Raw genomic sequence first — 122,538 nt, 5'->3', positions numbered from 1 at the left:
ACATAACTAAAAGACATTACGTGACGAGAACATGTTTGTGATACTATTCATATATGCTAGGGATTATTAATAATGGAATGTTATCCTATCTTTCGTAGCGGTCACCAGTTACCTAGCGATTAAACTTCACGCTGGTCCCTCTGGATACTATTGTAACCAATTCTTGGTGTATTCGCCAATTGGGTTCATTATTCTGATTTCATATTAATTCTATAACCGCGACCATACCGCGTCGGTAAATCCACCATTTTATATTTTCTAATGGTACAGTCAAACATACATATATAACAATTTATGATAGGTAGCAAATAAGTTACAGATATCTTTAACGGCCTCAGTGGTTTAGCGGTATATCACACAGCCTTACTTCCGATGGTCGCGGGTTTGATTCCTGGCACAGAAACATTTATATGTATTCATTAGTATCATTTTCATTCAATATGTAATATGTATGTATTTATGAAAAAAAAAAATATATATATATATCTATGTGTGTATGGCCGGATCATTGGGCTCCCTAAAATATGGTCCAGTGCACTGATGGCTGGTTCATACGTCATACTAGTGAACGAGTGCTGCTTGTAGGTACTGGACTGCTCTTATCACTACAACTGATTTAATTTATTGTGTATATAAATATTTAACCCATTTTAATTAGTGCTAGTTTGTACTTTGTATTCACGCATTTCGACTTGAAAAATGTAAACTTACAACAATTATTTAAAAGAGCAATACACAAGTTTCTTACTCGTTCTTCTTGTGATGAGGCAGCTATCCGAATGTGCGGTAAATTTAAAAAAGAATGTTATGACTATTCAAAAGTGCTTAAATTAGATTTATTACAATGAAGGATTTTCTATTCTATTCTATTTAACATTTTTTAGGTAACTTGTGACTAGATGGCACTGTGTGAAATGTCCTGAGATTATTATTATTATACATTGTTTATATGTGTGTTACAATACATAGACACCTTAATATCGCTGATGAAGAGCGACCTAGATTCTACATGGACTTTGGTGTTAACCAAACGCAATGCTCCAACGCTGATGCAGCGGAACGTGCACCAGCGCCGACAATCTGACTTCGCGGTTGCCTAATTGTGCAACCCAACCGGGCTTCCGTCCGCCACTTCTATTCTTGCCTCGATAGAGTCACCTCTCTTTTATTATAATTAGAAATAAGTAATTTTTGTATATTGTAATTTTTAAATAAATTTATATTTAAATAAATTTAGTTTTTTTTAAGTCCTAAGGCTGCGACTTACGTAATTGGCGCAGTCGGTAGGATATTCGAGTCAGTGCGCGTCACGATCGGTCTCCAGCATTCAAAATCGTTGCTCCCAATCCACTGGTTGAGCCACTGGTTGAGCTCTCAAGCCTTCGTCGAGTATCAGAACCACGAGGTACACAGCCACAGAAGAATCCGAAAATCGATTCGCAGGACGAGCAGTTGAATCACTCTTTAGCATTGAATCACTCTTTTGTTGCTTCCTTTAGCGTGTTAATATCCTATCCAAGATTTTCCATCTAGGAAACACACTACCAGCGAGTCTGCATCTCCCAGGCAGTCTCGTCGCCAAACTAGATTAGATTTATATAGAGAAATTAAGTTAAGCAATTTAGATAAAATGTCTTACGAACCAGACACTATTTTTAAGGCACTACATCCCGTTCCGGAGTTTGATGGTAACCCGAACGTACTAGTAAGATTTATAAAGTTATGTGATCAGATTGTGATTACATATTGAAATAACGAACCAGGTAGCGAATTAAGTAATTTATGTCTAATCAATGGCATTTTAAACAAAATAACTGGACCGGCAGCCAATAAAATTAATGTAAATGGCATCCCAGATAACTGGATAGGAATCAGAAATGCTTTAATTAATAATTTTTCAGACCAAAGGGATGAAACAGCCCTTTATAATGACCTTTTATTAGCAACTCAAGGTCACACCACACTACAAGAATTTTTGTTCAGCACAATAATGACGTATATCTCGTTACATGAGTCTCTGCCTACCACCATAGAGGCCAAGCGAGCATTGTACAGTAAGCTTACAATGCAAGCATTTGTACGAAGGCTTAAGGAACCCTTAGGCTCCCGTATACGTTGTATGCGTCTAGAAACAATAGAAAAGGCATTGGAATTCGTTCAGGATGAATTAAATGTAATGTATCTACAACAAAGAAACGCACCCGGCACCTCTAATACTGAACGGAAACCACCACAGGTATTTCAATTTACTAAATCACCACCCCTAGCTTCTATTGCCATGCCACACAAGCCGACTATGTCAGTACCACGACCATTTAATTTTCAACCAAATTGGCAATGATTGAATCCACAACCGCAGGGCTGGAAACCTTATATAAAAATATCGAATCCGCTCCTTAACTTGTTAATTGATACCGGAGCTAACCAATCCTTCATTAGTCCACGTGCAGTACAAGATTATTACTCACACTTACCACTTAATTTTGATCCCTTCGAAGTTACCAACGTCGTGTACGTTAACTAATAAACACGATTATTAGATTACAACTAGTAAAAACGATTATTGTATAACCATCCCTTGTTTTTCAGAGTTTAATAACTCAGAAAACATAATTATTCATTTATAATTTTCATAACTACTTTGACGGACTTATTGGACTAGATTTATTAACCAAATGGGAGGCTAAGATTGACCTAAAAGACAAACTACTTATTACACAGACTTCTACAAATCCCATACAACCCGCAAATTCATCCAAATTAGAATACCTATTAACTCACCTGACGGAGACAGATTCATCCCTCAGCAGTCAATAGGCAATTGTTTAATACACGAATGCGTAACGACCGTGCGTAATAATCGCGGCGTAATTGAAGTCGAAAATACATCACCTAATGACGTTATTTTCTGTGTCGATCGTCCAGTAAAGGCAGTGATTTTTAATATGGAGTACACTCATACTAATCATAGTACTCGAGTAAACGAAGTATTGTCTCGCTTGCGTACTGAACATTTAAATGAAGAAGAGAAAGCAAATTCAATTAATCTTTGTACACAATATTCAGATGTCTTTTATATTGACGGCGAACCGTTATCTTTCACTAACAAAATTAAACACCAAATTAGAACCTCAGATGAAATACCAATACACACTAAGAGCTATCGTTATCCATTCGTGCATCGACAGGAAGTCAGAGACCAGATCACAAAAATGCTGAAACAAAATATAATTAGACCATCTGACTCTGCATGGAGCTCGCTTATTTGGGTTGTTCCTAAAAAGGCAGACGTATCCGGGAAACAAAAATGGAGGTTAGTTGTATATACCCGATACCGAACATTACTGACGTTTTAGACAAGTTAGATAAATATTTTACGACTTTGGACCTGGCTAGTGGATTTTACCAAGTTGAAATGAACCCTGCAGATATATCCAAGACTGCCTTTAACGTAGAGCATGGTCACTTTGAATTTTTACGCATTCCGATGGGTTTAAAGAATTCACCATCTACCTTCCAGAGAGTGATGGATAATGTGTTAAGAGGATTACAAAACGTTATTTCCCTTGTCTATTTAGATGACATAATTGTATTTAGTACATCATTACAAGAACATATTATAAATTTAGAGAAGGTATTTCAAAGACTCTGTGAATCTAATTTTAAGATACAGATGGACAAGTCTGAATTCTTAAAACTAGAAACCGCTTATCTTGGACACATAATTAATAACGAAGGAATCAAACCAAACCCAGATAAAATAGCTGCAATTGAAAAGTATCCACTACCAAAAACTACTAAACAGATTAAACAATTCCTGGGATTGATTGGTTACTATCGTAAATTTATTCCCGATTTTGCTAGAATTACAAAACCTCTTACACAATGTTTAAAGAAAAGCTAACAAATCACTCTTGATAAAAACTACATGGACTGTTTCGAAAGATGCAAACGATTACTGACAAACGATCCCATATTAATGTATCCCGATTTCAGCAGAGACTTTATACTGACAACTGACGCATCCAATGTTGCAATTGGATCCATCCTCTCACAAGGATGTATAGGATCTGATAAACCAGTGTCCTACGCATCTCGCACATTAAATGAAAGCGAATTAAACTACAGTACAATAGAAAAAGAGCTTCTTGTGATCGTCTAGGCTACCAAATACTTTAGACCATATCTTATCTTTTTTAGATTCATAAACCACTTCAGTGGATTATGAATCTAAAAGAGCCAAATTCGCGTTTGTCTCGGTGGAGATTGAAATTAAGTGAATATAATTTTTCAGTTATATACAAAAAGGGTAAGAACAACACAAACGCCGATGAGTTGTCTCGTATCGAAATCTATAACGAAGAAATAAGCTCAATGATCACCAAACCCTCGGAAAGACCACCCTCATCGACAGCATCTATTACCGAAACAGCTCACACAAGCAATGAACACCCCATACTAGAAATACCAATCACTGACGAACCCCTTAACAGATTCCACAGACAGATATGTTTAACTATTGTAGGAGACATTAAAAAACGACCATCAGCGACTAAGCCATTTGACACTCACACACGTACATCAATCCAGATATCTAAATGTAACTTAGAAGAAGACGTAGTAAACGCAATAAAATAATATGTTAACCCGAAATTTAAAACTGCATTATTAATAAACCCACCGTTAACGATGTATTCTATCATACCTATCATCCAAGATAAATTTAAAAGCTCATCCATGAATCTCGTATTAGCTAAAACAGAAATAGAAAATGTTAAGGAATATTTAAGGCAACAAGAAATCATAAAAAACTACCACGAGGGTAAAACTAACCACCGTGGCATCACTGAATGTTACCTAGCACTTTCACAAAAGTATTACTGGCCCAAAATGAAAGATCAAATAACTAAGTATATTAATGAATGTACTATTTGTGGACAGGCGAAATATGATCGCAATTGTATCCAATCAAACAGAAATTCAATATCGTACCCCCTCCTGCAAAACCATTTGAAATTATTCATATGGATCTATTTACAGCTGAAAATGAAAAATACTTAACTCTTATAGATGTCTTTTCAAAATATGCCCAAGCCTATCACCCCAGAGATGGCACTGCAATTAGTATCATACAAGCACTACTACAATTTTCAACTCACCATGGACTACCACTAGTTATAGTGACAGACAATGGGACAGAGTTTACAAACCAACTCTTCTCTGAATTTACTAGACTTCACAAAATATCTCACCACAGGACCTTAGCCCATACTCCAAATCACAATGGTAACATTGAACTACTACATCTTACACTTCTTCTCATCTCCGTGCCCTTCGCTTAAAATATAAAAATGAACCTGTCATTAATCTTATTCCCTATGCCATATTAGCATATAACAGTAGTATCCACAGCTTCACAAGATGTCCAATCGACATAATAACAGTACGTTTTGATCCAAGAGACCCTCTCGATTTAGATCTCAATAGTCATCTGCTGCAACAATGCCTAATAAATCACAAAGAACAGATGAAAAATGTATATGAACTTCATAATGAAACATCTCTCTCTAACCGTACCACCCTTATTGAGAATAGAAATAAGGATCGCGAACCCAAAATTAACTATCAGCCTGATAAACAAGTTTTTATAAAAAATCCCTTCGCATCTAGCCAAAAACTAACCCCACGTTATAATCAAGATACCGTCCTAGCAAACCTATCGATTCATATTTATACCTCAAAAAACGAAATCCTATAGCAAAATCAAGATTAAAACGAATACCTGAATCAGCAAAATTGTTACAGACTGTGAAACCAAGTAGGCGAAGGAGGCTCTGCTAACGTATTAGAATTTAATGCAACAAAGTACATAAATGGCACGAATGAATTTTAATATTACAATAATTAATATAAAGAATCTACGCGCTTTGGTTGACAACCAAACTTTTCATTTAAGTGCGTTCACTTCACTAAATTTATTACCGAAACGAAGTCTTGCAACGTCTGCCTTATCTGTCAAATGTCAATTATCAAAACAAACATTTTGTATTATTTATTTGTAAACGATTACTTAGAAAATTTTATATGCTCCTACTTGTAATTGATATCGAAACAATGCAGTCATCTCAACTTTGTCTTTTTGTTAATTTAATAATTGTATTATCTTGAATGACGGCCGGTGAGTCAGTTCATTATGGACTTTATTTCTTTGATTCTTTGTATACTTCAATTTAATTGTGTTCCCGCTTTAGCTTGAATAAAACGTGGTACTCTCTCCGTTTGTGAATATTTAAAACTATTAAACTAACATGAAACCTAAATCAATATTAACGCGATTCCATAATTGTTATATACTACGTGATAATAAAATAATCAAGGAAGATTTATGGATCCGTGACGGAAAAATCGAAAATCCTGAGCGAATATTTTACGTAGAGAGCCTTGAAGCAGACTTAACTGTAAATTGCGAGGACTTACTCATTACACCTGGGTTCATTGACATTCAAATAAATGGTATGTATGTTTCTAGATAAGTTTTAGACTATTCCTTAATTCCAGTTTTGCTATTTGATTATAAAATAGATAGATAATTATTTTATTTACAATATATAATTCTTCATCATCACTGAAAAAAAAACATACATTGCCTATAAGAGAAGGTTTAAATTACTATTACAATGCTGACCATCCTTCTATATATACAATTGATTTTGAATTTTTCTTCTCTTGCACCAATATGCATACCATTGATATCTTAGTCCTCAATATCAGAGAATAGGCATGGGATAAAAAGTTGAGTTCACAAACTGTATGATGACTACATCACCACATTGAGAATATGTGGAAGATTAATTTCAATTTGTTTTAATATTTTTTATCAATACCTTGTGCTAGTCCCTTATTACTTCATTCGCTTATGTCACTATATTACAAAAGAAGTTATATTTCTGTACAAAGGTGGCTGGGGAGTTGACTTCTCATATGACTCGGAAAATGTTCAAGAAGGATTAGACAAAGTTGCAAAAGAATTATTAGCACATGGAGTTACCTCCTTCTGTCCCACCATGGTTACATCTGAAACAGAAAAATATCACAAAATCTTGCCTCAAATAAAAAAAACACAAGGTGGGAGGCATGGTGCTACTATTCTTGGTGTTCACTTAGAGGGCCCATTTATAAGTCCGGCTAAAAAAGGTGCTCACTTAGATGAATATATTAGGATTCCTGAGAAGGTTAGTGTTAATTTAATTAGCTTATTACTACTTAGTAAGACATAAGGACGCAAGAAAAGAAAATGGAGGACTATTTTAAAGGACTAACAAAAGGAGATATTGTTACTGTATTTTTGTGTATATTTCTTAGATCATTACCAAAAGTTCATAAATATTCATTATTATTTTTTATTTCCAATATAAATTATAGGGTCTCCTTGTATGGGGTATTCTCAGGGGTACCACAAGGGCGAATAATATAAAGGGCAGTAAATAGTAGTGTACATAAATGTGTTGTACAAGATTTCTGTTATTTGCAATTATTTACATGTTTTGCGTTTATAACAATAATGTATTGTCACAGATTGTAGTTTTGGTCACTAGAGGCCTCGTCATTGGCAACATAGGCTCTGGTCGACCTCCATGCAATTTATCTTGGAAACTATTTTAGTTAATTCCTTGTTCATCTGATTCGATTTCATGCAAATCCTGTTATCCTAACTGGTGCACCACCAGTACAGTGCCGGTGGGGCAAGTTGGAATACAATCCCATGAATGGTTCATTAAAAAAAATCAATAAGGTGTTCTCTATTTTTATTGTAATAAATTATAGGCCAGCTTTGTTTTATTGTTTATGTCTGTGGCAATATTTATCACTAGGAGTTTATCATTAACCTACTTTTCAACAAGATACTCATGTGTTTAATGAACTCCTTATCAAGCCGTATCAGCTATTGTACAATGTATGCTATTGAACTTTTTATAAATAATTTGATAACTAATGAGTACTTATTGAAAAATCAGAATTCATACTTATGATCATCATTATATTGTTAATCATATATAGAATATACATTGTACCTAGTAACTCTAATTACATTAAATTTTATATGTACCTATTTATGCCACAGTATCTCTTTAATTTTTCCCAAAAGAACAGCATAAGACCAACATAAGAAAATATTTTAAAAACTATATTTTCTTTCTTTCCCTTTTTTTTTATTACATTTATTTTTTCCCTTTCAATACGATATTTTTTTAGTAATCCATATACACAATGAATTTTAAAATCAATAATTCTCATGCAACTATAAAATTAATAATTCATTATCTTAACGTAGGTTGATTTAGTTTACTTAGGTCTTCCATTTCATGATGTGAGCTGAGTATGAATGAAATATGAAAGAATATATTTTCAGGGACTAGAAACTATAAAACAAGTATACGGTCCTCTGGATGACGTTGTGATTATCACCCTAGCCCCTGAACTACCAGGAGCAACGCAAGCTATAAAGGATCTGACGAAGTTAGGTATAAAAGTAGCTGTTGGTCATTCAACTGCAGGGTTAGCACAAGGAGAGGAAGCAGTGAGGAATGGCGCCAACCTCATCACACATTTATTCAATGCCATGTTACCAGTAAGCATTCATTCTTATATGTATGTAATATCATCCCAAGACTATACGTAAAGCACCTGCTATTCTTAAATTAAGAAGAGAGTACTATGTATACTAATTATTCACATAGATTTTTTTATCCACAATCAACTATCATCCATTTTTAACAACAATCAAATTCAATAATATAAATATTTATATACCGCGAGAATCCATCCCCCGATTATCGTACGCCAAGGACGTCAATATTTATAATGGTTTATTATTTATTATTATGAAACTTACGAAAAATATCTATAAAGATAAAATTATCTATTTTTTGGACCACATCCAATTTAATTATTGTTATTTCATTGTAGTTCCATCATCGTGATCCTGGTTTAGTAGGACTATTGGCATCTACAACAGACAAACAAATATATTACGGAATTATATCCGACGGTATACACACACATCCCTCCGCTCTCCGGATAGCTTGCAGGGCTAATCCTGAAGGTAACACATATTTTTATATATTTTAACATTTTGTTTGGAATAATGTCTTCTAACACCACATCTCATAAAACTGGGAACTGAACATTATTTCAAAATCGAGTAAACCATTTACTATTATTTAATAGGTAATAATGAATGGGTTCCCCCGCCTACGCTAAAAATATCGCTTTAGGGTATCAGTCAGGATGATAGGATGAGCACAATGTCCAGGTCAGTTAGCCTCTTGGACCGAATTACGAATCAACCGCAATGGTTTCCAGGGATAATAGCTTAGAAGTCTAGTCCTCATTACAAACCATTTACTATATCATATGTGGATATCAATACTGAAGAATAAAATTACTAATATCTTACCCAGGACTGGTTTTGGTAAGCGATGCCGTAGCAGCTCAGGGACTAGCAGACGGTAATTACCGAATAGGACCGCAAGCAGTAACAGTTGAGGGTGGCCATGCCTACCTTACAGGAACTAAAGTCCTATGCGGCAGTACCACTGCGTTGGATACGTGTGTACTCACTTTCAAAGAATCTATAGGTTTGTTTGATTGTTTCGTATTTATTATAATTATGTACTTATATTGAATATGAAAATACATATGTGGTGGTATGGTAATAAAAACTCTATGTGGTGTTTATAACAATAAGTTTTGTGTAAAAAGAAATCAGTTTCTATTTTATAGATTTTTTTGTTTTGTTTTTAAAAACTTTTCTATAAACGTGATTAACAAACATCATTCTCATAATTTTTTTATAACATTGTGGAATTATCCCTTTATACCTACTTCACCAGCTCATAATTAGTATCGCCGAACCGGTTCCCATGAGAACTATGGTAAATCTTTAGGAAATGCCTGAATCGTAAGAGATAACTAAACAAAATATAAATTTACACAATCCCAGTTATGTGAATTAGAAAAGCGTGTCATTATCCAAAAGGTGATCTTATTAATCTTCTTATGTATTTTTATGGCCATTATTTAGATTTTAGTAATTTTCTTTAATCGCTAATATAATTAAATCTTGTTTTATCATATAGATCATAATTGTAAAGATTTAAGAAGTTTATCTAAAAGGAGACTTTATTACTAAGCTCTAAGTAATTATCAGTTACAAAATATTTAATCAATTTAACTCAATATTTTACAGAATGCTCATTGGAGTACGCTCTGGAAGCGGCTTCGTTACATCCAGCACGAGCACTTGGCGTCGACGATAGGAAAGGAAAACTGGACTTTGGTTATGATGCAGACTTTATCATTGTACAACCTAAAACATTAAAAGTCCTATCTACATGGATAGCAGGTGAATGCGTTTACACTAGTCAAAATGACATAACGCACAATGCGTAGATAGACATATCTAGAACATTAATCGTTCTAAAAAATATATACATATCTTGTATGTTTGTAGCTTAATTTGTGGCCACGCCTACTCACAGCTGTACAAGCTTAACCTGACCAGCAGGTGATGCCTTACCAGCTATTATCTTAAGTATTGTTATTTCAAATATATGTTCAAAACAACAATGATCACTTAAATTATGGGATATTTGAAGTATATTGTAAGTTACTTCAAATACCCGGTGTCTGTTGTATTAAAAATATATATGTAAAATTGTAAACAGTCCGCGCAGACGAGACCGATTTTATCGGCGAACAATAATACCAGCAGACACGTAGCATGCAATTATAGTACATTTGAAATTTGTCATTTAATAAAATGTGTAAAAATATACAAATATTTCTCAGAAAATCCTATATTGTATTTATTTTCATATATTCTGTAAATTAAATGGGTCCAGTTGTGTTGTGAAAGTAAATAATTTCAAACATACATATATACTAGTTCCTCAGCCTTTTTAATTTTTATATAACAACAATGAAATTAACAGAGCAACAAAAAAATCTACTACTGCATTCGTGAAGTTATGCCTTTTATATGCGGTCAAATATTCGATCACAATATTTATTTAAAATTATAGAATATCCACGTGTAACTTCTAAAATAAGTGGAAACATGCTAACAGTTCCCATGCAGTAAAAATATAATTGTTCTGTTTACCCATGTTGGGTAAATAGAACAATTATATTTTCCAATCCCGAATGTATATCTCTATTGAGAAGCAACCAAAATTGTGATTATGCTGGTGCCTACATATTATTTTTATATAGTTGGCCATTATTCTATAAATGTTATTTTTTATATTATAATAATAAAAATATTTTTAGAATCCGATTTTTTTTTCAATTAAGGAATCAGGATACCTTAACGAACCTAGATACACAGTACTAAAGGATATTGCTAATGACTAATCTACTGACTCGACACAGTTGACTTAGCCAGTAACACAGAACACCAATATCCTAGCAGGCCAGTAACGAATTAGCTGGGAATTTACACGGCCAACAGTTTAAAACGCTGTGTCGGTAGCCGCAGATTCGTTTCCTCGCACGATACAATTCATAGGTATGATTTTGTCTGCGTCTCGACGTTTTCAATGTATATTTATAAAAAATAAATTAAATATTGTAAAAAATATTTTCTTTTGAAGTTTTAGGTCGGGGATATTTTAAGGAACATAGTTTCTTATTAGACTACCTCGGTGGTCACAGCGGTTAGCACTTGCTTTACTTACGATGGTCGCATCTTCGATTGCTGGACGCTACAAACATTTGTATCCATGAAATTACCGGTTCGTATTGATCTCAATATTTTCCTTACAGAAAAATATTTAGGTATGCCTATCAGTTATGTTGAACCCATAGTTAGTTATATTACTGCAGGATTAATTCAATTCGCTGCACAGGTACTTCTTAAGTAATCATTGGAACAAATTTAAAATGATCTAGAGTAAAATAATATGTCCCAAATAGTAAACTAAAATCAAAACCCCATTTAGTGGCATGGAAAATCTTTATTGAAGTAAATATATTTATAAAGTCAGTACAATTTAAGTTCAATAGTTTCCAAAAATATTAAAGTGCAGGTTGCTGATCACCTGGCAATGTTAAATATGATTATTTCTTAATTAAAATACAAGCTAATATTGAGAAAACTGTAATATGTGAATAATAACATGTATATACCTAAATAAAATCATGACAAAAATATATTTTAGGCAGGCTCTGAATTACACTGCTCTATGCTGTTGTTATCCTGGCCACAGTTCACAATAATAAACTTATAATTATTAAGACACCGCTAAGATCACGTGAAAATTTGCACCCACCATAAAAACAAAAAGTAGAAGTGCAACGGGACAAAATATCCACAATTCTCATGTAATTTCAGCGGTGTTTGAATTTGGTCAAAGTAAGATGTGCAACTAGTTCAAATAAATTCTCTCTGTCCACAAATGACTCGGATAAATCTCTTCGGACACGATGTCTAGTATGGCCTATAAATTAAAGACTCAATTCCGCCAGTTTCCGAATGTGGTGGACAGACAACCAGTTGGGCATCTTATTTCACAATAAAATTAAACATCAAATTACAAACCACGCAATGTATATTCATGTATACAATAATATTACTAAGTGTATGTATATAATGTAAATACATTTTCATGAAAAACAAAATAATATCATGGAATATTCAAAGAGCCAAAATACTTGAGATTAACTCTACCTTGATACCACATTAACTTCTAAGATCTAGGCACAATGCAGCAGAGACTCCTGTATGGATTACATAACAATTTTCGTTGACTGTGGGGCAAAATGGTACAATCATACAGTAAACACCATCACACAAGACGTGCTGAAAACATTATCTACAACTGTCGTCTCGCTAAGTACATTGTTTGTATTAAGTATATGAGAAAATATTAACCTCAAGCTTACAGAGCAATCTACAGCAAGCAGTATAGGATAATGGTTTCAGAGGCAGTGATACTCCTATGTGCTGATGCTACTGGTGCCCCTGCAGCGTGCACTCGGCGGCATGCTGCCTTGAAGGCAAACAACTACATCTAATAAAACTTCAACGTTTACAATGTTTTCAAATATATACGGAGGGTATTGTCTGTTAGATATATAATTTTTTGTCGCTGAAGTCCACAGTCACACAAAACACGTCCATGTGGACTACTCCTAACTTTAAAATACTTTTAACAGAATAAAATTATTGAGCAATATATTCTTAATAGAATATAGTAGAGATTTGCTCGGCTGCACCAACTCTACAGAAAAATCATGTTAATCCTAGTATCAAATACCAATGCACACTCCACAAATGTCATTTTTAAGAATTAATAATAATTAAATTAAAGGAATAAAACAATCTTTGGATCAAAATTAAAATATGCATTTCAAACATGCATCTTTCACGCTAAATTACGATAATTTTCACATTTTCAACAAAAAAAAAAAAGATGACAAGAAACTTAATTCAGACCTATAATACACTTAAAACTAATTTAAAAACAAAAAATAGCCATTTTTAACATATATCTAAGCCAAATAGGAAAATTCTGGGAGTTGCAATCACAATTTCAATGAAAACCCAATTGATTCGGCATGATATGTTTTGTTATTTACTGAATAATTTGTGAAATAAGAAATATCTAAATGGCTGCTTATGTGAAAAAAATTATGCTTACAGTTATAGAAACAATTAAAAATAAGATCACTACAATACGTAAATACCAAGAATTGTATATTAAAATATTTGTACTTTTACTGACTAAAGGAAAAACATTGGCAACTGCTAATAATCCTACAATTGTAAAAAAAATAACTTGTATAATGTAGACTGAAAACGGTCATCTCAAATTCGTTCACTCTAAGATGTGGAATGCAATTAGAATTCTTTAACAATATTAAAAGGTATAATAATATATTAAATTTTTATATCAGCTCAACAATGTATATAATCTATAATAATTTAAAAGCCTAGATCCAAACTGTGATATTATTGCACAAGCACACATGTGGCTTAAAATTCCAATGGGAATAGAGCTCACAACCTTATTATTATTTATGTTGTTTTTTTTAAAAAACAGCGGATACGAAACATATAAGGTGGGTAAGAGTTAAGTTACACCATCAACCGTTTGAGCATGCTATTTTCAACATAAAGGAATAAATTGATCAGATGAAAATATAATGTTAAATCCTACCCACAGTCAAGTAACACGTACATAAGTAATAAACAATTGAATCGTTAATGCCACAAAACTCCACCGAAACCATCTAGCTGTGCTTGGTGCCACAACATAGGCAATACGCCCACCTCCAATAGGGAGGGTAACATTAGAGCTCACCTTGTGCGCTGCGAACCCTACAACTATCACTTTACTTGGCACCGAGTGCAGACGTCCTTGACATCCAAGCCTACAATAAGCTACCTCCTAACTCGCTACACATACCTAACCGGCCCACTCGTCTTCACTTTCATTACCAACATTCGTGATGTCAAGAAAATCGCGATATTCAGCGCCATATAAAGCGATACTACACAACTACTGAAGTAATTTATTGCTGGATACATAAGGGAATATAGATTCAAGAGAAATATATTTACCAAAAATTGCTTTAAAGTGTATATAGGTAACTTTTAAGATTCCCGAGAAAGGCTACTGTAATGTACTCTAATGATACAATTATTATCAAGTAATGTCAATGGACAATAAATACCATTTGACCTGCCATTATCTCATGACATAGTGCTTACTTGCTACGGCAAGAATATACAGCCAAGCAGACATGGCGAATACCCGCCGTGCCCGCGCCAACCACTAATAAACATTTCTAAACAACACCACCATATAGGCAAACTTGTGATACTGTTAGGTATGTTGTGTATATAGAATTGAAAAATACTAATTCCTACAAAAACGTCTACGTTGACGATTCTCTACATAAGATATATGGCAAGAACAAAGGAAACATTGTCAATGAGATAACATCAATTAATTCAAGATGTAAATAATATAAACTATAATACTTTTAAAATATAAGAATATCAATGTCATTGCATTTATTTGGGAAGTTACATATATTTATAATAATAGTAATAATTATATAATGACATTTCAACTTTTAAATTTATTAATATTGGAATTCACACATAAAATAGTATAATTTGTAAAATTATCCAAAACTTATCACACCACTTTTTTAATATTTTTATGCAACCCTAAAGCAATATTTATTATTAGCGTCAAACGCTCCCTTTGGGGCAATAATAAGTTCTATTTCGGTTAATTTTACTTCACTAACACACAATAATTTTGATCAATGACAACAAATTAAAAATGAACATTATATTATAAACCCTGAATATTAATAATAAAACAAAAAAATTGGCAACAATTAGTGACTAATTTTACAAAAATATCATACAATAAAATAATTACTATGTGCATGCACAAATATCGTAAGAAAATAATTTGGCAGTAAAAATTCGTAACTCTAAAGGCCTAAACACACTGGCCAAAAATACTATTCAAATATAGGCCCAGAACATATAATTAAACAAAACAATAAAATGAATATTAGAGTATTAATCACACCTACTCATCCGCGAGGGGTATGTAGACTCATTATTTTAAACCTATTTAAAATAAAGAAAATAAAATTCCCTAATGCTATCGGGACAAAAATCCTGAAACAAATAACTTAAAAACAATATGAAAAATAAACCCAAAAGTTACTCACTAATCAATAGAGGATTCAGACTCAAACGTCAATGTTTAACATATCACTGGCTCTCCATCGACGGCCCTACCGCGTTTCTACGCCCAATTTCCCACGCCCCCATACCGCGGTTACAAGTCATAGTGTCTTTGCTATTCTTAAATTGTTGTTCCATAATGTCTCTCTATTATTGCTCATATCACATTAAATGTTGCTAATGTTTCAAATATTGTAAATCTGTTCCAACAACAAATAAAATAAATACCTATTGCTAATTAAGTACAAGTATTAATTTAAAAACTATGTTTCGAACATGTTACGACAATAAATATATTTAATGATAATAATATGGCTCAGCAACTACGATTAAATGTGCCAAATATTTCTGCTGTGTTTAATACATCATCAAAATGCATAGGTAACCGTCCAGCATCAAAGACAAGACAATTACGAAATAAGTTTATATATAACAACTGCGGATATAACACGATTGTGACCCTAATAAGACGCCTTTCAAGCCGTGAATTATGTATACGCTATTAAAGATATAACAAGTGAACATTTTTATATTATTCAACCATTAAACTATGTAATATAGTTCCGTGATTCGATAAGTACTAACCTTTCTTCTACACCTTTAAAGCACAATGCATAAGTGTTGAACATTAGATAAAAAATTTTATTCTTGTCTTTTCAGTTGAACGATCAACATAACGAAACTATGCATATGAAAACTAAATTTATATTATAGTAACATTTAAATCACTACATTTTGAAGCTAAACGCATAAAATTTAGAGAGCTTTATAATAACATGACAAATTAACATAAGCTATAAAATATCACACTTAATTTTAGGTGGTCTGAGTTAAGTACTATTCCAAAATGGTATTTTTTGCAAAACAAAATAATGGTCATGTACAACGGATAGTGAGCTTTAGATATGTTATATACCTATATAAATTTCGTTGGCTGAATTTTGGCTCACCTTAACTTTCTTGCTAGTAAAACCATTGTTATTTATAAGAAAAAAGCGATAATGAGTATATATATCAAATATGTAGTTATTTTAATTTTCGTCGAAAAAGCCTAATTAGAGTTGGAAGACTATGAAATTACGAAATTACATTGTATATTATATTTAAATTTAAATTGTATTTGACCATTACTTGTGAATTACAAATTATTATAGATCTATTACCATATTATTATCGATGTGTCTACATTGAAAAATGTCCCATATTTAATTATAATATCCTATAATAATAATGATTCAACGGGACGAACTATCTATAATGAAGATCTATATATAGTGTCGCATTTTGTGAACCGCAGATCAACCATAATATTTATTATTCGTATATATGTACCTAATACTATGATTCCCAATTTTGAATTTAAATGTGGATAGTTATAAAAAATATGTATATAATTAATATTTTAGCGACAATATAGTGTCGACTTTTCTATAGAAATAAAATACTTTTTTATTAGCAAATTCATGTATACAGCCAAGTTGGGATGATTAGTCTTGGTGCGGTGGGTAAATTACTCATCCATACAGCAGATGCAACAAGTAAATTTTTCAACATAGAAGATCTATGAAATTCGTATAGTGTAATCTTGCGTTTCATTTGTGACAGGTGTTGTGACAAACAACATTACTGCACTAAATTGAAAATGTATCAATCCCAACAAATTAAATTACAATAAACAAATACAACAATATTCATATTAAGCTATATACATGAAGATGCCCCCAAACTTTATATATCTTACTTTGTTCAACTATCCCAGATACATTGTACAAATTTATTGCAACGTTATAAAGCAGCTTCCCCCTACTACTGAACCGAATTTTATTAAGTATGTATATCGTAATAGCCTACTCACGAAAAACCTTTCAAATATGTAATAGGCTCTCAAAACAAGAGTACATGAAAAACATTTTGTATAGACACAAGAATTCTGTAAATGGTAAATATATTTTAACGGACAATATATAATAATATTGTATACGAGATTAACCTAAACTAGATGGCACGTTATATTAGTGTCGCCTCCTTTGGTCTTTAACAACACTAAAATTTTATTACGATGAACTCAAATTGTGCGTTCGTATTTGTTCACTATCAAACAAATTGCTAATTTCTAAAACTTTGTCAATTATTTTAAAACAGTGTACGTATATTGGGCGACATTTAAGTTTCATGAGGCGACACTCCCACGCAGTCCCCTAATTGACATGTTTAAACTTCACTCGAACTAGGAACCACCATACCAGCTGCTAATTTAGAAACACAATATTTATAACAGTCCAGTCAATAGATGTGTTATATTTCTGGTTGTAAATTTGGTAGGATGGTAATTTCGAGTCCTAAAATAAGATAAACATTCCCATAAATATAATGTAATATAATAATATTGTCAATATATATTTAGGACTAACATTAAAATTTTTAATATAGCCATAGTACTAATGTAGTTCTTAATTTTACTATGGCTTTAAATTGTTAACTACTATAAAACCTCAATAGCGACAAATATCATATTTAGGACCAAAAACTAAGCACCCAGAACCAAATTAAATAATAATTAACTCCTGCCTGGACATTACAATATAAGACAAATAATATTATATACTAAACTTTGGATTTCCCGTTACTATAACTAAATGCAAAATGAAAGAGGAATAAAACCCAAAATACTCAATCATTCAGTACTTTGGAAATAATGACTTGTATAATCTATCCATAAGCAGTAGTACAATGCTTCTCTCTAAAATGCCACAAATAGAAAAAAATGTATATGAAGCTTAAAAAATGGGATAGCTGTGACTCACTGCACATGGACAGAACGTAAAATCAGACTAACATGAATTTAAACATAAAATAACGAAAAAAAGTAGTAAATACTGGTTTAGCAAAAATGATAAGCTTTGTAAAAACAGCAATTAAATATAAAAGGGAATAAATGTGAGATCTTGTAGTATGCAGACTTACAGCCATGAAAATACTCCTCAGACAATGTAAAGAGTGTTGAGGACTAGAACATGATGATTATTCTTAGCCAGAGTGACAATATACCCCTCGGATGTAATCTTCAAACCGCAGCAGCGAGAAACCTGCAATTAGACAATAAGAAGCTTTAATCTCAATATGCCATTATTACAATTGATATGAAGTATTGTTGGAATACTATAAAAATATACACTTTTTTTTAGAATTAAAAAACGAACTGTAACAGAATATCAACATTAAAAATATAACTACATCTACCTACTTTGTCTTTCTTAACCCATTTATTTCTAAAACAATATGTTGCCAATTCGCCTTTTGATATATGTACGTAATGCTAGAATTGACGGTTCCGATGGTTTTGAACTCATTTGATACTACTTTTTTTTTAAGATCAATAGGGTATATTTATAGGGATATATTTTTGCATTAGCAAATTAAAATACATATGTATTTGTTAATATCATGTTATAACACAAGTCCAAAATTAATATCTTAAGAAAGAGTGGTCTCAATCATCTCATCTCTTCCTAATACAGGTTTATATAAACTCACACACTTATGTATTGTGTCGTAAAATAAAAAAAAATATGTTTGGTATTTGTATCATTACAATTTAAAAAATTCTACTGAAATATACCAAAATTTGGAGAAGATGTCTCGCTATTACTTTTCTTCCATCTAAATTAAAATTTCTGGCATGATAATTGTGTTTGTTAAAGTATAAAACTAGATTTATATACAAAACAACCTTACCTTTACGTAGGGGCATTCAAACTCGGTGACCAGTACACCGTCACGCGAAAACACAGCGACGTGGAACTTGTTACCGTGCGAATCACCAATGAGTACATCGCCGGCATCCGAAACATCTATGCCATTCGGAAAATTGGTCACATTCTCGCATCCTATGCGGCGCAAAAATCTACCCTCATCATCGAACACAACAACGCAGTGACCTTTGAAATCGCACACATAGAATTCTTTACCTGAAATTTAAATAAAAGGTTAAAAGTTGAAAGGGCATTTATAGGACATATATTTATTATAATGTTACTGTAAATTTACCACTAATTGCAATATCCGAAGGCTCCCTCATACATTCGCTACAATCAAACCAGCTCATGAGATCACCTTCCTCAGACAGAATAAAAACAGTAGGTGTTACACTATCAACCGCGACGATTAATCCTTCAGCAGTGACTGCCAGCCCAGCTACTATATCAATGAAGCGCACCTACAAATAACAATAATATTTTCATTCAGTTACACGAAATTAACAAACAATTTAACATGAATAATAAGTACTTACAGCAATCTTCTTCAAAAAATGACCGTTTTTTGTAAAGATTTGCATGCGGGACCTTTCATTACCACGATCGCAGACAACAAACTTTCCAGTTGCACGAACGACTGCTACTTTGCGTGGATACCATAGTTGACCCTCTTCTTTACCAGCCACGCCAAAATTGAACTTGTGATTTCCAGACTTATCAAATACCTATAATGTTTTTAATAGTTTTATAAACCGTAACAGTTATAAACTGTACAGGGTAGAAGGGACAGGTTAGCCAAAACATAAACTAATATATTTAGAATGGTTTAAAACAGATGGTAAATTATTTTCCCACCGGAAAAGCACCACAGCCATATCCGATAATCGACAATCGTTAATATAGTATAAGTAATTTCAACCCATCATGATCATGAACTCATACCGGATGAGTTATAGTGATGTACCAATCTTGAATAGCCAGGATAAGGAGAAACAAAACACAATGTAAGCCTAGTATTATTTGATTTTTTTTTTGTTTTCAGGACAGAATAATAGTCTGATATTACTGTTTCAGTTTTTGCCAATCTGTCCCTTATACCCCCGTATTAAAAAACTTACTGTTATGCGATGATTATTTGTATCTGCAACAATAATGTCCTCATCATTTCCAAGGCAAAATCCATGTGGCGAATTAAATTGTCCTTTGCCGCCACCAAGCTGACCGAATTTAAATCTTATATGCATAGGTGTAGCCTTAGTTGCACGAACAAGCGGCGCTGGTGGAGCAACGAGGGCTGCCTCTTCAGCAGCAGTTAATAAAGGCCGTCCAGGTGACACGCCACGAGGACCCACACCCCCGATTCCACCGACACCCCCAAAGCCATTTACTTCTAAAAATAATAAATGTATATTTTTATTAAACAACAACTATCACATACGAATCTTTACACTTATACAACAATTAATATTAATCCCACTTACCAGTATTCAATCCCAGCTTAGCAAGTGCTTGCAAATTGTTATAAGCTTGAGGAGAATTCAAGTCTCCAGCCAACAATTCAGCTAGAGTAAATGAAGAAGCTGGAGATGCATGAGGGGTTGGAGGCACATCCTTTTCTGCAATGCTGGCCAGTTGTTGCAAATTATATTCCACCATTGAAGGCAAAGCTGGTACGCCACCTACCCCAGCAACAGGTCCCACACCAGGAGCACTATTAACATTTACTACTCCAGGCATGACACTGGAGTTTGCAACTGCACCTACGCCAGGGACAGATCCCACTCCTGGAACACCCATATTTGGTACTGAACCCACACCAGGAACACCCACAATGCCGACGCCAGTTACTCGACGTACATTGCCTAAAGGATAATCATCAAATACAGGTGCATTAGTTACAGATACAGCAGGCGAATGTGAATTAGATGTGATAGACACAATAGCAGAAGATTCACTGGCACGTTTACGCTCTTCGGCTTTGGTAGCTTCTGTTCTAAACACCCCAAATGTTTCTTCGGTGATAGTATCAAACTTATCAATCTTAGTTACAAACTCCAGTGAATAATCCACATCAAATTCAGGAGCGCCTTCGAGCAAGCGTGTAAACTGGGAAGCCACAGTCTTCTTCAACATAACTATTTCTGTACCATCTCCCCGACGAAGGAGTCTTGCCGCGAATTTACAAGCACAATCGATGCGTTGAACAGTCTTATCGACACGATCAAATAGATCCATTACTTTAAGCTCTCTTTCTTTGTGTAAACGTTCGAGTTCTTCAAGAGCCTTTTCACGGCGTCTTTCTAAAGCATCTTTATACGCCTGGAATGCTTCATTGATAATACCTTCAGCTTCATCACGTTGACGTTGTAAATCTCCTAAAGCATCATCAAGCCTCGCTGATGCACCACCAGCGGCAGTTGCACGAGCGTTACCTTCCATTATTAAGTTTCGTAATTCTAGACGCAAGTTGGGTTCAGCATCAACTATTCGTTCACAACGGTGCTCGCCAACTTTATGGTCTACAGTTAGGCATTCAGAACACGCACCGACATCGCATTCACAACAATAAAATTTAAGACTTTCCCCAACATGGCGAGTGCAAAAGATGGGCTTATGGACAGCTGCCTTCTCCTTTGAAGATCTGAGTGCATCAAATGGAACGACGCGGTGATTTTCAAAGCACCTCATGAACTCATGAGCAGAGTTACAATTGGAACACAAAAAATGAGAACAATCGGTACACCTAGCAACAGCTGGTTCCTTACTCTTACAGCAAGTACAAACAACTGATTGATCCATAGCAGAAACATCTAAAATGTTGGTAATGAGATAGTCAGATGGAAGTGATGCTGCTCCACCGCCAGATATCTGGAACAGGTTTATGACAATTAATTTATACACTTAAAAGCCTTAGACTATTGTATTCAGTAATAAACATTTTTTTTATTACCTTAGTCTCTTGTTTGCATATTGGGCATTCCACTGCTAGATCATATTTCAATGAATCACCTGCTTCATTGACCATTAACTTGTCAATACAAGCTTCACAGAATACATGAAGGCATGACAAAACTCGAGGACTGCATAATTTATTGCTACAAAAATTATTAATACATTTTTATTACATTTTTTCCAATTTACAACACACTGCAATAAAAAATCTGGATTTGTGAAATACTCACTCGCAAATGTTACAATTTTGCTCCTGTTTTCCACTGTCAGTAGACTCCAATGAACCCTCATCCCCCAGGCTTAGTAAGCCATCACCATAAAGCTCTCCATTCATGTCTTCCATTTTAACTTATAATTATTTTGGTGTATAATGTAATATTGACTTTATTCAACAAGAATCTAAAACAATATTTTAATATTTATTATTATAAATTTTATTAAAAATTATTTGTAAACATATTTTTTTATTCTATGCCCTTATTTAGAAAAAGTCAGACCACTAAAAGGAGTGGCAATGTATAATTTGATATTGATAGTCTTTGTTAAGTGGTCATGATTTGGCGATGGAAATAAAAACATCAGGACCCACCTATCAGCATGTTTGTCATTTCCGTTGCATAAAAAAAGATCAATTATAGATAAATTAGACAAATAAAAAGAATGGCACAAAAACAAAATACTGAAATAAAAATTAAAGTAGACTGTTAGTTACTTCAAATATCATATACCTATGAAAAATTTAAACAAATATATTTTACTACCTGTTCATGAAATAATCCTAAATAGCAATATAAGTTAATGAGTCAGAATAGTAGCTACAAAACATGTCTTCAGTAATAAGCTGTGTTATTTCGCATTTTATCAATTACTTAGAAATTCAATTATTTTCTGCAAGAATTTTTTTCCTTTTGTTTTATACTTCTTGTAAAACCGGAGCACGCTCCCTCAACCTCAACATACATACTGCTCAATAAACAGTTCAATATTTCAATGTGAATGTGTTGCCCTAACTGAGGTGGCTGCCAACAACTTCAACATTAAATGAAATCTATCAGACAGTGGATCCATGCTGTAAGCACTACAAAACAGAAACCCTAACAACAAATTGTATCTAACATCATTAATCTAACAGCAAATAATGGAGTGCCAGTATGCCATGGACTCCATTATTTGCTGTTATCATTGCACAATGGGGTAATTTTGCAGTAGATAAAATGGTACATTTAACCATGTAATGAGCCTGGAATGAGCAGGCGAAAACCAGATCTGATATGGTGGTATATATATACCAGGGTACACTATATATCATAATATGGTATATAGTGTACCATGCTGCTTTTACCATTACGCTTCTCACAATTTCAAACTTGGATTCACCAGAGATCCTATGCAATACAAAACCAAAGATTGAAATAAACCAGTGATTGTAAACAATTAAAAGTAGCAATTCCAGTAGTAAACCAACAGTTAACAAATATGATAATGATATGGCCAATAATAGGCCACTGTCTCTTAAACAAACACACACACAATAGATTCTACAGATTACAGACAGTATTCTTTGTTAGGCTGCATTAGTGGCCACACAACATACACAAATTCTCGGAATGTTGAAGTAATAGTATGAGCCAGAGTGGCTACTTTAGTAGTCTCGGCCCTACATACAGAACAACGTAGATAAGAGGCTAAATGCAGAGAATAGAGTTCAATTTGCATTTACATATTTCTTGTAAACCAGATAATCTTATGATGGGTTGGATATGCAAAAGACAGTTTAACTATGTCACCATACACCACCTAAGGAAGACGTAAGACTAAAGTACTCTCTTTCTATTATAATACAACTAAAACTATTTCTTTTGTACACTAGGAGTTAAATTTAATAGCAACAAAATAACCACTCATGAAATACAAGAATGTATTCCACACCATCATTGTTGTTTGTTGGGACATAGTCAATACTACACTGCCACAATTATGTTATGCTATAATGGTATAACATAATTTGTTGATATTATAAAATTTAACTTTTATCTCATTAGCTACTTTTGGATTGACTAATTTGCCAGAAATTGTTGTTTCCAATTTCTTCCTACATACTAATATCTATAAGAATCATTTGAAGGTTCTAATTTTAACAAATGTAATAAGTAAAACAATCTATCCCAGATTTGTGAATAACAATCTTCTTACAAAGTCTTTTTTGAAGCTATGAAATATGTACCACTAAACTGTTTTCCTTTTAATACATGACATAAGCTAGGACTATAAATTTATTTCCATATCCTACTTTCCAGTCTCATGACAAATAATATGTAATAAAAGCAGACATTCCAAATTGAGAGTAATATATTTTTTTAAATATGTGACAAATGGATACATGTCACTAAAGTAGAATCATAAGAACACAAAGTACTATTCAAAATGGAAAAAATGCAAATATAAAATACTCAATGTATTTTGTAATTCAAATGTTAAGATATTGACTTATCAAAATAAAATTATTGTTAATAATTGTAATCAATCAAAGCAATAATTTTAAAAAATCTGAACTATACATTTAGTAAGTAGTATTGACACAGTATTCCAGGCTGCAATGATTGAAATTATTTTTATACTAGTCTACAACAAAAGAATGTCCCTAAATAATGTACTTGACAAGCCATAACCTCATTTACTCATTTCCAATGATGTGACACAATCAGGTCTGTACTTTAACAAAATTTCTTATTGGACCTAACAGTTTACTAACCAAACCAAGGAACACCAAAGGCTCAATGATGCCCATGTATACAGTGCAATGTGTTTGTCTCCTTTGTTTAAGTAACACATAGGCACACAGATGTGATATGTTCTAGAACATCAACCACATTTGTATTGAGTGCATCTTAATCAAAGACATGGTTCAGAAAATATTTCATCATTAATCTAGGTTTAAATATTCTTAAATAAAAGATTAATTGAAATAAAGCATAAAAGATCTAAAATCATTCATTTCACCATGTACTCAAATGACATAAAACTATCTAAACATAGAGCCAAATAAATTAGAAAGATATATAGGGTTCTTCACGTTTGATTTCATGTCAAGTAGTTTACGAGAAATATTCTATATACAAAATTAGGTACATAAACATTTAACACGCCACAAATTACTATCAAATGTAAAATTGAAGCAACCGGCGCAGTGCGGTAAAATAATGATAGACAATTTCCAAAAGGTAGTAAAATAAAAATGTATACCTAAATAGAAATAACGCAATGCAGCATCCAGACAATGGCGAAGGTCGATAGTTCGATGGCTAATTTACTCTGCGAAAACGCTCATTTTCATAAAGAAATTAGCAGAATATAAAAGGTAGGATTAAACAAATAATTTACAAACCTTTAACAAGTATATTTTGCTGTGAAAAGGCGAATAACGAAACGCGCAGAATGTTCTACCACGCCGTAACTATGACAATATTCATCACTATGTAAATAAATAAAAAATGAGCATCAAATCTCAAAAAATATTTTTTTAAATAAAAATGGTTTTTTCGATGAATTTAGTTAATGTTTTGTCACGTTCTCATTTTAAAAAGAGGAATACATCACGGTATATTGATTTTCTGCGTTCGTTGGTTGCGATAAGTGTTGCAAGATTCCATTCATCAAAAGTTACTTCTATGTCAATTAATTTTGAAAGCCGAAAAGGGCAGATCTGTACGGTTAAAATGTTTTACTCGTTACAAAATTAAATCCTTAGCAAATCTTATTATGAAAAGTATAAAGCGGCCTTAGGACACCCCATTACCGATATAAAACAAAAATCAATTATCATGAATTAATTGCAATCAGAGATATTAGTAGTCTCAATATGTTCCTCAAAGAAGTCATGTAGAAATATTATATTTATCATACTCCCGATCGATGATTCGAAATATTCTAATACTGTTGGCTACAGCTGACCTTCACAGGTTCCCCGAACTATGTGCATTGCAAATAACACTCCTAAACAGCGGAAGGACTTATGAAGCTACTCAAGGCAGCTCTTGTTTGATGGGTACGAAATACTTTAGTCAAAAGGGCTAGCGGTTCGTATCTCGGTTCAGGCAGTCATAATTTCAATCCCTGTTTGAGTTGGACGGAGGATAGATCGGAGGAGCCCCGTGGCGCCGCGCCGGTATGATGCGCCTGAATGCGCATAAGAGCCTGTTTGATGGAACTAGATACTGTGGTAGAGATTGTGGTCTTCGCCGGCGATAACGACGTCGTGTATTTGTGTTATAACATTGTGGGAATGTTGAACCGGTTTTTTAATAAAAACTTGTCGCAGAATGCATAATCGACCATATTGCCTACAAAATCGTTTCAGTTATAATTAAGAACAGTGGAAGAAACGTCAAGACGCTTCCTGTGTGTTTGATGATGAGCAGAATGACATCGCGGCGAAGATCCGGGTCGCAACCAAACTACAGGGCGCAACAAGACTGTATTTTGAAGTATTTGATGTTGGTGAATTTGGCAGAGAGGTGGCCATGGCCATATACGGGACTAGCGTATGTAATAGTCCATCCGTCCCGGATGCAAGCTTTTTCTACTCCCGGCTAAGGTACACCGCCAAAACACTTGTCAAGCATGAGAACGGTTTTTTGAAACCGTTTCATAATTTATTGGTGGACTTAGCAAATGTAAACAGGACTCTATCATCTGCGAAGAGTGACGTTTCGACTATTCGACTAAAATATATGAACAATAACTATTGCTATCATAACTATTATTTGTATGTATTCTTAACTAACGCACATGTGGGTATATTGCATAAAAGCTTGTATTTGTAAACTATTCAACTGAGATGTCATTAAGGCACTGATCTCGGATGCCCTCTGTGGTACCTATACACCACAAACTCTGCTTAACTTGGGACTACATGGTGCTGAGTAAATTGTCCTGGGTTACAACGATCTACACTAATATTGGTAAGTATGATTATCAAATAATTCATATTAAGGATAAAAGATATAGTTGGCCCTTCATATGCATGTCAATTCGATACATCATAATCTGTCGTAAACACAGTTGAAATACACACATTCCTTCACTATATGGTACATTCGCTTTTCAATACCGTGAAGACATTTTCGACTTATTATTGTGTAAAAAACAAAAAAGTTGTCTGATTAAATGTTATTATCCAATCGTACCTAAAGTGTACAAAATATGAATAAATAGCAACACAAGTATCGACATTGAATGTGACCAGCCCATACGAAAAAAAACTACGATAATAGTACAAAATGAAATGGTCAATTTAAAAAGAAACGGTTAATAGTAGAATTCTGATACAACACGCAACCATGATTACGATCATACATTAAGAGGTACAATTAATGATAAGTATTAATATCATTTGGACTAACGTGTTTAGTGTATTTAGTATTACAAATATATATGAACTAAGAAGCCTTTACTTTTTCTGTTGTGTATTTTTAACAATAATTGAAATTTAACTTTAAGTTATACTCAAAAAGTATAAAAGTTGAATGTTCAGTTCTAGATCAAATTTTTTGTGAAAACTGCTTTTCACAAATCTTGATTTTCTCCAGTTATTTTACAATCGTCAGAAATTATTAATATAGTAATTTTGTATCTAGTTGCGTTGTTCTACTGGGTTGCCGGAAGTGGTAAGACGTACAAGAAAACGACAATACATATTTGGATTCTTCCATATTTTGATCTGAAGAAACTAATGAGTTTTATCGTAATAAGATTTATTTCAATAAAAATTTCGTTTATTATATTATAAGTACATTGAAGAAAGTAATTGCGTAATTTAACACAAATCTGTGATTATTACTGAAATCATTATGCAAACTATATAGCTCCGTTTCAGCAAATATAAATTAATAATTTTTTATTTTTTGTTAACATTGTTTAGTTAATGCGTAGAGCGTATTATCGCAATAAGCCTGTCGATTAATAACTGTCGAATCCTTACTCCTGAAGCGGTACGTTGATTGGGCAATCCAAACAGGAGCGTTTAGACTAAAAAAAAGTTTTTTATTTTATTTTAAGGTTGGCAACTCTGGCTTTTGCCTGTGGTACTAATTGCTACATTAATATTCTTTAATATTTTAATTTAAATCTTTTTAATTAGTGATTTAAATATTAGACCTATGATACCAACAAAATCATGATTATTTCGATTGAAATTAAATAAACGTGCTATGACTTGTATTATTAAAAAGAGCCTAGGACACGAGGGTTCTCTATTTCACTTAGACAAATTAAAAATTGTGGTGTAAGTAAGGTAAACCTGCAATAGCCGGCTTAAACCTTTGGCTTAAAACTTAAGTCTTTGGCGAATGCACATTGTGCCAAGCCATAATAAAATATAATGTAATAATGTCTACGTCACTATTGTCTGTCACTATTGACCATATTGTTCAATGTTCTGTGTCTATACGTGACATCAGTGTCATGTGTAGTGTAAGTTTTTATTTTGTTGTTTTCGTCATTGGTACATTAACTTTCCTAAATTAATATAATTTATTATCATAATAAATTATAAGTGTCTATTGTTTCCATACTACTTTTAAAAGACTTAATTTTACTTTAAATTAGTACAGTTTTAAAAATGACTTTCATACCTAACTGGGAAGAGTTTGAAAAGTCTGCAGAAATGTTGTATTTGCGGAATCCTCTCAATACTCGTTACAGTACTAAGTATTCACATTCAAAAGGAGTGTTTCTGGTCAAAATTACAGACAATAAAAAGGTAATAAAAATGTAAAAAGTACTTAATTGATTTCAATTCATGTCTGGATTTGTAGAATCGTGTACCTCACACGATTTATCATCCGAATGGTAGGCCCATTCTGTTAGATCATGACAAAATAATTATGTGATTTTTTTCTTGGGATCAGTTAGACTTCCATGGTAATGAAAATAATACACAATCTCTATCTGTTATATTGTCTCGATTATACAGAAACCAAATGAATATTTGGTTTAGATATATTTTTTATAAACAGATTACCTCTATAAGGGTGCAATGTAGGGTCTTGGGGCAGACCCAACATTGACTCTAGGTATAACAACCCCTGGTACTGGATTTAAGCTCTTTTATGTGTTCAGTATTATTTCATTTTTTTTTATTAGAGCAATTGGACATAAGTCTATATATATAGGATATGTTTACATATATAATATGGGAATTGGCAGAGAGCTGATGCAGGGCAGGAGGGAAGAAGGGGATTGTTAGTAATAGGGACTAGGATCCCATTCATAGTAACATACCATGTTGGGTCACTCACATGTCACTGGTACCTTGCCAGCGTACATCATTAGTGCATGTAGGAGAAGTTTTCTATTGTCATCCATTAAAAAAAATATGATAGTGGAAAGATGGGGGAAATTAGGAAAAGTAATGTAATGTAAGTGTGATATATACCATATTTTATATGTAAAACAATAATGAGTTTCATGTTTTTTTATTATTTCCCTGTCCCTGTCAGCTGCCAACGTTTGTGACATCTGTCCCTAGTCTGATGTGACAATATTTTGTGATATTACCCTACTAAAGCAAGTATAAACTGAAAAATACTTAAATGAGTTTTTGACTTTTGAAATGAATGAAAATAAAACATTTTGTGCCATTTGCCCTTAAATACTTAGCAGTTCAATATGGAGGTTAAATGTTCTAATTAAATAACTTTAATTATTAATTTAGTAACTAATTTTGGCACATATAATAATTAAAATAAAAAAAAACAGAAAAGAAGTATATTAATATTGATGATTAAATAAAATATAATCTATTTCTTACAATTTCAGTGTCTTCAATACAAAACTGAGGTTCAGCAGGATGTACGGAAAATTGACAAATTTATCACAAACCTAATGAGGCATATGGCTTCTGATGAATAGATTAAGTAAATGTTTTATTTAAAAACACTTTTTTTAATTTGATATCTACCCTACATATATACCATTACCAGCCAACTATATACTAACTTTATACCCATTATTAGATAAACTCAAGAAATGTTTTACATTATGTGTTAAGAACTGATAATTTCAGTGAGTAAAACAGTGGACTGTTTATATCATCTGTAACTGGTGTATTTTTGGATAATTAAATTACAAATTTTAGCCCACTTATAGAATGTGAATATAAATATAAAGAAATATATGTACATCGCCATGTGTCTCAGCTGCCAGTGGCTAGCGGCGGCTGCATCATCTTATAATCATGCCCCCAGGTCTCATTGGGGACATCATGTTCACTGTTTATGGCTTGATAGACTTAAACCGAGCGGGACATATAAATATGTCAAATGTCAAACTTTCGTGTATGTGTAGGAAATATGTATACCTACATTTTTTAAATTTCTGCTGCGCCCTGGAACCTGGAGCGGGTGGAATATTTCATAACAAAAATATATACATTGAATTATATTGTGCTAGTGAGAGACAGTGCCCATTATATGCTGCATAATTCAAAAAGGAATTCCCCGGTTAACAGGTTAAAGGATGTATATCACTTAATTTTAACTAGGTTTTAGAATATTAGTGTTCTGTGACTCCAAACTCGGTTAGCTCAGTGTTTAAAGGTAAGACTCAATTTAATTTGTATAAGGAAAGGCAAACTTTTTAGTATACCATGGATTCACCATGCGGGTCCAGGATTTTCCTAAGCCATGCATCTTGGTAACTGAGATGTTTATAAAGTTCCGAAGGTTTCTAACTATAAATTTTTAGGTTGAATTTAATCAACCCAAAACTTGTGGGGGGAAGGGGATTGTTAGCACTGGGAACTAGTAGCTCCTATTGCTAGCAATGTACCATGTTAGGTCGCCCTCCACGTGCTTCTCCCTGGAAACCATCGTGATGATTTCTTGGTGAATTTGTCATGATGGGCTAACTGACCTGACCTCATGCTCATTTTATTATCCTCCACTGGTAACCCGCCAGCGTAAATCGTTAGCACAGGCGGGTGCACCATTCCATTGTCATCCATAAAAAAGTACCCATAGTACATATACATAGAGGTACTGTTTATAATTACCAAAAATGTATTTAATTAATAAAAAAAACTCCTAGACCAATACAAATAGTAATATTTATAAATACAAATGAATCGTAAATAATATTCATAAATACATCGAAGTGCGAAGAATCAAAACCACGACCGCAAGAAGTAAACACAAAATTTGCAGTTTCAATCGTTGAGCAACTAATCACTACGCTTATTTTTGTTTAGTACTTATTTCAACTTTTAAATGTGGCTACATATTAATTTAAAGATTTAAAGAATATATACATATAATTTTTAGAAACTAGCTTAGCTTGTTAGCTTTCAGCTAGTTAAAAATAATAGTTCCTTAAAATTGAGTTTTGATGAGTAGATAATATGCACGTCTTTTATCGTTTCGGGTTTTAGTTTAAAGATATCTACGTTATATTGTATTGTTTCACGTACCTTATTACCTTATTATTATACCTTAAGCTACCTTCTACCTTGACATTAATTTGACATAGAATTCATCATCGCAGTTTGGAACCGAAGTGGTTACGAATATTGAGGTTTCAGAGGAGTTCCTTCTTGTGTAAACTCAAATTGTATAGGTTTACGCGACCCTGTGAATTTAACTTAAAGTATTTATCAATTCAAGTCATTACCCATCCAATTGTGAAATTACATATGAATATTCATTTTCTGTAATGTAGGTATATTTTACTTTTAAAATACTACACAATTAATTACATTTTTGCACGATAACAATAGTTATTTCTAATAAAAAATAATTATAGTGATTTTTGCTGATTAATTGTAGGCGTTTGACGGACAAGTGTTACATTTCTACTTTATCATAATGATATCATGATTTCTTAAAAGAGTTTTTTTTAATAGCAATACTAATTGCTTGTCACTTTCGTGTTCCAGGACCTTAAAATACTTAATAAAAAAAATTGTTACTTTCGTTTTTCGTTCGACTACTCGAGTGAACTGTCAAAAATGTTGACGGAAATTTAGACATGTTATTTTACTGTCACACAGCGTGAAACATAAATAAAACATAATAGTTTTTCTAAAAATCATGACTTAATATTAGGCTGTAAACTATTAATATGAAGTAATACATTTAAAAATATAGCTGCCATTTACATATTTGTTTTATCTAATGACATTATGGATGGTTTAATTCACGCGGCATTGGAAGCTGAGGTATTTTATAATACAATATTACATATATTATTATAACGTTTATCGTCGCGACATAACGTGATCTGAAATTGTTGTTTATTTAATAAGAATATTTTATATTTCAGTCTATTCTGAACCGGGCGAAACATGTGAATAGTACTTCGTCACAATTTGACAGTGGTGTCCCAGACCATAAAATGACTTGGACCCACGATAAGATGCATCTGACTGAGTCTGTTGATAACTCTAGAATGAAATTTCAAAGGAACTCTGTTGGATCCGCCGCTTCTAAGCCAGAAAAGTTTGATTTGTTCAAGAAGCTTCATGAACTATATAATGATTTGAGTAGAGATGAAGCATCACAGGTGAACTATGTGAGTTTTGTATATACAATATTCAATGTAACTTATACAGCTACAATTAAAGACTAACTGTGTTACTAATGCCACATTAAGGTTTAATTTTATCACGGAATCAATTGTTTTCATTAAAGTAATCTGCCTGTGGTATAGTATTCCGTCTCTAGTCAGAGCTATAACTATGTTATTTTGGTATTGTTCTATTATATAATTACTTTAATTAACTTCATTTATTTTAATGGTCTTAAAAACTGAGGCATAATTGTAAGGTTATTTCCATATAAATTTTTGTTTATAATATGTCATAAAATAGGCCTCAATGCTCTATACATAATAATTTTAACAGTAGTGCTTGTAATAATTTTAAAAATTTATAAACTTAAAAACACCAATTATATAGAGAATTTGTCTGAACAGGGAAATTGTGGAGACGGGAATGAGTGCTTATTCTTCTGTCATTATGTTAAGTCAGTTAAAGTGGTGGAAGGTGGGAGAGGGAGGAAGGGGAGGAAGACTGAAATAAAATAGATATCTATTATCACCTTCCCATAGAAGGATTATAAAGTATAACATTCATTTCTATATATTTGTGTAGTAATTTTGATATTATTTTAATTACAGCAAGGTTTAAAGACATCATCATATCTACTAGAAAAGTTATTGGCAACATATAATCTAAATACATTAATAATTAACTTGTATCCAGGAAACAAAGGATATTCATTGTCTCTGAGAGTTAATGGCAATACACAATATCTACATCCATCAGATGCTAATGTAAGTATTATAATAATTAGTTTATAATAGATGGCACATAACTCTATACATGGTATAACTAAATGTAAATAAAAATAATATGTATACTATAAACTCAACTGATATAAGAAACCATATCAGTTGAATTTCCCATCAGTTTTTCTAAAGTGACTGCCAGATGATGATTATTGTAATAAATCATTAGCTTTGTGTATTACTTAATAAATGAGCTAAGTTATAAGTTATTTAGACAACAAAATTGAACAATCTTTCTAAATAATTTAGCATATAGTTGTTTTGACTATATTAGGATACATGAACAATTAAATTTTGTACATATAGATTCTATAGACTAACAGAATGGTAAACAGTTGAAATCAGCATTTATAATAAATAAAATGTAGAAAAATGTTCAAAAAGTGAGAGTATACTAATATGTTCTGGTAATAAAGACAAGGTTTCAATAAAATATAATAATAAAAATGTCTTTTGTATGCAGACATCATCAGCTCAAGATGAGACTTTAATAGAAACACCACGATGGCCATATGAGGAGGAGGAACTTTTGAGTTACATTGACAATGAAGAGCTACCTGTTGTGCTGCTTGACTTGTTGGAATCTGAACACTCATGTCTTTTTTACTCAGGGTGTATAATAGCTCAGATAAGGGATTACAGACAGGCATATCCTAGTTTTCTTTGTGATACACACCATGTGTTGCTAAGGCCTACAAATCAGGTATGTACTTCAGAAAATATGTTTCATCTTCTATATTATTATTCATATACATTATTTGACTAGGCTCCTTTCTCTGTTATAAAGTTCTTATATTTTTATAAAATAGGTAATAAGTATAAATAAAAGTCTTACAATTTCAATAGACATGAATATATTGTATAGATGAGTCTATTAAAATGATTGGTTTTGTATTTAGTGAACTATGAATATCCATCTGTCAGAAAATATTATAACAGTACAGCTCATTTATATTATCCAAATTACGTACGCGCGATTTAGATCCCGAATTTTCTAAGAATTTGTGTATGAATGACTGATGTGCTAAACTGCAGCTAACTGTTCACTTTAATATTCTGTGACAAATCATTTGAATAAAATTTTCCTCAGTATATGGTGTAAAATAACATATAGATATATACAGGACAACTGTCTTGTTCAGCCTAATCAATGGGTGATTCTCAAAGTATTATATCCAGTCATTCTAGTGTTCTTATGAGATCCTAACATAAGGAATATGTAACAAACATATTGTATTGCATCATCATACAGAGAGTATACCACAAGGTAAAAATAATGAATGTCGGTATGTACAGAGCATAATAACCGACGCGATGTGTATCGGCGGACGATGCGGGTGGGCGGGCGAGGAGCGTGGGGCGCTGGAGGCGTTGGAAGCTGCGCTGGTGCATGCGGCGGCTCCCCCGCTGTGCCTAGACCCGCGGCCGGCTGTCGGATTGCTGGCTGCCCGGCTGCACGCTGCACCTCGCTTACTCAACACACCACGCATCAGGCGTCAGGCGAAGAGGTTCTCACAGGTTAGGTGTATGGCATAGTACTGGAGTATGACTATAGATAAAAATGCTTGCATAGTATAACTATACTATGCAAGCATTTTTATCTATGGTTAGTTACAAGAGCAAGAAATGAGGAAGAATATTTTGGAGGTGAGATTAGAGAAGCTAAGAATAAGGATAGAGAGAGGTAGAAAATGTTACAGCAGGTCTTTCCCTACAAGTCATAATCGGATTGATGCATCATAGTACATAATTATAATGTGAAATACTATACTGTCTGAATAAAGGCTTTATGTAATGATATTTGATATTACATTACATATGTATGTAATGTAATATCAAATATTTTTTTTTATAAAAACCAATCTATTCATGCTTTTTATAGAATTCATTATTTCACATCGTCTACATAACCAAATACAAACAATTCATATCAGGATACTTAGACCACAATAATGATTTAAATACATTTTTATTTCTCAGGTTGCAGTAAATAGAAAACGTAAATTAGATCAATTCACACATTATCATGGATTAGAGTTGTTGGAACTAATACACAAACAGAGGGTGAAGAACAGTAGACAGTCTGTGCCTCCTACAAGGTTGTCATCCAAATACCCAAAGAAGCCTCCAGAGGTATTTAATTTTTGTTGATTTTTGAAACAAATATGGTTTTTTTTAGAATATAGTATAGTTAGATATATATATATATATATTTGTAATGTCCCTGTTTAGGTTTTCAAGCCTATAGAAGCTCCAAGAATGGATCCACTATCTTTGGCTATGCCATCAGAGCCAAGTGGACCACTTCGGGTAGCACGAGCTTATGAGCGTCCAAGGCCTACTTCAGACTGTCAGCCACAACTCTTTGAAGAGTACATTCTGGAGACAGAAAAAACATCTCCACACGCCGGAGCTGGCTTCTTCCATATAAAACTATCAATACTACAGAGACCGTCCGATCAAGAGTTCCTTGGTGAATTATATGTAGATAGAGATCATGTTGAAGGGGAAAGAAATGGAGCTGCATGTAGATTTTCTTTAGGTAAGACATTATATATTCTTTTTTGTGTTAATTGTCAGTCAGCAACTGTATGTAGCCTCTGCCTTGAAATTGGTGGGTTGTTAATTGTTAATTTAATAGCTGAATATAACATGACTTTAAAACTACATTTTGTAGATATAGTCTAGTGTAAATATAGTTCTTAAATGTACTCAATATACCTTTGAGGACTATATTTATACTAGAATTTTTACCCAAATTTATGATTTCAGTAAATTTAACAGAATTATATTGCGACTAGCAAACACCTTTGATGTCTGCCTGTCCAGAAAAGCAGATCCACCATGCTGCTTGTACTTTCAAATCATTGAGGAACCCATTGAAATTTACACACAAAATATCATTCAAATCAGTCCAGCCCTCAGGGTGATATGCACCATACAAAAGTATTATATATGTGCTTTTGTATTTTCTCATTATATAAATTCCATTTGTGTTACATCCCAGTTTATTTTTACAGGGTCAAGAGTACAAGCTAACAAATATATACAACAGTTTACGGAGATATTCACTGAAGAGGGTCGTAAATCAGTCAGAATAAAGCACATTGTACCTGGACAGCTTCCAAGAGTGTCATTTACAGGAAGCATGAGAGAATTGGTATGTTGTATTATATTATTAATGACATATTAAGTTAATTTGTTTACTAGTGTGTCTTTTACATACATTAATCAATATCGTTTTCTACCATAGATCACAATTATTTTACATAAGTAACGATATGTATTTGCATATGTAATTAAATACAAATTACATAGACTTTTGTTGAAACTAGCAGTTCCGACAAACATTGTTTTGCCATATATATTAATATCGCAATTAAAAAATAGAGGTTGATGGTAGAGAGGTGAAAATTTTGAGTGGCACCTTAATATTTTATACAAAAAATTTAAGAATTGTAAAAAGATGGTAATGTTGGTAATGTTGTTATCTCTGAGATAAAAAACAGTCTATAGTTTTCAGAAGCAGATTTAAGATTATGACAATTTTTTTACAACTGCATTAGCACTTCATTAAATCTCGGCGGCTGTTCGGTTTAGAACATCCCATTAAAATCAAACATTTGTATTCACGAATATAATTATTTGTATTGGTTTTCTATGTATATTATGTATGTATTTATAATTATATGTTATATATATATATAACTAATAATATGTTAAAATAATGTACGATAAACATTATAATAATATGATAAACATCAAAAAAATATTAGCAGGGTCAACAATTGTTGCTTCAACGGTCGGCGGCGGCTGCCGCGGCGGCTGCAGCGGCCAGCAGCGCAACTGTACACACTCACGCCACTACAGTGCCTATTGTGTGAGTACTTAGTTTCTTAGTCTTACTATTAGACCTTAGACCTATTAAACTGTGCATATGAGGTAATTTGTCCAAATGGACAAAACTTCGTCGTGTAAACGGGGTGATAAACATGTAATGCAATATATAAAAATGTCACAATTTTTAAGGCCTAACGTTCGTTGAGGAAGCTTCTTCGTCTGCGAGGCCTTAATCTATACATATAAATAAAATTGGAATGTCTGTTTGTAATATTGAAATAACCGTGTTTTACTATGTAGTATTATATTTATATGTATGTGCATATAAATATAAATACGGTACACACACTAAAATAACATTTTTTTACCCTTTTTGTCTGTCTGCCTGTTTGTTCCGGCTAATCTCAGAAACGCCGGGACCGATTTTGACGGGACTTTATTTGGCTACCTGCCAAATAAAGTCCCGTCAAAATCGGTCCAGGTGAAGTAATAAGGAGTAATAAGGAGTAACTTAGGCTACCTTTATTTTAGAAAAAATGTTTTATTTTAGAAAAATAAAGTTAAATTCCACGCGGACGGCGTCGCGGGTACAGCTAGTTTACATTTCAGACTACTGTAATAAGATTATTAAAATTAAAGTGGTATAAGTATTAAGATTTATGATATTATTTACAGGACATCTGCAATTGCGCCAACTCCGAATACTCATACAAGTACACGTCAGTTGCCGATACTGGTTAGTAAACTTTCATATCATATTTTAATAAGTAATTTAAAATAAACAATATCGAAATTGATTATAAATTGTCAAGGTACATTTGTGATAAATTTGCTGTCTATATTATACATTTATAATATTAAAATTAATTGTTATTCATCTGGTGGTGAACTATTCAAAGATCAACCCTACGTAGTAGGTAAAAAGAAACAAAGTAGTTTAAAAGAAATATGATTTTCTTCGCTTGTTTTATTTTTATCTAAAACAACACAATAGTTTTGAGAGCATATTAATACTTGATTAATATATTTTCTTGGATTATAACATGATGGTATTATCAATATGTAGGAGGCAATTTTTTTTTTCAATTATATGTGACATTGAACTGTAATAGCAGGCACAACTTCAGCAAGTTGGTAGCATAGGCAACGTGGCGGCCGTCGGCAACGTGGTGGGCAGTGTCGGGACAGTTGGCAGTGTGGGCAGCGTCGGTAGTGTGGGCAGTGTTGGCAGCGTGGGCAGTGTTAGCAGTGTGGGCAGCGTTGGCAGTGTGGCAGCGGAGACTGTACTCAAACAGCAGCCTTCGCCCAGTACTCCGCGGTTGTCTCCACAGGTGAATATTGTATTGTTCTTAATTTTATGATGCTAGTGACTTCTAGTTACGTCAATCTACGTGCAACGCCAGTGACTAATGTTGGCGTAACTATTTTGTCGCAAAATCGACTCTGTATTATCGAGGCTATCCTGTGACAAATGGTTAAAATATACCTTAGTAATATAACTTCGCATTTTTGACTCTCTTTAAGTTGTTTTGAATGGCGAAAAGTTGTACATATGTGTATGGTGATTTTACAAATATATGTGTATGAATGAGCAACAGATTTAACAGACCTTTTTATATAATAGTAGATATTTTTAGGTAATTGAAATGCCAAACATGGTGACAGACCGCCCTCCTGATGGTGAGCAGTACCCATTGCCACCACAGACATCTCGTTCGTTTCGTTGCTATTCCAGAGTATTAAGATATAATGCCTTTATTCTGTAATTGCGTGTGCAAAGAAATTTGAAATATCACTTAGAGGCACTAAACTTCATTACACTGTAATGAGTCCAGTACACTTAATGATGGAAGTAGTTATATGAACGTGTCAATAGTATTCTAAAGTTATAATATAAAATCCGGTACAATTAGAAAATTGCATACCACCTCTATGTTCTTTTTAATCATAAAATGATTTAATAACAGGTGCACGACATCCACTCAACGCAGGCGTCGTCAAACCAATTACTCGCGCAGCAACTTACTAATCCCCAACAACCACTGAATCCACAAAAGATGCAGTCGGCTATAATACATATACAGCACCCGCTCATGTCTACTGCTGGCACGTCGCAGGTATTTTGTTGTATAGTAATATTATATATGTTAGTAGCTGTGCACACATTTATTACGCATTGTTTGATTAAAAACCAAGCTTCGCCATGATTCAGTCCAATAAAAATGTTTTTGTTCGCATGGAAACCTAGCCATAGAAAGTATATAAACCTTATGTTACTGTACTTTATACAATAGATATGCATCTTTTTTTATTAATTTAAAGCAATTTCGTCAATTTGCTAGAAGCTCATAACTAGATTGATGTATGAGAATCATACGGAGCCTGAATTTATAAAAATATATGGATATAAGTATATTATTTTTAGGTACAAAATATTCAGTACACAAACACGTCATCAACACAACAGAAAGCGACAATTACAAAACCGCGAACAACGAATCCTGCCATCAGTGCGCTAGTGACTAGCCTGATGAATTCAGCACAACAGTTTCAGCAAGGTTAGTTGATACTATTAGTTTGGAGCAGAACAAGGTATCAGTTAAGAGCAAGGTTCACTTTAATATATAATTATTAATAAGGAAATGATAAGGAAATAATTAAGGATTCCTTTCAACGAATATTTACTAAAACAAATGCTATAAGCCCGGCAAATTGTGGTCTTTACATTTTTTTGAGGATGACTAAGGCATCCACACAAATTTGGACAGTGAAGCGGAAAAAAGAGGCTGCGAGTTCATGTTTTACAAACTATGCCGCAACATAAGATATTACTGATTTTATAAACGCGGCATTATTTAAGTGTGGATGGATATTGGTTACTCTTTCACGCAAAAACTAATAATGTACCTTATACATTAGAATAATAGGCTATCAATTTGGCGCGAGGATAATCGCGGGCACAGCTAGTAATATATCGAGCACTGGTAGTAGTTTTTGTTTTTAAATAGTACATTATTATTATCTCTAGCAGCGAGCCAGAACGCCGCTAAGAACGTAGCGAGCACTTCTAACAGCAACGCGACGATACTGAACCTGCTGAACAGCGCGCCGGCCGCGATGACGCACGTGACGTCATCCGCGGAGTCGCCGGACACGCACAAGTTGCTCGGCCGCGTGTCCATCGCGGGCGCCCGCCTCCTGCCCGCCACCACCGCCTCGCATCCCTCGCATCCCTCGCATCCCTCGCATCCCTCGCATCCCTCGCATCCCTCGCATGCACTTCCGGCGTATACACAACAGGTGGGATCATATTTGTATTTACTACGTTGCGATAAAAATAAAGAAAATATATCTATTCTTTTATGTCCCAGAAATATAAGCAAATTTTAAGAAAGTGAAATTTAATTTTCTTCTATTTGTTACAACCTATTGAACAACTAATATTAGATTTTGGATCATGTATGTATCATGTCAGCTATTAGCCATAGGACTGATGCTTCTTCACTTGATACATTAGTCTTTTATAAGATCTCTTAAGCGATGACCATGGAACTGTGGGGTTCAATCTCAACTAGTATAGTTTAACAAAACTACATATAACTAATTAGCTCCTAGTTTATTTGTAACTCGGAGGTTTATCACACACAATAAATAAAAATATAAAACCAAACTACTCAGACACCCAAATAAACTTGCTGTGTAACTGACACTGTCGGATTATATGACACGTCTTAAGAGATGTAAAATACCAGACTTCAAGAACTTGACATAAGCTGGAATATCTGATGCTGAATTGTCAATGCAGAATCACCTTTCACGTGATTTTACGACATTTGACAAATCTGTTTATAGTCTGGAAGACAGATTGCACGATATAAAAACAAAAATGGAGGTATAGTGTAACATGATATCGATATAGTTCTAATTGTCATAATGAAATAAATCACATTGAATGCAGGGTGTGGGTGTACAAGTAATGAGCGGGTACGCGCGCGAGAACGAGTCGACAAACGTGTCGAGCAGCGAGAGTGCGCTGCTTGAGCGGCTTATAGGTTCCGAGGGCGCGCCAGCCACGCAACAGCAACCACAGGCGCAACAGCAACCTCAAGCACAAGCGCAACCTGTCTGCCATTTACAGGTATTTGTTTTAGTTTTGACTAAATAAATACTTGAATACACTGTGTTGGTCCTTTGTAGGAGATACGTAAAAATAAAGCTATAACGAAAAACTAATAGTTAAATAGTAATCTCTTCTATTTCAACTTTAATATGTATAGTTGAAAATATTATTAAAATAATGTGGTATATATCGCATTCAAGTGCATACATTGTACTACTAAGATTAACGAATTTTGCAACACCAATATGTGTGTTACGGCACGAGACTGACAACAATTACTATATTTTCTATTTGTAGGGGTTTTGTTCCTACACTTGTTAATAATGATAAATGATATTGATAATTGATAATCTACGGGGATGATAAATAAAAGATACGTCCCGTAGTGAGCGCTTGATGTTATACACTGATTTATTGTATAGTAATATATGTATAGTGAAATGATATATGCTACGTAAGTGATAATTTATAAGTATATTATTATTATGGTACGGTGTTCCGTACACTATTAAATAACTATATTAAAAGTGTTGTGCCTGTAATTTTATTTATAATAATACATAAATATGTATGTCAGTTGGTTTAATATTTTAACTTCAGGGCTTAAGCCTAGCATCTCTCCAAGGGCTGCAAGGTATTCAAGGTTTGCAGAATGTGCAAGTGCAAATACCGGGGTTGTCGGCGCCAATATCGCTGTCGCTGAACATGTCTGGTGCTCCAAGCGGTCTGCTCGTCTCCGTCCCCTCCACCACGTCTGTGGTGCTTACTAATCAACCGTCGGTGCTTTCGTTACCTATTGGTGAGCTTTTTTAAAATTTATGTTGTTTTAACTACCTACAAATTATAAAATTTTATTTATTTAATTGTAATGCCAAACAAATTGATGGCCCACCCGATAGATAGTGCTAACGCTAATGTACACAACTTGACGGAAGTTTTTATAAAGCAATTTACTACTACTACGTAGATGGTCCTGTATAAAGCCATCTGTGGACTTTCTGCATAATTTTCATGAAATGATTTGAAAAGAATATTTTGACCGCTTATGAACGTTTTTGTATTAATATTTTATCCCCACCGTCCAGTTCAGTATACAAATTATATTGGAAGAACTGACAAGAGACTGAATTTTTATTTTTTCAAAAGCCAGTTTATTTACTCTTTGTACTTACATAGGTGTCTATGTCTAACATTAAATGAAAATCCCGTGCATGAATAACTATTGCGTATAGCATTCATGACGTTCGTCATCAACACACATTAGTATATATTAAAGTATAAGCGACTATGTGCCTATTCGGTTTCCACTTAATGTCTGTTATTGTTTGGCGCCGACGTAACTTAAATGGTGTTCTCCCAGCGCACCTGATGTCTGGCGGCGTGAAGGGCGCGGTGCGGGGCGGCGCGGTGCAGGTGGTGCGCGGGGCGCGCGGCGGGCGGCCCCCCCCGCGGCCCGCGGCGCGCGCCGCCGCCCCCGCGGGCCCCGCCCCCGCCCCCGCCGCCCCCGCCGCCCCCGCCGCCGCCGCCGCCGCCGGCTCCACCGCGCACTCCATCGCCACGCTGCAGCCCGCCGCCGCGCCCTCCGGTGAATACTCTTTTTGATCTAATGTTTACCGCCGCCGTGGTATGACAAAATATATTTAGTGATGCATGTACATTGTACGCATATTATTTACGTTATAATAGATTAAAGTATTATAATAGCTTTATTTTTGTGACTGTACTGAAAAATATTTAGAAATGTGTGTGTGTGTGTAAGATATAACAGTGCTAATTACACTGTTATACATATAGGGTCGCAGAGAAAAAGTTAATACTTATATTATTATACTACGTAGACTAAGCATATTTCTCAAAACATTTGTTAATTCTTTAAAAACCTTTAAAAGATTAAATTTTACCTGAAGTAAACTGTTAATAGTCGTCTACGTACTTGCGTAGTCACCTAAATTTGAGGCAGGACATTCCAGTCCTCTGGAATGGGCAGCGTCCATGTCCATTTATGTATCTAGGCCATACAACGGTTACCGCTTATTATCAAATGGGCCGTCAGCTTATTTGCCGTTACATAAAAAATATAGGTTTTTAGTTTTTGTTGCTTAGAACTGAATTAACATTGTTGAGCTGTTTCACATCCATCTAGTGTACGAAACGACCATTTTTTATAGCTAATCATGGATTTTTTTTAACCTGCCTATACGCAGGCGGTATAGCAATTCTGAGAATTAATTTCACTTTTATTTTACGCATTTGCGAATTCTTATACCCCATTATTATCACAATGTCTTGTTTTGAAATATATGTGACCAGATTATATATTTCCAGGTACTACACAATTCATCACTCAAGCCCAGGCGCAGGCTTTAAACGCGCATCAAGTTAGGCGAAAATCCAACGCTGAGAGTTCATAGTAAATATATAATTGTAGTATACTGCCGGCCTAGAGAATGTCTGTAAATACACATTAGGTAAATTTATTGTAGGTGTAATTAAATTAAGATGACTGCTTATGGTGAATTCCACATGTAAAATGTAGTATTTAACAATTTTTTAAGAGACCAAACTATGCCATTTGGTTACAGCATTATAGAGTTAGCTTGATACCAAGTGCATGTGAATTTTATCCAAGCTTCATATTTTAGAAAAGGTAAATTATTTAATATTTCGACCTCTAATTATCGGACATACAGAGACATTTGATAATTTAAAAATCGAATTTCGTTGCGTAAATGATGTTTGACTACGATGAACTTTATTTTGTTTCTAATCGTTTTATCGTACATTATATTTTCTTAATTATACATCTCAATCATGTATTTTTTATTGTTCAAAGGTCACAAATATAAATATGAATTTTAATTTTATCGTAACTCCTGACATTATAGTGACATGGATCATGACATAATTTTGAAGTGTTGATGTGGTTATTAAAGTGTTTTACTAATTAAAAATATTGTTGATGGATTTGTTGAAAATATGTAAATATCTATGTTGTAGACCGGTGTTAGATTTGTTAATTTGTTTAAAATTAAGATACTGAATGTAATATACTACTGTAAATCAAATGGTTGATGTATATTAACTAAATCTCTATATCAATTTCTAAACGCAAGACCAAACTATTGATCGCAATTTTGCCCTAAAACGTTTCCCAAATATCATTTTATTTAAGGAAACAGAAACGTAAGATTTGTACACATACCTAATCTTGTATTGGTACTTAACTTATATCGATTAGGAAAATTCACAATATATGAATGAATTGGCCAGTATTATATGAATTATGCGGGCAATACTCGTTCAAGTGTTATTCACCGTACTTGGTATGTCAATAAAAGTACAATACTTTGCAATATTCGAGAATGTGTTATAAGATGTAAATATATAATAGGTAGGCTTATGTAAACATCACAAAATATGAATTAGGATTATGAATTTAATTTTATTGTACATTAAATAAAATATATCACGCCATTATTATTTACGCTATTACGAATAAAATAGATGTATGAGTTAATCGTGATATGTGTAAAGGGTCCACAGCGGCCGCTGGCTACAACGATTAATAATGTTGTATTATGAAGAATTTTGTAAATAAATGAAGTGATAAGCGGTGTCGGTCACCGTAATACTCAATAAAATAGGGATCAAATTAGTACTTTATAATTTTGCTTGTTATATGTAACTAAATCCAATGCAAATTAGCATTTAAGATAGTATGATCCCTCGGTGTTCAAGTTGCCAGCTGCATTTTAGCGCTAATTTGGCATAATAATATATATTTAAAAACTCAGTTGATAATATTTTAGACGAGTTGCACGTTAACATGTAAATTAATATACAGTTCATTATTCTATTTTTCATACGCACAATTATCATTTTTATCACTATTTTGTTATTTACTTTAACAGCATTGGTGATGTCTCCATCATTTATTTTATTCCGAATAATACCTAGACTGTTGCTATTACAATTAAAGGATGATAGTTATCAGAAATGTGTTCATATAAGCATTCTTTTATATTTGTAACAAATATTGTATATACTGTTTGCATCAGTATAAACTATGCATGAATATGTATATTTTAATTTAAGTAGGTGCATACTATGAGTCCAACGACAATTGCATTACCTGTCAAATTTTAAATGTTCAAATACGTAGGGCTGTGCGATACATTGAAATACTAATATTGATAATCTCCAATTTAAAATGGCAACCTGGCATGACTTATCCGAAGGAATGTTGAAACCGTCACCTATAGATACGAATTCGAAGAACTATGGATACTCAGAATAATTCTGTGATATCTCTAGTATTTATCGCCATTTTTGAGTACTAACAAATTTCTATATATTTATATCACTTCCTATAACATAATTATTATTCACACATATAGTATACGTTGTAGGCAAACAGCCTACTTTTATGGCTGTCTATAAGCCATAAAAGTAGGCTGTTTGCCTACAACGTATACTATATGTGTATTTATAGTGTTGATGATTATTTAATGTTGATTTTATTGAAACTGTAATGTTTGAAAATATTGTATATTCACTAAACTTATTTATTTAACTAGACTAGCAGTGTTCCGCGTCTTTATTTTACATAACTCATAATTAATTTTATATGATTCGATAGTTTTGTACACTGTAAGCAGTGCTGATCAGGATGAGATCTATGATGATGTCAACGACAATGATGCTGTATATGACGACGTCTAATAAGATGATTTTTTTAAATATCGTTTCAATGACATCAAAATCACCATCATCATTATGCATCATCAATCTCATCATTATTACCAACACCACCATCACCATCATTGTCATCATCGTCGTCGTCTTCATTACCTTCATCCACATCGACAAAAATTACGATTATTATTAATTGGAATCGTGATCAAACTAACGGCCCATCTGACGACTATGACGATACCGACGGATACATTGTTATCACATCATTTATTATCTCAGGCGGGTGACAGTATTATGAACTACATCGTCATGGGATACGCGCTATACTACTAATGTGTTGTCATCCTGGAAAACAGATATTTTTTGGTTTAATACCTTCTAATTTCACTGGCATATCTCATCACCTTTTAACCGAATAGCAACGTACATAGCAAGAAGACAAAAATACCAAGGTAGACGAATTTGTACAAGGTCCACCTCCGTTAAATTAACCAAGTTTGAACATAGTTAATCAAATACTACAAATAGTTAATTTAATTAATGATTAAGATTTTTAATAATTTGTTTTAATCGTCTATCAAGTTTACTTATAGCCAGCACTGACTTCATCTCAACATCATTTAACACGCGATTAATCTGAGTATGATATGTCAGCTCGGGACTTCTCCGGTAACAGATTGATTCTTACAGCATAAACAATATTCGCTCTATTACTGAAAGCTGTAATGTATATTGACAGATGTTAAAGCTATAGAGAGCTATAAAGATATAGGCGTGTAATTAATATATTTTGTGGTAAATGTGACAGGTAATGCAAACATTAGTCGTACGATACGTGTCCGCTTATTAAGAGCATGCGTTGCTGTACTTTATAATGTATTTATTTACGTCGTATAGCTCAATAATGTAAATGTGTTTTTTGTTATTTGTAAAATAATTATACTTTATTCGGAACCTGTAAATGTATATTTTAAGAGATGATAATATTATTATTGTATATATTTTGTAATTGAGATTTTTATACATAACTCGTTTTTATTCAGTTTCATTGTTGTCATTTCCACTGTCAACAATTTCTAGTACTGCATTGTAAATATAATTGTAATGAAATGTGATATGCCTTCTATTTACGTAGTGGTATATCCAAAAAAATATATGATTGCGTTGATATGGATTTGTAAATAAATTGATATTATAAATATTAACTTGAATGTGTTGTTCAGAGGTTGACCTTTCGAACATAATTAAATAACTTTTACACAAAATATTTTTTTATACCGAGCCTTATTATTAAGATTAAGAACTTGAGCAGAACTTCACTATTATGTTATTTTATATTTATTAAATTTTAAATATATTACATATTTTATAGTAGGTACCGAAATGTACTTGCTGGAATTCTACCTCGCTAGCGGATACCAGCTTAAATACTCATGAGTAAGAGAACTCATGAATATTTAAGCTGGTATTCGCTTGAATATATTTATGTTTTTAGAAATGCATTCTGGACTTGGAATAGCCTAGACTAGAATAGAACAGATAATAATGTTATATACTGTTTTAAATTTGACGCGGTCATTATTTATACGTATAATTAGTAAATATAACAAATTTTTATATTTATTATATCAGTGGTAAGATCCCGTCATTTTTACTAATTATACAAATAATAATTTTATTTATAATCATGCGCTTGTCAAGCTTTTGTGACAGGTGTATGATTAGATGAGGTTAGTAATTAGTAAAATAACTTGTCAAGGTGCATGACCTTTGACTAGTCAAGTAGCAATATTGGAAAACAAAACGTAAAACTTATTTCTATAAATTTTATTTCGATCTGAAGAAGTTAGGGTTAAAACTGACAGTACCACAGTTCACTTTTGAGAATTGACTCGATCTCAGTTATTGATCCATGTTGTTTTTTTAAACAATACAGAACACTGTATTACATGGCTAAACATTAAGTGGCTATGGTTTCTGGCTATCCATTTCACTAGGAACGCAAGTTCTTAACACATGTGAGACGAATCATAAACAAGTTGAAATCGCAAATGAGTTGGAAGAATTTCTGGCTGTAGGTACTGTATGTACTCAGTGGCTGTAATGTACAGTGAACCTAGTGGACATGCTTTTGTAAAAGGATAAATAACAGAAAACTGCAAAATTATTTGGTTAAAAAAGTATGCCTTTTTATTCTTTCAAATAGTTTTCATCTAAATTTTTATAAGAACATTGGACACAATCGAAGCTTTTTTACCGATAAATAAGTATAAATAATTTCATATTCACATAAATTGTCTTATTTATACATACATTACATTTATTTAATATCAGTCCTCTCAAAAGGTCCACTCTCTCCCTGCAAATTAAACTTTATTATTTACACAGCGATAGGGATTCGCGTCTACCATACATACATACATCAACAATTAACAATTAATAGAGACTATGTACAAAATATATTATTCACAATCACACTATCGATCCATCCGTCATCGTTCACACACGTGTCGATTTCGCACTCACTCGATTTGGCATATGGATGGCGGTACGCAACGGCGCACTAGCGGACTACTAGCCAGCCACTAAGGACACTAGCAGTCACTCACGAGCCACCAGGGCCCGCGGCAGGACGCAGCACGCTTCCGCCGGCGCCTTTCAGCTCGGTCCGACCGTTTCTTCACGAAGCGCACGTTGTACGGGTCTTCGGCTAGTTCGGGGTAACGCGCCACGTCGTGGACGTATTCGCCTTCGTAGCCACTAGCAGAGCCCGCCTTCTGGATCTCGTCAAGTTCAGCCGCAGACCAGTCGAGCGAGCCGCCGAGTCCGCCACGCAGGGCCTCGCGTTCTCGATGCCACGCCTTGCGGACAGCTGTGGAGCGCGCGTGGTGAAGCAGTCGTTGCCGCTCGCGTTCCGCACTCGTGCCATATCGCAAGTTTACTATGCTCGTTCGCCCGTGAATTTTCACGTCGGCGTATGAGCGTCCGCCTTCGGCGACTTCATGGAAGGTCACGTTTAGTTTACCCTGCATACGTTTCAACTGCTGCTTGTCGTCGGCGGCGCGCCACGTCTCCTCCTTTACGAAGTAGAATACATCTTGCTGGTCACCGTGCACAACGAACGAAAACGGTAATAAGTGTGATCGATTGAATACTGACGTATACACGTCTCTGTAGATGGCATTCGCTGACGGTACGGCGGTGACGACGGCGCGCCCGCGAGAGTTTCGAGATACGAGGATACCTCGCCCGAAAGGTGGTTCTGAATCAGAGCCGATGCGTTTTGGTGCCAACTGCAGTGCATCTGTTTTTAGCGCAGACATTGCAGGTATCGACAAACTTCGGAAGTCTGCTATTCTCTTATTGGACATGTGAGACAAGAAACCTGACTCTATTGTAACACTAGGCAGCAGTGACATTGCAGAGGGTAGGCCTGGGCTAGAGTCGGTTGGTGCTGTACCCCAAACAGGCCGACCACGAGGAATGCTTGGAAGTACTGAGCCACCTGGCAGCTCATCAGGGTATAATTGTGGCGCCAAACTTTTCGTGTCGTAGCCAAGTAATTTTAACCATGATAGATGATCTGAAACGGGCAGAAAGATGGATTATGATACAGATATTCTAATGTAGATATTATTATATACTGTGTGAAAACAGTAAAAAACTATCTTATTTATTTATGTGTATGTCCAATATTCACATCAGAATAATAAATATATAAACATCTTAACACATTTTCTCATGTGTAATATTAGGCTATTAGCTATAGTAGTATTGTTACCTGTTGGTTTCTTATTCTGTGGTCTAACATTAATGGGATCGTTCCCATTGAATCGGTATAAATGTAACTGCGTTGGGTTATGTATTCTTTCAATAAGACTTTCCCAGAGTGGAGACATCCATTGTCCAATCAGCGGATCATAAACTTTGCCATTTGCCATGTGCACTAGTGATGTTACTTGATCTAGAAGACCGCCGCAAAAGTCTACTGGCAAGTACAAGTAGGGATTAGAATCGTAAACAATATGACCGTATGGTGATCTCATTATTTCTCGGATTCCTTCTCCATATTGATTAAATACCATTACAGGTGTTCCGCATTGATCCGTAGCGATATAGTATTTGTGTCTGGCAACCTGTAAAAAAATTATGTACATAGTAATTACACAAATAAACTTAGCATTTTGTATTAAATGAAATTATATATAGATAAATTGAAAAGCTCAGGTTACGAACTATTTCTAGTTAATTTATTATTATAAAATTTTAATACTGTACTGTGTCTAAGGGGTGATAATTACCTGAGTGTAGATGAGGTGTCCTCTATCATCATATACCAGTGTCATAAATCTGTTCTCGCGCGGGGAATAAATATGGCTGACTTCATGAGGTCTTTCCTTATTTGTATAGAAGAATTGAGTAACGTTTCCGAAATTATCTTTACGAGTTGATAACCTGGAATATGTTTTACAAAGGTTACAAAATGGACGCCACGCATCAACGAATATATTGTGGTTCATGTGACTGATTTAGTAAAGTTGGTGGAAGTAATAAAAAGTAAATAAATTTATTTGTTACATACCTGTCTAAATGGTCATAGTAATACCGAACATCAAATCGTCCTCGTTTGGTAGCTCTAATCAGTAATCCTTTGGAATTGTATTGAAACCGTTCTTCTCTAGCATTCTGGGATACCAATCCTCGGCTATCGTATCTATATTGTCCTTCGCCAAACTTGATGATACGGTCCATGTCATTGTATTCCATTGGTATGGTGTTTCCTCTATAAGTTAACGAGAGCATGTTTCCATTGTCGTCATACCTGAAACCCCAAGGTTCTTGTGCTTCGACACCGGTTAACTGGCCGTCACAGTCCCATGTATAGTTTTTAACATTTGTATATGTATTAACACCTACATTTCTTGTGTGAGTTCGTGTCTGTGATATTCTTCCATGTTTGTCGTAAGAGAATTCCATTCTAAATACTTCCATTCTATGAATATTGACTGTGACTTCTTTTTCTAAGAATTGTTCATTGAGGGCGCGAGAAAACATTGCTATTCCATCATATACAGAGGTATCATTCCACTTCTGTTGGGATACAGTAAACTGACCTAAAATTTCCGGAGATCCAGTTTTGCTGTTGTATATAATATGATGCGGAATAAGAGTTTGTCCACCAATTCTTCCTTGAACAGAAGTTATTCTGTAATTGTTATCATATTCGTATATTATTTTAGCATTGCTCAGTCCTGTTTTGGCTCCATAGTCAAGTCTTTCTTCTATCAAAAGGCCACCTGCGTATGTTGATTCCCATCGATAATCAACATCTCGATCAACATGTAAGATTTCTGAGGCAAGGCCACTATTTTCTGAGTAGTGGATTTGAGTTTGACCATCTCCATGCACGACCTCAGAGACTTTATTGGTAGTGAAATAACGGTAAACCACTCTAGCGCCATCTCCAGGAAACACAGTTTGTAACAATTCACCAGTATGAGAATAATGTTGTAAATATTTCTTAGAGGACCCAGGTGGTGTGTATGTGACCCTTAAAAATCCTATAGAAGGTTGGACACTGAAAGAATGATTAGTATTTGATGGTAAAATCACATGGGTCAAACCACCATCGTCATCATACAAGTACTTGAAACTTCTCTGGCTTGCCAAAGTAATTTTGGAGACTAGATTGCCTTCATTATAATAAATGAATTTAGTACCATCTTGGGGACTGGTAATTTCAGATAACATTCCATGTGGGTCGTAGCTGTATGTCTCCTCCGTATCACCCCATTTCCAACCGTTGATTCTGTAGAATCTATCATATGAAATATTTAATGGTACACCAGCATCATGAGGAGTAAATGAAAGTGGTAAACCGGCAACGTCATAAGCTATTGTGAACAGCGGGTTTCTGTCTGCATTGAAAAATGTTTCACGGCTCTTGAACTGATCGAATTCAATAATCAGTACTCTGGAGTCGTTTACCCATATCTCACGATTTAATGTCTGCTGTGGGTTTCTAACATCTCCAACTAATGTGTATAAGGAATACATGTTATTTACTAGGTCATCTCCAAATGTGGTAGTTTGATGGGACCACATATGCAGCATTTCAGCTTCTATAGGAAGAGCAGCTTCTAGTAGCGGATGTTTTGCAGCTGCAATACTTTCGAATTTTCCTGACCATGGCGTTTCAAGAATCAATGTGTTGTTGGTATAAATTCGCCCTTCTGTTACTTGTTTGCCGTTATTTATAGTTATTTGTTTAAACGATTGTCCATGTAGAACATATTCACATTTTTTAGCTACACCGACGGGAATAGTGCTTGATGGATTGGATACCGTTACTGCTAATCCGTAGTTTTTAGCTAAGCCAGATGAAATATGCACTTGTTCACCAGATGGCATGATTATTTTAGTTACACGGCCGAGTTCATCATAGTTGTAGATTACTGTATCACCAGACTGAAAACAAAACATATATTTATTTAATAATTATTATACAGAGATCTTAAAGTATATAGTAGATATTTTTTATGAATATGTGTCGTATTATTGACACTAATGATACAGTAAAGGAAAGAAATGGTAAAAATAGAACTCACACAACTCAATAAAATACAACATAGAATGAATCTTAAAACTATTGCGATATGCAACTTAATATAAACGTAACTCACCCCAGATCGGCTATTAAGAAGTCCCGAATTAGCGTCATAATCTAATTCAATTTCGGATGTGCCTTTCTCTGTTAATTTCGTCAAGTATCCGATTCCTGATATTTTTAGTTCTAGTTTGTGATCTTGAGTATTTTCAATTGAACTAACGACGTTACTGTAGTCTCGTAATAATTGAATTTTGTTCCCGGAAGCATCTGTTACAGTAGACAATTTGCCGAAGCTCGTGTTCTTTGAGTAAAGGAATGAATATCTGGTCTTTCCAGATGTTAAATCTTTTGTAGTGATATGTTGTCCATAGCGATTGAATACATATATTTCTGATGTGGGTGGATAAGGTATTCTAAATTCTCCATTCTCATCGTGTGTTGGTAAGTAATGTTTCAATGCTAATATATGAAGGGATCCTGTACAGAAGACATTTTCATATAAAATAAGAATTTAAAGTTTAATATTATCACACACTTTATATATTACCAATTTTTTACACTGCCACACTGTCTAACTAAAATTGTTATTAAAAGCTTACCTTGATCAACAACATTTAAAACGCCGTCAGGCGTTACGGCAAGAGCAGAGATTGTTTGAAATTTGGCATTAGAGGATAAAAGAGTTTCAGTACTAGTAGGCGGCTCATCTCCTGCTGCAACACTCAATTTACATGGACATCCTGCCCCTTCCTCTCGAGTATTCATGGGGATAGCTGTTGCTGATAATGACGAGTTGCATTCACAACTTAATTCCTTTAAGTTTTCTTGCACTTTGCCTGCAAAATGCATGATCTTCCCTGATGGGTCAATAGATTTTATCGTATTTGACTTTTTGGAATCGGATTCCGCAACATATAGAATACCACTTGGTGCAAATGCTAATGCCAGTATTGTGCCTAAACTAGAATCTTCTCTGAATTCTATGTTGGTTTTATTAGTAGCTTTGACAATTGGTTTTCCATCGCTTCCTATGCGACAATGTGAGGGTTGGCCAGCAACCACTTTAATTTTCATGTCAACAGTTAATTTAAGTATAATTCTATCGTCAATAAAATATAGAGATCCGTCTAGCGGAGATAGAGCTACTCCAGTAGGCCACTGTAATTGAGCTTCATAAGGCGGTATAGCGCCACGGCAAGGAACTGGCGACCAATGATTATGATGACCATGATGGCCAACTAGCGTATGTATGATTCCATTGGGATCAACAGCTCTAATATTGGTTCCATCAGCAATATACATAGTTCTATCTGCCGCAATAGCAAGACCTGCAAAATATATAAGTTATTAATTATTATTGACTACTTGTATCAAAATATTCTGAAAGCATTATTTGTGTAAATTAGTAAACGTACCTTTAGGATGAGCCAGCTTGGCTTTTATAGCGGGTCCTTCATCTCCACAATTAGAATCATCACCGGGCACACAACGGTCCCCATTACCGACAACAGGTTCTGAATTCAATGCTGGATCACGCACTTTCTCTAGCAATAATACTTTCCTAACTTGATGTCTCTCTGAATCTGATATGTAAAGGTTTCCATCGGCTGGTGAGATACAGATGTAATATTGATACGCGACTTGGGTTGTCCTATAATGTAACATTTCAATTTGATACAAAAATAGTCACTGAGTTGTGAAATTGATGTAAGCAAAATTTTTATTGTAATTTTAATAATACTTACTCTAAACGAAGAACAGTAGTCACGACGCCTTCTGGAGTAATACGTCGTACAAAGTTGAAGTCACCTACATAAAGTGAACCGTCGGGGCCTGAAGTTAGTGCCGTAGGGGTCAAGAGACGAGAGTCGGCTGCCTTGCCGTTGCAGTTGTCAGGGCAGTCCAGGCTGCGTTGGAGACCTGTCCCCATTACCACCTAAAAAAAGTAAAGTTATGAATATAATTTTTCTCAATCATTCTCACTACAATTATAGTATAAATGCGAATGCAATTCTGTCTCTCTGTCTGTCTTGCTTACACGCCAAAACTACTGAACTGTTTTAAGTAAAATTAATAACCCTGAATAAAACCCTACATAAAACAAAAAAACCCGAGAAAGAATATTTTTAATGCGAAAAAAGGGTTTTAAGAGAAGATGAAAGGTTGTATAGAATTATCGTCATTCTTAAAGCTAATAGCTTGAAACTTACATATTAAAATGTTGATAAAATATAGATAAATATGACATTCAAAGTTTGTATTGTTCTTAAGCCGGTAAAATAAACTAGGGGATGAAAGTTTGTATGGAAAATCGTCATTTATGAAGCTAGAACATTGAAACTTTTTTCTTTGGTTTTTTGTATTAGCTTATTAAATATTTTTTCCTTATTTAGCCAAAGACACTTCTCCACACGTACGAAGTCGCAATGTAATAATAAAAAGAAACAATTTTCGTCTGCTTTCTGTTTATCGCAGATTTATAGTCTATAATATTTTTAATGCGATAATATAATGCTACATGATTGAGGAAACATTTTAAAATTTCACTTTTCCCAGATTATCAATTTAGATAGTGATGCCCAAATGTATGATGAATTAATGAAAGGGGAATCAAAAATGAAAATTATAGCCCTGAACCATTTGTAGCGCTTGCAAAAGCATCATTAATCAAGTCTGTGAAAGTGAAACGATATAGAATGATAGAAACTGAAAGGCCTTAAGAATTCAGAAAGATCTATGGGTTAGAATAAAGATAAAATAAAGTTACTTTCATATCAACACATTCCTGATAAATATAAATAGATTTATATGATCATGTTACATTGATGTAGTATAAATTATATTTACCTGCACAGTTCGAGGATATTGCTTCAAATGTAATAACGCCCCATCGCCTTTCTGTAGTATGCCTTCGTGGAAGTTATAATGATGATGTATATCAAGTCCCCAGCCTCCTATATCTGAGATATCGACATCAAAGCCAGCTAGAGTTGCGGTTTGCGTCTCCCAAACAATGGATGAACACGACGAGTATTCGTAGCCGATGGAAATCTTAGCTTGAGCTTGCCCGTAAACCTGGTGATTGAGAATATAGTGAAATTGACGTGAATTGTTTTTTAATTATTAATATACCTCTAATAATTGTAATTGTTATTGTATTCCAGCAATTTCCAGTTCATGTTGTTCGCGAGAAAGTCAGCGGTTACCTACTAATTTTAATAATCTTACAATTTACTGTTATAAATATATATCTTATATTATACTATTATATCTTAAGTATATTTTAAAAAAACCTCCATATTTAATATACTTTTCATAGAAAATATATTAATATTTTCTTAATAAGTGAAAGTAAACTTGAAGATCTACAGTTAGAACCTATTTATCTACTATTTGATATGTGTTAACAATGTTTCTTCCGAACATATGTTTCTTACAGTCATGCCGCCATTGCATCTTGTGGGTTTGCACAATACTGTATTAGAGTGCAAATAATACGATTATGTATCGACAGATACCTTCTGTTTGTAGACGTTCCGTTTGTTCCAAGCGAAGACGTGAGTAAGATCAGGGTCTGCCTCGTATGTATGAGTGTGCAGCGATCCCTCTATCTCGACGCGCACGTGAACCCGCGCCAGCGACGCAGGCACCGTGCGGCGCGTAAGTTGCACGTGTACGCACGACAAGTAGCCCGCTGATTGCGAGGACCGGTACGTTAGTTTCACTGATGAGCCCGGAATGCCGATAGATTCACTCACGATCTATAACATTAAATAATATGTATTTAATAAAAAGTCAATTGTGGAAAAAAGCCAAGTTAAATCTTAATTATTGTACTAAGCGTTTTAGTATGCCCAATTAGGTTCTGAAACATAGCGCTGTGATAGACGTAGTTGTGCAGTAAACTTGCAATCTAAGGACCTCTTAGGGTACGACTTTTTAGTATTTTGGTTCTCTACTACTTTAAACTTATTGTAAAGTATCTGCTACCCTAATAGGTAGGTATGTATACCTAATAATATATTCTACAGTAAAATTATCCAAAAGGTCGATGGAGTGAATCGGTGACAAATAATTTGTTAATAATAAATTGAACACATGTTGTCAATAAGGTTATTTTGAAGGAGTCAGTCAAGTCAGTAGAAACATATATATCGTAATGTTTGTTACGTACTACTGATTGTGAGATCACTACACAGTATAAAACAAAGTAGATGTCGCTGTCGGTCAGTCCGTATGTATGCTTAAATCTTTGAAACTACGCAATGGACTTTTTTAAAATAGATAGAGTGATTCAAGAGGAAGGTATAATACATGCATAATATTGTAGAGAAACACTGATAAATTTAGAGGATTCTCTGTTAGTTCTTGTGTTTTGAATTTTCTCTACGATCCTTTAATTGTACACTTTATGTAAACGACATATTTACAATGATTACAATATTTGTCACAGTTGGTCAAGGTGGAGTTCATATACAGTACTACTGTAATGTATATGAATGTATACTGTCATGGTAAATAATTACACGAGGTAACAACCTAATTTATACCTATATATATTATGTACAGTTGTGTTTATGTGATTATAATAGAGACAATCTTTGTAAATTGTTAGATACCTGAGCCTCTGGGTATATGACTGTAGTGGTGATGTGAGAGGAAGCAGCAGGCGCGGCTAGCGGCGGCACGGCCACCACTTCAGGTCGTAGTCGCTCGTGATCATGTGCCGCGCACGGCGGAATCTCTGACTCCCACCACTGAGGCGTTGGTGACCAGTCCAATCTTGGCGGAGATCTACAAATTTTAATAAATACACTTAACACTGGCCTTATCCCGATTCGGTACGATTGTACGAAATATATTATTTCCTGTTCTTGTGGCAATTAAATAAAATCTCTTTGTGATTAAAATGTTATTGTTAAACGATATAATTTTTCTCTTTGTTGCCAAACTAGCATACGCCCCATCTGATGGTAAATTGTTACAGTGTTTTTGGTTTTCGCCAGTAGTTATTATGGCTCGAAGACATTTGAGAAAAAGTTTAATATTTAGTCTTTTTAGTAGTATAAAAATATTGTAGATTATTTTTTTTTATAAAACCTTTAATTTAATTCATGTTAAATTATGATACATAGCCTATATTAAAAAGCTTTCCACGGTATAAATAAGTTAGGTATACGAACTTGTAGAATGTATCGCTTATTAAGCTATATTATTTTCCGCATGGTAAATATAGTTATCCAATATACATTTTTGCAGTCATGAATATCTAACCTTGGAGTTGGTACTTTAACGCTATCGTCACTGAGTTCCATCTCAACAGGCGGCAGCACGACGATCTGATTCCATGGCACGAAGACTGTCTTCCTCAGAGGCTTGAATGGAGAGCGCTGGAACTGAAGAGTCACGGCCCCACCGCCGTTCACCAAAACATCGAACCTGTGACGCATTGTAATATTCATTTATTTGTATTTCAATTATTTTGTTTTCATATTTATTTACTTACGCAGACTTGATAAGTAGTTAATTAATTGTTCTATTAGGAAGTGTCTACCTATATTTATCGATCACTAAAACGCTTCTGTATCATATTAATAATTATGGACTTATTTTATACACATTCTATACATAAATTTAAATACCCGTACTTATACTTTGTAAAACAACCTATTAGAGTATTTTAGAATTATGAATAATAATGTTAAATGATAGTGATAGATTATAAGAAAAGTAGTATGTAGAGTATCAATTTATTAAGAGAACTGGCCTAGTTCATAATCATAATCCGATCACAGATCGTCAGTTCGAAAATGGCTTACACTAATAAATTTTGTATTACAGTTTATATTTGTGACTGACTCCGATCATGAAATTCCTATAACAAATCAAATTAACAGCCGTAGGCTCGCCGCGTGGCTATGTAAAGGGTTTTTAATGGATGATAATGGAATATTGCACCCGCCTGCGCCAACGGTTAACGCTGGCGGGGCACCAGTGGAGGATGATAAGATCAATATGAGGTCACAGTATTTAGTCCGTCGTGACAAATTCACAACGAATTTATCTCGATGGTTTCAAGGGTTAACCGGATGGAGGTCAACCTGACACAATATATTACTAGCAATTGCGTCATTAGACCACATTACGAACGATTCCCTTCGCCCCGCTATATCGAGGCTATATCGACCCACCAAAATTTAGACAGTTATCTTCCACAACTTCATCTGCGATATTGTTATCTCAGGTGGGGTCTTATTACACCAAATTCGATAAACAATGTGTGCAAGGCTACTAACTAATAGCTGCTTTAAATATCATAATTTCTAACCTTTCGGTAATATCATAATACAAAATTTACTTTGTAGAGTCATAGTACAACTACAATAACATATAGTCAAAATTCAAACAAACTTGTTGTATCTTTGTCTATGAATACGTTCACATGGTACTGGTTTCGTTACGGTATCGAGTAATTAGATTTCATACTTGTTTTTACAGAAACGCACAAGGAATTGATAACGACCGTGTCTGAATAGTAATGATGATTACACTGAACTTGCCTCAAATATTTATTTATTTACATTCTTTCGATTGTTGAAGCTTGTTTAAATATATCTGTTTATCACGCAACTTGGATATTAAAATATTTTCACGGTACCTATCACGTGTTACTCATGTTTTTATTACAAATATTTCTACGGTTTTAATTTTATTGCTTTACAGTTTAAAGAAATAAAATGTATTTACCGAAACCAAGAGGATATTCAATTTGTCGATATTTAAATATATTATGTTCAAATTGAGAAATAAAATTTACCTAATAAATAGTTATCTATGCTATTTGCATTCTCTATTAGCCAAATATTCGCTAATTATTCTTTAATATATGATTTCTGTTTGTTTTGCTTATTCCGGTGGATATGCTAAAGGTAGGTATATATAGTATACATACCTACTATTTGTCTGATTGCGTGTACTTCTAACAATATTTTTAACATTCAGTTATCTTAATGTTGAACTACAACATCATACATATAATTATAAGAAATTATAAAGGATAACATTACTAAATAAGTAATAATGTATACCGGTACGAAATCTAGAAGAAAACCTACTCCAAATTGGCAACTGCAATTAAAAGATTAATTATTAATTAAAATATACAAAATGATTTATAAAAATACTCACCATCCACCCTGCCTGGTAAGAGTGAATCCGAACCGTGCTTCTCGGTCTACAGATACCCTGATGCCGATGATTCCCAGACCTTGCGGCGATACAACTTGGCCCCGCATCACGGAAACACGGCTGCACAGATCAATTAACGTCAGTGTGTTTGAGCTTACACAGCACAGCACACCGTGTGATACCATTCTAGTGATTATTATAAAAAAGTGTTATGAAATGATAATGTAATTTCAAAGTTAATGTTGAATGAATATATAATATCTAATTGTGCGTATAGATGAGATGTATTATTCGACTTAATTTGAAGTGTAGGAAAACAAAATTCTGATCGAGACATACATCATTGAATGTTTTTTATTATTCTTTAAAATCAACATGACAATTTACCTGTTTTAACTTATTAGTCTATTGCAATACACATAACAAAGTACGACATCGTTTTTGGTTGAGTATTGCTAGGAAACACTTTTTAAAAATGGAGCATACTCAAGAGATTTCTTGAATCTACCCCATTTTAAAAAGTTGATCATTAAACAAACGTGTCCCCTGTTTTATTTTCTAGTTTTCAGGTTAATTACAGGCACTGATAATCATTAATTGTATTTTTTTCACACAATTTGTTGGCCATAATTTTCCAAAAAGTAGTTTTTAAGGTTCTAGGTAAGTATGTATATATATTCCTGTAAAACAATCAGTAGTAGTAATTAGTAGAAAGGAAAATAAGCTTATTAATAGAATCAGGTAACAGTTTCAGTTCTGACTTTAAGTTGTTGTATAAAGGTTTTAGGTAATTTTTCATAGAAAAGGCAAGTAAGATTCTCTAAGTTTTATTGAAAACCCTAAAATTTAGGAAATTTGTTGTTTAATCTATACATATAAATAAAATTGGAGTGTCTGTTTGTAATATCGAAATAATCGGTTTTTACTACATGCATATGAATATAAATACGGCACATACATCAAAATATTTATTTCTACAATTTTTGTCTGTCTGTTTGTTCCGGCTAATCTCTGAAATGGCTTGACCGATTTTGACGGGACTTTTTTTGACAGGTAGCTGTATAAGGTGTAACTTAGACTATTTTTATTTTAGAAAAATAAAGTAAAATTTCACGCGGACGAAGTCACGGGAACAGCTAGTCTTATATATGTGTATAATATTAAACTGGAGAAGGTAAACTAACTTTGATATTACTGTTAATAAACTATTTTTGTATTTATGATGACAGTTATAACATAATACGTGTATACAATACTACTCTTTATAATAAAGAATGACTGTCGGTTGATAAGATACTTCATCCGGACGAAGAATGAAATACAGACGTATTATTTTGTATTTTCAATGTGATTAAGAGAAATAGAGATAGAAATAATCTTTATTCCAATAAACTCATTACAAGCACTTTTGAATAGTCATATTTTGATTCTACCACTCTTTCGGAATGCAGATTCATCATAAGAAGAATGAGCAAGAAACTTGTGTATTGCTTTTTTGAATAAATGTTTTTTTTATATAAATAATTATAGTATACCAACTAAGAGGCATGCGATAATGAACATAGAAATCGCTACGCTCTCATTATTAGTGTAATCAGATAATATTTCAGTGCTATTTTTATTTTCAGGGATTTTAAGTTTTTCTATAAAAACATTATTGTCGTTAACGAATTCTTCAATTTTATAGTAAGCTTTTTTGCAAAGGAAGTGTTTTATATGACATTTAAATATTTTTTCAGGCAGATTTATAACAGACTCTGGTATTTTATTGTAAAACCTTACGCAGTTGCCATAAAACGAATTACTAAAATTAGCCAAACGACATTTAGGTTAAATCAGTGTGTTATTGTTACGTAAGCTTTTATTAATATGAACTGGTACATCTATATAATTTATTTATTCATCTCACATAATTTTAAGTTTGTTACTAACCAATAGTAAGCATATATAAGGGTAAGAATAAAAAAAACAGTCAAGCTGCTGAAAACAATTGCCAAGGTAATGGCAAACACATAGTTTATTTGTAACCTTTATTCCTAACGTAGTACAATTTACGTGTTTGTTTGGCAGTTGGCACTTGTATTTATTGATGTAAATTATCTATAAACTCTTCATGGAAGATCCATCTGTCACCTACCCAATTGAGTGATGATGAAAACTAAGGTAGTACACCTCAGTTTTCATTCTAATATAGAGTTTACAAATTCCGATGTTTAACTGCGGATTCAATATTAGGACTTTTTGTTACACCCTCGTCTAATATGATAATAATAGACGAGGCTCATGTGAAAAACGAGTCAGTATATTCGTCAATATTGATGCACAAATATCAATTGAGTAGCCTGAAGGTATAGTGACTTTAATTTGGCATTAACATTAATTATTGGTTAATTTTAGGAGTATGGATGGAGATCAATCAGAACTGTTATACTCTTTTCAATTTTGAAATAATCTTCCAATAAGATACCCACCACGTTGTAAATATAACCGAACATTAGAGAACGACGTTAAATAATGAAGTTAGCAAATTCTACATAGAGCTGTTTATTTTACTTTTTAGACAAAGTTGAAGCGCAATTTTGTAGTACCCCTTTTTATGAAAATTGAGATGATGGAAGTGTATGTATAATATATTTAACTTATAGTTCATATGGAGAGTATTGTTAAGTGTATTAGTGTTTATATAGAGTATAATATTCAAATTTCTAATTTAAATCAATTATAATCAAATTTCGAACATTGAGTGACCACTAGTTGACTGGCATTATATTAATACGTGCAGCAAAAATTTTTTACACCGTTTTTACTTCTTTGCCTGGACGGCTAGGTAATTTCACAAGTTTATTTAGAGAAGGAGTGCAAAATGCTAATATTTATTTCAAAATATGCTTAAAAATATATTCAATCAATTAAAAAATATTACACACACTACCTGATATGTGTATCTAATACACATATGCATATAAGTATAGTCATTGACAATAGAACCATAATAATTGTGCAAACTTACAAGTAAAATTTATTATGGTCGTGTTTTGATCATTGGGTGGCCATTAGTTTTTTTAAATCTATTAAAAATAGTAAATCAATAGTAGATATAGAAATATAAGCTAGTTTTACTGGAGTATGAACGGTAGATATGTTCTATTTGGAAACGCTGTTTATTATACTTGTATATTCTCTTATGTAGTAAGATTTCGTACAAATTACAACGAGGGCGAGAAATTTAACTAAATCTTGCGTACCTATAATAAAGGTAAAAACACAGAAAGTTGATGAAGATTCCTTAACTTTTTTTTTTATAACACAGAGGATAAACAAGCATACGGCGCACCTGATGGTAAGTGATTACCGCCGTCCATGAGCACCCGCAACACCAGGGAAATTGCAAGTATGTTGTCGGCCATTTAAAAAGGAATAAGATCTTTTCTTGAAGGTTTCAATATCGTATCGGTTCGGAAATACCATTGCTGGAAGGTGATTCCACAATGTGGTTGTGCGTGGCAAAAAGTTTCTAGAAAACCGCATTGTGGAGGTTTATATTCTAACAGATGATCTAGTTACTTTATTTATTTAATATTCAAAGATTTTTTCACTTGTTATCCTACATAGGGATAGAGTCACTCAGTTAGTCCCATCACTGAGTGACTGTCTGAGATCAGAGAAATCTATGAACGTATAGATTAAACCATTGAGTCTAACTGAAAAAAAAAGAAAGTTCCTCTAATTATAATACTTCACATGCACAAAAGCATTATATGGAATAGAATATCTATATAATGCTTTTGTGCATGTGAAGGCACGGCAGATTTAAATTGGCTACACCACGATTCATTTCTCAGGTATATTAACTGTGTATAACGATAATTTATTTTAAATCGAACTAAAATAAATAGTATATCTTATATATAAAATTCTCGTGTCACAGTTTTCGTTCCCATACTCCTCCGAAACGGCTTGACCGATTCTCGTGAAATTTTGTGAGCGTATTGAGTAGGTCTGAGAATCGGCTAAGATTTATTTTTCATCCCCCTAAATGTTAGGGGTAGTCCACCCCTAAATTTTTTATTTCATTTTAATGCAAAACAACGTTTGCCGGGACAGCTAGTTTATGTTCTAAAAATGTCCAATTCGGTTTTGTCCTAACATATGAATATGTTTATATTTTTTTAAGAACTATGTCTCTATTAAAAACTAAGAAGTTATATAATAGAATTTCCGTCTAAGTATTTAAATTTCTAGATAAAACCAAGTTAGAATCATTATAGAATTTCTGTTATTACGTATTTTTGATCTATATAACATATTTATATAAATTATTTTAATTTATCTAGATGCCTACTTGATGACATAATTGATTTATTTAATGTTAACTAAAATAATATTCACCAAGCGTATTAACGTTATCACATTCCCAACCAATGGGATTGTTATGACTATAATACCTACCTTACTTTTATTAAGTGCAATAATAGGTACCTTTATTTTTATTACAATATACTAATTATTTTTATTGTAAGGTTCCTCCTTAATATCTACTTTGGATTTCTAGAGATTGGCTTTACTTCTCTTCGAATGAGATATAATTAGTATAAAGAATGCTTATACAATCATTTTTGGACATTAATTTATAGAAGTAATCATAATGCGTTATATTTTTGTAATGGATTTCCGCACTATTCTTCCAAATATTCATTTAATTGTTTATATAAAATAAAGTTATCGGATCTCCCAAACTTACTCTGTGGGTTTATTACATATGCATGCTTGTTTGTTGCTTTCATAAAAATAAATCAATGTTTACTTAGTACTTTCGTATTTCAATATTTTTCTTTATAATTTTTTTTATTATAATAATGATATTAAATATACGCTGACCCATCATGCCAAACTTCTGTGAAGTCCCCATCATGCCAAACTTCTGTGAAGTCTGTTGTCTATTGTTTACTAATTTTTTTATCGTGGAGTGAAAGTGCTAAGTTCGTACAATTTTTCAATTCAATCATACTCGAACTATGTAATATTAAACAATATAGTTCGTCATATACCACTTATCTCGGCAATCGAACGGATCTTTACTTGATCGATTTGTTTTGATGCATTATAATTTATCTAATGGTGTTCGCTTCACTTTTCGAAAGTCCGTATTACGTTATAGTTAGAAGTATGTTGACCGATATAATTTTTCATTTGTGTATTTTTTACCTTTATGGTCATGCAATTTGAAATATAATACTTACATACATAGCACATATAGCTACTTATATTACAGTTTATTAATATCATCATTAACATTATAACTCAACTTATAAAATAATCGATTATATATTATATGAAGTGTCTTTTTTCGAGATTCTGAAATTTACAGAAGTAACATTCTGTATTACGAATGTTTATTTTTAAATATATGTTATTAGAAACTTTATACGTTATGCATTCATTAAGCACAAAGAACCTGGTTATTGTATAAAAATTACATTATTTTAATATTACATTATAGAACAATCAGATTCAATAATTAATACTAATTTTTCCCAGTATCATTACTGTTATGGAACTCTTTAGAGATGTTAGAATGAATTACTTTTTATATTTTTTTGACATGTATTTAAAAATGAATGTATCTAGTTGTTGAATTAATATAGTTAGTTTCGCCATTGTTGTACCTAATCCTTCATAATTACAGTATCACTACTTCTCTAATTATTAATTTCGTTAATCATACATTCCGTTATTTCCAATTTTACATCCCTATATATAAGTATATTAAAATTATTTAAGGATTTATTTCATTGATTTTGAGAGTACGTAAGTTAATATTTGTTTCTTAAATTATCTCTCATATATCTTATTTGAAAACGACAATTGTCATAATATTTTAACTTACAGGTAGTATATGGGACGGATAATATACAATTAACCGAATTAAACCATTTTTTTTCAATAAATTAAATTTAATATCTTTCACTTCATTATAATAATTACAAACCGATAAAGAATCGCTAATTTTAAACTACTAACGCACGAACACAGTTTCCGTCGCAAGTTCGATCGTTTTACTATTGCAACTCTAATTATACCAAATATTGCACCAAATCTGTTGGAAATTGAAATCAAAATTCGTTGCCCTCCTAATAATTTTATTTTATGTAATATTAGTAAGTAAAACAACATTACTCCCTGTGATGATCAGCATCATCAGCGAAAACTAAATAGTTTTCACGTGAGAATTGCTAAAATTATATTGAACCTGGATAGCTAATTCTTTTAAATGGTATAATTATATCTTACAATTAAAACAATATTTTAACTGAATTAATCCAAATAATTTATGGACTGCAGTAATATGACTAGACATTTATCGACTATTTTTTATGATTAATTAATTCGCAACAAATAAACTTTCAAATGTAAAAATGTAATCATAAACCGACATTTAATTAGATCCATCAAGTTGATGATAGGCGATCCAATTATTACAAATAGACGAATAGGCGTTAACTTTCTCAAATCAAATTGTGGATCTTAAACATTTTCTGAATATGGATATGTTTTCTTTTCAGTATGTTGAAAGAAAAAGCTTCTCAGTTCTACAGTATTTCTATAGGCATTTTTGTCAAAGTTAAATAATGATAAAATTAAATTACTTTCACAATTGATAGACTTTATTCTCTTGTTAATTTTGATAAAATATATTTCAGAATTGGTAAGCATCTTTTTTTATGTTGAAATAAATTTACTCGTTCAAAATATGTGATCGCTGAATGCGGTTAGAGTTTACGAATTGATATAAAAACAAACATAATTCTATAAACGCCGATATATATCGAGGTACTTTATCCAGTCTAACAAATGAAAATTAATTGCAGTAGATATTTTATCACAGGAGAAAGTTAACGCTTAATAAATCGTATTTTTTGTAACGTCATGGTTTATTAGTGGGACTTAATTTTCATATTAATTGAGATAGTTACGTTGTTTATTTCTATTTATGCCTATGAGGTCACCCATACTAATATAATAGTTGTATCTGTAGCCATAGCAAGTTAAATGTAGTCAAAATAAAATAACTTTAACAGTATTATTATTATATACCTAGTAAAAGAACTAATTTTGCTATGTGTTTTCAAAGTTACAACTCTTACATGATCGTCCTTTCCAGGGTGCAACTCTTGTACGCTACTTAATGCCCACTTTCCAGAAGGTTATTGCATTATTTATTTATCTATATATATTATATATCCATTAAAATATGCACTTATTTGTATAGAATTATTATAACATTTACCTACTTTAATCGTGTTTATCTTTGGTCTTTTCTAGAAATTTAAATAGATAACAATAATTAACACTGTTCCTGAATAAGAATATTGTTAAGTTCCTAAATAATACCTACATATGTATATGTGTTTCATTATAGATTATTACTGCATACGGGGTATACCTAACAAAGTGACTGAAAGTTTTTCATCTCCTATTTAATCTGGAATATTTTAATTCGTGTGCGTGGTAATGTGATTATTATATTACGTAAACAATATTTTTGACCTGTTCATGTTCATGTTTCATTGCTTGGTTATACCACTCTTCAGATTGATCTCATTCTCTAAGTTACACTAAATGTATAAAACTGTATTATTATGTATATCGCTTGTGTTTTACTTCGTGTTTCTGTTTTGTACCTAACAATCGAGTTAATTGTAATCAATTTTTAGTACCTATACCTACAGCAAATGGAAAAAATGAAACTGGTATGAAAACATAATGGTATATTTGGTATTTGGCCATCCTTCCAATTTTAAACTTATGAACTTCATGAATCAGATGACTTATTGGGCTCAAAAGACGCAATGGTTTTTGATCAAGTTATCTGATTACTTGAAAATTTCGATGGTCTCATTGCTTGCAAATTTTAATATATTCTATTAACTGTTGTTTTCGACATCGTCTTATAAGATAACCTTGTCTGTTTTCTTAAATACTCTGTCTTTACGTTTAATTGAAGGAGTTTTGTAAGATTCTTTCACTCGTTTTGTAATGAAAATATCAGAAACAGACAGACAGACTTTCGCAGTTATAATTTAGTATTAATTATGGTTTTCATATCATACGTAGATAAGTTCATATCATACTCGTTACCTAAACTAACATTTAAAGGTTAATCTGATAAACTCTCAGTTAATAAAAAGACGATTTCTATAAACAAATGAAGATTTTTAATTATGTACTTCAATATCCGAGTTAGTTATTTATTTAATGGTCCATTTATGGGTAAATGTAATTTTATAGTAAGGAATACAATAAAAATAAAGGAGACGATTCAGAAATATTACATTTTAAATCTGACTCTAATAATACCAAGCGTAGTCTTGAATTGTCAAGATTTTAAAAGAATACCATTTTATATGGTCTACATTGAAATTGAATATTTAAATCTTGTAGATGTAGCGCAATATCGATTGCTCTCTCACACGATAATAATGTAAAGAATCTATATTTTGTAAAAGAAATAACAGACATAATGTTCGTGTATAGTTGATATATAATTTGAACATCCTGCCTCCGTTCACTGCGGTCAATTATTATATCTAGCTTGACTAGTCCTCTCAATCTGTAATTTTCTTAGTAGATTTATTTTATTAAGAATGGTAAATTTCGATTGTAACCTGTTTTAAAATATTAACCGATGCGAAAACAATTAAACTGTGTATTATTGAATCTATATCACTATTTATTTATTACTTTTGAAGATTAGGGCAATACTTACCTAAGTCCCTAGTATAATTTTGTCACTTTGTAATAGCCCTTAAGAATGTTTAATATAACAGTGCACGTAAAAATATATGTATACATTGGAAACACATTAATAGTTACAGAATCTTAACATATAACACATACATATACATAGAAAACACCTAGAAAGATACAAACAATCATACTCATGAATACTAATGTTTGTACCGTGCGAGGAATCGAACCCGCCACCATGAAAGTAAGGCGGTGTGCTAAACCGCTAGTCCATCGAGGTCGTCTTTAATAAATTTGAAATTCCAAGTAATCTATTTCTTATTATAATATGTTGTATATGTGTGTAATAACTATAGTTATATACATGATTTCTTAATAATACCATAAATAAGTTATCACCTAACCATTGACTCTGTGTAATATCTATTCTGTGACACAATCGGGCTGCGTTTGTAAATTATGTAACCTACTTTTTGTTCGACCTATATACGGGTTCAACAATGACGCGAACCAGTGATTCGAGTCTCGTACTACGGAAAATTTTTTGTTAAACAAAATACTCACAATGTTAAGGGAAGATATTTAAATTGTTAAATTTTCAATAAGTATATTCTGTTTTGGTTCCTATTTTTAGGTAAGTACCGTGTATTATAGAAATTAATATATGAATATAGGATGTGAATAATGGGTACGTAGAAATTCAATAAAAACTGAAACGATTGCTAATATGGAAGAATTAAAGAGGAACATACATCAGACCCCAAAAAATTGGAACCATGACCAACAATTGGATATCGGCATGGTTCTTACTACTACTACTGTTGTACTACTGGAATGTTCTTACTAAATATGATAAAAATATTGTATATTATTAGGTTTATATTTTTAACAAAGGTACTGGACTTAAGGTCCAGACTGAAAGGTAAGGACTGAATAAAAATTAGACGATATTTATTGTTCATATAAGTTATTTATTATATATGTCTCAACATATTTTGTGCTTTATATCTTTTTAACGACGTTTCACGATGTTATACCTTGAAATAATCTTGTAAATGGGTTAAATAATATCAAGTTGAAAATATTCATTAAAACAAGTACAATTATGTATGTCGATCAGTATAAAAGAATTACACAAACTACTAAATACAAAAAAATCCGAAAAGAAATAAAATATTTTTTTGCAATTGTATACGTACTTATATTTTGTTCTTTTACTCATGGTATCACACTGCGGGCTTCTTCGATCGTAAACTGAGCGAAGTTGTGCTAAGATCCGTGTATGTAATTATGAAGTAATGTAAAAAATAATATAAAACATAAAATAAATAAGAAGTCTTAGCATTGCACATTCTCGTACCAGGATCAGCTAAATGCTAGGAAATATTTGAGTTTACAGGTTGTGAATGATATAAGTAAAATGTTATTGAAATTAGTTTATAGTGTGTAAACAGAAATATTCCTAGTAAGGTGTAATTATAATGCATGTAACAGCTGCCACACAAATCATATTTATAATACTTGTGACAATTTTTTTAAACTTTATATCTTATCTATAAGATATAATTGTAATGTTTGAAATTGGTGCAAAAAAAATATCTCAAAGAAATAAAGTGTTATATTATTATAAAAAACAAAAAATACTATGATGCTAATTTAAATAGACTATCTGTTCAAAAATTAATGTATTTAAAACACATAAATTAGATGCTCAAACTAAAATATAATAAGATTAAAAAAGAAACTGAAGTCATTAACGGTTCTAAATTTTAACATTATACGTACATTTAATTATACGTTAAGTATTCTAAGAATTTATATCTTTTGTAAATATGCACAGTATCTGAATATACTGTAATTAAATACAGTACGAAACACATATTTTAAGCAATAATGATAATTTTTATAATCAATAATTCTATGGAAGTATTTCAAAGACAAATTTATTAAATCCCAGACACAGTAATTACTTTAGCACAACGTAGGTATATCAATCTTATGTAGATTATGACAATAGAATTCTAGGAAATATTTTCAAATCACTTACGTTATCTATTGACCATATCGATCTTGACAAGATCAGTAAATTGATATTTGTACTTAACACATTAATGTGTAATTAAAACTACACACTATTATAGTATTTTATTTGATTTCATATGTATATATATAATATTCGAAATTTTATGATATCAATCATTATTATTTATATAAAAACGAATTATGCTGATAATAATGAATAGACTGTAGATACTAGAAGATATTATTTAGGGGAATGTCATTACAAACTATTTAAATGTAAAATGTACCTATAAAAAACTTATGAGAAGTGTTTTCATTCCAAATGCAATAGATATCTAATGCTATAGTTGTACATTACTATCACAATGCACATAATGCGTTTTATATATTCATCAATACATATAAGTAAATATATAAATAACAAAGATATTTCATATAAAGTTAGACATTTTCATTGCACCAATTTTGATGTTAAGAGTAGCCAATGGTTGATTGATGGAAGCAATGTAATGTACAATGTTCACAAGACCGCTATCATTTTGCTGTGAAATAGTCGGAGTACATTCAAATAAGTTGTGTTTTGGTTAGTCACAGTGGGTGAGGATCTAAACACATAAAGAGCTCGGGCGAAGGGTAGGGGGTTGGTTAACAGATGAAAGACGCAGACAAAGGGTAAGGAACACATAAAAGGGTAAGTTTATTTAAAGCTAAATTTGCGTGTTCGCTGAAATTTTGCTTAACTGACAATATGCAACTCGCGTCTCGATTTGTATATTTTACAAGACCTGAACCTAACAATTTGTGTTTTAGACATTTTGCGTGAAAGCGTAAATGATTTTCCTAAGTTTTATACAGTATAACAAAAGTACACCATAGTATATAATATGAGAACTATATAATATAAGCACAGTAGACGAGACAAATAAATATTACAAAAATATATTATTGTGGCTGCGGCAAATTATATTAGAAGTAAGATGCCATTATCGCGTGCGCGGAAGGGTGCTAGTTTGTAGCAGAGTATCAAGTTCTTTGACGCAACCACACGAGAACATTCAAGACAAACATACAGATGTTACATACACATAGAGAATGAAACGAATACAGACAAAGGAGTTAACGAAAAGTGAAAAAGCATCAGTGGCTCCAATCGCGTGTCAGTTGTTATACACGCGAGAGGTGCCCACATCACACACATATGCAGGAATTGCAACAAAAGGGAAGAGGTTAACAGATATTGAACACTGAGGGGCGAGGGCGGGCTGACTGACACTTACCATGGTGTAAAGGAATTCCAGAACTCGCTAGGAGTGGCGGACACACGGCGGCACAGGGACACAGAAAGACAGGACAGATTACTACACAGATACCTACATCCCTCAGTGCAACCACACCCCGGCTTTGCAACCGCTCCGGCCGATTGCACTCGTCTACACTGGTTAACTTGCGTTTTAACACTTGATTTTATTATTAAGTTTAGTTTTATGCGCACTGGGTCATAGACGAAGCCCGTTTGCATTAGAACAACACCACCACTATTAGGATATAGTTTTGGAAATTGTTCCATCCATATTGTGAAAAATGTACACCTACAGATTGTGCTGAGGCACAATAAGAATAAAATGAACTGGACCGTTGATGCAAAGATGGTCAGGACGATGAAACAAATGCCAGAACGCAATGTAACCACTCTAGACTCCTAAACTTAAATAAAATAGTGAAGCGGCTCGTGTTTTAATGCAAACAAACTTTTGAGGCGCTTTTGCATATTAAGCGAGGTGGGTTGACTACTTTATTTTTCAGTTTTGCTTTGTCTTGTTAAATAATAAGAGATTTATATCATATTCGATATCTCGCACGATAGTTTTGTTACGATGTAAACTAAAAGAGCAACTAAAATTTTGAAATTATTATTGTTTTAAACTCAAATCATGAAAGACATATACAATATAATGTCAAAAGTAATAATCATTTTATTACCACAACACAAAATTTCAGTAGATTATATATATAGTAATTAAATTCAGTAGCAATATTTTATTTTTAGAATATATAATTAACGTCTGTCAAGATTCGAGTATTATTTACTTCAACTTCTTGTTGATAATTGTAACGGGAAGACAAACAAAACTGCTCGAAAGCTTTGAACGTTCAATTGATCGTATTAATTTAATTTAATTATAACCATAAGACGCTTTTGCTTTATTTAGACAAACAGGTAGGGTTAGACACACACAAGGGATAAACATTAGACAATACACAACACATCGGATCTGGTGTGAAAAATAATAAATACCAAAACTCATTAGATGAAAATTATGGTTAAGTGTAAAACATAACCATGCTAGGATTGCAAATAAAAACTCAATATTTATACGCGAGAAAACAGAGGAAAATCAAAACACTTCCACCAGATGATAAAATAAATAGTAAGTCATAAAAGTATTGATACCAATTAAATTAAAAATAACCACACCAAATCCTCGGAGAGGTTTAGGAAGATGAGCGGGAGTTAAATGGTTAAGGTGCTAGCTCCTAAATTAAACTTTATGTCTTAATGAATTTTGTATCTTCTTCTTACGGATTTACAATATAGTACGGCGATGATATCACGAATCTAAAATCATTGTAAAGTGCAAATATATTAAATATATGAACTGTGCAAAACCGATTGGTCAGTCCTAAACCAATTTGTGTAAAAGATATCGATGACTTATTGAAATAATCTGACTTTAAGTTGGAAACGATATCTTTTACGCACATGAAGTGATTTGGTGTTCAATAAATAACGGCGTTCTTATAGAATGAATACTCACCTCTCCGAATATTCATCCATGTGGGCATAACTCTGTACAGAGTTCTCTTCTATGAGGAACTTGACGCGTTGATAGAATGTTGCGGTGACAGAAGGAGGTTGCTTACGAAGTAACACTTCTACGGGGTCGTTTGAGGATAGACACATGATGTGCTCTGCGCACTCGGACCGGGTGCAGCATTCCGAATCAGAGCAGTCCGTCATGCCATCTTCAAAATGTTAGTAACATTTACAATTAGCTCAAATATTTGAGTACTTTTCGTTTTTAGGTATGTATAGTAAAACATTTCGATTATTCATATATATATTAATAGAATAGAATATAAAATCATTTATTAAAAAAAAAATTTTTATTAAATAATTATTTGTTCCCACAAGTTTGGAATCTCATTATGAATTAACAGTAAATATAATTTATACTTCTTACATTTTGTATTACAATTGTTATTAGTCGGCAAATATTATATCCGCACGTTTGAATTGTCACTAAGAAGTGCTATAAACAAGTTGTAGCTCACTCAGTTTTTAATAATGGTGTGATTGAATAATGCTGTCGATGATGAAAAACATACATATTCAACATCTCATTGTATGTTTTTTATGCATAATCTATCTATTACTCTCAGAAAAATACATTATGTTTTATTAATATTCATAATTTTATTTATTTTAGAAAAGTTTTTTGAGCTTATAACTTTAGTTCATACCTTGATCGTTATCCTCGTTATCTGTGCACGTGAGTTCAAGGGCAATAGAACAGTCAGTACCGGCCCAACCATCAGAGCAGGAGCACCGATAAACTCCGTCTTCCAAAAGGCACTGGCCGTGTCGAGAGCAGCCATTCGGGCAACCAGCTAAATGTGAATACATTTTATTAGCACCACACTCAGTGTGAAAGTGAAGGACATAAACCTTGAAAAATATGCTGTTATTGCAAGTTTGAGAACAAGAATGAAACAATGACAAACTTTTATTCCTTAAAATAATATAGTGTAACATAAAATCTTGCTGTATCCAATACAATACAAGGTATGTGTAATTTTTTAATAAACGTATACCTATCTTAGTATCAGTGAACGTCTATGTAGTTGTAATAATTTTAAGTTAATGTGAGTAGAATTTGCATTTTATTTTTAAGTATTATATACATAATTTATACTTATAATACTTATAAGTAAGTAAACTAAAATTCTGGTTGTAGAAAATAGTACTAACGAAGTGTGCAATGTTTGCCATTCCAGCCCTGTGTACAAACACATGTTCCATTTCTGCATTGTCCATGGTCGTGGCATCTAATATCACAAGGTCGTTGATCACATAAAGAGCCTGTCCAACCCTCATCACATCTACAAACACCCTCTGCACAGACTCCGTGAGGTCCGCAGTCCAAAGAACATACCACTGAAAATATTGATAATACAGGTTATTTTTGTTACAAGTATACAAATAATTATAATTTTAGATATTTAGAATTATCATTTGTTTTTTACCTTGAGAACAATCATCGCCTGTATAGAGGGGATCACAGACACATCGACCAGCATCTAAATCGTAAATGCCGCGTTGAGAGCAAGCTGGCAGACAACGTTGGACTCGAGCATCACGATCACTACAAGCGGCGCCACGCCATCCTGCTCGACACACACATCGACCACGAACACAGGAGCCATGTCCACCGCAAGTAGGGTCCAGACAATCCTCTAAAAATATTTTAGTTACGATTTAGATAATGTATTACTTTTAAAAATAAATGAAGAACGCAATTTATCAAAGAACATGTTACCTTCATCACATTTGAGACCTTTCCATCCAGCTTTACAGTGACAATGACCAGCATTACATTGTCCACGACCGGAACAATCGGCAGGTTCACAGTCATGAGCCGGTATATCACATTCTGCTCCTTTCCAACCTTCAGAGCAATGGCATATTCCTCCCGCATAGGCGCCATGCCCAGAACATAGTACAGGACAAACGCCTAAAAAAATAGTTTAATGTGGGTATGATGGCGTGAAATTGACCTATTTTATTAATATAGCTAAATATATGTAACGTAATAATTTATTCAATTTTATGTACTTACTCTTTGAACAGTCATGACCCTCGTACCCATCCATACATTCGCATTTTCCTAAATAACAGGATCCATGACCAGAACAGTCATCAGGGCATGAATTCGTGACTCCTTCAGCTTCGGATACAATCATTTCAACGCTATGCGGTTGAAGTTCATCGTTATATATCGAAATAAACCATCTTCCTGTGTCAAGATACTGTAATATACTGACATTTACTCTCATATCTGTGGATCTCTTGCTTATCGTATGGTTCCATCTTTGAAATGGGCTAAGCGTACTTAATAATGCGTCCCAGTCATCTAGGTTTCGGTGAGAGTCATGTTTATGCGGACTTCTTCTTCTTCTAAGCCTATGATCAACTCTTCCGCCTCTTATAAATTCTACAAAGTCATATTGAGTAACACTAGGAGCAACATTTCGTCTACCATAAACTGCAAAATTTGCACCCCACGGTACAGTGAAATTAAGGCTAACGTATGCGGGCTGTTTGTTTCGGAATTCTGAACTCCAGAACTGGTAAGCAGGTATAACGGCGCTATGTAATTCATCAAACTCTCGTACTTCTAATGCCGGTGACCAAGGCGGAGGCGCAGCTTGTTGTGCTTGTTGTGGTATTACTGCAGATTCTAATGCAGCTTCGGCTGTTGTCGACCATCCGCCTAATGATGATGTTGATATTGATTCTACAAAAAATATTGTATTAAGACGATTTCAAATCATAAAGTAGATTCTATACATAGATCATGATTGTAATAAATTTTGTAACGTACCATCTGAAGGTGATGATGTTGATAAAGCATCTCTAACTCCTTGTGCATGTGTCACTGCTTTTACATCTTGTACTAAGATACAATTTGAATTGTCTATATTACTTTTAATTGACGATAACGCTGTAAAGATGAAAAAATATAGTTAAAAATAATCAAATAGAATGAAGAATATATAGGAAATTACAATTGTTATTATAAAATGGTGGGTACAAGCTTTAAAATCTATTATTTGATCTAAACTTCCAATTAAGTTTCTATCTTATCATTGCCCTAGATCGATAATACCCAGTAGATCAATCGTATTTTATTAAAGTTCACACGTATATATTTTAGGCAACACGTTTTCAAAGTGGTATACAATACAATATGTCATTCAAAAGGTGCTCAAATAGAGCGGGGTAGGTGACGTGACGTCTCGTAGGTTTTTAATTAAGCGAAGCACGGGCGTGGCGCATTTCGTAGCGGTGTGACGGAACGATTTGTTCCGCTGCCGTGGACCCGGCTTGCGGGCACGTAGGTGGTTCAGCGACACCCAACCATTTCTTGCTCAGGGGAATGTCGTTGTCTCCTCATTATGCGACAGTTGCCATCGATCGATTCGATTATCGAATGCCGTAGGCCGCGGTGCCCAGTGTAATTGGATAATTCTTCACGGCTTTAAATAAAAAGAGTATGGATTTGACTACTACTTACGAGTTTTGATTTGTTAAAATATTTTTTAATAATATGCGACGATCAAATTGACTGAAAGACAATTGTTTTTAATTACGATATTATTTTTATTGACTTTGTTACTCTCAATATACTAATAGTTCTACTTATCTAATTGTAATCTTTCAAATTATTTTATTGATTTCACTGTCCATGATACTTTATTTTAAATAGGTTTATAAATAAAAGTTCTGAGGGGCAAACGAATGAAACTGGCATCGCAATGTAAAGCAAATTTATTGTGAACATTTATTAGTTTTGTAAGAACCTTGCGAGCGCTTGCTTTTATGCAATGTTGGGGATCCGATATTTATTTATGCCGGCGCGCGTGCGCAGGATATACGCTTAATCGGTTGGCTTAATGCGTTAAAGCAATACGTCAATTCTTGTAAAATTAATTAAAGTAACTAATAAGCCCTACATTACTATTTATAACTGAGACTATGCAGTATTTTAAACACTGTTTACAATGATTCCTTCTATTTTTATGTTACCAACATATATATCCAGGAAAATGAATGGTTTTTATTTAGGCAAAGAGGCAAGCTTAGGACTCGACTGTGTTTTCCATAAGTGTGTGCGGCTAACCCCGGGCAGTGTTGGAGCAATTAAGTTATCGTCTCGTCCCTCGACAGTCGCCGATATATCTAAGATTTATAGTTAGATAAGAATCGCGATGCGTTGACGCCATTTGGCTGCTTGCGCTTGGATTGGACAATTTTGCAATTTTGTTTTGTAATGCTAAGTAGAGGGTGAATAGTTCAACGAAAATATCATCAGCTTAACAATCGATAAATAAGTTATTTATATTCAGTATTAGTAAGGGAAGTTTAAAAGTACTTTGAGATTAATGTATGTAATAAAAATATACTAACTGCAAAATTATTTTAGTATATATAAAACAGTTTTACAACTATTTTCTAACCAATCAATTTATTTTAATATCATTCAGATACTAAACCTTCTTTCGGATTTTAGTCAAGATATTTTTTTTTTAAGCTTTTTAATTTTAGGTTCTTAGTTGTACAATTAGGTTATGTAAATACTAGCAATAAATTTTAAAATATATATTTATATTAAACTAAAATAGGTAATGTCCTTGTAATATAAAACTTTATGTACTTATTTCGTGGATTAATGCAGCTGGAATAATTTCGTAAACGTTTTATCATTTTATCATATCTTATAGTTAATAGTCGCCTCTCTTAGTGTCTTAGGATATCAATTAAATCATTCATTGGAAATATTTATTTCTATGTTGTGTTTTTTACTATACCAGCCGTCAAAAAATAATTCAGCACAAAGTTCAGCACTAATGGCATTTCTAAGGCCTTTACGATTTATTTATTGAAAAAGTCTATTTCATTTATTAAATATGTACTCGTAATTCTTTCAATGCGAAATGCGCATTGAAAGAATTACGAGTACATATTTTATTATACTATGTCTGTGATATATTTGTAATATCAGTAGTTATGGTTTCACAGTAGATTTTTAAAAACTATTCATTGAATCCAGATAATTGTGCTCAAATGACATAATTTCCGCTCATAAAAATAAAATATGGGGATGTGGTAAGTTTCCCGATGATCCCTCGTAAAATCTATAAATTTTCGCCATATAGATTCGGAGAATAGGAAGTAAGGGTGCTTTAGATGACGACTGGGCTGCAATGCACGAGACGATTGTGTGCAGATGGACGATGTTTGCTATCTCTACTATTTTTCGAGTTAATACAATTTATTGTAATACGATTCAGCATAGATTGCATCGTGCGATGGGGGAGCGAAACTCGTTTGATGGAGTCCCGAGGGATTGAGTGCGACGCGCCGTCGCACAGACTCGGTATTAGTCACGTGATAAATCTTCCGTTTCTCGTATACGTTTCCTATCTTCTTCTATTATTCACGATATCTCATATAACCATCCTTGTCGTTCATTGAGATGATCTACGTTTGAAAGAGGGTCGAGGTCTTGTTCCTCCTGTGTTATAAGAAGCGCGGACAAGTACAAATGTGACTGTGAATATGTGGATTATAAATTTAATTTCGTATCTAATAGCAAAAAGTTTGGTATTTACAAATTTAATTAGGATTACTTTAGGGGCATTGGGATAACAGTAAGTTGAGGAAGTGGAATATAAATGTACAAGTAATTAGAGATTGTTGTGATGAGTAATTTAGACAAGTAGAAGGGCTAGCTTAAACAAAAAAAAATTATATTATAATTTCAAGTTATATGTTAAATCAAAAAAAGGTAACAAGGATATTTGTTTAATTCTCATTTAGTGTCATACTGTTGAAAATATATAGAATAATTTTATTAAAATTGTTTTGATTTGATGTAAAAAAATTCAGCATCGTTAGTATATATTTACATTTAAGCTTAAATACAACCTAAAAATTATATATTTAGAAGTACACTTTAAGCATAATTATAATATAGGTTGTCAAAATATCATAGCGTTCAGCGACTCGTTTTATTGTATACATATAAGTGTATATACCTACTCTTATAGTATTTGTTTTCATTCAGCAGTCTATTGAAAATATATTTAGAAATAAATTAAAAAATACTAACAGTAGTAGTGTTTATTGCCCATTCTTATCGATTGGGACTTATTTTATTATAGGATGATAAGTATAAAATATTATTTTAAATGTAATAATAAGAATATTAATTTATTATGAAGTTCAGAAGAGCATGTGTTATACTTAATATCTTAATAATAATAGACTTTATCTGATATGCAGGTTAATCTAAACGTGTCAATACAGAGAACTGAGTGAGCTTTAATAAAACATTTTGGGGTTCTCACATTTTCAATTACATTAAAAAGTTGATGTGCTATATTTGCCCCCATATTCAACACTATGAATGTAATGAAGGGTGCAACAGATGGTTCACATTTTTTCATTACAATAGTAGAACTACTAATGCGGACCAGAAGATTTATGTCGGATTAAACTACAAAACTGCTTTTATTCGGTATATATCCGGAACGCCAGGAGGCGTGTCCGACAAATATTATATTGTGTTTCTCAAACCCAATCATTGTAGAACAAAACCAAAATGATTTATGATTTGAAAATATACTTAATGAAAATGTGTAGGTAGGTGTACGTTTATTTAATGAGACACTCACTAAAAGCGGCTCATTATTATTAATAGTACCTATGGGTTAAAACTATTATATAAAATTATTTTTTCTTTGATAGCACGTAAACGTTCGATTACATTGCATTGATCGTAGATTCTTAAAGCATCTATAATTTAGGTACCTACTACCATTAACAAATTGATTGATTCCGTAATATCTTAAAGAAATCTAAATGTGGTAATTTAGAGGCGATAGTTCATTCCGTTTGGAAATGTATCTCGTTTTGAAGTGGACGATGTGCCGCTGCTGGCATTTGTATGCGACATGAGGCTCTTATCTTCTGTCCCTGTAATTTAACTAGAATCTAAATGAAGTGAGATCCGATACGATAAGCCTCATTGACTAGAAACACCTCACATTGAGCCCGTTCATTACATTACTGGTGGCATTGAAATGTGAGATATTTATTCTTTTTTACAACATGTCTTCTATTTTCTATTCTATTAGCGGTAATTACTTTTCATTAGAAATTGTAGTTGAACGTACGAATTTCATATAGGAAGTATTATAGCATTTAAACAAAACATGCTTTAAATAATTTCTTTTTTGTTGACAGCAAGTTGCCGAAATAAGGGAAGTTGTTTTACGCTCACATTACATAGCGTGCTGGAAGCGCATTATTTAGTGTTTGTTGAAACAGTTTAATAGAGCCGTGGGTTAACTTAAATTAAAATGATTTTGCCTAAACTGTAACAAGAGACTATGTGGTACCTTCTCTGTAATGATTTTACTAACAACTAATCTACTGGCATCCACGTCATACTCGTACTTATAAATGGCGAGAAGTTTCAGACCCTTAAGATTGCTATAACATTGTTGTGCTAGATGATCTCAAAATCTGTCGTTATATTAGGATAAACTGTATTATGTAAAAGCAAACGATACTTTATTGTCAAGCAACTTGGCTGGATCATAAGTTGTAAATCAGTTTATTGGTTTTTCTTTACGAATTCACTTATTTAAGAAAAAGTAAACGCTAGTAGTAACGCTAGTAACGCTATTTTCAATGTAAAGTCTTGTAATATATAGAATATAGTTTGAGTGAGCAATGCGCATAGTTGCTTTGCGTGATGCAGTGACGTTGTAACTTGCCGAACCCAAGCCCGTTTAGTGTATAGACACTCGAATCACGTCCCGTTTTTACTCCAGTTAAATGATAAGATCTTGGTTAACTTTAAATATTTTAAGTCGCTTTTATTTGGATTCCTTAGCCAATTTAAAGTTATGGTACATTTAGAACGAAAAAGTACCGTGGTCTGTTTATTAGTAAACGAATATTTTACGGAGCTCCCAAATGGTTTCTTTTATTGCAGAATTAAATCTAAAATAGTTTTTTTAATGGAAATAGAAATGATATGTAATAACTAACTAATATTTATTTAATTAGCAAATAGAAGTAACACAATTTTCTTAAATTTGTCCATGCCTCGACCATTAGTAATTTTTTGATATTTGTGAGTTTCGATAATGGTAGTTAAGGTACAGATATCATATAATATTATATAGTTCAGGTAAGTACTGTATATAATTTTGCGGAAATTTCTATTTAAGTAGACGTACGTACTGTTTCATAGCTATGGTTCACTTGGGTTGAAAACAACTTTATTTTTATTATATTTAAAGTTACATTTACGAACTGGTGTTTTTTTAAAATAATTGTTTATACTATCAATTTATGATCTACAGGATTGCAATTCAAAATTCCACATCTATGTTAAGTTGTTTCATGTTATTCCACCATTAACAAGAAAATGCTTTTGATATACACGACGGAAACCACACGTATTCCATTATTATATTCATGTTAATGTGCAAATGGACGTAAAATATTATTACGTTGCAGTACTACGGCATGACTAGTCGTTTTACTTTATATCAAGTGGGGATTTGCTTTTGCGATTTATGAGGTATTAGGTATGTATAAATTACGATCGGCTATTCGGCGGGTAGGCCAGGATTGCGAGTGGCTGATATATCTATAGTAAAATAATACGGGACGTAGAAGTGTAAGATAATTTATAACGGAAAGAACGCGGGCGCGCCGGGCTCGAAGCACGCAGCGCCCGTTGCCTTAGGTTAGACGCATCATTTATATTTTCTTGATGTTTGTTTAGTTTTTTTATGAGGCCCTCTGCGGATGCCGGTTGTGAGATTTAAACAAAGAATGATGAAAGACTAATGGCTGATGTCTGTTTCGGTTGCAACATCGATGTTTAATCAAGTCATTTGCATGCACGATGTGGATATTCAAATATATCACCTACGGTAATTGAGTTTCGATGTGATGATAGAACTATTTTTCTATTATGATCTGAGTGTAAAACGATAAACGCATTAAACTATTTTATGGCTATTCCACAAGAGACAACAGTTATTGGCATGCCATCTATGGATAGATATATACATATAATTATGAACGAATGATTCATTTAAATTCGATTGACTGTGTGCTTAAAAATAACTTACAATATACATATTAATCTACTTATAATATCTTACGTCATTTTATCATCAACATCATGGATATATTTTAATTATATCTTGGTAACTACACACAATTTCATAATTTATACAATATCCATTCTATCAAATTAAATAAAAGTGTATTTTGTGTAGAATGGAATAAGAATTTTTTAAAGATTGTGATAGAGAATAGATTTAAAATTTTCACAATTCTTTTCGTAATTATAAAAGGATCAATCGTTTATGAAGGAATAAAATTTACATTATTGTCAGAAACGAATATGTTTTTCTGTTTTATAAAAATGAGTTGTTGTACATTCGTTTGACTGAAACGTTAGACAAAATCGAGCTTTTTAAACTAAGACCTCAGAGTCGTCGCTAATGCTTCGGAAAGAATAATGTTATGAATATTTTAATCAGCATTCCGAGCGAGTTAATAAAAATACTGTCTTAACGAGACTCACGAGCGTCCCGCTGGGATTATAACAACAAAGATATATTGACAGTATAAATTGTAGTTAAAAACTCCAATATTTAATCGATTGCCGATATAAAACCTTTGTCTATACTTGGGGACCTTTTTGTGATTACAGAATTATTAGAAGATTAAAAGCATTCACTTAAACTTTTACTAGTTAGCTTTTTAGTTACGTTGTATTTATTATAGATTTTTATCACATTTGTTGGAAAAGAAATAATATGACTTCGGGACGTTTGATGGATAGAACATAACTTGTATAAAGGTACAAAGTCCAGGGCCATGATAGAAAGGTAGAAAAGAAAAAAATACCTTAATTGACAGGTGACTATTTTTTAAAATAATTGTTTTGAGCTCATTTTTACATTTTCGACTTTAATGAGAAGAGTGTAATCATTATACTTTATATAATGTACATGCCTTTACATAATTTAAAAAAATTGGTTGTTTTCATTAAATCCGAAATTAAGCTCGTCAAATAAAAACAATAAAGTTCAGGTTTTTTTTTAATTGAGTAGGTTTTACCTACTTAAATAAAAAAAACTCAAACCCATATTGACAAAGCTTTTATAATTTATGCATAATATAATATTGCTACATAAAAGCTGCATTCGTCGTAATACTACTGTTACTAATTACGGTACACTGCCTGTGTGTATACCTACAACGTTATATATAGTTTTGGAAAACCTACGAAACTATCTATATGTACACATAATAACAACAAGATTATTCTTACCTATAAAGTAGGCAAGCATTGCCGCTAAAATGACGCAGAGGCATATCATAGCTATAGCAAGACACTTCCACGTGCATCGGTGTTGGCATCGTTTGTCTATATGGAACCTTGAAGGTGAATACACTGGCACTGGGCTTGGTTGGCTGGCTCTTAGGGGAAAGACTGGCATCACTAGTGGCTGGTTAGCAAGCTGGCAATGCCCACTACCGAGGGTTCCGCCGCCCATCCCGCTAGACATCGCTGCATTGCCCAACCTGGTAGACAAACAAAAAACCTGATTTAACATTGTTTATTACGTACTATAATACTAAATTTACTTATTAAACGTAGCAATATTTGACGTATCTTAAACGGGTTATTTGAACTCGTACTCGATGATGGGGAGGTAAACTTGGACTTAAATTCATCCTGGTAAAAGGTGAAGAAAAGGAATACCGTATAGAAAAAAATATAAATTCATCAGGCCTCGCCTACGAGTGTTCATACGTACTTTAATTGGAGGATCATTTAAAGTAAGATTTCCTCCAAAACGGTAACGTATTTAATTTGATTAGTTTTTTAAACACTTATTAACGAACTGTTCATCATAGTAATGTTACTATGATAATATTAATTTGATAAAATATTAATTTCTAATAACAAATATGGTACCATAACACGTCGTTTGTCATTGTGTAAAGTTGATAAAATGTTAAGTTTAAATAGACGTAAAGATTTTCAGTGTATTTTCAGATTTACCTATTATAAATTATCTGTACATATACACGGTGTATATTTTACATAATGAAAACGCATGATATATTGTTAAACAGTACAGAATTACATATGTATGCGATAATGAAACGCATTATCGCATACACATGTAATTCTGTACTGTTTAACAATACATAACAGCATAAACGTAAATTGACCAATTTTGTTATAAGAACAAATTGGACCACAACTATATTGGACATTACTACATTGAAGTAAAATATTGAAGGCTTAGAAGTAACCAACCGAAACGTTGGCACTTTTTATTGTGATGTAGGTAAAACATTTGTTTTGTTAATGTTTGTGCCACGCCGATTGATAAATCCGGAAAACTTTTTAAATTATGAAACAGATTACATTTTAATAGGCTACCAAATTTTACGTAATTATTGACGAAATATAACTGCCGTGTATTTAATTATCGAAAATGTAACTATTTTTATCTTGTACAATTTCTATATAGTGTAAATAATTAATACATTATGGTCATATCTCGTGATATATATATATTAGAAATTATAAATAATAACCTATTGTTATATATAGGTAAAGGTACTTATACTTTAAATTATATGTACCTATATGTAGAAGATAAGTCTGTCGGTATAAGTAAGTACAGCAGGTAGCTGTAATAGATTTCGTTGGGTACCTGTTTATAAAACGTAACGGCCAACTGTTAGTGAAGCGAATCTGTGCCCGGCACCATATGGCTTTTCTTTATTAATACCTGTGTAGACAATCAAAACGTATCATTACATGGATTCTGACAAAAAAACGATGATCGAGGCGTTTAAACACGTCCGCCCCGAGGGGCCATTAATCAATTATCCGAACTCTCTGTCACGACTAAATTTAAAGGCCGATGCTGAGAACATATGGTGCTACGGCCTTTTGGCCTCGCTTGCCAACTGACGCCACCATAATGACCATCAGTATAAGAATGCGCAAAAAAGGAAGTATAAATAATTGGACCAAGTTTAGCGAGAACGAAGCGTGACTCTTAAAGGGTTTGTTTCGAGAGAGTCTCCTCGCTTTACAGTAATTTTCTTTTGAATAGCGGCTGAGGAACGCTCGAAAGAAGAACGAATTCATTAAAATTTGTGCAGAAATTACAATCCCAGAGATCGAGGATTTTGCTTTCGAGTCACCTTTGGTCAAACGTTCAAAATTTACAAACTATTTCTGCTTATGCATGTAATCTAAAAATATTTATTTAAATTTCAAAATCGGATGTCATCGAAAGTCAGTAAAGACACAAGATAGCCAAAGTAATAATATTGCACAATAATCATAAATATGAATGTGATGGTTAGTAGATAAATAAATATAAGTAATGTTTCTAAATCTACTTCAGAGTACGAGACGATCTTCGGAGTGTCTGTAACTAGTTATTGACGATAGTTACCTAATCCAATTGTAACTGTACATGAAATTGATTTTTTATATCCATAATCATTAGCTATGATTTTATTATTTCAAATTTTGCGTGGCGTGGGTGCTATTAGCGATTGAAGTGCATCATTTCCGTGCGTTACCGAAATGAACACAGCGAACTCATTTGTTTTTGTTAAAGGAAATTTTGTGGTAAAGTAATGAAATGTTACGCAATACCGCAGTGTGTTTGTTTCAATTTCGGAACGGAAACGAGCAGTCTATTTTATGAGTACAGTCGGGTTCTCAAATAAAGGAGATCTCGCGGAGGGAAAACAAGGCGAAGACAATTAACGAGGCCGACGACAGTGTTATTGTAGTGCGATACTGCGATATTTCAAGCGCTGCGGCGGACGGATGGTCGTCAGAGGAGATTTTGACAGCCGCACGTCGTGAGTGAGCTCTTAATGAAGCGGTAAATAAATGAGCGGAGGTGTTGTGGTGTGCAAGAGCCATGACCAAATAATTAATGCTTCTTCACTACAGGGCACACATCTATAACATAAGAATGATTTTAATACAAGAACCCGATATAAATCGTAAACGTTTGTATTGATATTATGTAGGTGGTTTCAGACCAACATGATCATAAATTACAAAAATATAAAAAAACAATGTTGAGATCATTTCAATATTGCCAAAAAGTATGATCCAATTGAGAATATTCTCTTTTGGCCTTCAAAGATTGAGAATATACGTATTGAGAATGACGTTTTAACACTTCTATACAATCTGCAAGTAAATCGGAACGTTGGTAAAATAAATTGAAGAACGGTAAAGTAAAAAAGGGCAGGTAGGCAACGGCTCGTTAGGCGTCCATAGCTTGTCGCTATCTCACAGTTTTTATCGGTACGATCGCGCGTGCAGCGGTCACTTCTAGTCTCAGACCGGCTTGCGCCGACCTCTAACTCGGGAACCAGATGAAACAAAAAGAATGATACGCAGGCACGGGCCGTGAGAACGCGTCTCCATGGCCGCGGCCGCTCTCTGCCGTCCATTTATCTTGCACAGTCGTGCGGGTAGCGATGTGCTTTTATTGCATAGCTTTCCTAAATATAGGTCTGCGAAGGTAAGGTACATCATTTTGGTTTGGATAAAATGGTTCATTCGTATTATATTATATATGCATAATCTGTAGCAAATATTCTTTTTCATTTATAGGCATAAACTAAAGTACATATAGTAAATAATTACTTGGGCATAATCAGGATCATAGGGTATGAGTTTCCATGTTTCAGTTTAAATTCAGAACTATTACTAATAATAACAAAAACAGCCAAAATTTAATAGTTCATAATTTGTAACTATTTTACAGCTGAATAAGTGGTGCTTCGGTTTAAACTCCAAATAACTTCTGTATCTTAAGTAAAATACTTGTACTATATGTTTTTAATAATAAATTTCTATTGCTGGTGAGGACATTAAAAGTACATATTACAAAGTGGCAATACTTCAATGTGGTATACAACTTGAATAATATACAGCTTAAGGACTTTTTTTATTGTACAAAATTAAAACGCCTCCTTGCTTTCAATGCAAGGGTCGAGAGAGAGCCGTCTGGAGATGTTATCGTCCTTATTTAATACGAATAACATATTGTAATAATGTTATCGTGTAGGTTTATTTTCAGGTATCTCGAAACTAATTGCCTTATGGCTCAATGGAACAAAGAGATAATACAAGCATCAGAGGGACTAGCGTAAGCTATTCAATGATTGTTTCTCATACATCTTATTGAACGCAAATTAAGTATAAGGTTACAGGGTGTCTCTCTGTAATAAAGGCTAATAAAATTATATACATAATGCATTCAAATGTCAAGCAGCAGTTTAAAATGTGGATTGTACAATGAAAGTGAGTGAACGCACAAACAATTTAGTTTGGATCAATCGATAAGACTTGTAGCGCGTCGCTTTGAAGACGCCCGATCCCTCGTCGGCCGCCCTCCTGCAAAGTCATGGGTGTAAATTCAAGAAAGGCCCCCAATTTAAAACGAAATGTGTAACAATAGCCAGCCCTGCTATGCCAATTTCCTCCGTCTATCGAACGTTTTACTATAAAGGAATGGAATAAAATTATCACTCAGAGTACGATTTTTATTTAACACTAAATACTTACTTTGTTTATTTGATAGGATAGGATAGGATAGGATTTGATTACATAGGATTTCTAAAATAAGACCGAAGAAGCGGGATATATAAACAGAACTTATAAACAAATGGAGTTGATTCGTTACTTTGAAATTATGGCTCTGCCTGGAATCCGTCCACTTAATAGTTTACTCGACAATGATCACATTGAACAGATTAATTAAGAAACATTCGTCAGAATGGGTTTTTGAATAGGCTTCTTCCTGCAATCATTAATAGATTTATTATTTTATTAATTAAATTTTAAAGTATTAAAATGAATCTCTCCATGCTCAATGAATCTAACTACATCCAATGAAAACTACCACATTATGTAAAAGATACGTTTGTTGTGTGAAATTTTTAAACACATACTTATAAAAAATATTCTATGTATAATATATCTGAGACTGAATGTTTAATACTGACATATTTGTATGCCTCCTTTGAAGTAGAGATGGATATAAACAGATGAACAAATTCTTATTTGGTATATAAATGCATCACGTAATGGTACTCTGATTCAAATACGACACTCGAGGATTCATTGAACTCGTTACTTTTATTAATAACTCATAGCGTGATGTTTGTTTTAGTCGTCTCGTGGCACGGTTAGGTAATGGTGAAGTTGATTCATGAATGGGAGAGTTCGTGCTTATTGCAAGTACGCGCCCACTCGTGTATATTTAGCGAACATAATTTTCCTAGAAATTTATCATAAGACGGAAGTTCCAACATTTGCATTTTACAGAAACTAAATTAGATTAATATTTGACGTTATGTAAAATAAGCATGAAGATTGTCAAATTCAATCATTTTATTAGATTGTAAAGCGAATCTGAGGTAATGAGTATTTTTTATATTTATAATTAATTTCATATAAATAACTAATAGTATATTACCCCGCACCATTTATATTAAGTAGATATTCTACTAAGGGCACCAAGCAGTCTATCTCAACTCCATAATTCAATGCAATGTAAAAAACAGATAGTTTAAACAACCTTTATGTACGAACGTAGAAGGAGCTTACCGACGCATCGACAAAGTGCCCATGGCTAGTTTGGCTGGTTTATCGCTACAAATGAATGGAAGCGATAGCGAATCTGCGACCAATTACAATATAAACTGCTACAGGCCACTGAGTCTAGAACGTAAATAGTCATGCTCACGCACAAGAACCTGATTGTGATAAACAATTTTCCATTAGCGCAGTTAGTTGCACAGAGGGGCGAGGGGACGTGCATATTTCCAATCTCCACCTAACGGAGAACAAGTGTGTAATAACGATAGCCTTTTATTACAGAGTTTGTCGTTTGAAGATATTATTATGGTAATATCGAAGGAATGCAAATTAAGTGCTATAATAAATATGGATAGTAATAGCACGGGGCTGGCAAAAAGAAAATGACTAAATTATCGCATCCTTGTGCTTGACGATTAGGTAAAGTATAAAATGTTTTTTTATAATGACATATATCTAATAAATTAACAATAATATTAATTTGAAAGTGAGTTTGTATGATGTAATACAAACTTAATTGACGACTTGACGACTTAAAGGCCAATCCAATCATCAAGGAAGTTATATAACTTCGAATCTATAAAACTAGTCTGGAATTAAAAACAAATAATGTGTTTGACTTATATTAATACAAGAGTATTTTTATTAAATCGCTAGATAACTATCATTGTGACCCGATTTCGCGAAATGTAAGTTCTAAACTAAACGCTTGCTATTGTTCAGTGAAACGGAAAAACGGTTTCGCAGGAGGCGTCCCTCGGCGGGTGCTCGTATTTCACCCGGAGTTCAATATTATTTCGACAGTCGCCGGCACAAAGAGGCGGAAGGCCCGTGCCGCCGCAGAGCCGCAGGCGCCTCTCGGTATCGTTCCACAATATTGTCCTCCCGACTGCTGCCTCGGGTTACACTGTAAATATTTTTCGGCGGTTGCCTGATTGAAAAATTTTATCGCATTCCACCCCCGCCTTCTTCGATAATGGATTGTGTTCGCTTTTAGGCGTACATTGACATGGGTACTGTCTACCGAGTCCCTTGACTAGCCTATGTACACAACCACACGCGTCGCGTCCAAATAGCTAGCTATTACCACTAATCAAAACGTATGTATTTATATGTATAAAGAAGGCTCAAAGTGAATGCATTCAAGTAACATTCGTGTTCATAAATAGTCCACGTTCTCCATGTTCCTACTTTATAGTAACAGACTAGAGTACCTACACTCAGAGCCGCAATTCGTTACCGTCTATGTAACAGTACAAAAGTGAGCAAGTGACTACGGAATGAGATGCTTATGAGAACACTAACTCATCTACCTTTTCATAAGCAACTTTCGAAATGTATACGCTTCGCAGACCGGCTACGAGTCCGACCCGCATTAGGAAACTTTTTGATGTATTATCGTACCATTTTGTGCTTTTCCGAGTAAGTATTTACACGAGTATACATTCATATAATTTCTGGACATTTGACATAAAATATTAGTAAGTTCGAGAAGGGCTTTATTGCTGGGAAATGAGACTTGCGTGGGTGCAGGGTAAGTGTAATACAACATCGTAACCCAACACGCGCCGGGACAATATCTCTCTAATTATGTTTGTTTTGGGCGGCATTGAGGCGTGCGGATTGTCGTTTGGTGCCATTATTTATACAGCCGAAGATACAAATGACGATCCATTACTGGATTTCCTCGATCTGGGGCTAATGAAAGACAAATAACTTGCGAGTTCAAAGCAATCGATAAGACCATTCACGTTAATTTAAGCGAGGTGATAGCTCAATATAAATGTTTCTATCTATTACACAGTAGATGAAAATCAACCCTCTTCAAGTTTTCTTCTGTATCTCGCATGTCCTGAGAAGAATTGGAGATAGGGTATATCGTACAACACAATTTGATAGAACATTTAATTACAATGCTATTGTAAAATGAAACTGTGTAATAAATACGCAATAAAAGAAAAGTATAATCACAAGTAGCTGTGACCCATAAACATTAAGTGGTTGACAAAATGCCATACAGCGTTGTTATGTCGGTAACAGTCATACATATCACACATACAGGGTCTAACTGAAATCAAACTATAAACCTAAAAGTATACGGAGTAAGTATTTTATTTGATACTTGTGGTAAGTTTTTCAGATTGTAGGGCAAAAGAAAAGGGGATTTGTGTGAGTAATTCAAAGCATTATATTACCCAAATTTTAGCTGAGATATACGTTGCACCCCATTTTTGTGTTACACCCAATTGACATTTTCACTCATCTACATTTTTTGCCTATAAACGATTCTATGGCCCGTGAAATTTATTAAAGGACAATTCCATGTGTAATATTTTATCAATTAAACACGGTTGGTTTCGATTTCGGCATTACGTTGTGCCATTTGAACAACCCGCAATTTATTGCTTGCTACAATTTTGTAAATCAAAATGTCTGATTGTCTCGCTTTAATGGATATTATAATTTGCATGTGGTTAATGGTATGATGGCATGTTTCCAAGTTTTTGGGAGAATATATTATTATGTATATGTAATTGGTGCTAAGATGGTATAATATAATATGTGTGCAAATGAAATTTGTTTATCATGTTGAAGACGAAGTCGAACAAAATAATGTTCTTTTATATTAAAGTTTTGCATTTTGAATTTGATGCACAGGTAACCTCTCACACTATTCCAAATTTCAGCCACCAAGCACCTTGTTTTTTTTTAAGAGTGATACATATAAGGCAATGAAACTACAGGATAATGAGCAAGACTACTATATAGCACTCTTATATATTACCTTTCTTGAGGACGAAGATGTTCTGTGTCATATGTCATTGTATTGCTTATCTTACCCTTCAATCACAACAATATAATAAAAGTAGCGGTGGCACCTACTTAGGTAAGTCACATAGCTCTACCACCTAATTTGTGATCAGGTAGAACTGATTTTTTTCCTTGTTTACTTTTTTTTAAAAGAACAATAGTTGAAACTGCATTTAAGTGTATTACCATAAATTATTATTATATTTTTTTAAAAACTATTGAATAATAACAAATATTGTATACTTAGGTGTTATTACGATGTTAGCATATTTAAAACTTATGAATCACACCAAATTTTATAATTTTATTACATGGAACAAAAAATTCAGTTTAAATAATACAAACTTAATTTTTTGTCTTTTACAGAATTAACTTTGAAATAATTAAATTCCAGTGGTTAGCAATACAAATATTTAAAATATATTCTAATATAATACTAATATAATACATAATGCTATACTGAGTCGCATTGACGAAACTATACTTCTTGCATTGATTTGACGAAATCCTGTAAGTATAGTAACTCTTCAGCCTTAAAATATCATCTGCAAAATTGATTTTATTAATTATGTACATTGATACGTTATTTTTTCCCGGAATATCGAATTCCGAAATATGAGTAATCAATTTGATTTAACATAAAAAACTAAACTTATATCCGTGGTACACTGTTAAGTCATTGAATTGCAAATCGACTTAGTATTTGCACAATGAATAACTGCTGCACTCGTTGATGATTAACGTATCTTATTGACATTTTATGCAACGGGTTAAATGGGTTCAAGTTGTCTACCTTTAATGCATCTATAAATAATGGATAAAATGTTAATAGATAACTTCTAGGTTACGTATAAAAATATAAATATTATCTTCTTAATAATAATTTTAACCATCTTCAAAAAGTAACAAAAAGAAAGATAGCCATTGCAATAATAACTATCTGTTAATATTACCCAAAATAACATTTGAATAGATGTCATTAGAATATAGAATATGGGAAATGGTTCTTCTTTTTCTGTTACGATATGAATAAAGATGGCAAATATAATATGAACTACATGTAAGAGTTACAACCTTATTATATTAACGTTTTCCATAATAAAAGATAGAATTTTGATATTTAGTATTCTTTTTACTTTTTTAATATTAAAATAAAAAAAAATGGTTGTTGTTCAGTATTAAGTATATAAGACAAAGATTAAATGAATGAACTTAGTTATTCCTCCATGTAATATTCATAATAGTAATAGCACAGATAACATATTATTACATAGTAATAGTATATAAACATATAACTTATCAACTAGTTAATAAGTTTCACAGTTTTAAGAATCTTTTCTTATGCATTTTTTCTCATTTGAGTTTAGGTGCATGTAGTTTCAAATTTAAGAGTTTAATAGAAAATGTTAAGTACATTAAACTCATTAAATTGCCATGATAGTTATGTTGGGTCATTAAACTAAAAGAAAAACGATTATCCGCTGTAATAATCTATCGAAATTTATTGTCGACATTATAATCATAGGTTAAGTAGGAGTTAAAAATGGAAAGAACTGGTATGGTATATATTGTGTTTTGTTAATTTTTATGTGAGTCAGTTTTAATAATATAAGTTTCTGATAATGTTAATAAAGATTTTAATTAATTTGTAGTTAAAGATTTTCTTATAAATTAAACCTAGTATTAGTAATTTGATTAAAATTTAAAGAATTTCAAGTAGCTGGAATGAGACATATAGATACGAATTTCTATTACAGTTTTCAACTAGTAAAACTTTTGATTGCTGTTTTACTCCCAAGATCTATTATTGGATTATTTCACTTGATATTTTTTTAATTACCTACTAAAATATTGACAATGAACGTTATTAAAATTAACCCCTTAATTGTAAAAAATGTGTCTCAAAATGCCTAAATTATTGGTAAACAAAAATAATTATGATTTGAAGCATTTTAGATACATTAGACACATTTTAGATTTATAAAATATTAAAAAATGAAACTGTATTTTTGTAGCCATTAAGTACAAACTCATTTGAAATGATTAAGTGCGGAAATTCTTGCCAGTTCTTCTTAGCTCGATAGCACTCCGATTTGACTGTAGAATAGATATATCATTTCTACGGTCAAAAGTCTGTAAAAGACGTATGAATTAAGATATTTTGATTTGATATGATTAAGTTCAAATAGAAAATAATGATTACTGAAGTATGAGATTTGAAAGACTTATTACTAGCAAAGTACCAGTAAGCTAGCTGTTTGAGATATGGAGCCTATGAAAGTGGTTAATGTCAAGTAACGGTGGTTGTGGTAATACTCATTATAGATAGTAAGTAGGTAATTACCAAGCACCTCACGGTATTTTAGTTCTTTCTATATAGAGAACTCACATTAACTCGTTTTCTTGGAGATCTTCATTCCGAATCGCCCACGCGAACGTGCCACGCTGTATTTTGGTCGTATGTCACAGTCACTGCTCAGAGTTACGATTATTTTATAACTAGTGTACTTGTAAACGTGTACCAGGATCCCATGGGTCGTAATAATGGTTGATGTATGTCTCAGGGCGTTAACCCTATCAAATCAAAGGGATTAATGTGTCTCGAGAGTTCTGTGTGTTATTGGTGTCTCTCTAATTACGTTTATGGTTCGGTTAGAGTTATGGTAATGTTCGGCAGCCTGCGTAGAGACCGGCTCCATAGTCCTCACTGATACTTACGACTCTGAATTTAGGGTCTGTAGGGCGAGCCATTCGTTAGTCACGCCCGATGACGTGTACCTTGGACAATACCAAAACTGTTATTAGAAAGGTTTTGTCGGAGTATCTGTGTGGTACTGTCATAAATATTCCTTTCTATCGCCACTGTAAATGGACGCTGTATTTTTTAATGCACTATATTTGCACCTGTTCAATTAAAGTCTTTACTGGTCATGTCACTTTTAAGTACAAAAATAGTCTGCATAATAAATTAAAACGAAAGGGACATTCCTTTTACAATAGTATGTGTCTTCCCTTAACTGCACATTGCGGCAAAATGCATGAATTTCCGGACACAAACAAAGGAACTCGGCACGCAAAGCCTGCAATACCGCGAAGCCCTAAAGGGTTAAAAGAAAAGCCGTTTCGTGGTAAAAAGTAAGTTAGAGCGAAGCTTTGTTTGTGTATGGCGCGAGTTAAGTGTTTAGATAAGTGCAGCTGAGAGCGGTGTGTCCGTTTGTTATCTCTTGGGGAGCATAGGAGTCCGGGCGAATGGAGCCACCCTGTGTGGTCCACTGTTTGGTTGGCTCTCATCTCACCAAATATGTGCGCTCAATTCAGAAATATGATTTACAACAGGCAGTTGGAACTATTACATCACGTGGACTATATAGTAACTTTCACTGCGAATAGTCATCGTAAATGTTAATTCTAGTTTATTGGAGTATTAATTGAAAGACGTGAAACGTGCATTTTAAGTATGCTCCTTCTATAAAAAAAATATATTATATGGATTTGTATCGGTAGTAGAGAATGGAGCACCATATGGCTGTCCATTTCATTTAATTGAAATCATTTGTATTGAATTGAAGTAGCCTGTCCTCTTGAATTATAAAATATTCAAATAAGGAGAGAAATAAATCCACGCGAGGAAACGTCGACATTACATATTACTGCGGGAATGCCAGCCGCCTATTCATTACGGTTATTTATAGGAGGCAGTGTCAAAGCGAGGCTTGTATTTATTCGGACGGCACGGCAGTTTGTTTATTTTTAAAACGAGTTAGGCTGAAATATCCTATTCCGATAAGCGTCCGGTTAACTGCCGATGTGTCACAGAAATAGTTTGCCTGTGCGGCGCTGATCTGGCCGATATCGCTACTACTGTCACCGTGCACTGATTCAGTATGCGCCGCGTCTGGAGATGACGGAATATTACCAAGTATTTTTAGCTTTCCATCATTATTCAATAAACTGTTCAATGAACTCCCTATTTCGTACGGGAAAAGGAAATAGTTATTACGTCATATGAAACAATGAAGTGCTTACTACAATAACAGTAATAGAAAGTTATTCATAACTCTAGTGTATAATAATTATTTGTATTCAATGCAACAGTCAATATCAAAATTAACTTTGACACTATTCCACCGGAAAACAATCTCCAGTGCTGATATCTGTAGTAGGTAGATTGAGACGAACTTAATCAATATTGAAAGCAGACAATAGGCATCTCTTATTCAAAACGGAAACTATTACAGCCGAGCCATTGTATTCAGGGCCTCACCTCAACGAGTATATTATTCAAAAGAAAAGTGGTTTGTTTACAAACGTTAGGCGAGATAAGTATTAGGGATCGCCGACGACAGGAGATTATAGGTGTATGCGGATGACCGTGAAAGATTTATGTCCGACTTTGTGACAGCAGTATCGTTGTGAGCAAACTTGGATTATCCTTTGTCCCAGATACGGATTCATACATTATTGATACGCTCTGTCAGCTCTGCGGCCGGATTGACGCGTTCCCGAAATAAACTAGAATATTCGATAATACTAGTGTCCATTCTTCCAATCAGTTATTTCATTTAAACCATTTAAATATGATTGATTGCTATCTATTATATTTGTATTTTGTATATTAAAGGTTGCTAATATGTGGATGGGTTTTGTATTAGAACTGTATGAATATTATCTAACAATTCACTGTAGCCTATTATTAGTAACAAATAACAATATTTAAGTCATAGTTTATTTTTCAAACATTTGGTATTTATTATACAGCTGGGATTGAACTGCAGTAGGAAAGTATATTAAGGCTATAGAATTATAATGTAATTTACATAGTCTTTTTAAGGAAACATCAAAATAAAGTAAAGACATCAATCTACTTCTATTCCAGCTTATGTCAATACATAATATTAGTAAAATTTGAGGTAACAATAAATATAAAGCAAATACTGCATCATATTAACGACTGGCACGATAACCAATGACACAAACTAATTGCTTCGTTTGATAGAGCCAATTACTATGAATGATTGAAGTAGCAAGATTCAGTTTAATGAAATGATTGTGTCGACATTATACATTAAGTTAAAGGAAGATAATTGAACTTCCTGCAGCGGGCAGCGATTGGTTTGAAGTGAACATGGATGCTATACGCAGTGCCCCTTTCATAACACTAAAAGGTAAAGAGAACGCATAGTGCCTGCCCGTTGGGGCGTTGCCTCTAATTATACGAACTATTAATAAGATTCGAGGCCTAACAATCGATCACTATGCTCTGCAGTTAATGGCTTTGTAAAAGGTTTTATGTACCTACACGTCTAACTTTCGAAGTTCAGGGTTCGGGAACATAAGTTCCACATTTCAATAGGGAGGGCCTAGTATGAAATAAATTGTATAGAAGGTACATCAAAACAAATTAAAAGTAATTAATATAATGAATCGATAAATCTTTACTTTGTAACTAACGGCGTCCATAACTTTATCCGCGTGACCGGGATAAAAACTGACTACTATAAAAATACACAATCCATCCCAAATACTGCGTGTATGGCACATTTTACACGATCGCGTGACCCGTTAAGGCGTCAAGAGGTGAAAAATAAACAATCACCTAACACACATCCTTTATTCTTACTAATAACATTGGAAATATGAAAATTCGTTTATTTGTTTTTTTTTTTATCAGGGTTAGTAATAAGATTATTACGACTAATGATAAATATATCCTTGTCCTGTCTTTTGTCCAATGCGGAATTTGTATATCACAATGTATGTACCTAACCCACTTACATCCATCGGTTTTCTACAATATTTTTAAAAACGTTTCATCTCACGGGGTATGGTTATACGATATATGTATATGAGAAAATTATTTGTCCATTATTATCAAATACTCATGATATGTGGCAACTCTATTACGATTTCAGCTTGCTAATGCCTTCGTATCTCGTACCTTCTTATTTCACTGTAAGAATTACTTTTCTATTCAAACTGTAATATTTGGGTAAAAGTTGCTTGCATGATACTATAATTGCTATATTACATAAAGGCTGCTTACCATTCGATTAAACTCTCTTAACTACAGTTGGCGTTGAATGCAATAATAACGTTCAGTTTTTATTGTTTTGTGAGTAAAATGATAATAATATAAAAGTATCATTAGATGATTACATTTATTTCATTTTAAGTAGTATAATGTAAATATATTTTTCATGGTTTTCATTGTTCACTAAGATTCTACATAGACATTTACAAGCACAAAAAATGGTATAGGATCTATCTTTGACCAAACATTAATTAGACATACGGTTTGAGAGTATAGTGTCCATGTTGAACAAAGTAAAAGCAGGGATGGGAAGCGTTTGTGTCGGGAGCGATCGTCTAAACGCTATTAACAAAGTTGCAGGTTTGAGTTGGAGTTTGATGGGTGAACTGTGTTTGCGTTGTCCGGGACGTATGGAAATCATTTCTTGCTCCGACGAACTTTCCAGCTCCATATGCGACCAAATATTTGCAGTCAGTCCGAAACTCCCATGCACAGTTTACCGATCGTGTCTTTGCAGATATGAGGCCTATTTAACCTTGTTTGTATGGGTCTAGTTATTTACCGAAACTTCAATAAATTTGATGAATATGAAATTTTTGAAGGATTAACTTTAAAATTTAAGCGCTGTTTTAATGGGTTTGTATTTTAATACAATTAAGTGTGATTATGAATTTAGCTTTTCGCTATACTTTCTTCTTATAGTTTTATTAGTGTTGTTCCGTTATCTATTTTTACTACAGAGTTTTACAACAATTCTGTGTTGTGTTTGTGCATAGTGGTGTTGGTCCATCAACCACAAAGATTAAATTGTGTTTCAAAACTAGTTTTGATGTTGCTAGCAACATTGTCTATTCTTAGAAATTGTCTTTGAAAATGATGATAAATCTACATTTTTATGAGACAATTTGTAAGATTGCTATTAAAGATCCTTATTGCTAAAATCAACAACATTTTATTCAAGACTATTTTTTACATTCACAGTTTTACACGTAACAGTCTAATGCACAAGCATTTGTCATGTTTGCTAAGAGTTGTTACCTTTATAATGTTAGATTCCTTCTCGAAGCGTGGCAAGGAAACGCGCTTGGGCAGCGAGCAATGAGGGGCGCTCCTCGATGCTATCTATTCGCTATTGTTACGTGCACTTAACCGTCATATAGTTGCCTTGTTGTCCAGGCCTTGTTAACACATTGTAAAGGAAATTACATTCTTACTCACCGCTCGCACTGGCTGCTAGTGGTTCCGTTATCGATCATCGCTCTAGCATATCAAATTGCTGTCATTAAACAAGTCAATAATAATAAATTAGTTTTTGACATAGATACATTAACATAACGTGGTTCGTTTCTACTTGATTCAGTAATTTTATAAGACGATTAATATTTATTTAAAAATAATAATAGTATTTCATTGTTAGACAATAATAGACCATCTTGTTAATCACAATTACCTATATCAGTACATTATATATATATATAGGATAAAAATATGCTACAAAACATGACAAACTTGAAACATTATAGGTAGATTCTATTATATCACTTTCTTGTAATGTTATAAACGTTATTGTATAGATATTGCAATATTAATAGTTCGGATTCACCCTCGAATCTGTCGAAATTAAGTTGAACAGCGATTGGGGTGTCACAGATGGCGGTAACTGCGAACTCAGTCCTGGCCGGAGGGCGGGCGCGGTGGCGGCGACCGTGCTACGAACGTGCGCCAAGAATAAAAATATGATTTATGATGGAACATATAGGACTGCGCATCCGTTTGGCTCCTATCTAGTTCACCACCGACCATTAGCACACATAAGATCTGCATACAATCATATCCCTTACTCATTGAAACATGTATGTAGGTACGGTTAGCAATGGAAATTTCTTCCAGTGGAAATGCCGATCGACTCCCCAAGGAGATCCCGAATAAGAGCCACAGAATTAGTTTTGTGTGGTACCTTACTTTAATAATGTTCTGCGGTCTTCAGAGGTTTGTAGGGGTTCATTGTGTTTACGTAGTCTTGTGATATATGAAATAGATGTTTTTTGGCTTCAGGCACTTTATTATTACTTTGAAGAGTGGATACAAATACAAGGGGCGGCGAGCTCATAGGGTAGGAAAGCAAACAAGTGCTACTGGCTGATTCAACTAGTCAATCGAATTTAATATTTTCTACATTTTTATCAGATTTGTTCATTACATTTCTTCATACGTAATTATTTATTAATTGTCTGTAAACGTAATTTAAAAAATGAAATTAAAATGTAAAAAAAAAACACGATATTTTACAAGTTGCATGGAATATCCATATGATTGTAACACCAGTGTTCACGGTAAGCTTTCTATGTAGCCGGTCTTTATCAAAAGCTCAGTAATTTATGTGTTCCATGGGTTCAGGCGTTGTACTTTATCTTGCCGCTGTTGAATCGTCTATGTATTTGATAACGTCTATTACAATTAACTCGTATCTTTTGTATTTGTTAATCTTAGACTGATAAGACGTTTAAATTTGTATTGAAACGGAAAATGTTGTTTAATGTATTACAACGATAACTCGTGAACTGATCTTTTGCACGTTTGCTATCATAATTGTTATTGCATATTATATTAGGTGGTTAGTTTACTTATTTATTTTATAGACGAGTAACTAATTGAGTACATACGTAAATAATTTTGTTAATTTATACAACAAAGTTTAGAATATAATTTTATTATCATTTGTAAGTTCTGAAATTCTGCTTAAAAGAAGAAACAAATCGGTTTTAAATAATTACATAGCTAACACAGCAAAAGTAGTAAATATGTTTATTTTTCTTTCCAATCTTATATAATTTGAGAGAAGTAAACACTATCAAACGTATTAGTAAAAATGTCGGTTATACACTCATTACCACTTACTTATTAAAATAAATTTACTTTGTTCTGTAGATTAAACTTCTGGAAGTGTCATTATTAATTTTGGAGTAATTGGGCAGATACGTATATAATACTGAACCAAAAGTTACTTGTAGATAAGTGTTAATCTGGTTCTATTAGTGTAACTGTTTTTAAGTAAGTAGATATTCTATACTTTATAAACAATGGCATTTTTGAAATGAATATTCGAAATGTGTTATGTTAATGATATCAGTATTTAGATTGAACTAATCAAAGAAGACTTACCTAGGATCTACGAAGGGTTCTGCGTAGATGTTTCTAACAGGCTGACGACGTGGTAGCGGCGGAGGAACCGGGCTGAAGCCCTCCATCATGTCCTCCCGCTCGCTATACTTCAGCGATTTCATCGTCATCCTGATTGAGTGTTATACCTCAGTCCACTTCACAAATAGGTCTCCAAATCCAACATCTCACTATTTTAACGTCAACATTTATCACTTACATCGTTAGTTGCACTATTGTATAAACGTTCATTATCATCGCGTGAGTTAAGTAATCCAACTTAGAGTTCACTATTTTGAGTTTAACATTTCTATAAGATACGTGTTATTTTGTATAACTTATTTTAACTGTAAAGGGAAAATCATTGTTGTTAGTTACGTAGTTTGTGTAAGTCTTTTACGGTTCTGGTATAGTGTGCTAGCAGTATGCGTGTGCGCGACCGACTGGCTCACTCACTCATCACTAGCTAGCTATGGCTACGACACAAGGCGGCACAGTGTGCTCCCTCGTCCCGACCCTCGTTCTAACTACACTTGAGCTTTGTCGTTTTTTGCGCCTGCGCCGAGGTGCCATCGAAGCTTGCCGACTTATTAGACAAGCGAACAAAAAATACGAAATGTACGCAACATCGTCTTTCGTACCTACGTAAAGTTGAAAGCTTCCAACACGTGACGCGGTTAAGTTTTCTATTGTATTATTGAAGAATATCTGTTGTATAAAGTGTGAATAAAAGCTGTCTTCTTAAAGACGAGGGTGTTCTTTATGTAATGCCGCATTACGTCGAATACTTATTTTTTTAGATTGCATATTTTTATATTTCGTAGAAAATTATTATAATCCATAATAATTGTACACTAAACGGGTAAGTATAGTAGATTATATATAATGGATACAATCTGTCGGAAACTAAATAAAATGACCTATTAATTTAATTTAAATGAAATATCTTAGTTAATAAGTAAGTAAGTACTTATATTATAAAAATAGTATAGTTTTAGGTATAAGTAGACAGTACTTATTTAAAGCTAGCTATTACGAAGCATTCTTAAATTCCTAATTTCTAAGAGTAATTAGTAATATGCTACTACTAATTACTAATATAATATGATAAGATAATATGACTATAGTAAGTATGATAGTAGTAATAGGTAATAACGGACAGTAATAAACACAAAATTAAAAGAAAATAAAAATATGTTTAAGAATCTGGCAATAGTGATAGAGTATGAATTATTATAAAAATAATTGAAGTAGGAGAGACTGGAGAGTGAAGTTGCACTACAAATCGGTAGATTAGTACCTACATCTGTAGTAATTTTGTGAGTTATTTCTGTCATTAAACAGCGGGTCTGTGTTCTGATTTGAAGATTGGATCTAGCAATGAAATTCTTGGGTATATGGAGTCATCAGATCTTAATTTTTAAGAATGCCTGTACGTAATAATCGTCTCGAAGGTACTTCAATATATTCTATAACATCGGTGTTTATTTACATGCTCGCGCGTACACGCACATATACATGTGGGTATTTATAATATATTTATTTATGACGGTTCTACTTTTCTTAATATGGATATATATGCATAGAAGTTAGATGTATATAGAAGATGTATAAAAACCTAATTTAATTCAATGTCTATAAGCAACGTTCCATGCTACTTTATGATCAAGTTTTTAATTAAATCATGGATAAGAAAGCACAAGAAGACGTTTAACCAATACGATTATTGTAAGGATGAAGCTAGAGCAAAAAGGGGATGGAGTTGCGGCAAAATGATAAGGGACAGTTCTCACGGAAGGTATTTTTACCTATGACTTTTTGTATTTGAAAATGGAATTAATCGTTGTTTAAATCTATGATGTAGAGCTATTCTTTGTATTTAGGTTAATTTACTTATAATTACTTAGAAGTTTTTAGGGTCCGTGTAAGTGTATTAAATAGGTACATCAAGTTTATGAGTATGCATTTATGCTCTTGTGATAGTTCAAAGACCTATTCAAATACATATTCCGTTCCCCTGCCAAGCCACAGAGGCGGCTGGTTGATCTCTACGCTTTGCATGTCAAACAATTACCCCTACATACATTGTTCACAATAAATACGACAGGCGTACACTCGGTTACCCTTTTTGTTTTGTAAAATATTTGTTTTCAAAACTCGTTACCCTTTGCTCAAATTTTATTTACGATCTCCAAAATTGTATTACGGTATGGTGATTTATTGAATGTTTACTAATTTAACAGCGCCCGTTCTTGTGTGACCAATAAAAATACGCGAAAAATGTTACTATGCAGAGGTGAATAGAAAGGCCCGCGGTGAAATTATGTAAAAACCTGTCCTATGGGCCTGAATTATCCCACAAGGATAAGGAATAAGAATATAAAAGAGGCTTAGAGTTTTCCATACGGCTTTTTCAAGAAGCAACGAACGTGAGATTTACATACATACATGTGGGTAAACATGCTCGTTGCCGAAGTGTCTCCGAGTACCTGTATAATAAATTGATTTAAGCGCCTCCTGACAGGTTTAAGTATGTTTTGACAAACATTAGGGAATTTAAAGCCCCTGTGACAAAACTTTGTTTTGTGTCTCTCGAGCGTCGTCTATCGAAGAGGCACGAAGTGAATTTTCGTCAAGTTACGTTGTCGAAATTCGTTTTGCAAAAGAACTTCTATCTAAGGATTCTAAGGACTAACTCAAACGTGAATCATTTGAATAAGTAATCGCTCTACTTAAGTTGGGTCTTGTTTTATTGTAATGGAGTCTGGATACCTAAATTATGATCGAGTATATATTAAACTACCTGATTAGACTTGTGAATAATAAGATATGTTAGTACATGTAATATACGTAGCCTATAAATGAGAACAATATTTATTACATTAGTCTTAGCTTGTTCCCCTTAATAGTTGAATAAACATACTGGGCTAAGCCTAGTCTTCAAAGTACTAAACGTTGTTTTATTTAGGTACGCAATTGCAATTACATACTTGCTTTACAACGCATGGGTCTTGTTGTATCGCCTACGCGGTTCAAATTTTATTGATGTAACGTTTGAAGTTATAAGTGGGATTATATGTTTTATGATGGATTAGAAGTAGTGTATCAAGATTTTGCTGTCGATGAAAGCTTGTTCGGTATGCCCTGTGTAATGTAGTCGGTGCATATAAGGGAAAGAGGAAGTATAATACGTTCTGGAATATTTTCCCATGCTACATTGATTTGATGTATTTCTGACTAAGTTGACATTACATAACTGATGTTTCTTGCACTTGAATTGCATCTATACTTGGCTTGTAATATACCGTATAAGTTGTAGTATTCTCTAAATATATTATTTGCTACAAATGGTCTGATTTGCTCTACAGGCTTGACGATCCTAATAGCAAACATAATATATTACATCAATAAGGACTTCGATTGCAGTCTCGATGGGGTTAATTTAGGATAATGATTCAGAATTATTAATACTTAAGTGTAATAGATGCCTAGACAATATAGGACTTCTAGTGTTCATCAGTCTTCAGTAAATAGTATTGCTTGTAATTAAGTATGATATAAGGCGTGGTAGCTCGGATCTCACGAACTGTTATAAAAATTAACGTGCTTCCATAATATGGACATATTATAAAAGTTACAAAACATTAAACATCTGTTTTAATTATATCAAGAAAAACCCAACCTCATTTAGTCGTATTCATTACGTTCATCAATTGTCAATGTTCAGATGTTACTTATATTGGGCAAACTTTGGGCAGAAAGCATATACATATTAAGTATGTTATAGGCTTCGCGAGACTATACTGGTTAGAAATAAATTCTTTGGCTTGAGACTTCAGAACAGAACTTAAATAAAGTATACACGGTCTTTATGTGTTGATGAACAATGTTGTTAAAACGCTGCAACAATTAGTCATGTTTATTTTGTTAGAGTACTAGGCTGTTACGCAGTTAAGAGAGTAGTTGACTAATAAACACATTTTAGCCGGTGTATTTACACAAACATTAACAAGGCGCCCGTTCGTTTGAACCGTATTAATCTTCACTCCTGGCCCAAATAAATTTCGGCATCCGTTAGACGGCTGCGGCACAAAAAGTCACCGAGCTATTTTAATTGGCGTAACAGTTTGATGTTTCTATGTGAAAAATGTCAATGAATTGGCTCACACTTCACATCTGTGGTTTGTGTGAATCATATCATATTGAAACTTATATTATTTACAGAATATGCCTTATCTAACGATGTTTAATAATAATAGTTTCAGCTATTATGCCTAGTAGCTTGAAGTAAAAAAAAATTTAATTAGATTTTAAGTATAGTAGAATGTCAACGTGCTTCATTTGCGTAATTATACTAATGTTTCAATAAAATAAATTTTAAATCAAATCTGATTTATAATACCAAAATATGTTTAAAAATATATTTCTTGTAATTTTACCTAGGTATATCATAATAATAAAATGTATATGTGAGTAAGAACGTGAACGTGACGCACGAACAAAATTTTCATCTGTATTTTACTTTAGAAACTACTATTTATAAATATAATTTTCAAACGGGTTTTGCAGGTATCTACTAATAATATTTATATCTTACATGATTTATTAATCAATGTTTAATATTTACGTATTTGTAAAAGGTAAAGTAAGTTGCAAACAGTTGTAGAAACACATTTTATGCATGTATAAATAGAAGTGTCAATGTTTATGACCATATTATTCTTGCAATAACTGTGTAATCATTACAATAAATTAAATTTAAAATTAGATAATAACATGACATAATTAAAAACTATAGTAGAAATAAAGTATAAACATACTCATTGTTTTAAATTGGTTGCGAAATAGATTAGATTACTAACACAGAAGGTGAGACTTATTATTTATGTTACTACAATAATAGTGTGATACATATACTAAATAAATGGGTACTAAATACACGTAAACAATGAATATCCAATAGCCAGTTTTAATTTAAAATTTCGAGCATACCTTCAATGGACAGGAGCGAAGAAATTTGGATTAATTATCGCTTCTTAGCTCATATTTGTTCATTTATTCTCGTATGTTAGCAACCCTAGTGAACTCTAGTGTGAGTGGTGCGAGATCGTGATGGTGTGTGTATGTGGAGCACGTTTCATAAGATAAAAGACGATATTGATTCCGTGACGAGCCGAGAGCGGGCTGTGGGAAATGATTCCTGTCCGTTTAATAGATGCCCTGAGGAGACGGGCTCTTCAACACTCTTTGTTCGAGAGTATTCCAAGAAAAATCATTAAAAACAGCACGATATACAACTCTGTATTACACAAACCTTCCAGTGACTTCAAACTTTGAATGTAGAATTTCTGTGACATGTATATTAAGTTTGCAAGTGTAATTAACGAGTTAAGGGCACCATGGCGAGCACTTTATTCGTAGTTTAGTAAGGAGGCCGAGTCTGTCCCAGCCACAGAACTTGCCACATTCTCGACGGGTAATTACGCACGCCCGTCTCGTTCCCAAGCCTCAACTTTAACATTTTATGCCTCATTTCGTAGTATATGATTTGTTGCACACATCACTTATAATCATTATAGTGAACAGAGCTATTTCAATTCCAACATAAAACTTAGGGGGCGTGCAAATCAAAATCTGATGATATTTCGACGATAGCTGGTTATTATTTTGTTGATTGATATTTAACTTAATTGTAGTATTTAGAATTACCTTAAGTAAATATAAAAACTACTTAGTAATGGCTATTGTTATCTCCATTGCAGGCAATGGCTCCTATGATCAATATGTACGCAGTTTCGGTAGTTAATTCTTACTAAATTCACAAGAATGGTTGACCCATTCTTGTGAATTTAGTAATAGTAATAGTGAGATGACTTCGTTCTCTGGTTGTACTATTCGCTAGTATAGAAAGTGGAATCTTCATTAAGACAAAGATTTATTTTGAACAATATATTATAATTTGAAGCATTTACAATAAACTGACAACGATTTTATTGCTATTGACTCCAGAATTGGTTTTTGTTATAATACACTATGCATATAAATACACGAATATTAGTGAACAAATTCTATATGTTAAGTTGTTCCACATTTTTACTATTGAAAATCTTTGAACGAAAAGATCAAATAGTTTCTTAAGTAGCTAGTGATGATTTACACGAGAGTGTGCTGTAGCATTATGATGGCTGACACGCAATAACGCTTGGCGCCGCGACGCAGACATCGCTAATGTCGTTTGGTCAGTACAAGTTTTCTCAGCCTCCTAGCTCCAAGTCATCATTCAACATTGTTTATGCGAAACGCTACAAGTTAAAAGCGTCAACTCATAGCTTTTTATTCCAGTGTTTTTTTACCCTGCTCCACCTTTTAACGGTTAATTTGTCATTAGCTCTGCATCTGTCAGCACGTTCAGTTTGTCGCTTGCAGACTTGAGAGAAAAATAAAAGAGTTATTATTTTTCGGACCTTTCGTAGTGAGCAAAAACCACGCCGTTTTTAACAATAAACTTTAATATATTTTCAAGCTCATCTATAATTTCTAATAACGGTAATACGGACAAATCGACTGTCTGCGCAAAACGACGATAGAATTACAATTTGCGATAGAGTTGCGTGTTATTTAAACAATGAATTAGAGAATCAATGTAAGCATTCGGTAATGGCATCGTGGCATCATTAATGATTATAATGGCTAGGGAATTGTTTCTAGTGCGTAATGGAGGGAAGGTAGGGGCGGGCCCGGAAATTGTCCTCTTGTCGGGCCTCCGACGCATTAGCCGAGGACATTAGGCCAACGCACACCAAGTATGTATGCATAGAGTATCATTTGTGACTTGTGACATTCGACGCCACTCATTTTACTTTCGGAGACGAAATCTGGACAATGAGTCGACGATATTATGACAGATAACAGCGTGAGAACGCAAACAGGCGGACGGGAGGAGCAATCTTCGTCATGTGTCATGGTTTAGTCGAACCATTAACGATCGACGAATCTTCCAGCAATTTAGTTTGAGCACATAATTGCGAGAACAAGTCGAAGCTAATTGATGTCCGGACCCAAGTTCAAGTTGCCGTTAATATATCGCGGAGCAGGTTCTTGCATATACATACATATTATACTACGTAGTTAATAGAAATCGTGAGACTCACCAATATGGAGAACGCTGATTTGATTACGCTATCATTGATTTATTAGATGTTGGTATCTACTATTATAATAGTATCGTTAATATTAGAATATACGTACAATAAATTACAATTATATTTTAATTTTGCAACACAATTACATGGTATATAATAGTGTATTTATAGTAACTAATGTAATTATATTACAATAAATAATGACGACCTCGGTATATATCCGATGGTCGCGGGTTCGAGCACGGCACAAACATTTGTATTCATGAGTATGATTGTTTGTATCGGTCTGGGTATTTTCTATGTATATTATGTATGTATTTACGAAAAAAAAAATATCTATGTACTTGTATCAGTTATCTAGTACCCGTAACACAAGCTTTAGATAGCTTAACTCGGGTCTAGATGGCGCTGTGTGAATTGTTATTAGATTATTATTATTATTATTATTATTATTAAATAATGTGAATTTTTATATTTGTGGTACTTACTTAGTCACCTATTCTGAAGCAATGTTTCTATATCTATATTGAGAAAGCTAGTAGTGCTGAATGTAAAACAGTTTAGTAATGTATGTGTGAGAAATTATTTGTATTATTTGCTGACTTATCGTTTTGTTATTTTATCACCAATCGTTGATCTAAAATAACTAATTGAGTGCAATTGAAATTTAATTGAGTACCATAAGTATATAAAATTAAAACCCACTTAAACTTTAGACATATGTAATGCTGCTAGTTTAAACAATCATTGTGGTTAGCCTGTTTATTTTATCATATCTTCAATGAGGTATTAAAAGTAAATGTGCTTTTGTAACGGCTTTGGGTATACTATAGCGTGACGGTTAAAGACGCCATTAAACTATAATAATTATGTCAATTAAGCCCACTATTAAACAATCGAAGACAAATAGATCTCACTTAGGTAGGTGCGCCATCTGTTTTGCTTTGTCGTAAACTGGACATTCACAAAACTTCATTATTCAATTACATTTAATAACTATCTATTATAATACCAAATGAAAAATAAACTATTGTTCCTAATGGGCATATTTTAGTTCTTGGTATAATGATAGAAAATTTTATATAGAAAAGTTTTAAATATTTTAAACTTACTGTTTACTTTTACACACAGTCATTTACATATGAATTAGGTTAAGTCAGATATGTTCCTCTATAGAAATACAAAAAAAGGGAGATACCACAGATAGAACTAACCAATGTAAATATTTATTTGATGAAATTAATGTGTCAATATGGAGTTGTTATAGGATAGGACGTGTGTACCATGTCATATAGCTGAACCGGAACAAATAAAGCATCTACGGGAAAAAGTACCTCAACCCCAGTATAATAACTATCTATGCTAGTTTTAGATAGAGTGCTATTACTAATACTGAATAACAGAGATATATTTTATAATCTATCTTTATTTCTCTAAGACCCTAGATTCTAGATAGCTGGGTATAGAGAAAATAGAGAGACGGGGACTCCAGTATCTGTATTGCATACATTGAGAATAATGCAATCGACCCAAGTAACATTATAAACGCGAAGGTGGGTTTGTTTGTTATGTTGCATGACATATTTTTACGACAAAACGTATGATCAAATTTGAATGAATTTTCCCCTGATTATAAATTGTATCACCAGAATGGACATAGGCTATCATTTATCTTTACTGTATACTATTCTGTCTTTAATTTTCACAAAGGTAAACTTTAATTTTATATACTGCAAATTTCCAGAATATATTATTATCAGTATTCACTATAAAAATTCTAACGTAAATAACGAAATAGATAGGATAAAAAGGATAAATATGGCCTCTATTTATAATATTCACTGGCTAGAAACAATTACTACACAGTCTTTACAAGGTGGTTTGTATTTAACCATTATTAAAAATATGGTAGATGATGGCGTTACTAAAAATAAGTTATATCTTGATTTTGTAACTAAGATACTCTGAAAAGAAAATCATCGATGAACCGGGTTGTACAACGTATCTTTTAATTTTATTATTGTATTTTTTTATAACATTGTTTAAATAATCTTTATTAGTGTATATAAAACTAATATATACACTCGTTAAAAGTAGTTATAATGCCTATAAATAATGTTATACAATTTATTAAAAATTCTATCTATTCATATGCAGCACGTATTTAATTAACAAATAATTTTCCCTATTACAAATTGAACCCAAATAGGTACATAATTTGCGTATGAAATTAAATCTGGAAGCCATGGTAAATTGCGGCTTGTGAATTGAGCGAAAATATTCGTACGATGTTGCTACAAATCATTTCGAATTATGTTTTGTACAAGTTATGAAGAAATATATATAAATTTAGTTAAGGACGGTTTAAAGATTCAGATATACTCAAATTAATCATTATTGATTGATTATTATGATTATTTATAATATTGACTTGCAATATTTAGTTTTGTCGATTAAATAACTTCCTTTACAATTAGGTATTTATAATCGTTAAAAAAAATCACATGTATGTCTACTAATAACGCTGAAGTGTTTGTTTATTTAGTTGAATGCGTTAACATCAGGAACTACTAGATCGCACTTGATTTTTTTTAGTGTTGGATATCCCATGTATCGAGAATGCGTATAATATAGGCTTTAATATTACAATACCAACGATAGAAATGGAGCACCAATGAAATTAAGCAGGTCAGCGCAACTAGGCTTTAATAAAAAGAAGTATATTTATATATGTAATTGAATGGTATAAACAACAATAACATATGAAGGAAAGTAATAATAGACAATAGTAATCTACATAAAATAAAAACTTTTCATCAATTGTTTTTTTAGATAAGAATAATATTTATATTTAGAGGATCAATGAAAACTAAAAATTACTTTAAAGTATATTAGAAACTATCTCTTTTAATTGAATCGTCTGGACGTAGTCGAAATTTTGAATAACTGGTCTATTATATTGGAAATAAAATAACACCTTTTAGATATACATATAATATGTAGTAAAAACAACAGCATATTGTGTAGCATGTAGTACCTCTTCCTTATACGTTATCATTCTTCAGAACTATTATCCCTCCGTAGAAGGGTAAATAACATAATTTAAAATTGTCTATTATGCAGAGGTTATCATTATGATGTATGTATATAATGTTCTATATATTTATAAAAATTTCAGGCGGCAAATTGGTCTGATATCGTTCTCTACCATTGCGATAAATAGAGAAAATTTAACAGTGTATTAATGTATAATATGTGTGGAATATATAATAGTAAAATATATATAGAAAACATATATAAACCGTTATCGAACTTGGCTAGTTCAGAAGCCAGGACTACACAGAAATACTGAAAGGATTGATTTTGTCTTGAAAGTGTACCTATTGTATAAATAACATTGTAACGATCTTTCTGAATTAAATAAAGATTATTATTATTTATAGGTTTATTTAGAATTGCACAATTATAACTCGATATCTTTTTTAATAACTATGAATGTAAAAAACTTCATTTTAAATTATATATACTAATGATACTTTAAAATAGGTATAAATATTACATTACTTCTTAAAGGATGAGTGAAATAAATACAATCATGGGCACACTAAGTATCTATTTTAACAAATGGAATAAGGTTAATCAAAAACCATAATGGGAGCAGTCCATCAACTCACTCTGCTTGATGGAATGAGTCCCTCATAATTCACTGGTTACACAGTCCAACCATGTAATTCAAGGCATTTTACTACGACGAAAACACATTCCGAGGAAAACAATAAACACTAAAAACAATAACGAACAAATTAAAGTTGGACACAGAATAAGCGGGCTGTGTATTGCCGTTTACGGTAATATTGTAGGTTATCACGCTATATCGAGGGTCGAGACTACATGGTGTATATAGAACTTTGACAGCATAGGGCTGGCAAAGAGCTTGTGAGCCGCGGCGCATATGTCTTAGAGTTCACAAGTTAACCGTGGTCGTTTGTACGTGCCAGTGTTGGTATCGGTCAGTCACCGCGCAGAAGGTCGCGCACGAGCACCGAGTATACCTCTCGCCGTCGGAGGTGATGTGTCGAGTGACCGCGCAGAACAGCAAAAACGCGCGCGAACTAAGCGCCCTCCGCAGGCGATTTGATGCCCTCCGCGCGACGCCTCTGCGCGCGCATTCTACGCGAAAGATAGGTAATGCCGCCCTGTCCCATGTCGAACATCGAGATATCGAGTTATCCGACGAGAGTGGTTATCCTGCTTAACCCTGTCAGTCAGTAAAATAGATGTAAGAAAATTCCAATTGCACGAGGGAAAAAGGTTTCCCCGCTAATATTTATTCAGAAGAGTAGAGAATAGGTCTTACTAAAAAAATAATCAGTGTAACATTAGTGTTAGATAACAGAGTAATGCAGAGAATTATTTATTGCTCTGCATTTAAATCGGTATTAAATATGAAAATAAATTTTAATCGACAATAGACATCACTAAACAGATTATAATTGGAGCATGCGTGGTACGAGGGTTGAGGGTAAGAGGATGACGATAAGGGGGCGGCGCGGCGGGCGGGAGGAAGGCGCGCGTGACACCCGCGGCGGCGCGACGCTACGACGACGTGATCTTGACACCGCGTATGCAGAGGCTACCACTCTGATGGGCCACACTTTGTAAATACATTTTTTAATCAGTTGTTCAAAATAAACAAAACTACCAAGAGAATAGATTTAATGGAACTGTGCCAGCGAAAGTAAACACGTTGGCATCATAATCGTTTACATTTTACTATCACAGAAACACAGCTGGAAAAATATTTTTTTAGTAACAATGATCCGTTTAATGGAGCTATACTTAACCAGTTTGATTTCAATGTTCCCATATAAAAAGGGATAGTCATGTTTAAAATTGTGTTCCAATTTTAAATGAAATGGTATTCTAAATAAAAAAACAACGGCCGCATAGATTGTTATTGCTGTCTTGTAATAAGGAGTCGAGAATAAAGATCTAGGTAGAATGTAGTACCCGTGAAGATTAGTGTAGGTTACTTGAAGGCTATGGATTTTTTTACACGGGGCGAACAAACGGACAGGCGGGGACGTCTGGATACAAAATCCTTGGCGCGTGACTCTCGTTCACGCTCTATCGGCTCAAAAGCATGTCGTATCAACAAAACAATCTATTAAGAATTTAAATCTAAAAAACACGATAACCTTTCAGCGCAACGAATTACAATATTTATGAGTAGGTACTACATAGAAATTTATATGTACTGCATGTTTTTATATTTTTTCTTTATTTCACAATTACTTGAATTATATATTAATAGTCCAAGATTTCTTTCAACTTGTTGCAATAGACCTTGTTAATTTACATAATTTATTTCCCTCATAAAGAAGAGACTTCCTAACGATTTACGCATTGTTCAATGTCTATTATTTTATTGGTTCCTTATGGTTTTAGTTTTTTGTAATCGAAATAATTACTTAGTCCTTTTGACGGTATTTCTGTATGTACTTTTAAATTTAATATGATTAAAATAAAGTATTGTCTAAAAATAGAAAAAATGAAAGATGACTCAATAAATGTTACTAATTATTATATTATCTATGTTAATAGGTACATATTGCATATCTAAATAACGAATTTCAATAAAATTAATTGACATTGCAGGTGATTGTAATGAAGTTGGTTCACTCCACCCGCTCAATAGTTTATTTAAACGACTAGGTATGGCCTACGATGTTTCGTTCCTCACCGCAGGTGGACAAGGAGATGTTATCCATGTTGGTTACATATTAGTTTTTATTTCGGAGGCTCTCCTCCTTGTAGTCCACTAGATGTTACATGCGACTTCGTATGCTTTTTTTGAGTTGAAATATATATTTCATTAATATCCGTTTAGCCATTTAGTTGTGAAGAGATCATAAATAAACTGACAGACAATCAAAGTTTTTAATTTATAATATTAAGTATAAATATAGTATAGATACGAACTATGTACATTTTTTAATAATACTCTTGTACTAAATCATTTAATGCATTAACAAGCAGGATTGCAGGATCCGCGATTAGGTTCAATTGAACCCAGTGATTTCATTCACTTGCGCGATCAAGTGAAGTTTATTGTTTTTTTTAATGGATGGATTATCAAATGTGGTGCCCGCCTGCGCTAACTGCGGGATGCCAGTGAAGAATGACAGTATGAGTTTGTAATAGTATCTTCTCTGTGGTATGAGCATAAAGTCAGATCAGAGAACATTGTTGCGAAGTTAAATTAAATTTCTATGAGAGCTAACAAAACCGTTTTCATATTATTATACAGTAATATCACATATAACTAAATAATATATAGTAATATTAAAACAATAAACAAGTGCCGACGTTTTTAACAAAATGAAAAATGAATAATATCTATGTGTACCAAATGTACTTTAAGTCATGGAAATGACGATATGCCAGTATATTATAGTTCTTTATTGTGTTTGTTTTTCTTTTGGATAAAGCCTTGTTTATCGTATAAAAATGAACATGATTCTTTACATACATACAAAAGTAAATGAAATAAAGCAGTAATAATGCAGTAATATATATATTTTAAAACATAGTCGTTTATCATACATAACTCGGTTTGTAATTCATGGCGGAGTTAGCCGGGCACGGTAAGGTTTCGCTCGGTTCGCGCCGCCCTCGCGCTCGCGGTCGCTAAAGGGTTTTGTTTTCTTTATAAACAAGCGCTAAGGTGCTGCTAACGACCCCACGAACAAATACGAAATTCGATCTTCCATTACGCATACAAATGGCTCCCCTACAACCCGCCACCTTCTGTGCTGTTAACGGTATTGTCTTACTCAAATCTGATCGGCACCTATTACTCGTTCGCCCTAAAACTTCATGCTAACTATTGTTTATGTTTATTAATCTATTCAAATGACAACACCTGTCAGTGACGGCTAGGGTATGAAAGGGTTCCATCATTTTTGAATTATATATAGTTTTATAAAATTCTTATCACTTTATTGAATCCACATGAAAAGGAAATTAATGAAATGAAGATATCGGTCCCATAAAAGTAGAAGTGGCGCTATCGCTTTGATCTTGGCAGAGTATTTTGACAGTTTTCAATTCTGAAAGATATTGAAATATCCCATTTCTTCAATACCTCCTATTTTATTCAAATTTATACTAATTAATTTGATTAAAAATTAAAATAAGTATATAAATATTTTTCTTATCTACACCAAAAAAATATTGAGATAATATGTATAGTTTACTTTTGTACATCGAATAACGACATAGTACTAGATCAGTCATCAAGTCTATATAGTTTTATATACGACCCCGTGCCACAAAAATATAAAAAAGACATTTGACAAAAAATATAGGTGGAACATAAATCGAAGCATTTCTATTGAGGGCCATGACGTCGCATAAATGTCGGGCACGAATGTTGTTTGTCACCGAGGAAAGCGGCCGCCACCATCGCAGTTGCCGGCTCGGTTTGGTCGGGCGCACCTCAGATGGTATGATAATGCCACAGACAGTCACTGTTATACAGATAATACTAAAATATATGAAATATTAATTGTATCCCATGTGAATTCGAGCAAAAAGTATATAACACAGTTCGTTAGGTTACTAATAGCTAATAGTAAATAGGGTATTTACCTCCCTCGATGTTTATTAGCATTGGTAATAAGTATAGTATCGGTTAATATGTGTGTGATCATGTGAATGTTTTGTTTCATGGACAATTTTGTGACAACTACAACGGGTATTACAACTTAATGGAAATGTGTCTGGCAAGCAAAGCTGGAAGCAAAAACCAAAAATTATTCCTGTTAAATCCCGACATAAGATACTAAATGGTTTCTTTTGAAATTTTACTAAAAAGTCATTATTCAATGCTATGATCTCTCTATTTATATGCACAAAATCAAGTGTAAGTATGTGCATCCGTGTCAGAGAAGTAAAATCACCAGCGACGAAAGCCATGGGCGTGATAATATTAGGCTCCAGACGGGAGAGTCCTGTTCAATGCAATGGAATGTGACGTTTTAATAAATGTACATATATTTATAAAATGTACATATAATTATTTATTATGGTATATTATCTTCATTATGGTAGATTTTTTTGGTATAAATGTCACTGTCGATTTATTTAATTAAAATGATTTATAATCATTTATAAGCAACAATCTTTTAAATCTTCTTCTAATGGCAATTTAACGTGCTATTACTTATTAGTATAATATTAGGATACCTATTTGTATAAAATGAGGTTAAAATGAACATTGTGGATGGATGATTGTCATATAGATCTTTAATATAAGCGGCTTACGTCTTTCAGCGCGCATGTATGTAAACGAGAGCCGATAAGCTATGTCAAAAGCTATTGAGAAACTTTAACAATGTCAGCAATTTATCACAAATAATTTATAAATTCTACTTTAATTCCATATCTATGTAGGTATATGCGCCGATCAGAATGGATATGGGTATCCAGAATATTCATAAAAGAGGGAGTATATAAACTAAATTGATAAACGATACCTATTAAATAAATTACGTAGCAGTGCAGTTTGTGTGAAATAATCAAAACTTCTACTAATTCTGGCTATTCTTCTAAAAAAATTTTTCAACTTCTGTTATATAAAAGTATTATACAATATCAAAAACAGTTAAAGAAAGAGAAAGTAAGGAAACAGAATTTTCCTAATGAACTTCGGTTTTGGTTTCAACAAGTATCGATGCAAAATTGGAGTTTAGCTTTGGTTTAAACTGACTGGAACTAAATCGCGGTGTCTATGGACTAATATATAACTTCCATAATTTATTTCATTAATTTATGTAACTCGATAATACAAGAATATTTCCCAGTTTAAAATACATTCCTCTTCATATGGTATATTCTAAAATTTGATTAACTTTACGTGGCTCTTAAATTATGAATGAATGGCTTTTATTAATATAAATATAACTGCATAAAAAATAATGTTTGAATTAACAACATAAAATTAATAGGAATTTGTACGAAACAAACTTCAAAAGAATTTTCGATTTTGTCCAATTGAAATAGGGTCTGAAAATCTGTTGTTAATATTAATGTATAACATTTATTATTATAGTAATGTACATCATATATGTGGATATTTAAATTCATTCAACGTAAAGAAATAACAAGTGGAGTTCAAATAATGCATTCTATACATAAATCGCTGGTCTCGTGACTAATGGTTTCACATTGGACGTAATCGCCCGGACAGACAAAATATTTTCATTGTTTTCTCGATGCTTTGGAGTTGTAAGAAGGTTAGTATACTATACTGTCTTTAGAGACTGAACTGCATTTACTAGGTTTAAATTTGTTGCACACATAATTATATACTTAGGTTTATGGTTCTCTTTGTGTTGACGAAAAATAATATATCATAATAATTTCGTGAAAAAAAGTACAGTAAATTATTTTTTATGAATTTTAATTGTTTTATTTGACTCCAAAAAGGAATAGTGTCAATCAAATTTTTATAATCTATAACGATCAAAAAATCGACGAAAAAGCTAAGGTATTAGAATATAACGAGTATATTTCTTTATCTGTGTATCTGTCTGTGGCATTCTAACTCTCAAACGTAGGGAGTAATTATAGTTTGTTTTAAAGCTGACGAGATCGAGACGGTTCATAAATACAATTTATGAAGATTTGTTCAAGCATTTCAATCGACTCATTTCTAAGTTAAGAACGGATATCACTAATTTATGTATATAATATATGTCGGAGATATTTTTATTCTCTATGCTTTATAAGTATATCTATAATAGACTTACATTCAGACATTTTTCAAAAAAACTTTAAAAGTAATGGAACATCCCATTACTTTTAAAGGTTATGATTATACATACAATAAAGTCTCGACAAATACCTGTACAAATTGAAGTTAACACTAACAACGTTTATTTCTGATAAAGGTACACCCTCCATTAGGCGCTTTAGTGCGCCTTATTGAATTAACCGCGTTCATATACCGAGATACCAGCTACACCAGCCAACAGCCATCACATTTTGCTTTTAGACTTACAACAATAATACCATTATTATACATATGAATTATTGTAGCTGAAAGATACGATACATTAATATTCTAGTTAGTCGTAGTAGTTATATCTCAGGTTTCCTTAATTATGTAAACAAAAGATATTTTTGGTCAATTTTAATCCTAACATTTATGAATTAGTTAACATATTAGATATTTTTAGTACAAAATCTTATTAGGTACTATAATATAATGAGTAAAAAATATATACAATAGCACAGCTTATTTAAAAAGCTTTGCTTAAAATCACACAAGACTGTTTTATAAAGTTGCTTTTTTGTTTGAGAACGTAGCCCTGCTTCGAATGAATAAATAAGCTACACAATCAAAAGCCCATAATCTTTGTATATTCAGTAGGTACCTATTCAATTCAAAAAGTATAAAACGTAATAAAAACGGTGAAGAAAAAAAAACACTGAATAAACACACACAGACTTAAAAAAATTGTGAGATAAAAAGTGGTACCTCACATTTATAGAGATTAAGCTACTGCAAATGTAACATTATTTGGCAGTAACGGTTCTTTCTTAAGCAGTAGCTTAAGCAGTAACTACAATCATAAGATATTGCTACAAAAAAGTTACTACTAGAATTTTTAATAAACAATAGAGGGTTGTTTTGAACGCGAATTTACTTATGATAGAAAATATCATGTTCTCACGTTATATATTGCCTGCTTTCTTATAGATTAAATATTTTCTTTTGTATATTTCACATAATTACACTGCTATTAGCTGCAGGAATACATATTTTACTCTTTATAGTTATATAAATTAGGTGTTTTAACATCTTCGATATTAATGAGTGGTGAATTTGTTACATCTTGTCCCTAGGGAGATGATTGGTCCTGGGTTTGGAAGTTAGCTTGTTTTCCTGAGTTCTTGTTGAACGATATTGGTATATATTGACCTTGACTTTGTCTTTAATATAGTATATATGAATTACACTGTATGCAAAATATATATCTTACATTGACTTCGCCGATACATCCACGAACACAAACGCGTGTAAGTTTTTATTATTTTTACTTAAAAAATAGACTACTAAGTACATTACATGATATGAAATTTACATGTATGTTATTCAATCTATACCTTATCTTATAAGAGAGGAAGTATCAAAATAGAACTACTCTGTAAAAAATGGACTGTGGTGGTTCATTAACACGTAGTCAAATTAGATACAAAATTTTTATTTGGTATTTTTTTATAATGTCGTATTAAAATATACCTACATAGAAGTCTACATTTTCAACCGCTATTTTTAATAGCGATTTTAATTAGATATATATAGGTTATACTGTTTCTTATGACAACCATTGATACTCTATGGATCAGGTCTATGGCCAACAGACAATAATTACAATGATGACAAAAAGAATAAATTATCTAATTATTAATACATGAAACAAAAACTTTGTACTCCTTTTGAATAATATTACGCGGATGGAGGACAATGAAATTTGGAACACTTATAGTTATACAGAGAAGGAGTACGTAATGCTAATATTTATTAATGTTATGCATAAAAATACATTAATAAAAAAAAACATTTCACAACACCAAGCACTTAACACACACACGCCAACTCCCACACTTCATAATATTTTGTTTATTGTTGAAGTCTGTGGTCAAATTGAGAATAGATTAATATTATTTGTCTATAGTCTTGTGGTATAGTGATGCAAATCAGCACGTTCAGTAAAAGATTGTGCGAGTGTACGTTTTGTATAACGACACGTAGGTCACGCAGTACCTCATATATATAGTTTATGTAATTAGTGTAAGCTAGAGTAATTCAAGATGTAACAGTTAAATATACAAGTTACACCCTACTGTGTGTGTTTACTTTCACCACCACTCCTGTCATCACATGGCAACCGTGACAAAGAAGCTGCATAAATGGATCAAGATCAGACTATACTCTGAAGATCTTCGGGCAGCAAAGAGGTATAAATTATTTACCCTCAATATAATATACGGTGGAAATTAAAGTTCCTAGGCCATCGGTGTCCAATATCCTCAAATTGAGGTTCACCGCATACCTGTGCCTAAAAAAATTGATTGAAGCATCCATAGATGGAATTATAAAGATTGAATAAAAGGGTGCTAGCGGTCTACAAATGTTGTAGTGATTATCAAATGTACCGTGATTAGTGTCATTTCTGAAGACATTTTTATACGTGTTTGGTGCAGTGAAAATATAATTAAGGACATATTAAGTGGTATATAATATTTGATTGTGTATTTAAATTTAAGTCATTTATTTTGAACAGGAAGTAGGCAAACTGTGACAGGCCACTTACACAATTTTTGAAAGAATTTTATATTAGTTTGTATATTTTAAAAATGGCCGCATTTGATTTAAAAACAGCTTTATTGCTATTACCTATAGTGAATCGGGATGAGAAAATTATAAAAAGCCTTTTAGACGGCATTGAATTTTACAAAACCATCCTCAGGCCTGATGACCATACCTTATTAATTAATTTTATATTAAAGACGAGACTTTCTAGTTGTGCCAAATTAAAATTAAAATCAAACTACGATAATATTAATAATTTAACGGAGGATATAAGAAAAATTCTATTACCAAGTAAATCGTATACATTCATTTTAACGCAACTACAAAAATGTAGGCAGGGTAATAGAACAATTTTAGAGTTTGGGGAAAATTGAAAGGTTGTTTGTTGAATTAACAATTGCCCAAGCGGGGGGTTTGAACACCGCGTATGATATTCTATTGCCCATAAATGAGAAAATTGCAATTAGGCAATTTGCATACGGGCTAAACGATAGTAGGTTGACAATGTATATAATATGTCGAAAAATATCAAATTTACAAGAAGCTGTCAAAACAGCAATAGAAGAGGAGGAATTCATTCCTAAGAACTTCCAAACGTGTGTAATAAATAAAATAAATTATGACGCACGAGAATTTGATCGCAGAACAAATCAATGTCAAGTGAAGCGTAATAATACTAAGGCGCGTAGTCAGCAAAATACAAAAATGCATAGTAAAGAAGGTCGCGCAGTTTGTTATAGTAAGCATATGAATTACGTCAAAGCGTCAGCTGATAGTAGGTATAGCGATAGAAAGACATCGTTAGATTTTGTTAATGGAAATAAGAATACCGAAATTTTAGCTTTTAACACAAATAATGTAGTTAAATTTAATTCTTTTAATAATGATATAATTTTGATAGCAGACTCAGGAGCGTCAATGTCAGTTTTAAAGTATGATTGGTTAAAAAATTTGCCTTCAATTAAGATCCATAAAGATAACGCTATAATAAAAGGCGTTTGTGGTAATCTAGAGGCAATGGGATTTGTTTACCTGAATCTTGAATTTCAGAAACTGCAATTTAGACAAAAATTTTATGTATTTAAAGAATTACAGTGCAGTTCCCATGGTATATTAGGAGAAGATTTTTTAATACAATTTAAAGGTATTATAAATTTTGAATTGGGCTGTTTAAGTGTAAAGCCCCACGGATCACTTGATAGGGTCCGTATACCTTTTCAAAAAAGAGAAAATAGTATAAAATATGTTAATTTTCCTAATAAAAGGAAAACTGATTATATTGTGGAAAATGGAAATTGTGCGAAAAATAGAACAACGGACCAATTATCGAAAATAATCGTAACGTCCGATGAGTTAAAAGAATTAAACTCATGCTGTTCAAGCGTTATTAAGCAAGGTCCAAGTAAAA

The 122,538-nt window shown here is 33.0% G+C and overlaps 5 protein-coding genes across 6 annotated transcripts; 3 read left to right on the top strand and 2 right to left on the bottom strand.

Moving 5' to 3' along the window:
- Nucleotides 1-6,053: 6,053 nt before the first annotated feature.
- Nucleotides 6,054-10,521, top strand: LOC131854811 (N-acetylglucosamine-6-phosphate deacetylase). The gene is made up of 6 exons (XM_059205975.1): nt 6,054-6,513; nt 6,958-7,232; nt 8,411-8,629; nt 8,968-9,103; nt 9,462-9,638; nt 10,250-10,521. Exons 1-6 carry the CDS (start codon nt 6,309-6,311, stop codon nt 10,450-10,452), a joined length of 1,215 nt encoding a protein of 404 aa, XP_059061958.1. The 5' UTR covers nt 6,054-6,308; the 3' UTR covers nt 10,453-10,521.
- A 1,486-nt stretch (nt 10,522-12,007) lies between these two features.
- On the bottom strand, nt 12,008-26,060 carry LOC131854779 (brain tumor protein). Its single transcript, XM_059205931.1, has 9 exons — nt 25,871-26,060; nt 22,716-22,884; nt 22,484-22,628; nt 21,015-22,401; nt 20,652-20,923; nt 20,070-20,258; nt 19,826-19,994; nt 19,514-19,746; nt 12,008-18,864 (listed from the first exon to the last, which is right to left on the bottom strand). The coding sequence occupies exons 2-9, from the start codon at nt 22,826-22,828 to the stop codon at nt 18,760-18,762; spliced, it is 2,613 nt and encodes an 870-aa protein (XP_059061914.1). The 5' UTR covers nt 22,829-22,884; nt 25,871-26,060; the 3' UTR covers nt 12,008-18,759.
- A 2,880-nt stretch (nt 26,061-28,940) lies between these two features.
- Nucleotides 28,941-30,418, top strand: LOC131854840 (signal recognition particle 9 kDa protein). Its single transcript, XM_059206010.1, has 2 exons — nt 28,941-29,245; nt 30,304-30,418. The coding sequence occupies exons 1-2, from the start codon at nt 29,105-29,107 to the stop codon at nt 30,394-30,396; spliced, it is 234 nt and encodes a 77-aa protein (XP_059061993.1). The 5' UTR covers nt 28,941-29,104; the 3' UTR covers nt 30,397-30,418.
- Nucleotides 30,419-32,514: 2,096 nt separating this feature from the next.
- LOC131854841 (transcription factor SPT20 homolog) lies at nt 32,515-44,505 on the top strand. Its single transcript, XM_059206011.1, has 18 exons — nt 32,515-32,698; nt 32,803-33,051; nt 33,658-33,813; nt 34,292-34,531; nt 35,125-35,346; nt 35,809-35,961; nt 36,061-36,370; nt 36,849-36,988; nt 37,605-37,708; nt 38,344-38,404; nt 38,781-38,999; nt 39,636-39,785; nt 40,094-40,226; nt 40,697-40,968; nt 41,627-41,806; nt 42,389-42,587; nt 43,149-43,373; nt 44,114-44,505. Exons 1-18 carry the CDS (start codon nt 32,663-32,665, stop codon nt 44,197-44,199), a joined length of 3,135 nt encoding a protein of 1,044 aa, XP_059061994.1. The 5' UTR covers nt 32,515-32,662; the 3' UTR covers nt 44,200-44,505.
- A 4,138-nt stretch (nt 44,506-48,643) lies between these two features.
- Nucleotides 48,644-102,049, bottom strand: LOC131854867 (teneurin-a). Of its 2 annotated transcripts, XM_059206049.1 has the most exons (23): nt 101,607-102,049; nt 95,132-95,191; nt 84,266-84,519; nt 76,715-76,834; nt 75,950-76,627; nt 75,650-75,844; nt 75,357-75,566; nt 75,082-75,267; nt 74,574-74,720; nt 73,868-74,075; nt 60,282-60,401; nt 58,368-58,532; nt 57,713-57,887; nt 56,612-56,854; nt 55,941-56,168; nt 54,839-55,029; nt 54,509-54,744; nt 53,693-54,421; nt 53,167-53,570; nt 51,066-52,951; nt 50,785-50,938; nt 50,265-50,619; nt 48,644-50,066 (listed from the first exon to the last, which is right to left on the bottom strand). In XM_059206049.1, exons 1-23 carry the CDS (start codon nt 101,732-101,734, stop codon nt 49,078-49,080), a joined length of 8,061 nt encoding a protein of 2,686 aa, XP_059062032.1. In that variant the 5' UTR covers nt 101,735-102,049; the 3' UTR covers nt 48,644-49,077. The 2 variants fall into 2 exon arrangements, with proteins under 2 accessions (XP_059062032.1, XP_059062033.1); XM_059206050.1 differs by lacking the exon at nt 95,132-95,191.
- Nucleotides 102,050-122,538: the final 20,489 nt, after the last annotated feature.

This window comes from Achroia grisella, unplaced genomic scaffold, assembly GCF_030625045.1.
Source record: "Achroia grisella isolate CSIRO2021 unplaced genomic scaffold, CSIRO_AGI_Agris_v1 utg1245, whole genome shotgun sequence".
Lineage (NCBI taxonomy): Eukaryota > Metazoa > Arthropoda > Insecta > Lepidoptera > Pyralidae > Achroia > Achroia grisella.
Note: the sequence above shows the minus strand (reverse complement) of the source record. Positions and strands in the feature narration are given on the sequence as shown.

Excerpts from the sequence above, each read along its gene's own strand:
- LOC131854811 (XM_059205975.1), top strand. The coding sequence starts at position 6,309 with ATGAAACCTAAATCAATATTAACGCGATTCCATAATTGTTATATACTA. Across the intron at positions 7,233-8,410 it reads ATATTAGGATTCCTGAGAAG|GGACTAGAAACTATAAAACA; the intron begins GTTAGTGTTAAT and ends ATATATTTTCAG. Across the intron at positions 9,104-9,461 it reads TTGCAGGGCTAATCCTGAAG|GACTGGTTTTGGTAAGCGAT; the intron begins GTAACACATATT and ends TATCTTACCCAG.
- LOC131854779 (XM_059205931.1), bottom strand. The coding sequence starts at position 22,828 with ATGGAAGACATGAATGGAGAGCTTTATGGTGATGGCTTACTAAGCCTG. Across the intron at positions 20,924-21,014 it reads TAAGCTGGGATTGAATACTG|AAGTAAATGGCTTTGGGGGT; the intron begins GTAAGTGGGATT and ends TATTATTTTTAG. Across the intron at positions 20,259-20,651 it reads CAAATAATCATCGCATAACA|GTATTTGATAAGTCTGGAAA; the intron begins GTAAGTTTTTTA and ends AAAACATTATAG.
- LOC131854840 (XM_059206010.1), top strand. The coding sequence starts at position 29,105 with ATGACTTTCATACCTAACTGGGAAGAGTTTGAAAAGTCTGCAGAAATG. Across the intron at positions 29,246-30,303 it reads AAATTACAGACAATAAAAAG|TGTCTTCAATACAAAACTGA; the intron begins GTAATAAAAATG and ends TTACAATTTCAG.
- LOC131854841 (XM_059206011.1), top strand. The coding sequence starts at position 32,663 with ATGGATGGTTTAATTCACGCGGCATTGGAAGCTGAG. Across the intron at positions 35,347-35,808 it reads AGGCGAAGAGGTTCTCACAG|GTTGCAGTAAATAGAAAACG; the intron begins GTTAGGTGTATG and ends TTTATTTCTCAG. Across the intron at positions 39,786-40,093 it reads CTACTGCTGGCACGTCGCAG|GTACAAAATATTCAGTACAC; the intron begins GTATTTTGTTGT and ends TATTATTTTTAG.
- LOC131854867 (XM_059206049.1), bottom strand. The coding sequence starts at position 101,734 with ATGACGATGAAATCGCTGAAGTATAGCGAGCGGGAGGACATGATGGAG. Across the intron at positions 75,845-75,949 it reads GGGTCATGACTGTTCAAAGA|GCGTTTGTCCTGTACTATGT; the intron begins GTAAGTACATAA and ends CTATTTTTTTAG. Across the intron at positions 55,030-55,940 it reads AATATCCTCGAACTGTGCAG|GTGGTAATGGGGACAGGTCT; the intron begins GTAAATATAATT and ends TACTTTTTTTAG.